General features: G+C 39.1%; 3 protein-coding genes across 9 annotated transcripts; all 3 read left to right on the top strand.

Moving 5' to 3' along the window:
- Positions 1 to 33,476: 33,476 nt before the first annotated feature.
- Positions 33,477 to 75,908, top strand: RHBDL2 (rhomboid like 2). Its single transcript, XM_007492828.3, has 7 exons — positions 33,477 to 33,918; positions 35,742 to 35,881; positions 47,984 to 48,096; positions 60,201 to 60,301; positions 65,082 to 65,142; positions 73,319 to 73,380; positions 75,536 to 75,908. The coding sequence occupies exons 1-7, from the start codon at positions 33,667 to 33,669 to the stop codon at positions 75,713 to 75,715; spliced, it is 909 nt and encodes a 302-aa protein (XP_007492890.1). The 5' UTR covers positions 33,477 to 33,666; the 3' UTR covers positions 75,716 to 75,908.
- A 17,331-nt stretch (positions 75,909 to 93,239) lies between these two features.
- MYCBP (MYC binding protein) lies at positions 93,240 to 102,330 on the top strand. 7 transcript variants are annotated; one of them, XR_008911484.1, is made up of 7 exons: positions 94,046 to 94,204; positions 94,419 to 94,491; positions 97,469 to 97,517; positions 98,450 to 98,579; positions 99,881 to 99,945; positions 100,125 to 100,196; positions 102,135 to 102,330. XR_008911484.1 is itself a non-coding variant. In XM_056795175.1 (6 exons), exons 1-5 carry the CDS (start codon positions 94,190 to 94,192, stop codon positions 99,923 to 99,925), a joined length of 312 nt encoding a protein of 103 aa, XP_056651153.1. In that variant the 5' UTR covers positions 94,046 to 94,189; the 3' UTR covers positions 99,926 to 99,945; positions 102,135 to 102,330. The 7 variants fall into 7 exon arrangements, 6 of the variants coding, with proteins under 6 accessions (XP_007492892.1, XP_056651154.1, XP_007492893.1 ...); XM_056795175.1 differs by lacking the exon at positions 100,125 to 100,196; XM_056795174.1 differs by lacking the exon at positions 102,135 to 102,330 and having other exon boundaries at positions 100,125 to 102,049.
- A 949-nt stretch (positions 102,331 to 103,279) lies between these two features.
- Positions 103,280 to 126,772, top strand: RRAGC (Ras related GTP binding C). The gene is made up of 7 exons (XM_001364887.3): positions 103,280 to 104,936; positions 108,854 to 109,057; positions 109,982 to 110,181; positions 111,569 to 111,683; positions 113,458 to 113,600; positions 119,933 to 120,081; positions 125,144 to 126,772. Exons 1-7 carry the CDS (start codon positions 104,685 to 104,687, stop codon positions 125,293 to 125,295), a joined length of 1,215 nt encoding a protein of 404 aa, XP_001364924.1. The 5' UTR covers positions 103,280 to 104,684; the 3' UTR covers positions 125,296 to 126,772.
- Positions 126,773 to 128,692: the final 1,920 nt, after the last annotated feature.

Raw genomic sequence — 128,692 nt, 5'->3', positions numbered from 1 at the left:
TTATAGTTATTTGTACTCCTGTTTACCATAAACTTCTTTGGGGCAAAAACCCATTTAAAACATTTTTTTTTACACCTTTTTACACCTGTAGCCCAGTTCTTTGGACAAAATAGATACTACTTAGAAATGATTGTTGGAAGGCAAGGATCCAGAACAACACCAAGAGACTCATGACAAAAAATGGATATCCACTAGTATAGAAGGAACAGAGATCAAATGCAAATTGAAATATACCATTTTTTAGGTTGTTTCCTCCATGAATTTTTTTCTAGTGTAAGCAAAGTGTATCTTCTTTTACAGCATGATGAGCATGAAAATATGTATTATATGATGATATATGTACAACCTATATCATAGTACCTGCCTTCTTGGTAAGGAGGGAGAAGGAGGAGGGAAACAGATTATAAAATAACAGAAAATGAATATTAAGAAATTGTATTGACAAGTAATCTAGAAAAAAATAAAATTTATAAAAACAAAAGAAAAATTTGTTGAATGAATGACTATGAAGCTTATTGAGAATGAAGATGGGAGAAAGCAATTTCTGGCACTGTATTTATTGTAACCTCTATCTCCAACTCAGGATCATAGAACTTAGAATCAGAAGGGACCTTATTATTTACAAAAAGGGGATACTAGGACTGTAAGGATAATTTTAGGGTTGTGACCTAATCTAAATTAATTTTAGTTGCCAGGGAATTTCCCAAATAAAATACCCAAGTAAGTTTGGAAATTTATGGTGGTTTAATTAATATAGAGGAAAGGAATTAAAGAGAAGGGAGAGGGTGTAGGATTTCCCATTCCTGGCTGGTGCCAGGAGAAGTTCAAAGTCTTCCGCCATGAGGTCTCTGAAGATTAGTGGCTTTCTAAGAGGGTAGTGTTTGGAAGGTAAAGGAGAAAGAATCAGCTTAAACTCCAATAGAGCTCAGTAAAGATGCCTCACCTAAATGAGGCTACTCAGTTTCTCCCAGTATAGTATCAAGAAAACTCACCAACAAACCAGACAATAGCTGCCGCCAAGCCAAGATGTCAGAACACTTAGCACACTCAGCAAGCTGCCACCAGCCACCTCTCCACCACCAAAAAAGCCGGAGAGAGGAAGTGACATGAAATATATAGATGGTTTTTATATCACTTTCCTGCATCTTCCAATGGTAGCTTAAACTTGACTTAAGACAGCCCAGGGTCTGTCAGTTGTTTCTGATTTACCATTTGCTAGCACATGTCTGCCATAGGCCTCCTCCTAAATACTTAATCCTTAAGTATGGGTGTAGACATTTCTGTTTTTGTTAGACTAAGTAGGGTGGAGTAATCTAAAGTTCACAGGGCCTAGAGAAGGAAGGAAGGAAGGAAGGAAGGAAGAAAGGAAGGAAGGAAGGAAGGAAGGAAGGAAGGAAGGAAGGAAGGAAGGAAGGAAGGAAGGAAGGAAGGAAGGAAGGAAGGAAAGAAGGAAGGAAGGAAGGAAGGAAATATAAGCATTTATTAAGCACCTACCACGAGCTAGGCACTGTGCAAAGAGCTTTGCAAATATTATCTCATATGGTCCTCACAACAACCCTGTGGGCTATGTACTTATTATCTCCATCTTACAGATGAGGAAACTGAAGCAGAGGTTAAGTGTTTTAGGCCAGATTTGAACACAGATCTTCCTGACTTCAGGCCCTGCCTTCTATCTATTGACTACTTTGCTGAGGGAAAGGGCCTGGACCAAACCCATACAGGCTACAGGACAGCTGGGAGGGGACATGGATGGAGTGTTGAGCCCTGAGGCCAAGAAGAATTATTTTCCTGAACTCAAATCTGGTTTTAGACACTTCCTACCTATGTATCCCTGGGCAAGTCCCTTAATCTTGCCCTTGTAACAAATATTTAAAAAGGGAAAAATAGCAGGTCAACAAAAATAATGCATTAAGCATGTCTGACAGTATTATGCTATTCTACAACCACAGGAGCAAGCTTATTATAATTACTGGATGTTGAGTTGGAGATGGAAGAGTTGGGTTTGGTATTGTTCTTTCGTTTTATAATATAGTAGTTGTATATATGTATATGATATAGTAGTTGATTGTGTTCCTGGTTCTCTTTATTTCTTTTCTGCATTGGTTCATAGAAGTCTTCCTATGCTTCTCTGAATTTTTCAAAGTGATGATTTTTTTTTAACAATACAGTAACACCCTATTGTGTCATATATTATTATTATTTTTTTAATTTTTATTTGGTCATTTCCAAACATTATTCATTGGAAACAAAGATAATTTTCTTTTCTTCCCTCCCCACCCTTCCACCACCTCTCCCATAGCCCATGCGCCATTCCCCTGGGTATCACATGTGTTCTTGATTCAAACCCATTTCCATGTTGTTGGTATTTGCATTAGAGTGTTCATTCAGAGTCTCTCCTCAGTCATATCCCCTCTACCCCTGTAGTCAAGCAGTTGCTTTTCATCGGTGTTTTTACTCCCACAGTTTATCTTCTGCTTGTGGATAGTGTTTTTTAGATCCCTACAGATTGTTCAGGGACACTGCATTGCCACTAATGGAGAAGTCCATCACCTTCGATTGTACCACAATGTATCAGTCTCTGTGTACAATGTTTTCCTGGTTCTGCTCTGCATCACTTCCTGGAGGTTGTTCCAGTTCACATGGGATTCCTCCAGTTCATTATTCCTTTGAGCACAATAGTATTCCATCACCAACATATACCACAATTTGTTCAGCCATTCCCCAATTGAAGGGCATCCCCTCATTTTCCAATTTTTGGCCACCACAAAGAGTGCAGCTATGAATATTCTTGTATAAGTCTTTTTCCTTATTATCTCTTTGGGGTACAAGCCCAGCAGTGCTATGGCTGGATAAAAGGGCAGTCTTTTATCACCCTTTGGGCATAGTTCCAAATTGTCCTCCAGAATGGTTGGATCAATTCACAACTCCACCAGCAATGAATTAGTGTCCCTACTTTGCCACATCCCACTCCAGCATTCATTACTTTCCATAGCTGTTATGTTAGCCAATCTGCTAGGTGTGAGGTGATACCTCAGAGTTGTTTTGATTTGCATCTCTCTGATTATAAGAGATGTAGAACACTTTTTCATGTGCTTATTAATAGTTTTGATTTCTTTGGCTGAGAACTGCCTGTTCATGTCCCTTGGCCATTTATCAATTGGAGAATGGCTTGATTTTGTGTACAATTGATTTAGCTCTTTGTAAGTTTGAGTAATTAAACCTTTGTCAGAGGTTTTTATGAAGATTGTTTCCCAATTTGTTGCTACCCTTCTGATTTTAGTTACATTGGTTTTGTTTGTACAAAAACTTTTTAATTTGATGTAGTCAAAATAATTTATTTTACATTTTGTGACTCTTTCTAAGTCTTGCTTGGTCTTAAAATCTTTCCCTTCCCAAAGATCTGACATGTATACTATTCTGGGTTCACCTAATTTACTTATAGTTTCCTTCTTTATGTTCAAGTCATTCACCCATTCTGAATTTATCTTGGTGTAGGGTGTGAGGTGTTGATCCAAACCTAATCTCTCCCACACTGTCTTCCTGCCTTTTCTTCTTTCACTATTTCCTTCTACACCAATGTTTGCTTTTGAACAGTCCCCCTTGTTCCCACCCTTATTTTACTTCCCTTTCTACCCCCCTCCCTATTTATCCCCCCCTTATTTTCCCTGTAGTCTTTCTAAAATTAACCATCCCCCCACCCACACCCACCCCCGCTCCCCCTCCCTCCCTCTCTTGTACTGCTTCCCTCCCCACCAGACTGTTATCCTTCTACTCCCCTATAGGGTGCAAATCTATTCTCTGCTCCCAATGGATTGGATTGTTTTTCCCTCTTTGAGTCACTTTCAAAGCATGTAAAAGTTGAGTATTTCCTGTCTCCGACCTCTTTACCCTTCCAGTATTTTGATGTTCTCCCCCCTCCCACCATGAGCTTCTTTATGACATATAAATTTACCCCCATTTGTTTCTTTTCACATTTCTTTTAATATTAACCTATTTTTAAGCTCTAGTTATATATATATATATGTATATATATATATATGCATACTCATGAGTATGTATTTTTGCATGCATATATCTATATACCTATTTAGGTCTTGTCCTTTCATCCTATACAGTTTGTCACTGTTCCCTCTAAGTATACTTCTTTTTGCTGCCCAGGTAATAACAACAGTTTTTAAGCGTTACCGATGACCTCTTTTCTTATAGGGATACATATCATTTTAACTTATTGAGTCTCTTAAAAATTTTTTTTGTTTTTCTTTTTTCCCCTCTTTTTTAATTACCTTTTGATGATTCTCTTGAGTTCTGTGCTTGTACATCAAATTTTCTGTTCAGGTCTGGTCTTTTCTTTACGAATTCTTGAAATTCTTCTATTTTGTTGAATGACCATACTTTCCCCTGAAAGAATATAGTCAATTTTGCTGGGTAGTTGATTCTTGGTTGTAGACCTAGTTCCCTTGCTTTCCAGAATATCGTATTCCATGCCTTTCTTTTTTTCAGTGTGGATACATCCAGATCCTGAGTTATCCTCACTGTGGTTCCTTGGTATCTGAATGACTTCTTAGCAGCTTGTAATATCTTTTCTTTGGTCTGATAGTTCTTGAATTTGGCTATAACATTCCTGGGTGTTGTCAGAGTACAGGAGGTGATCTGTGGATTCTATCAATCTCTACTTTTCCCTCTTGTTCAAGGATTTCGGGGCAGTTTTCTTTAATAATTTCCTGTAATATAATGTCCAGGCTTTTTCTTTTGTCATGGTCTTCTGGTAGGCCAATAATTCTTAAATTGCCTCTTCTTGAACGATTTTCTAAATCTTCTGTTTTGTGAATGAGCTACTTCATATTTTCCTCAATTTTTTCATTCTTTTGGTTTTGTTTTATAGTGTCGTGCTGCCTTGTGAGGTCACATGATTCTAGTTGTATTCTGGTTCTTAAAGACTGGATTTCATCCTTAGTTTTTTGGTCTTCCTTTTCCTTTTGGTCAGATTTTCTTTGGAGGTCATCTTTCATCTTCTTCACCTCATCTTTCATCTGCTTTGCCTCATCTTTCATCTCCTTTGCCTCATTTTCCAGATGGTTGATTTTGGCTTTCAAGACACTATTTTCTGTTTCCAGATGACTTATCTTAGTTTTTAAGTTCTTTTCCCAATTGTCTTCAGCCTCTCTTAATTGTGTTTTGAATTGCATTTTGAGTTCTTCCAAAGCCTGTATCCAATTTGCTGGGATTTCTGATTTTTCCTTTGCTGGGTCCTCCCCCTCTGTTTCATTCGCTCTTTGCTCACTACCTGTGCAGAAGCTGTCTATTGTAATTTCTTTCTTCTTTTTCTGTTGTTTGCTCAAGTTTACCCCTTCTTTGCTCCCCGTATTTGGCTGTGCTCTTGCTCCTCTCATTTTGTTTTAGTTTTGGGGCTGTCAGTCTCCCCTCTTAGAGCTTTGTCAGATCTCTTGGTTCAGACTCTAGGGGAAGAATGTTAGCTTCCCTGTCCTCTGGGGGCTTTTGATTGGATTGAGTTCAACTGGGTCTGGCTGTATGTGGTATGAAGCTCTGAGGCTCTGAAGACTCCTGGAAGGCTGGGCCGCCCAGGCTCTCTCCAGTTGCTTCTCCGCTGTGGCTGTCTGTGGCAAGTCGATGGCAAGTGCCTTTGAGGAGTTCTGATGGAATTATGTTTAACTGGATTGGTCTGGATGTGCCCTGAGGCAATGGTGAGACTGGAGCCTGATGGAGGGACCCAGCCAAGGCCCGTTTCTCCCTGGCTTCCTCCCCACTGTCCAAGTTGGATGCTCCAAGCCTGGCGCCCCACTGCTCACAAGGTAGACCCTGCAAACTAGCACCTTTGCCCACTCAGAGGTTCCTGCTGCTGCTGGGGGCTCAGCCCTCTGGGTTGTGGGGGAGGGGTCCTGGGACCTTCCCTCTGCCTTCCCCTTAGCCCTGAGTATTCACAGATTCCGGCTTTTGGGGGGTGTACCTTTTGATTTGAGTCCAGAAGGAAGGTTCCCCGCTTCTGTCCTGTTGTTCAGCTTGAATTTCGGTGCCCTAGGAGCATTCAGTCTGTATCGGTAAGGAAGGGTCTTCCAAGAGGTCTGAACTTTTGCTGCCATCTTGATTCCGCCCCCTCATATATTATTTTTGATGAGGAGTAAATAGCTTCTCCTCTCCCCCTAGTTTTTTCTGGGTAGAGCAGGCTCCATGACTCCAGTTAATTCCACGTAGTTCTCTTGTTTTAAAACTAGCACCTCCAGAATAAGGGAGTTGATAATCCTGTTGTACTTGGTCTGGGTCAGACAGCAGCTAGAATACTACTATATTAAACTCTGAATGCCCTATCTTGGGAAGGGCATAGATGAGTGTGTTTAAAGGGGAGGATGGATTAGTTTTGTTCTGTTTAGCCCCAGAAGACAAAACTAGGATCCATCGTCCTGGGAAGGGGGAGAGAGAAGGGGATAAAAGTTGATATTAAGGAAGTAATTCCTGACAATGAGAGCATTTAGGAAATGGAATGTATGACCTCTAGAACTTTGTTTACTGTCACTGGAGGGTTTCTGGGAGAGTTTGGATTTAGGCTGTTTTTGAGTGGATTTCTATTCAGGGATTAATTGGATTTAGAGAGGCTCTAAGGTCTATTCATTCCAACCCAGAGATTTGGTAAAGGCAGAGGCTCAGAAGTAAAGGGCCTTAACCTAGTTAGCATCAGAACCAGTATGTAAACCTCAGTCTCTTTGACGTTAACCTGGCTCATGTTTCCTTATACCACTTAGCCCCTTGTTAGAATCTTCCCTTTTCAAAGGAGAAATCAGAGAAGTCAGAGAGGAACACAAAAAACATGCTCTTTGGCCACTTCCAAAATCCTGTCCCATCCCCTCTCACCTTTCATCCAGAAACTGGTTCTTACCCTGATCACAAAGGGAAGAGTCACTTATTTTATTATACTTAATTTTCAGCAGGATTTGGGGTGGGAAGGAGGATAAAGAGATTCTGGCACAGGCATCAAGTGAGTGAACAATAAAGGGAGGTGGAGAAGACAGAGTAAAACAGTAACCCATCCAGGGAGGGGGGATAATTAATACACCTATAGATGAAAAGTAGGGTTTTGCCAAGTCCTTGCCCAGCCTCACAGGAGGGAAGGACTTTCCTTCCAGGATTTCTTCAGGGGGATTTCCTTCTGGGATTCCCTCCCTCTGGTCTAGACAAGTTTGGCAGCCCTTCTGGACTCTTCCAATTTTGCAGTTTGTTTAGGGAGGGACTTCCCAAGTTCCTCCAAAGGGCAGCAGTTTCAGGAAAGGGAGAAAGAGCACGAGAGACTATCCCTTTCCTGCCTCCTTCCTGTCCCTGAACATTTCTGACCTTTTCTGTGGGTTTTGGAAACTAAGGACACTAAAACAATGACCCTTCCTTCCCCTGGTTGTCAGGGTAAGAAGGCTGTGTCTGAATTGATGCTTGGGGAAGGGCTTCAGTTGATCTCAGGAGAAAGGAGCCACTGGGGCAATCTCCTAGGAGTGGGAATGGAATGAATATGAGGGAGGGAATTGGTGCTCTAAAATTTGCTGACCAGCAGGCTTGGGAGGTTTGTTGAGAACACTCCTCTGTTTGTGGTGGGTTATTGTCCAGGTGCTAGGTTTGAAACCTTGGGAAATTCTCTTTAGTTGGAAGTCACTTATGGTTCTGAACAGGCTAGATCTTTAGCATATGCAATTTTTTAATGGTTCACAGGTCCTCATAGACCTTTAGAGCTAGGAAGGAACTCAGATTGTGTGGTCCAATTCTTTTATTTTACAGATTTGACAAACAGACCTATAGAAGTAATTTGCCAAAAATCTCATAGTCAGTAAACGGTAGAGCTCCAAATCCCATCTTCTAACATTCAGTCTAGGGTCTTGAGTGTCATCTCTTTTCATTGAGTGTTCCCAAGAAAGGCTCTGATTAAATTCTGTTCACCTTGCTCTTTTTTTCCCTATTATTCACTAGCCTCCTCTGAAGAATAGGTTTAGGGCCCTGAAACCTGGATCACATGCTCATTTATCCCTTGGTTTTCCATGAAATCTTCAAATGAACCAATTAATATTTTTCTGGTGAGAAATCCCCTAGTCCTAAAGAAAACAGAATTTTTTTTCTTTCCTTGATTTACAGATAGGTTCATCAGGATATTCTTTGGGCCCTTTCTTCTCACTAGAAACAAAGTTTCCAGAATAGGAACCCGACTGCTTTTTCTTTGAAGGCTCCTTCTTTTATTTGCTTCCTTTTTCCTGGTCCGTTTCTTTGTAGGAAATTTTTATTTTTAATCACTGCAGCCAATTGTTTTCAATAGACTGCAGAGTAGAATCATAGAATTGTTAGCGCTGGAAGAGACCTTAGAATACAAACTGTTAGAACATAAAACATTAGAGCAAGAAGAGACCTTAGAGCACAGAATGTGAGAACCCAGGTGGTCAGAGAACAAAGGGATCTTGGAACATACTGTCAGAGTTTTAATGGGCCTTAAAACATAGAACCTGGAATGTCAGAGCTGGAAGGGAGCTTCTTAATAATCTGTAGTTCAATTCTTTTCATTTCACAGATGTTGAAACTCAAGCCTAGTTGTCCAAGCAATCACACATGGAGCATATACAGCTGGGCCTGAGACCTAATCTTTCTGACTTTCTGTCCAATGTTTATTTCTCAGTGTTATGCTACCCTAAAGCTTTGGGTAAGAAATATCTTTAGGCTAGGCTTATCTAAGATTTGGAGAAACAACAAAGATGATTTTAAAGTGATTGAAAGGTAGTATTTGTAATTATAATAATGTCATTTGTAAACAAGTTTTAAATTTTAGCACTTTTGTAGAGGCAAAGAAGGCCAAATTGACCTATAGAACCCATTTCTACCTACTGAATCCTTATACCCTAGAGAGGACACTGATTGTGAGGCCCAATAACTCTAATTCTTTACTTTCCTGTTACCATGCCCCAAGAAAGGGATCATTTGTCCCTTAACTCTTAGCTTTGTATTAGTCAGACCCTGCAAAAATAGCTGGGTAGGTTATTTCTTCCAGGCTTAAAAATTGATTTTGGGTCCCAGAGCTAGGCAGGTGCAATGCTGGGAGGTCTTCGAGATAGCCTTACCAGTGGTTCCATGATTACTGGCTTTATTTGCATAACATGGCCCCATGCTAGGTGCTGGGGCTAGAAAGACAAAAAGGTTGCTCCTTGCCCTAGTTGTTATTCAGTTGTGTCTAACTCTTCATGACCCCATTTAGGGTTTTCTTGGCATAGTTACTAGAATGGTTTGGCATTTCCTTCTCTAGCTCATTTTATAGATGAGAAAACTGAGGCAAACGGGATTAAGTGATTTGCCTAGGGTCACCTAGCTAGGAAGAATGGAGGTCTAAATTTGAACTCAGGACCTAACATTCTATCTACTATGCCACCTAGCTGCTCTCAGGGAGCTTGTTTCAGGGAGGGAAGATATATATACTTCTTCTTTTTTTAAACCCTCATCTTCCATCTTAGAATCAATACTGTGTGTTGGTTCTAAGGCAGAAGAGTGGTAAGGGCTAGGCAATGGGGGTCAAGTGACTTGCACAGTTAAACAAATGTACCACCTCCTTGTTGAAGAATTCTGAAGTCTGGGGCAGCTGGGTTGCTCAGTGGGTAGAGAGTCAGGTCCTAGGTTCAAATGTGGCTTTCACACATTTCCTAGCTGTGTGACCCTAAGCAAGTCATTTAATCCCAATTGCCTGGCCCTTACTGCTCTTTTGCTTTGTGCAATGGGGGATTTGGGGAGATGGGATTAGATGGGATTAAGTATGTATTTTGGGCCAGTAACAGGTTTCTACACTGTGGGTAGAAGGGTCAAACAGATAGGGGTCTTTCTGTTGTTTCTGCACATGTCTGTTGAAGGCCATTTCCTCAGATACTTAATCCTGGAGTATGGTGCAGACATTCTTGACCTTGTTAAACTGTAGGGTGGAGCAATGTAGAGTTCCCAAGACCTGATTCTGTTAACCCAAGTATCTCCATTGTTACTAATCAGGAAATAGCTAAATCAGATCTTCTAAAGTATGGTCTGAGTAAGGTGGAGTAGTTTTAAATTTCACATCACTTAACTCCCATTACCTAGCCCATACCACTCTTCTGCCTTGGAACCAATATATAGTATTGATTCTAAGACAGGAAGGTAAGGGTTTAAAAATAATGAAGTAAGTAAGTAAATAAATAAATAAAAGATAGGGTCAAATCCTCCGGACTCAGCATCCACTTCTCCAGGTTCAAATCCAGAGAGAGACAGACAGCCTCTAACAGTCTCTGAGTTTTCAGCTTCAACTCCCCACCCCCACCCCCCTTGCAGCATTCCAGGATCTTTTCCTGATGGTCTCATGCCTCTGTGTTCTGCAAACCTAAACTTATCTCTTCCTTATAACACTTGGAACTGAAAGGTATTATTGATTCTAAGAAGGTAAGAGTTCTTAAAAGAAAAAAAAAAAGAACTGTGAAATTCTCTTTTTTGACTGTTAAGCCTACTTTTTGTTTTTACTGTGACCACCATTCCGTTGACTCCTCCATTCTCTCCCAGGCCATCTCCCCTGCACTAGTCACTCTCTCATCCTCTCATCCTCTCATTTTTTGACCCCTTGGTCAACTCTATAGTCTTCTCCTCTCTTGACTCACCCTCTTATCATATTGCTGATTATACAAAGAACTAAGCCTTAGCCTTGGATCACTCCTGCCATTTGTCACCTTGATGCCTACACACATGCTGGTAAAAGAAGGTGGGGTTAATCATGAAACCATTCAGACTGGATCTACTACTGTGTTAAAATCTCAAGGGCTAATTGGTCCTGCTTTACCTCCCTTCGCATCTCACTCTACAGTGGCTCTTCCAAACCCTTATGCCCCTCCTCAAGCCTCCCCCCCCCGCTCCCCCTACCCCCCTACACTCTCCGCTGAGAACCCTGCCTCATATGTACATATATTTAACCTGTAGCTTTCGTCTTAGAATCAGTTCTGTGTATTGGCTCCAAGGCAGAAGAGTGGTAAGGGCTAGGCAATGGAGGTCAAGTGACTTGCCCAGGGTTACACAGCTAGGAAGTATCTGAAGTCAGATTTGAACCCAGGACCTCCCATCTCCAGACCTGACTCTCAATCCATTGAGCCACCCAGCTGCCCCTCTGCCTCATATTAAAAAAATTTGAGGCCATTTGTCATGAATTCCCTCTTCTTCCATCTTCCTCACCTCCTATCACTCAGCCTTCTGCCACTCTCTTCTTTCTCTTCTGTCTCACATGGCAAAGTGACCTGACTTCATACCGAGACTAAGCCATCAGCTTGTTCAAGCATCCCTCTCCATCCCATCTTCTCAAACAAATGCCCCTTCTGCCTTACTCTTTCACTTAATTTCATAGCTCTCCCTCTCTACTGGCACATTTCCTAATGCCTATTAACACGTCTGTCTGTGTTCCCCATCCTGGAAAAAAAAAACACCCTTCCTTGATCCTTCCATCCTGACTATCATCCTGTTTCTCTTTGCCCTCTGGATAAGCTCCTCCATAAGGTTATCTACAAATAGATGCTTCACTCTCTTTCATCTTTTTTTCTTGAAGCCTTACAATCTGGCTTCAGACAGTAACATTCCACCAACACACTGCTCTCTCCAAAGTCACTAATGATCTCTTAATGGCCAGCTCCAATGGCTTTCCTCAAACCTCAGTTCTTCCTGAGCTCTCTGCAGCCTTGGACGCTGTTGGTCACTCTCTCCCCCTGGATACTCTTTTTTTTCCTCTAGGTTTTCTGGACATTCCTCCCTCTGGTTTCCTGATCTCTGGAAGATCCTTCTTTGCCCCCTTTGCTGGATCGTCATCCAGATCACGCCCTCAAACTGTGAGTGTCCCTGCAGGGTTTTGTCATATTTCCTTTTGATAATTTTCATCAGCCCCCATGACTTTAAATGACCTTTTTTGTGCTGATGATTTTCAAATCTACCTTTCCTGGCCCATCCTCTCCTCTGACCTCCAAGCTCGCATATCCAACTGACTCCGACATCTCAAAATGGAAGTCCAGTAGACGTCATAAACTTGATGTGTCCAATTCATTCTCTGTTCTCCAAACCCTCCCCACCTCCTACCTTCCCTATTACTGTAGAGGGCAACATCATCCGCCCAGTTCTGCAGGCTCACAGTCTATGAGTCATCCTAGATTCCTCTCACCTCCCTTTCCCTACCCCCCAACCCCCCCCCCCCAAATTCAAGCTGTCCCAAAGCCTGCTCATTTCGCCTTTGAAATATCTCTTGATCTCTTGGATAAGCCCCCTCTTCTCCTCTGACCCTGCCACCACTCTAGTGCAGGCCCTCATCACCTCACACCTTCATTACAGCAGGAGCCTGCTGTGGGGTCTGCCCGTCTCAACTCTCTCCTCCCCTATCCATTCCTCCATTCAGCCACCAAAGTAATTTAATTAATGCAGGTCTGATCATGTCAGCCACCCCCACCCCACCCCCCCACCCCCGCCCCCCATCTCAATGAACTCCTGTGGCTTCCTATTGCCTCCAGGGGCAAATACAAAATCATCTGTTTGGCATTTCAAGCTCTTCACAGCCCAGCCCCCTCCTACCTTTCTAGTTTTCTCACAAGTTACTCCCCTACAGGTAGTCTTTGAATCTCCTGGCTGTTCTACTCCCTCTCTCTCTCAGCTCCAGGAATTTTGTATGGCTCCCATTCCTGGAACATTCTCCCTCCTCACACTGACTGCTGACCTCTCTCTCTCTCTCTCTCTCTCTCTCTCTCTCTCTCTCTCTCTCTCTCTCTCTCTCTCTCTCTCTCGATCTCCCTCTCTCCTCTCTTCTTTCTTTTCTCTTTCTCTCTCTTCCCTTCTCTGTTTCATCCTCTCTCTCTCCCTTTCTCTCCTTCTCTCTCTCCCTCTCTCTGTCTCTTCCTCTCTCTCTCTTTCTCTTTCTCTTTCTCTCTCTCTCTCTCTCTCTCTCTCTCTCTCTCTCTCTCTCTCTCTCGATCTCCCTCTCTCCTCTCTTCTTTCTTTTCTCTTTCTCTCTCTTCCCCTCTCTGTTTCATCCTCTCTCTCTCCCTTTCTCTCCTTCTCTCTCTCCCTCTCTCTGTCTCTTCCTCTCTCTCTCTTTCTCTTTCCCCTTCTCTCTTCTTCTCTCTCTCCCTTTTCTGTCTTTCCCTCTCCTTCCTTCTCTCCCTTTCCCTCTCCTCTCTCCCTCTCTCTGTCTGTTTCTTTCTCTCTTTGTCTCTCCCTATCCCTCTTCCCCCCCTCCCTCTCTCTCTGTCTCTTTTTCTCTCAAACTCTTACCTTCCATCTTAGAATCAATACTGTGTATTGGTTCCAAGACAGAAGAGCAATAAGGGCTAGGCAATGGGTGTTAAGTGACTTGCCCAGGGAAGATACAGCTAGGAAGTATTTGATATCCGATTTGAACCCAGGACCTGGCTCTCTCTCCACTGAGCCACATAACTGCCCCACTCTCAACCTCTCTGTATTTGAATATCTTCTTTCTGTTTCTCATTATCAGTTGATCTTCCATAGAGCTTGCTTTGCACACAGAGTGTTTGTTTGCTTATCTCCACCATCAGACTGGAAGCTCCTTGAGGTCTCATGCCTCTCTTGGGATCTCCAGAGCTTAGCATGGAGCCTGGCATATAGTAGGTGCTTAATAATACTGAACTGAAGTGAATTAAATGTTCAGAGTAAATGTAATAGAAGGCAATTTAAAGAGACAGAACACTAGTATCTATGGGAAGATCAGGAAAGGCTGATCTGAAACTCAAAGGAAGATAAGGATTCTGCAAGGCAGAGAGCAGGAGGTAGTGCTGGGGCAGATCTTCCTGCACCTTTCCTTCATGTGATAGACTTTTAGAGCTCCATGCAGTAGGGGGTGCCAAGATGAGGATGCCTGGGTCCCTGTCCTTAGAAAAAATGAGATTTTTTTATGGGGATGATGTTGGGGAAACCAAACTCAGGTGGGATATCTTTCATCCCTCTGACATCTGGGAGGCAGCTGGTGACGTTGCCTGGGTGACCTGGAGAACATCTCCATCTTCTGGGGCCTCATTTGTAAAATGTTAACTATTTTGAACTTGATTTTTTTTTCTAATCCTGTAGTACGGGGTATCCCCTGCTACTTATCATTAAAGTTCTAAGTAGCACTAAGGCTTTTAGGGATACCCTGAATAAGGGAAAGAGAATGAGACAGAAGACACAGGTGTTAATCCTAGCTCTTCCCTCCATTCTCTGCATAACTATTGTTTTGTTGTGTCCAACTATATGATCTGATGGACATTATCCATCTTTTCTACTGGCATGGTTTACCATTTCCTTCTCCAGTGTGTCCTCATTTTACAGATGAGGAATTGAGGCAAATGGGGCTAAATGACATACCCAGGGTCACACAAGTAGAAAGTATCTGAGGTTAGATTTGAACTCAGTTCTTCCTGACTCCAGGCCTGGTGCTTTAACCGATGAACCACTTCTCTGACCCTATGTGATTTAAGCACATCCTTTCTTCTCTGGATCTCAGTTTCCCTATCTGTCAAATGAGGGGTTCAGCAAAGACCCTTTTGGGAAATGGGTAGCAATAGGTAGAGAATTTGGAGATGAATTTTCACTGGACAATAAGTAAAGACCTATGGCTTAGTCGATAATAGGTACAGACGCAACATGCATCTTCAGACATGACTTATTTTTATTTTTTTATTTTTAAAACCCTTACCTTTCATCTTGGAATCAATACTGTGTATTGAACTAGGCAATGGGGGTTAAGTGACTTGTCCAGGGCCACACAGCTAGAAAATGTCTAAGCCAGATTTGAACCTAGGAGCTCCCCTCTCTAGGCCTGGTGAGTCATCTAGCTGCACCCTAAGCCTGAGTCTTGCAGGGAGATGAAAGGACTGGCTTTAATTGGGATTAACTGGGGTAGCAGAGCTGGAATTTGAACCTGGTCTTCCAAATTTAGCATCACATCCATATACCACATACGCAACTAGAATCCAGTCTAATTTGAGGAGTACCTCCTATGTGTGTGTCATTGGGCTAGGGATCGTTTCTGGCACTGGAACTGTGATGTGATGGGTGTAAGAATCTCCTACGGTGAATGCCAATGCCTAGCTATGACCATTCAGTAATCTCTGCTCAGGGAGGCTTAACTGACTTATCCAGGGTCCCACCGCCAGGATGGTATCAGGATTGTCTTGCCCCCGTAGGCCCTTAATATATATTTGCTCTGTTGAATTGAATGAATGAATGACATTCACCCACATGATGAAATAACAAGTTTAGAACAAAAAAACATTGGGTGAGGCACCCCATTAGGTGTTGAAGATACAAAGAACAATCCCCCACATTTTACTGAAGAGTTACCACCTGGGCACACATGTATACACAGCTGCAAAGGTCTGGGACTGTGGCATAATGTCCAGAGTGCTGTTTGGGATTAGGGGGACTGAACTGGGTTCTGATTCTGCCTGACACTCTCTGTGGGTGAATCACAGCCTCTTGGAGACACACTCCATGATGGAGAGCTGAATCTAGGTGGGTAGAGGGAATTCCCACACTAGGAATTTCAAGAATTTCAAGAGGGAGAGAATAGGGCTGCCAACAAGTGGGGGGTCAGGAATATCTCATGTGGGAAGTGGCGCTGGATTTCTGTTTTGTAGGGAGCAAGGGATCCCCCAAGGTTTCAGTTTGTGGGGTGTGGATTCCAGATCTGGATGGGGGACCACCTATAGAAAGTCACAGAGGAGGGAAATGGAATGTCAAGTATGGGAAGCAGCTTGGGGACCAGTTCAACCAGAGTGTGAGTGAAGGGGAGTAAACTGAAATAAGACTGGATAAGTCAATAGGTGCCACCATGTGGAAGATTCTAAGGCTGGCCAGGCTGAGGATTTGGTATTTCATTCTAGAGGTAATATGGAACCAAGGATGATTTTGAGTAGGGAAATGACATTTGTTTATTCCATTTTTTTTTTGGACCCCTTACTTAAAATTTTTTTTTTCTTAATTTTATTTCAGTAACAAATCTACACATAAATTTTCCAACGTTACATGATTCATGTTATCTCCCTCCTGTCTCACCAAGTGGACCAGCAATTCCACTGTGACCCTTTACTTTCTGATTTAATAGCAACTCTAAGACAGTCACACAGATAGGAAGTGTCTGAGGTCAGAATTGAACCCAGGTCCTCTCGGACTCCAGACCTGGTTCCGTATCCATCGTGCTGCCTAGCTACCCTGATGTTTATTCATTCCATGAGTATTTGTTAAAGGCCAACAATGTGTATATTAGGCATTATGCTCACCCCTGTGGATATGGATATAAAAACAGAGACAGAGGGTTTTATGGAAAGAGCACTGAATTAAAACCAAAAAGACTTGGGCTCTAATATCAGCTCTGCCACTTGTATGCCTCTGCACAAAACATTTCATCTCTTCTCTAAATGAAGGGCTAGGTGGCTTCCAGGTTCCCTTCTAACCCTCCATCTGGGATCCTATGTATGTTTACATGGACAATTCAGTATAAAATATGTACAAAATAGACATAAAACAATTTCCTGGGAGAGGGCACTAGCAACTGGGATGGAATCAAGAAAGGTTTCCTAAAGGATGTGGTCCTTGAACTGCTCTTTGAAGGAAAATAGGGAGCTAAGAAAGCAGTTAGGCATAGAATGGTTTGCCATTTCCTTCTCTAACTCATTTTATAGATGAGGAAACTGAGGCAAACAGGGTTAAGTGACTTGCCCAGGGTCACATAGTGTAGTAAGTGTCTGAGACTGGATTTGGTCTCCTGAATCCAGGCCTGGCACTCTCTCCCTTGGGTCACCCAGCTGCCCTGTAGGCATAAGTTAGATAAGGGCAAATGGAGGTGGGAGAGAGAATACTGGGGTATGGAGGAGACAGCAATGGAATGAGTTTGACTACAGTTTTGAGTATATGAAGAAGAGTCATGTGAGCTCAGTTTGGAAATATAGGCTGGAGCCATATTGTGAAGGACTTTAAATGCCCAACAGAAGTGTACCACCTTCTACATGAAGCCTTCCTTGATCCCCTTATCTGCTAGAGCCTCCCTCTAAAAGTACCTTGCATCTAACTGCTTCATATTTATCTGGAGTTAGTCTGTTTATAAGGATCATTAAATGTTGATGTAGACAGAGAACCAGATCTGGAGTCAGGACGAGTTTAAATCTCAGCTCAGACACTTACTAGCTGTGTGACTCTGGGTAATTCAGTTTACTCTGTTTGCCTCAGTTTCCTCCTTTGCAAAATGAGCTGGAGAAGGAAATGGCAAACCTGTCTAGAACTTTTGTCAAGAAAACTCTAGGGGGCAGCTGGGTGGCTCAGTGGATTGAGAGCCAGGCCTAGAGATGGAGGTCCTAGGTTCAAATCTGATCTCAGACACTTCCCAGGTGTGTCCCAATACGGAAGGTAAGGGTTTTAAAAAATAAAAGAAATAAAAAAAAAGAAAACTCTAGATGGGGTCATGAAGAGTCAGACACAACAGAATAACAACAAGTTTGTTTCTATTTATTTTTATACATTTTATTATTTTTATGTAGTTTTATTATATATTTTTAATATATTTTTCTGTCTCTCCATCAGCATGTAAGCTTTTTGGGACTAGGGGTTGTTTCACTCACAGTATTTATCTCCCTAGTGGCCAACCCAATGCCTGGCACACAGAGGACAGCTGATAAATGTTTGTTGATTGATTGAGTCATTGCAGTTTCTCATTGAGCAGGGGAGTGAGCTGGTCAGTCCAGGGCTTGGGGAGTATCAGCAATTTGGCCATTGTATGGAGGGTGGGATGGAGAGAGGGCTGAGCCTGGAGATGAGCTAAGAAGCTATTACAACAATCTAGGTGAGAGGGGAGGAGGGCCTGCACTAGGGTGCTGTCTGGGATGTAAATTGCAAGAAAGCAACAGAAAAGAAAAATTTAGTGGTTGTAGAGATGTGACATTGGAAGTGAGGAAGAAGGAAGACTTCAAGGTTGTGAAGGTGGATGACTTTATTTTATTTTTTATACCCTTATCTTCTGCCATAGAATCAATACTAAATATTCATTCCAGAGTAGAAGAGTGGTAAGGGCTAGGCAATGGGGGCCAAGTGACTTGCCCAGGGTCACATAGCTAGGAAATATCTGAGGCCAGATTTGAACCTAGGACCTCCCCACTCCAGACCTGGCGGTGCTCTATCCATTGAGCAACTTAGCTACCCCTGAATGTGGATGACTTTAAAGATGTTCCTGTCTTCAGAATAAATAGGGACATTAGGAAGGCTCTGGGGTGGGGGTGGTGGAGATAATGACAACTGCATTATTTTATTGATGATGAAACTGAGGCCCAAAGAGGGGAAGTGATTTGCCCACCATCCCAAGGGTAGTTAGTGTTAGAGGTATGATTTGAATCCCTTTATTTAGGTACTAACTCCATATTGAGTTTGAGATGCCTAGAGGGCATCCAGTTGGAAATGTACATTAGATAACTGGTGATGTAGGCCTGGGGTTCAGAAGAGGGCTGGATATATAGATCTGAGAGTCATATTAGAGAAATAATAGTTAAACTCCTGAGAACTAATAAGATCACACAGAAGGGAGAGAGAAGGGAGCTGAGCACAGAGCTCTAGGGGATGTTCTTAGGTACAGGTGAGATATTAGGGATGGAACAACAAAGGTAAATGAGGAGTGGCCAATTCTCTCAAAGGCAGGAGAAATATAGGGGTGTCAGGAAAACCCAGGTAGGAGAGAATATTCAGGAGGAGAGAGTGGTCTCCAATGCAGCAAAGAGGCCAAGGACAAGAACTGAGAAAGGGTATCTGATTTGGCAATGAAGAGATTGTGGATAACCTGGGAGAGAGGAGTTTCATTTGAGTGATAGAGACAGAAGTGAGAGGGCAAGGGATTGAGGAGAAGTTTCTAGGAGGTGAAAAAGGGGAGACCATAAAAGTCAACAACTTGGACATGACCTCCACTTACATTATAGGTGTCTTGTCTGTACAGGCGGGCTGTTTCCTCCATTAGGATATGGGCTCCTGGAAGGCAGGAAGTGACTTTTTTGTTTGTTCTTTAATTTTATTTTTAATTATCATTTTATTATCATGCAAAACCAACTTCTATACTGGTTATTGTTGTAAGAGTACACTTGCATATAACCAAAACCCCAAAATAAAATTATAAATATATGAATGTGAAAGACAATTCCAATAGTTCTTTCTCTGGAGGTAGGTAGCATTCCCTGTTGCAAGTCTTTCCGGATTGTTCCAGATCATGGCATTGCTGAGTGGAGCCAAGTTTTCACAGATGATCATTGTCTAATATTGCTGTTATTGTGTTCAATATTCTCTTGGTTCTGCTTATTACTACAAATCTTCCCAGCTTTTTCTGAAATCATCTTGCATATATTCCATCACCAATATGTGCCACAATTTGTTCAGCCATTCCCCAATTGACAGGAATCCCTTTAGTTTCCAATTCTTTGCCACTATAAAAAGAGAAACTATAAATATTTTTGTTAAGTAGGTTCTTTCCCCCTTTTAAAACGATCTGTTTGGGATACAGAATTGGTAGTGATATTATCGTCTCAAAGAAGGGTATACACAGTTTTATAGCCCTTTGGGCATAGTTCCAAATTCCAAAGGTTGGATGGTTGGATCAGTTCACAACTCCACCAACAATGCATGAGAACTGACTTTGTTTTTACCTTTACTATTCCTAGTGCCTAGCACAGTGCCTGTCACATGGTGGGTGCTTGATGAATGTGGAGAACATGATAATTTCAAATTGGAGGTTGGGTTCTAAGTTTCAGAGATATCAGATGCAGACTGGGGAAGAGGACAAATTGGACAGTGGACAGCCTGGAAGCAGAGAGAGCTCTAGGTGCTGGGCTCTGTAAGGAAGGAAGAGATTTAAAGAAAACAAACAAAAACTTCTTGGTCCATCCGGAGACCTCAGCTGGAAGTTCCTTCCATCTCTGCAGCTCTTCTGGAGGTCTGAAATTTGATTTTGCTTCAAAAAGGTCCACCACCTGAGGCTTATGAAAGCATCTAATTGGCTTTTTATCTCTTGCACATGTACTCAGAAGACCAAAATTGATTCTTAGGTTGCAGTTTCTGTAGGGGAAAAATAGCCAGTTGAAAAGGCCAATTCTCCATCTCCCTAGCTAAAAAAGCAGCCTTTCAAACCACAACCACAGTGATTGCTGGGAGACCCTGCCACAGGGAGGTAATAACAGTTTCTAGGATGGCAAATAACTCTGTTAATCTCTTTGGCCCTGAAGCCCAATTTGTAGTCTGTACAATTCCTCTGGCTGCTTAGCAACACCACCACAAGCCCCAGGGCGAAGCTGATCTGGGCAGCAGCCGGAGCTTACCAAGCACTGCCTGCCACCCAGCTGCTGGGACCAGAAACCCACATCAAGTGTCCATTCAGGCCGGACAGAGCCCCTTTGGTGGTGGCTGCAGGGTGGGGTCCGCAGGGAATGACTGGGTTTGTTTTTTTTTAAATGGAGGTTTCCTGTCACTTTAGACTGAAAGGTCTCCTTGTTGGTGTTTCTCCAAGGAGGCAGAGCGGAAGACGCAAAGTCGAGGCCATTAACGGAGGAATCTCTCCAAGTTGGTGTCAGGGGCAGCAGGGAGGCATCCCTTCCTCAGGAGGTTCCCAGCATCCTCTGGAGGACCTTCCTCCCTCCCCAGATCATTCTCCTCATTCCGCATGTCCTTGGAGGCTGCCGGCCAGTGAAGGAGCCAAGCCAAGCTAAAGCTTGGATGCTCCGGAGGGATCCCTGCCCCTCGCCCCACGTGGAGATCTCCTCCTTTTGTCATTTTGTCCTTTTGTCTCGGGGCCTGATGGTCATTTCCCAGTGGCCAAGGCTCCCCTGGGCGCCTGATACTATCTGTCGACCATCGGAGGACTGTAGTGTATTTGGGGGAAGGACAGGATGATCTCTGCCGGACAGACAGACTGCTGGCTTGCATTCCCCGTCCTTCCCCCACCCCCCTCTCTCTGGGGCCAGAAAGCCCCAGCAGGATCCAATTTTTCCATGTTTCTTCAAGGAATGGATTGAGACCAAGAGGGACGGGAGTCGGGGCAGAGGCAAAGGGGGCAGAGGGAAGCAGCGCCTGATCACAGGACAGTTACTTTGGAGTAGGTTGTCTGTCAGTGAGTTGATAAATATTTTTACCAGGCACTGGGCTAAATTCTGGGGAAACAGAGAAAGAAAGAAGACAATCCCGGCCCTCCAGTAGTCTACAATCAAATGGAGGGTGGGGAAAGTCACACACAAATGAGGAAGAATGAGGAGCAGTTAACATTAATATGATGACTAATTAATTATTAATAAGCAAACAACAACAATAATATTTTTATTTTAAACCCTCACCTCCCAGCTAGGAAGTGTCTGAGATCACATTTGAACACAGGATCTTCCATCTCTAGGCTTGGCTCTCAATTCACTGTCCCCAAGAATCAATAATTATGATATATTATTATTTAATGTTATAAATTATGTAATACATCAGTTAAATAAATAATTAAAATAATTAATAATATTAATATATAATAAATATAATACATACTATTCTAGGACTTACAAGTGTATAAAGTGATTTTCTGACAATGCTGGGAAGTAGATAAATCAAACATTATTATTCTCCTTTCCACTCACCCATTTTACAGATGAGGAAACTGGAGTTCTGAGAATTGCCTTTGCAGCTACCTAAAGTCACATAGATTCAGGAAGTGGTGGGGAAAAGTACAGAATTTAGACTCTGAGAGCCTGAACTAAAATTCCAAATCTACTGTTTACCTGTATGGTCTTATTTATATTACCATGGGCATATCACTTAATTTTCCTGTATCTTGGTTTCCTCCTCTGTAAAATGGGGGCACAGGACCACATAGTCTTTCGAGTTCCTTTCCAGCTCCAAATCCAACAATCTTAGTGAGTTGTGGAAGTAGATTTCGAACACAAGGCTCCTGCCACCTAAGGATTAAATAAGAAGGAATGGCCAGACAATCAATCCATAGTTGTTGTTGTTGTTTTCAGTTTTCTTTCTCTTTTAAAAAAGTGTTTATTTTGGACTTCCCTATTAGTGGCAGTGCAGTGATCTTGAACAACTTGATGAGAAAAAACACTATCCACATCCAGAGGAAAAATTGTGGGAGTAGAAACACTGAAGAAAAACAACTGCTTGATTACATGGGTTGAGGGGATATGATTGGGGATGTAGACTCTAAATGAACATCCCAGCATGGAAATAGGTTCTGATCAAGGACACATATAATACCCAGTGGAATTGTGCATGGGCTACAGGAAGGGTGGGGATAGGTGAGGGAGGGATAGAATAGGATTCTTGTAACCAAGGAATAATGTTCTAAATTGACAAAATAAAATTAAAAAAATTAAAAATTAAAAAAAATTTAAAAAGTGTTTATTTGTTTATTATATTAAAGTTCCTAGATATTTCCTCCTTCTTCTCCCTGCAATAAAGACATAATTTTATTTTAACATTTAAAATTTAAATGTTAAAATATTCTTAAAAATTATATATGTATGTATGTATAAATGTATAATGTATAAATGTATAAAACTGTCATATTTTTCTGTTTATCAATTCTTTCTCTGGAGGTGGGCATACACCAGTCATTCTCCAAGTAATATTTCTGTTGCTGTACATAAGCCTCTCTTGGTTCAGTTCAGTTCAAGCTCCATATTCATTCTACATAACTTCTTCTGGTCTTTTCATGTTTTTAAAAAAATTAACCTGCTGGGACAATTCTGGGGGACTAATGACAGAATGCTATCCACCTCCAGAGAAAGAATTGTTGGAGTATAAACACCAATGAAAATACATGATTTATCACTTCTTTATATTGGTATAGGATGTGGGGTTTGGGTTTTAAAAGATTATTACAAAAATGAATAATATGGAAATAGGTATTAAGTGATAATACATGTATAACCCAGTGGAATTGCTTGTCAGCTCTGGGAGGGGAGGAGACAACATGATTCATATAAATTTGGAAAACTTATGTGGAGATTTGTTATTAAAATAAAATAGAGATAAAACTAATGAATAAACAAATAACCTATTCATCATTTCTTATGTGTAGTAATATTCTATCACAATCATATGCCCCAACTTCTATAGCCATTCCCTAATTTAGTGTTGGGCAACCTTTTGAGCTTGGTGTGTCAAAATTTGCCAAAAAACTGAGCATAACTCGAGTGGTATGTCACTTTGAGAAAAAAAAAAAACATAATTTTGCGATATTTATAGTTTGAATAACAAAAATGTATAATTGTAATATATAACTGTATTTAATAAACCAAAAACTAATTATTTAACTTACCTGCTAAGTGACTTCTTTGTTCATCTGTCAGTTGGTTTCTTTTGTTGGTCTTGATATTATTTAACTTGTGTTGGGTGCTGTGAAATAAGTGAAAGGGAGGGGGAATTCTCCCTCACTGAGGGCTTTTCCAAGCTGAGCTATGGAATGAGCAATGCTCAAACTTGCAGATATTAAATTTGTAGAGCCTTTTACAAATTTAAGGATGGAATTAGATTGGCTCTTATAAAGGTGTAGCTGCCTGAAAATGTATTCCTTCCTTTTATCCTCACTTTTTTTCAAGAGCTGGGAATGATTAGTTTCAAAATGCCTATTTATATTCCACATTCTGCTTACTACATAGAATGCAAAATGATCTGCCATTTTTTTCAACAATGTCATACATCTTGGTCCATGTCTCTTGAAAGGGTCAGCTACTGCTACTCCCACTTCTTTTACAATTATAGATAGCCTGTTAGCCCTGCAGGCAATTAGGGGTTAACTAGCCTAACTGACCACAAGATGGCACATGTCTTTTAGGAAAGGGAAGGGTTAGTAAGCAGAAATAGAGGTTAATAAAGATGCACAACAGTAATAGTGGTGACATGGAGTCTGCACTCTGCTGCAGGATGGCGTTCCTTATGTAAATTAAGATGGCTGTCACTATTTCTAATGGCGGGAAACAGCACCCATAGCACAGACCCTCACCTCTCCCAGCCTCCCCCTCACTTATTTCAGTAAAGATGATCAATTAGAAATCCATAACACCCCAGAACAGTAGATTGGATGATGGTGGCTGTGGTTATATGGTTGCTGGTCATGGAACATGTAGGTTCTTTTCCTTTTTCCCTGATTACCTTGGGAAACAGACCTAATAATGGCATTGCTGGTTCAAAGGGTATACATAGTTTTAGAATTATTTGGGCATAATTCAATAAACATTTATTAAGTGCCTGCTGAGTGCAAGGGCACTCTGATAGGCATTGGGGATATAAAGGAAAAAAAAGTAGTTCTTGACCCAAGAAGATTACATTCTATTGGAACATAAGATTTTGAATTCAAATGCTGCCTCAGACATTTATTAGTTGTGTGACTTTGGGCAACTCATTTCTCCTCCCCTCTCAGCCTTGGTTTCTTTATCTATAAAATGGGGATAATAATAGCATTTACCTTCCAGGGCTGTTGTAAGGATCAAATGAGATAACAGATATATAATCCTTTTCAAGTCTTAAATCTATATCATTGGCAGATTATATGTTTATATAAATCTAGTTATTTTGCTTGGGGGAGGAGAAGGAAGAGACTGTATATAGATAAGAAAAAAAATAAAATTATTTGTACTAAGTAAATACAAGGTGGGGAGGGCAAGAGCAACTAGGGAGAATCTCTAGAAAGGTCTCATGTGGGACTTGGAAGTTGGGTTGAGTCTTGAAGAGAACTGGGGATTCCAAGATGCTGTAGCAGGGAAGAAATTCATGGTTTATAGGGAACAGAAAGCATATCAATTTGTCTAGAATGTAGACTGTATAGAGGGGAGTAATATAAATTTAGTCTAGAAATATATATTGGAAATGGCAAAGAGTTTTCCATACCAAGAGTTGGTATTTGGTTCTAGAGGCAAGAGGGAGGCACTGGAGTTTACTGAGCAAGAGAGTGACATGGTCAGATCTATGCTTTAGAAATATCCCTTTGGCAGCTGGGTGGAGGATTGGATGGGGAGAGAGACTTCAGCAGGGAGGCCAATTAGGAGGCTACCAAAATAGTCCAAGTGAGAGGCATTGAGGACTTGGACCAAGGATGGTGGTTGTGTGAGGGGACAAAAGGAGAGAGATGGGAGTGAGTTTTAGAAGAGCCCTTAGAGATCATCTCTTCCAAACTTGTCTAATATAAAAGGGGAAAGACCTAAGGTAGGGAAATGACTTGACTAAGGGCACCAGCTAGCAAATTTTCTCATTCAATTTTCTGATTCCAGATCTAGAGCTCATTTCTCTGCATAATATCTAGCCAGATTAGGTTGAAACACAGGATACATCCTTTTCTTTTACTCCAAATGACAAAAAGGTTCCATATTCTTTTGTCATATAAAAAATGTCTCAAGGAGGCATGGCCTTTGTAGATGTTAAAACATTTGGAAATACTGAGTCCTTGGGGGGAAAATTATAGACATTTGGGGAAATGCTCATACTCATAAGAAATTTTTAAAAGCACTCCTTATAGATTTAAAAACCCTTACCTTCCACCTTAGAATCAATACATGTATCAGTTCCAAGACAGAAGAGTGGTAAGGGCTAGGTAATGGGGGTTAAGTGACTTCCCTTTATAGATTTTAAAATCATTATGCAAGCCTGGGACATTTAAGTGTATTCCAGCTGCTTCAAAAAGTGATAGGACCAGAGCAGTTGGGTGGCTCAGAGGATTGAGAGCTAGGCTTAGAGGAAGTCCTGGTTTCAAATTTGACCCCATACACTTCCTAGGTGTGAGCCCTTATCACTCTTCTGCCTTGGAACCAATACACAGTATTGATTCTAAGATGGAAAGTAAGAGTTGAAAAAAAGGAAAGAAGACAAGAATGAATATGTATGAAACACAGATAGAAATATGCTAATATTACTTGAAAATCAAGAATTCTTAACTCTTTTGTTTTGTTGCCCCCTTTTGCTGGTTGGTGAAACCTATTGACTCCTCAGAATCATGCTTTTAAGTCATTGAAGGAAATGCCAGACTTCAGTTAGAGATGAGTGAAAGTATCACTTTTCCCCACCAAGTTCACAGACCCACTGAAATCTATCCATAGAGGGTTGAGAACTCTTATTAAGTGGAAATTTTGCCTCAAACCAAATAAGCACTTACCAGACAACTTTGTAGCAAAGGGAATTTGGTTCTAGCAAAAAAGGAAGTATATGCATACACAACGTGCATACCTCCAAGAGGGAATTAGACTTTAGTAGTCACAGATCTAGAAGGAATCTTAGAACTCCTGTAATGACTTGTTCAAGTTTGCACAGTAACTAAATGGGAATGATGAATCAAACGGATGTTTTCTGACTTCCAGGCCAGAGTATTATCCCACTGCACCAGAAGGCCCTCTAAATTCTGCAGAGCTATTTCTGAAGCTTTGGAATATATGGCCTGTAGGCTATCAGTTCAAGGCTACTGCTGGAGGCCATCATACCCCCACTGGTTGACAGGGTCCCAGTTTGGGAAAATGAGGCCCCCACTGATCCCCCTCTGTGACTTCTCTCTCTTTAACTTCCCTTAATGGATGATTATTGTTCTCTCTCCAATATAAAAGAAATGATATAAGAGCAAAGACTTATAGAATAAACATATATCCCACCTTAATCCCCCCAGGTTATTACCCTAAAAGATTATATTCACAGAATTAAAACCTAAAGATCACTACCCATTACCTCATTCCTTTCCCTCTCCATAGAGTTACATTCACTCCCATTACAAGCCAGGCAAGCCAAGAACATCAATCATCAATCACCTTCAAGACACACTCCACTGCAGACAGAAACCAGGCAACAATGCCAGGTGCTTTAAAGTAACACAAGGAAAATAGAACTTGTAAATTGAGGAAAACCCCAAATCTGGTCTGTCTCAAATGACCTTCTAAACTTGTACCTAGCTATGAAATGTTTTGTTATCCATCTCCTAAGTAATTGTGATTGATTGTGAAAGCTGACCAAAAGTAACAATGATTCTCCCTGGGTCAAGAGGGACTAACCTCCAAATCACCCTACTTATGTCATTTATCTCTCTTTCTATTGTAGCAACAATGTTTCATTGACTATCTCCTTAGACTTTGCATCTGTTGTTAAGTTCTATGGAAACATGTATGTAGAAAATTGATTGTGTGCAAAAGAAGTATGTACTCACTAACCTATATAATAAACGAACCTCTGTGCCAATGCAGAATGCTGTGTGATGCCTATGCACATGGGCCTGAACACACAGTGTCTCTCACTCTATTATTTGACTGGATCATCACATTTAGGCAGAGGACCCTCACCCTCTGAGAGACTGCTGGCTTGGCACTCACAGAGCCACAGCAAAATTTTAAGTGACTATATGATAAGAAATACTAAGCAAAGTGGCCAGGGACATGAGAGCATACCCAGCTTCAAAAGAGGTCACCTTATCCAAGTGACAGTTTTTTAACAGGTGAGAAAACTGAGGCAAACAGGATATAGTGATTTGTTCAGGGTGACACAGCTAAGAAGTGTCTGAGGTCATATTTGAACCCAAGACCACCAATCTGTAGGCCTGTAGCTCTATCCATTGAGCCGCCTAACTGCTCCCTCAACGACTATTTATTAAACATAAATTCTGTATCATGAATCATGGTAGGCTATAGGGACACAAAGACCAAAATGGTGCTAGGTTTATGGGGCCACAAAGACCAAAATGGTGCCAGGCTAGGGGGCCACAAAGATAAAAATGAAACAAGCCTTTCTCTCAAGGAGTTTACATCCTATAGGAAGGAAACAATTTGTGCCAAGGGAAGTAAATACATGATAGATACCAACTAAATAAAAGTGCTTTATTTTTAGTCAAGGGAGGAATTCTAGTGGCATCAGGATAAGACTCATGTGCAGGGTTCAAAGGAAATTTTCCTTGTTTCTCTCTAGTTTCTGACCCCCTATGGCTCAGGTTTGATTTTAGGTATTTCTACCCTTTTTCTGCTCCCGGTGGAAGGAAGAGGTCAGTGGAGTTCCACAGAAAAAACTGCTTCTTTAGTCTAGGCACTGTCCTCCTGGGCTGAGCTTTAAGGATTCTCATGTCACTCTTTTTTTGTGGCCAATTTATGAGAATTCAAGAACTGAGATAATGGTTTGGTTTGGTTTTTTTTAAAGAGGTGACTATATTTTGTCCTTTGAGAAGTCAGGTAGATATAGAAAGTCTCTACTTTCAGAGAATTAACTGAGGAAGGTGATACTGGGAAGTGGTGGGTCAGAGGAGGAGCTTGAATATGCCTCACTGCTCTTTCCCAGACCCCAGAGATCTTCTTGACCTCTTGGCCCAGTTCTGTCTAGCTGTCCCCCTTGCTACAGCCTAGGTTGGCTCCTCTCTCCTCCATTATATTAACTCCTTTCACTCTTCCAAAATATGCTATCATTTGGGAAGAAGATTAGGTAGATTCTGCCTGGCATCATAGGACAGAACTTGGGGAGATTACAGCAAGGTAGATTTTGGCTTTGTAACTTAAGGAAAAATACCTGAACAATTAGGGCTGTCTCAAAGTATGAAGGACAGCTAGGTGGCTTAGTGGATTGAGAGCCAAACCTAGGGACAGAAGATCCTGGGTTCAAATTTGACCTCAGATACTGCGTAGCTGTGTGACCCTGAGCAAGTCATTTGATCCTCACTGCCTAGCTTTTTCTACTCTTCTGCCTTGGGACTGTCAACATAGAATCTAGAAACCCCAAACTTGTAGCCTAGTAAGATCTGATGAACCTCAAGTTTCAGTACTACATTGTAAGTTGGAGACCCCAAAGTTTGTACTTATTCCCTGTTCCTATGAGAATCCACCCTGAAGGGAATCTCAGGCTAGCAGTTTCAGACTGAATAATGAACCCCATTGTATCAGAGACCCTTTCCCAAGAAGACCCACACCTGGGCAGGGACCACCCTTTTAGTATCCATTGTAAGTAGCCCCTTCCCTTAGACCCTAGCTGTGGAGAGCCAACAGACCTCCCACTGGTTGACATGGTGTAATATTTTATGGGAGAGATAAGGATTGGAAAAATGGGGGATAAGGAAGGTTTGTAGCAGGGTATGGAGGAGTTGAGGGGAGAGGGAATATTGCTCAGTGAGGCAAAGGAGAGATATGCCCCCTGTCGAGAGGAAGCAGCAGGAGTCCAATAAGGACTGTTTGTTGTTGAATGACTGAACTGATGTTCAGCTCCCTCTATGCCCCAGAAAAGATAGTCCACTTATCTGACTGCGAATTCAAATAAGAGAAATTTTGATAACCAGTTTGGATTGGAGAGATATCAGGAAGGAGGGGCGAGGGATGTCTCTAAATAAGGTTGAAGTTTTCTCAGCTTCAGAGCTAAGGCCAGGCCTCACAGGCTGGTGGAAGGTTTCTCCCACTTCTGTCTACTCTATATCTGTCCTAGCTTTGCCAAATTCAGAATCTAAGCAGTAGACAGCAAGCAACCAAGGAAAGTTCTAACCTTAAGAGCTGATTGGGCCTGAATCTTATGACTGAAACAAGTAGAGGCACTCCATTCCAGACTGGGCTGAACGAGCTCCTCACTCCTCCCACCTCCAACACCAGGAAGGAAGTAAAGTCGGCAGGAAGGAAGTGCTAGTCACAAGACCCAACTTCCACTCCCAGTTGCCCCTTCCCCCACCAACTGTCAGTCTTGACAATTTCTTCTCTCTTGAAATTCCCACTGTTGCTTGTTCCAACACAGTGGCAGAAACTTCAGAACTTATTTCTAGTTTCCTTTCCACAATGGTCATAGTCTGGGAAGCAGGAACTACAAGGCAGACCCCCAAGAACAAAAGCCCCCCAATAACCCCCTTCTGTGACTTCTCTCTTTCCAACTTCCCCTACTAATTGACTTGTTATGATTATTATTCTCTCCCCAATACAGGAGAAATATTATGAGAACAAATACTTATAGGGTCAATACATATATATCTCACTTTAATCCCTCTAGGTTATTACCCCAAAAGATTGCATTTACAGAATTAAAGCCCAAAGTTTATTGCCCATTACCCCTCATTTATCTCACTCAAGCACAGATACACTTCAGGGCCATACTATAAATATTGGCCAAATGCTTGAGCACTATAATAAATCTTTCCTTACAGTTATCACATTCCAATGAATTTGTTGATGGACAGAAACAAAGCAAGGTTGCCAAATGCTTTAAAGTAACACAAGAAAAACAGAATTTGTAAATTGAGGAAAACCTCAAATCTTGTCATTAAATTGACCTCTAACCATGTACCTATCGAAATGTTTTGTTACCCATCTCCTAAGTAATTGTGACTGATTGTGAAAGCTGACCAAAAGTAACAATGATTCTCCTAGGTCAGGGAGAACTAACCTCTAGATCACCCTGTTTATCCCATTCATCTATAGCAACAATGTTTCATTGACTATCTCCTTAGGCTATGCATCTGTTGTTAAGTACTGTAGAAACACATATGTAGAAAATTGATTGTGTATCAAAGAAGTATGTAATCACCAATATAAAATATATAAAAACAAACCTCTGTGCTATGGCAGAACACTGTGTGACACCTAAGCATGTGGGCCTGAGTACAAAGTGTCTCTCATCTCCATTACTCCACCAGGTTGTCACACTTAGACAGAGAAAAAACCTCGGACCTTCTGAGAGACCACTGGATGGCTCTCCTTACCTAGTCTTTAGCTATGATTCTATTCACCAGCTTGATTGTATTCTGTCAGTATAGTTTGAACACTCCCATTTTCTTTGTAGCTAAAGTGATGTCAATCATCTTTCCCTGCCCCTGGATCCCCCAAAAAGTATTGTTAAATTTATGGTTGGACTGAATAATATTTTAGTTGGTCACCAGGGATTTAATTACTAAATCCCAAATGAATTACTAAAGTCAGAATGGAATTTATGGTAGTTTATCTTACAGTAGAGGGAAGATATTAAGGAAGAGAGAAAGAGAAGAAAAGGAGAGAGATAGCTGCTCCAGCTTCCTCTGAGCCAGGCAGGAATTCAGAGGTAGCAGCCAGGGGAAAGGAGTCCCAAGGCAATGGGCTTCTCCAGAGGCGGGTGCCTTCAGAAAGGCCAAGGGAAAGGGAGTCAGCCTTTACACTCCCTACATGTCAGTTCAATCAGCAGATTCTTTATCAACTTCTTCTTCATCAGCCTCAACTCCAGTAGAACTGCCAGTAGCCTCCAGCAGAAGTCTAGCAGAACTGCTTTTCACAGGAGGTTTCTCTAAGTGTGTGTCAAGTTCCAAATCGAACTCCACTTTTCTCTTGCATCACTTCCCCTAAAATTTTATGTCTTACAATCACAGAGGACACTCTGCTCCAGGACTGCCCACTCTTTCACACATGGGTCACAGACCTTCCACTCAATGTGTGAAATGGGTGTTCCCACTTTTTGTGATTAAATCCAAAATGAGTAGATCTCCATACTCAACTTTGAGTGCTGTGCTTATGCTTTGGAGATTAAATCTAAAAACAGACAGGGGATTACAATTTAATTTTCACAATCAAGGAAGAACTAAGTACCTTCATTCTTACAATCAGGGGAGAGCCAGATCCAATCTTCACAGTATATAGATTCCCCAAATTCTTTTGTTCATTGGAGTTGTCATCTAGCTTGGTGGCACTCCCAGGGACAATATCCCCAGAGTCCAGAGTGTTAAACCCTGTAAAAGTTGTGGTGCCAGGCTCTAAGTTAAGGGCCAAATATTGGACTTCTCCCTTTCCTGATTAAAGACTTGGATTTTCTGACTACTTTGGTAGTTTTGCGTTATTTCTATGTTAACAGGACCAATACAAAGTATTGATTCTAAGACAGAAGGTAAGGGTTTAAAAAAAAAGCTTAATATGTTGCTTAGAGAAGGTAGTAAGTTCCCTTAGTCAGTCAGTCAGTTAAGTTAGTTAGCTAGTTAGTAAGGTAAAGTGGAAATGAAGTCAGGAAAATCTGAGTTCAAATACAGCCCCATACATTTACTAGCTATGTGAAATTAGGCCAGTCATTTAACTTGTTTGTCTGTTTCCTCAGCTGTAAAATTGGAATAATGATAAGCCCCTATATCCCAGGATTGTGAGATATTTGTAAAGTGCTTAGTAAGTACTACTTAAAATGTCTATACCTTTCTCCTGTCAACATGGAATCTAGAAACCCCAAACTTATAGCCTCGTAATATCTGATGAACCCCAAGTTCTGGAACTAGATTGTAAATTGGAGACCCCAAAGTTTGTACTTGTTCCCTATTCCTGTGAGAATCCACCCTGAAGGGAATCTCAGGCTAGCAGTTTCAGACTGAATAATGGACCCTATAGTATCAGAGACCCTTTCCCAAGAAGACCCACACCTGGGCAGGGACCACCCTTTTAGTATCCATTGTAAGCAGCTCCTTCCCTTAGTCCCTAGCCTCTAGCTATGAGTCTTTTCCCACCTTAATTGTATTCTGTCAGTATAGTTTGAACACTCCCATTTTCTTTGTAGCTAAAGTGATGTCAATCATCTTTCCCTGCCCCTGGATTTCCCCCAAATGGTATATAGGTTCCCCAAATTCTTTTGTTCCTTGTAATTGTCCAATCTAGCTCCATTGGCTTTCCCAGGGGACAGTGTCCAGAATGACCAGAGTTCAATCCTCGGACTCTACGTAGGCATAGGTGTGCAGCTCTGTGTGAAGGCCTACTATTACACTGAACCCCTTTCCTTGATTATAGAGTGATTTTTCTGACTATTTAATAGTTCTGTGTTTTTTCCAAGTCAATACTCCCATCCCCAAGGCTAGAAGGTTGGACTGGAGAACTTTATGGCACGGTCATTCTCCTGAGTGTATCAGATCCTTTCCATTCTCTGCTCTTGTTAATCTATAAAATAAAGGGGGTAGGATTAGGTGACCCACAAAGTCCACTTTAGCTCTGAATCCTATGAGCTTATATGATTTTTATACAACTTTAGTTATACAATGGTATTTTCAGATGATTATGCTAATCTTTTCTGACATTTTGAAAAATATTCTGGTAAGTCTCCTCTATTATTTTGACCTACAGAGCCTTTTCATCAATAAAGTTTCTTATAGCAGAATAAGTAGAACCTACCATCTTTGCTTATAGATTAGAACAACAAGACCTATACTTAAGGGTTTGGAGATGTAAAGATTAAAATTTAGGGGAGCCACTGCATTGAGACCGTTCTTGCCGGTCCATCAATACCCTCCACTCCCATACTGCTACCTAAAGAGTAGAAGAAATAAAGGTTGATATATAGGGAGGATGAGGTTAGATGGTGGAGATCCTTGAATGCTACAGGATGAAGAGGACACTTGCCTTTAATCGCTTGGGTGGTAGCAGTGAACTAGCCCAATGGCTCCTGCCAAGAGTCCTTTATTTGGAGATGTCTTTGGAATTTTGTCACAATTATACACATGACAATGAGTCTGAAGAGATTATGAGAGTGTCAGGCATGTGGAGATCAGTTAGTTGCATCACCAAGCAGCCAGTTCTCAACTCAGAGGGAGAGGGAGAGGAAATCCAAACTGTAGCTGATGAACCAGGGGGAAAACCCTTGATATTCTGCCACAGAGAGTGCTGGCCAGTGTGCTGAGGCTATAGCTATCTATGGTCATCTGTTTTGTCTTGACGGGTCCCTATAATCTAGCAGGTGGTAGCAGGAGTCAGGAGGATGACCTCTAAAAATGCTGTCAAGATGGGGAGAAGGTATCTGAATAAGGAAGAAAACAAGGTAGAGAAAGAGAAGAAAGAAATATGGAGACCAAAGAGGAGAAAAAAGGGAACAATGCTTGATGCATGGTGTCAAAACATCCATAAACCCATCTCAAGGTGGATTCTTCCTGCAGATACCCGAGGAATCTACAGGCAGAGAGCCAAATGTCTCCCACCTCCTGTGTTCATCACCATCATCAGTACTATGCAGGTAGATGTGCTTATGGGGAGGGAAGAGGGGAAGAAGAGGAGAGGGAGTCTTTATATAAACATTCCTAGGGAACAGAAACAACCTCTTGCAGCCTACATCCACAAGGGACAGGGGAATCGAATGAACTTGGAGGAGAAAAGGCAAGTGATAGACAGACTCTTTACCAAGTAATGGCCAGAACACACCCTCTTCAGCTCATTTTTCAGACTTTTCCATATTTTTCTTTCTTCCTTCCCTTCCTAGTCCTGGCCATAATGCCTCTTCAGCCATCACTTTTACCCCCTCCCTCTATCTCAACAGTTCTTTGGTGAGGGTACTCTCAGAATTCTGCCCATTTAAAAATAAAGGTCAATTCTTTGCTACTAGTAGCAATGCAGTGATCTAAGACAATCCCGAGGAAGTCATGAGAAAGAGCACTATCCACATCCAGAGAAAGAACTGTGGGAGCAGAAACACAGAAGGAAGCATATGACGTATCACTTGTTTATAAGGGTATAGGATGTGGGGTTTTGTTTTTTAAAAGATTATTTCAAAAATGAATAACATGGAAATAGGTATCAAGTGATAATACATGTGTAACCCAGTGGAATTACTTGTTGGCTCTGGGAAGGGGGAGGGAGAGAAATGAATCATGTAAGCATGGAAAAATATTAAAAAAAATTTTAAATACAATGGAAATGTAAAAAAAAAATAAAAGAAAAGAAAGGTCAATTGATGTCTTTTATTTTTACCTCATAGTCAATTCTAGAATTCCTTTACCTCCCACCCAAGTTCTCAACACTGATCCCTCTCTCACAGTAACAACAACCATGGACAAATAAGCAAAAACCACTTAGAAAGTGACTTTGTTCTGACAGCAGAGTTCTTTGCTGAAAGAAGAAGGAAGCTGTTTCAAAATCTGTTCTTGGGCACCAACATTGGTCATTACGGTTACTTAAGAGTTCCTGCCCACACTTTTGCCAAGTTATTAAATGACATTTCTCAAAGGATTTAACCACAGAACTAGTGGTGATGCCATTGAAAATGACTCAAGGTTTAGACAAAGTAATTATGGAGCTTGTTTTTGCCATATGATTTCAAGGATGCTGAGACATCTTCCCTAGAACATCCTTCACCTCAAATCTGTTCAGGGATGCTCCATTTTAACAGCATAAATTAAAAAGAAGTTAAGTGCTTACTAAGCATGGCAAAATGAGATGAATACAATGTCTTATGATCACACTAAAAGGTAAATGACTGATAAATCAGAACAGATCCTGATAGAGATAGAGGAGATTGTTTGAAAAAGAGGGTAGGACTAGACAGAGAGGTGTAGAACAGAGAAGGTTGTAACTGAAGATATGCATTTGGGTAATTTCACAATTTTTTCCAGGGCTGGCCTTGACTTCACTGACCATTAACATCTAGAGGAGGAAGTATGATATAGCAAGGGGGAAGGAAGGGCATGAAATGGTCACAACCATCCATGTCTTCTTCTTATTTTTTTTTAACTCTTATCTTCTATCATAGAGTCAATACTGTATATTGGTTCCAAGGCAGAAAAGCAGTAGGGGTTGGACAATGGGGTTAAGTGACTTGCCCCGGGGCACAAAGCTAAGAAGTATCTGAGGCCAGATTTGATCCCAAGACCTTCCATTCCTTGACTATCAATCTCCTGAGCCACCTAGATGCCCTCCATATCTTGTTACTCTTGACCATCTATTGCAGGGGACCTTATTTAGCAGCTGCCCCATTTTAAATAAAGGCACCATCTATGGGTTGAATTGGGTCACTATTTAGACTTGGATGAAGTATCATTAATGTTATTTGTCACTGCTTGCCAGCTTGTTATCTTCATTTACTATGCCTTTTGGAAGCCCCTGGAAACCATGGAGATAGGCATCTGGGACAGTCCATTCATCTATCGTCCTGACAAGAGGCAAGAAGCTTGGAGGTTCCTCTCTTACATGATGGTGCATGCTGGGTAAGAAATAAGAGACAGGAATGGATACTATTATAAAAATATTTTACACACATATAATATGTTATTATTTATATATGTATATAGGTTAGCAGTTAGGTGGTGCACCGGATAGAATACCTGGAGTTAGGAAGACTCTTATTCCTGAGTTCAAATCTGGTTTCAGACCCTTCCTAGCTGTGTGATCTAGGGCAAGTCACTTTATCCTATTTGCCTCAGTTTCTTATTTGTAAAATGATCTGAAGAAGTAAATGGCAAGCCACTCTGGTTCTTTGTAAAGAAAATCCCAAATGGGGTCATAAAGGGTGGCTCAGGATTGAAAAATGATTAAACAACAACAACAACAACAATATATATATATATGTATAAATAAATGCATACACATGTAACATATTCACTGAGAGACATTACCATACAGAAGTTCCACAGTTCTGCTGCTTACTACATAGATGATTTGGGAGCAAATTATTTCTCTCTTTATTCCTCACTTTCCTTCTCTATAAAATGAAGACTTAGACTAAATGATCTCTGACGCTTCTTTTCCAGCCCTATATTTTAAGTCTTACAAACATCCAAACTAGAGGCTTGCTTTTCTCATTTTTTTAAATTTTCCCTCTGAACTGTGTTGAAGGTTATTCCTCCTGCTCTCACCCTTTAGAGAACCCCAATAAACCCATTTGCCCCATCTTTGAGAACACAGTAATATAAGCAGTCTTGCTTATAAGGCACCCATTTCCAATTACCTAGCTTTTCTACAGTTCTGAGTGCTTTGAGTAATCTTGTTTGTAAATCCTAGCAATTAACAATATGCCTACAAGAGTCTGTGCTCGAGACTGCAATACCTTGGAGGAACTTTCAAGATTTCAGGTAACACACCTTTGGGCCAGTGGCTAGCAATATCCACAGCCAGAAATAGGGTCTCGGTTTTCTGATCTCTTTTCCCATGAACTTGAGGTCACACTTACTAAGAAGAGCTGAAATTCTTCTTTAGACCCAGTTGTGTGAATATCATAATGAGTTCTGCTGAACACCCATAATGATTTTCCACCCATTGTGGGAAGTTAAAAAAAAAAAGATAAAATAAGCTCCTTTTTCTTTGAAAAAGACCTTCTGTCTTAAAATTGATATTGGTTTCCAGGAAGAACTTAGGGCTAGACAATTATGGTTAAGTGACTTGCCCAGGGTCACATAGTTAGGAAGTGTCTGATGCCACATTTAAATTCAGGTCTTCCAGGACTGATTTTCTATTCTCTGAGTCACCCAGCTGTTCCTATAAATTTCCTTTTTTTCAAGGATGATAGAAAGATTGAGGTGGGAAGAACAGCCTCACATAGTCCCCTTTGAAAACAAAGGATGAACAACAACAGCATTATAGCTGTAAGTAACAACCTGAGGCAGCCTGTGAACCCTGGTTCTGACACTAATGTGACTTTGGGCAGTCCCTTATCTAACTGAATGAAGGGGGAACAATGGAATCATGTGGAATGTCCCTATCAGCTGGGAATTACGTGATTTTATAATTACTGTTATAGGAGATATTAGATAAAAGGAAGGACCAACTCAGTATCAATGTGTTTAAGGCTCTTTTATTTCATCCTGGAGAGAATGATTACCTAAGAGCCAGCATTAGCAGTGTTACAGCCAGCAAGCAAGAGCAACGTATTGGAGCAGGCAGTCTCCATTATCATAGTCTTGGATGCAAAGATAGTCCCTCCTCTCATTCTCCATTGGCTGGTTACTTCAGAGTTACAATCTTACCAACAGGCAATTTACAAAAACCAATTATCCTAATTATTCAAGTGGGTTTTAACCAATCAACACAAGGACTGTTTTAATCCTCTCTGAAATGGGGCTTAGGTAGGGAACAGGAAACTTAGTTTGTTTTGATGGAAAGGTTCCCTGACTCCATCTTAGTGATTAATGGAGAGGAAGTCTGCCATCTTTCTGAACTTTATCTCCCACAATAGATAAAGGGAGAAACCAGTTTGGGAAGATTTCATGCAGGAGGGAGAAGGGCACTTAATAATATTAGTTAGCATTTATGTAAAATTTTCAGGTTTGCAAAGTGCTTTACATAAGCTATCTCATTTGATCCTCAAATAACCTTTCAAGATAGGTGCTACTATTATCCTTATTTTATAGAGGAGGAATTAAAGCTGATAGGTTTAAGTAATTTGCCCAGGGTTGTGTGGTTCAGAAGTGGAAGAAGCAGATTTTTTAAAAACCTTTCCTTTGTTAACTTGGAAATAACACAGAACTACCAAAGTAGTCAGAAAATCTAAGTCTTTAATCAGGAAAGGGATAAGTCCAATATTTGGCCCTTTACTCAAGAGTCTGGCGCCACAACTTTTACAGGGTTTACACCCCGGACTCTGGGGACATTATACCTGGGAGTGCCACCATGCTAGATGACAACTCCAAGGAACAAAAGAATTTGGGGAACCTATATACCATTTGGGGGAACCAGGGGCAGAGAAAGACTATTGATTGATTGACATTACAATGTTTACAAGGAAATAGGAGTGTTCAAACTATACTGACAGAATACAATCAAGTCTGGGAAAAGAATTGTAGCTAGAGGCTAGGGTCTAAGGCAGGGGTCCCCAAACTAGGCCTGCAGGCCACATGTGGAGCCCCCAAGGCCATTTATCTGGCCCCCACTACACTTCTTAGAAGGGGCACCTCTTTCATTGGTGGTCAGTGAGAGGAGCACTGTATGTGGAGGCACTGCAAAGTGTGGCGACGCTCATGTACAGTACTACTTCCAGTGACATAATCCTTTGCCTGGAGCCTTGTTCTGAAAGTAACTGAACAAGAACGAGGCGTTGCACAAAGGATTATATGGCTGCACAATGGAAGATGTCAGCATGGTGAGTGGCAGTCTTGGGGAGGGGATTCCACACTGTGTATACTGCTGCCTGGTATAGTGGTGGCAGTGATGGGCCTGTGCAAGGTGTGACAGACCCATCACAGCCAGTGCTGCAGCCTCTGCTATCCCAGACAGCTGTATACAGATTTGTTCATAGTTGTTTTTTTTAATAGTCCAGCCCTCTAACAGTCTGAGGGACAGTGAACTGGCCCCCTGTGTAAAAAGTTTGGGGACCCCTGGTCTAAGGGAAGGGGTTGCTTACAATGGATACTAAAAAGATGGTCCCTGCCCAGGTGTGGGTCTTCTTGGGAAAGGGTCTCTGATACAATAGGGTCCATTATTCAGTCTGAAACTGCTAGCCTGAGATTCCCCTCAGGATGGATTCTCACAGGAACAGGGAACAAGTACAAACTTTGGGGTCTCCAACTTACAATGTAGTCCTGAAACTTGGGGTTCATCAGATCTTACTAGGCTATAAGTTTGGGGTTTCTAGATTCCATGTTGACACATTCCATCTTGGAATCTAAATTAAATATTCATTCCAAAGCAAAAAAGGTGTAAGGGCTAGACAATGGGGGTGAAGTGACTTGCCCAGGGTCACTGAACTAGGAAGTATATGAGGCTGGATTTGAACCCAGGATCTCCCATCTCCAGACTTTGCACTTTATCCACTGTGTAACCTAGCTGCCCCAGGAGGCAGGATTTTAACTTAGGACTTCTTATCTGAACACAAGGTCTGGTACAAAATCAGCATTTAATAAATGCTTATTGATTGATTTCTGCCTCTAAATCTGATACTCTTATCTACTGTGCCACCAAGTTGCCTGATTTGAGTTGGATCCTGAAGGAATTGTAGAAATTAGATGAAAATCAGTATTGCTCTAAAAATGCAAATTTGAAAATTCCTGACTTCATTTTACCAGGAGGAATTAGGACTCCCCCCCCCCCAAATTAAATATGGCAGATGTTGGAGGAGATGTGGGAAAATTGGGATACTAATAATACACTTTTGGTGGACCCATTTTGGAAATCAATTTGAAATGATGCCCAGAGTTATAAAATTGGGTATAATCTCTGACCCAATAATACTGTAGAATTTAAATTAATACTTAAGTATTATATTTTATAAAGTTTATTATCTAGCAAAATAGAACCACGTGACTTAAGTTTTTCTACCTGTTCAAAAGTCCCATGTCCACAGCTGCCCTCGCAGGAAGAGAAGAGAGCAAGAGACAGAATTCCACAGAATTTATATCCTGTCTACCAGTGTAATGACAGGAAGACAGTGGGGTGCTGGGAATCATAGTTTTGCTGGGAATTGTAGTTTTTTTTTAGGGTAACAGATTCTAATTATACAACACCCCTGTTGGATTTGATTCCCAAGAAGTTCAGGGAAAAAGGAAAAGAACCTATATGTTTCAAAGTATTTATAGTAGCCGTCTTTATGATGGGAAAGAACTGGAAACTGGAAGGGAATGGCTGAACAAATTGTGGTATATGATTGTGATGGGCTACTACTGCATCCTAAGAGAAGATGAGCAGGTTAAAATTTTTTTTATACCTTTACCTTGTTATAAGGAAGAGAGGATTTGAGCATATGTGCTTCCTTATAACAACCTTTTATTTTGGAATCAATACTAAGCATTGGTTCTAAGGCAGAAGAGTGGGAAGAGCTGGGTAATTGGGCTTAAGGGATTATTCTGCCCAAGGTCATACAGAGAACAGCTTAAATTATTTATTTATTATTTTTTTTTATTACATGTAGAAACAATTTTAGACAGTTGTTGTCTGACATTTTAGGATTCAGATTTTCTCTTTCGCTCCTTCCTATACTCTTCCTCCCCAAGGCGTTAAGTAGTGTGATACAGGTAATAACAGTGCTTTCATGTAACACACATTTCTATATTGTTTATAACGTGACAGAAGACACATATCACACATACAACAAAAAAACTCATTAAGGAAATAAAGTGAAAGATGGCATACTTTGATCTGTAACCAGACTCCAACAGTTCTTTCTTTGGCTATGGGAGAGCATTTTCCATCATGAGTCTCTTGTGATTATCCTTTTTTTTGTTATTGTTATTCCAGAGTCCTTGATGACAGATTACAACAATCCCACTTTACAATTTCACAGTGCTTTGTACTTTTCAAAGCCCTTTTCCATGAGTTTTTTAATCTGATGCTTGCCATCATTCTATTAAGGAGGTAGAACTAGTATGAATTCTAGCCTTCAAAAAATCCTTGATTTCTTGTGGATATCTTAGGATCATGCTTTGCTGATCACAGTTTAGTCCTCCACCAGCAGATCATTGTATAATAATATTTCTTTTATTGTATACAGTATTCTCCTGGTCTCAAGCAGGTTCATTTTTTAAAAACTTGGAAAAACCTACATGAAATAATGAAGAAAGGAATAAGTAGGACCAAGAAAACATTATATACAGATATAGAATGAATCTTTGAAAACCAACTTGTGAATGAATGCTCACCTCCAGAGAAAGAACTGATAAATAAAAACAAAAAAGACAAAAAAGAAAAGAATGGAAGGATGGGATGGAGGAAAGAAGGAAGGAATGAAAAGGGATGAAAGAGAAACAAAGAAGGAAGAAAGGGAAAAAGAAAGAAAGAAAGAGAGAAAGAAAGAAAGAACGTAAGGTCAAATAGCTGTTAGAGATCTGAAACTTGAGTTCAATTCATCTGACCCCAAAGCCAGAGCTTTCTCTCCACTACAATGATAATTCCTTCTCACCCTTGGAATGTCATAAACTCGTGATTCAGTCTGCAATCTAGTGGGCTTGTACTTTATCCTCCAATAGTCCTTGGATTTACTTTTTCTATATTTATTCATTTATTCAAAAACACTAGGCAGAGCAAGGTAAGGGGCTACTGGATTAGGGAGAGACACCAAAATAAAGCATACACAGTTCCTGCCCTCATGGATTTTACATTCTAGTAGGACATATATTAAGATAAGCATAATACAAAATATACTCTAAATCCATAAGACACTTATAAGTAAGATGCTATAAGAGTTCATAAAAATGAAAGATCACTTCTTGCTGGGAAAGTCAATCAAAATTTGAACCTTATCCTTCCTAGCTGTAACATTTTGTACTTTTACAATTCATTTGAATATAGCAGGCGTTATTTATTTATTTTTTAAACCTTTACCATCTTAGAACTAAGTATCAGTTCCAAGGCAAAAGAGCAGCAAGAGCTAGACAATTGGGGTTAAGTGACTTGCATAGTGTCCCACAGTTAGAAAATGTCTTGGGTCATATTTGAACCCACGACTTTATATCACTAGATCTGGTTGTCTGCCCAATGAGCCATCTATCTGCCTCTGTAGAGGGTTCTTAACTTGGGGTCCATAAACTTATTTTTAAAATATATTAATAACTATTTCAATATAACTAGTTTCCTTTGTAATCCTACACATTTTCCTTTAAGCTATTAAAAACATGATTATGAGAAACCATCCATGGACTGCACCAGATGGTGGACGGAGTCCATGAAACAAAAAAGATCGAACCCTTCAGATCCAAGTCTCTTTGAAACTAGGATACATAAATCTCCATTTTATTTTTATTTTTTTAAAAATTATTTAATTCATTTAGAATATTTTTCCATGGTTATATGATTCATGTTATCCCTCCCCACTCCTGTAGTCAACAACCAATTCCACTGGGTTTTACATGTATCATTATTCAAAACCCATTTTCATATTATTAATATTTGCAATATAGTGTTTAGAGTCTATGTCCCCAATCATATCCCCATTGAACCATGTGATCAAGCAGTTGTTTTTCTTCTGTATTTCGACTTCCATAGTTCTTTCTTTGGATGTGGATAGTGTTCTTTCTCACAAGTCTCTCAGAATTGTCCAGGATCATTTCATTGCTGCTAGAAGAGAAGTCCATTACATTTTATTGTACCACAGTATATCAGTCTCTGTGCACAACATTCTCCTGGTTCTGCTCCTCTCACTCTGCATCAGTTCCTGGAGGTTGTTCCAGTTCACACAGAATTCCTCCAGTGCATTATTCCTTTTAGCACAATAATATTCCATCACCATCAGATACCACAATTTATTCAGCCATTCCCTAATCAAGGGACACTCCCTCATTTTTCAATTTTTTTTTGCCACCACAGAGTGTGAATATGAATATTTTTGTACAATACTTTTTCCTTATTATCTCTATGAGGTACCAACCCAGTAGTGGTATAGCTGGATCAAAGGGCAGGCAGTCTTGTAGCACCCTTTGGGCATAGTTCCAGGAATGGTTGAATGAATTCACAGCTCCACCAGCAATGCATTAGTTTCCTAATTTTGCCACATCCCCTCCAACATTTATTATTTTCCTTTGCTGCCATATTAGCCAGTCTTCTATTTGTATTAGTTGGTACCTCAGAGTTGTTTTGACATAATCTCCATTTTATAGATGAGTAAACTGCTATTGAGTGACAGAGATGGGAGTTAAGCTCAAGTAGTCTGAGTCCTACATTCCTCCCAGTGTACCACACTGCTAAATTTTCACTGCACATATTTTTATCCATTTTCATTAAAGATAATGCAGGGGGACATAAAGGGGTGACATTATAAGTAAATTAGGGGAAGATAGAATAGTTTACTTGTAAGATCTATTGAGAAGGGAATAATTTGTGACCAAAGAAGAGATAGAGAACATTTCAAGATATAAAATGAATAATTTTGATTATATTAAATTAAAATTTGAGGTTTACAGGTTTTTGTGCAAATAAAACCAATGCAACCAAGGTTAGAAGGGAAACAACAAACTGAGGGAAATTTTTATAACAAATTTTTCTGATGAAGGTCTCAATTCTCAAATAGATATAGAACTAAATCAAATTTATAAGAATATGCCATTCCCTAATTTACAAATGATCTAAGAATATGAATAAGCAGTTTTCAGATGAAGAAATCAAAGCTATTAGTAATCATGAAAAAAAATTCTAAATCTCTCTTGATTATAGAGAAATGCAAATTAAAAGAATTCTGAGGTACCAACTTACATCTATTAAACTAGTCAATATAATAGTAAAAGAAAGGAATAATTTTTAGAAGGGATGTGATAAAATTGGGAAACTAATGCGTTGTTGGTGGAGTTGTAATTGATCCAATCATTCTGGAGAGCATTTTGGAATTATGTTCAAAGGGCTATAAAACAATACATACCTTTTGATTCAGTAATACCACTATTGGATTTGTATCCCTAAGAGATAAAAAAAAATGGGAAAGGACCTAATTGTACAAAAATATTTATAGCTGCTGTGAACTTTAGATTACTCCACCCTACTTAGTCTAACAAAATCAGGAATGTCTACACCCATACTTAAGGATTAAGTATCTAGGAGGATGGCCTATGATAGACATGTGCTAGCAAATGGCAAATAAGAAACAGTTGACAGACCCCTGGGCTATCCTAAGTCAAGCTTAAGCTACCATTGGTACAGGTGAGATGCAGGAAAGTGATGTAAAACCCTCTGTATATTTCACATCACTTCCTCTCTCTGGCCTCATTTACGGCAGAGAGGTGGCTGGCGGCAGCAGCTATTGTCCAGTTTGGCAGTGAGTTTTCCTTGATACTATACTGGGAGAAACTGAGTAGCCTAGTTCAGGTAAGGCATCTTACTGAGCTCTATTGGAGTTTAGGCTTATCCTTTCTCCTTTACCTTCCAAACACTACCCTCTTAGAAAGCCTCTAATCTTCAGAGACCTCATGGTGGAAGACTTTGAACTTCTCCTGGCACAGGCCAGGCTGGAGAAATCCTACACCCTTTCCCTCTCCTTTCTCCTTAATTCCTTTCCTCTATATTAATTAAACCACCATAAATTTACTAACTGACTTGGATATTTTATTTGGGATATTCCCTGGAGACCAAAATTAATTTAGATTTAGGTCACAACCCTAAAATTATCCTTACACTGCTCTCTTTGTGGTGGCAGAAATTTGGAAACTAAAGGGATGTACCTTCGTTGGGGAATTGCTGAACAAATGGTGGTAGATGATGGTGATACAATACTATTATGCTAGTAGGAATGATAAACAGGATGACTTCAGAAATAGCTGGAAAGACCTACATGAACTGATGCACAGTGAAATAAGCAGAACCAGGAGAACATTATACATGGTAACAACAATATTGTGGAATGATCAAATATGGTAGACTTAGCTACTCTCAGCAATACAATGATCCAGGACAAGAAAGAACTATTGGAGTCAGAATGCAGATGAAAGAATATGATTTTTGTTTTTTATTTGGGTTTATGTTTTAGGGTTTTGGTTTTATATGATTTATTCACAACAAAAATGAACAATATAGAAATATATTTTCCATGATAAGAAATATATAACCCAGATTGAATGGATTGCCAGCACTGAGAGGGTGAAGGGAAGGGGAGGGTAGAAGGAGATAAGTTTCAATTATATGATTTGGAAAACTTATGCAGAAATTTATTATATATAATTAGTAAAAAAATAAAATTATTGGGGCAGCTGGGTGGCTCAGTGGATAGAGGGCCAGGCTGGAGTAAGGAAGATCTGGGTTTAAATTTGGTTTCAGACACTTCCTAGTTGTGTGAAACTGGGCAAGTCACTTAAGCCTCATTGCCCAGCCCTTACTACTCTTATGCCTTGGAATGAATACTCAGAATAGATTCTAAGACAGAAAGTAAGAGTTAAAATAAATATAGTACTGACTGTGCTTCTAGCTCTAAAAAGACAAATCAGTGACCAATAGTCCTTCCCCACAACATTTAGTGAGTCAGCAAGACTGCAGGGATGGATGTACAAAACTTGTTGAATAAATTGACTCTATACAAGCCCTACATCCTTCAAAATCATTAAGGATACCCCATGGATAAGAAAGCAATTTTTTGGATGATTCAAAAGTTGGTTCTTTAGCTTCACAGTGAGAGCTGTCCAAAAGTGGAGTGGGTTATCTCAGGAGAAGATAAGAACTGACATTTACAGAAAGTTTTAAACTTTTGCTACATATAGGTTTCCCTTTATTTTCATTTCACAAACTTTAACTTACAGCTTTTATAAAAGAAATTGTGTATATTTTTTATATTAAAAGATAAAATGCATTGCTATTGTACAATAATATACATACATTTTAACCATTTCTAAGTTTCCAAACTTTTTCTGCATTGTCTACTGCCTTTTAGTGTGTCCTCTGTGGTTGCCATTAAACTCCCAAGAATTCCCATTTAATTTCTTATGTGGATCCATGATATCTCACAACTGTGATGTGGATAGTTGAGATGTGTAATGTACATTGTCTGCAGAAGTGAAGCTTCATAACACATCTGTGCTGTAGATACTACAAATAGTATTATTGTAAATGGAGTCTTAAAGAGGTTAAGGGACTTGCCCAATGAGATAATTTAGGTGAAATTCTTTGAAAATCATAATGGCCCATATGCATGTTAGGGATGATGTTGACAGCAATGATGGTGATCTTTCTTCAATGGAGTCTTTCTATAGGTGCTAGGCTGGATGACTAGCTTGGGTTTGAATTTTTTGTGGAAGAGTAGCTAGTTAGATACAGGTTTGACTGGAAAACCTCTGAGGCCTCTTTTTGCTAGAATTTTTTTTCCTACAGATTCCTAAGCACCACACAACACAACACAATAAAAAGATATCATCAAATCTCAGCAATAACATTAATGGTGGCCTTTAGATTAAGCATTATTTATAAAGTCCAGACCAACATCCCAAACATCTATGTAACCCCTCTAAGAAAGCTGCTGAGGGATGGCTCAATGGGTTGAAAGTCAGGAATGGAGATGGGGAGGTCCTGGGTTCAAATCTGAACTCAGACATTGTAAACCTCAAAATTTCTCAGACTTATGAATGTTAGGGGTTTCCCCCATTGGGGAATCTTCTACTTAAAAAAATTCCCTAGCAGATGGTGAGAACTCTACTTGAGTGTGGGGGCTCCTAGCTATGGGAGTGTCCCTGCTCCACCCTACTTAAGACTGCTTTAGGACAGAAAACTGTTTGCTAAACAATGAAAGTACTTTGATCCATGCTTATGGAAGGGACAGGAAGTTCTTTGAGTCATGACTGTTTTAGAATTGATACAATGGGATACTAAGTACCTATAAAGGTGGGGCAACTTGTAAACTACTTAAACCTAAAAGGGTGATAACTTATTCAGAGGTTTTTTCTTAATGAAATTTGTCGACACAGCAGCATTTTTTTCTGACTTACTAAAGAGATTAAAACTACTCCACTGTGAATTCAAAATGGGCGGTCCTTTAGAAACATCTACAGTGATTGGTAGATGTAAGGACTTAGGGGAGGTGACAGAGGAAATTTTGCCCTTAAAAATAAGAGCTTGGATCTCATTCAGGAATCTCGATTTCTGATTCTCATTCTGGAGGATCTCATTCTGAGAGACTCATTTCCTTGAGGACTGATGCTTGAGGGTTCTTTCCTTGGAGATAGATCTCTTTGAGGAGAAGTGCTCTTGGCGGAAATCTCATTCTGAAGGAGAGCTCCTTGAGGAGCTCCTCTGAGGGGCTCTGTCCCTCTGCGGTAGGAGCTCTGGAGGCTCTTGAGAGAGGCCCTTTGAAACAATCTCTGGCTGGAAGACTCTTTGAGGAAGGACGCTGGCCTGGTGTCACTAGTATCCTTGTTTAGTCAGAACTTGTGGTGAGTGTTAAAAAACTGACTGATTTCTCTTTTAAGACTCAGGTCTAGGCCATATTGGCTTGAGGCCCTTCATACTTATTCCTTTCTTACTCTCTCTCTTTCTTTGATTACTCATTGTATTGTTAATTAAAATCTCTATAAAACCCAATTGACTTGGGTATTTGAATAATTGGGAATATTTCTCTGGCGACCACCTTATATTTGATTTTAAAACCCAAGACACTGTAGTGAAACATATTTCTGCAGTCAAATTTACTCACCCTCTCTTATATCTATCACAATTTATATCTTCCACTATTTTAATCACTATAGTTTAAGACCTCAACCATTTTAAATCTCACAACACTTCTGAGCTCAGTGTCCCTGGGCAAGTCACTTAACCCCCATTGCCTAACCTTCACTGTTCTTCAGTCTTGGAACCAATATACAGTATTGACTCTCAGAAGGTAATGGCTAAAAAAAAAAAAGAACTGCTGAGTGGTTTGCTAATGACATTACAGACATTACACATTCATACACTAATGATGAGAATATCATTTTCATCTGCAGGGTTCAACATATTAGTGGAAATGTACTTATGCAGCTTATTTTGGGACTTCCCTTGGAAACGGTTCACAAGGGCCGTCGAGTGGGGCTGGTGTACCTGTCAGGAGTGATTGCAGGTTAGTATTCTGAGGACAGTTGCATACTCAATGAATGGTATGATTGGTTGATTAATTGCTCCATCCAGGGTAGAAACAGTTAAATAACTAATTAACCAATGCTACACTGGTTCCATGAATGGGCTGATTTTTCCTTCATATCTAACTTGTATAAAGCTCTCCCAAGTTCAGCCTATAATTATATTCCCAAAGAATATTAATTCAATTTATGAAGTCAGAGAGTAAATGGATAAAAAAATGAAACTTTAAAGGATGTCTCATCATTGTCATTTTCTTCAATGAAATTAATTGTTTCTATGATTTGTTCTCTAACTGATTTTGGAGAATCATATTATTTAATTTCCAATTAATTTTTGACCATGTATCCTTACTGATCATTATTTTTATTACATTATGATCTGAAAAGGTTGAATTTATTATTTCTGCTTTTCTGCATTTATTTGCCATGTTTTTATGTCCTAGTACATAGTCAATCTTTGTGAATGTACCATGTGCTGCTGAAAAGGTGTATTTATTTTTCTCTATATATCTATTAACTCTAATTTCCTAAGATTTCATTCATATCTTTTACCTCTTTCCTATGTATTTTTTTATTTTATTTTATCTAAATTTGATAGTGGTAGGTTCAGGTCTCCCACTAGTATAGTTTTACTCCTTCAATTCCACTAGTTTCTCCTTTAGAAAATTGGATGCTATACCATTTGGCACATACATGTTGATTACTGATATTTCCTCATTGTCTATACTCCCTTTTATCAGGATGTATTTACCTTCCCTATCCCTTTTAATCAGATCTATTTTTACTTTGGCTTTGTCAGATATCATGATTGCAACTCCTGCCTTCTATCAGTTGAGGCCCAATAAGTTTTGCTCCAACCTTTAATTCTAACCTTGTAAGTTTCTACCTACCTCAGGTGTGTTTCTTGTAGACAACATATGGTAGGATTTTGGATTCTAATCCACTCCTATTTGTTTTCATTTTATGGGTGAGTTCATCCCATTCACGTTCAAAGTTATGATTGTCACTTGTGTATTCCCCAGCATTTTGATATCCTCTCCTGGTTCTCTCCTTTCTTCTTTTGCTATATCCTTTTAAACCAGTGGTTTGCTTTTAATCAATCCCCCTAATCCCTTCCCTTAATATGCTTCCCTTTTTGGCCCCTCCCTTTTTGTTCCCTTCTTATTTTTTTAGGATCGGTTAAGTTCCCTCCCCCATCTCTTTCCCTCCATTTTTGTACTCCCTCCCTCTCCCCTCCCTTAGTTTTCCCTTCTTACTTTCCCTGTAGGATAAGATAGAATTCAATGGATCTAGATGCTCTTCCCTCTCAGAATTTATTTCACCAAGAGTAAGGTTTAAGTATTACCTATTAGCATTCTCTTCCTCTCCTTCTTATAAGAGTATTCTTCTCATGTGTATCTTTGTGTGATAAAGATTATTCTATTTATTTTATTTCTTCAAGTATCTCTTGGTGCCATCTTCAATTCCCCCCTTTTCTTTTTTTTGCATATCATCTTATAGCACTTATTACTCCAATCTCTTCCTGTGAATGATTCTTCTAATTACTATAATAGTCAATATAATTTTTGAGAGTTACAAATAACATTTTCCCTATATATATATATATATACATATATATATATATATATATATATATATATATATAATTTGATCTTATTGTAGCCCTCAAAGAAGAAAGTTTGAATAAAAAAACACCCCCCCCCTTCCCTCTCTTTCTTATTTACCTTTTTATGTTTCTCTTGATCTTTGTGTTTGGATATCAAACTTTCCACTTAGTTCTGGTCTAAAAAATAAAACTAAAAAAATGAAAAGAGATAAAATATCCTTTTGTAAGCAAATAAAATATATTTTAACATGATAATTTTCTTTGTTCATTTATAGTTAGTTATTTTCTTGTCCTTTCAAAGAGATCTTTTGGGGTTGTGGCCTATATTTGGATTAGTATGACATGTATTTATTTTTTTAAACCCATACCTTCCTAGTATGCCTAATTAGTATCAATTCTATGTATTGGTTCCAAGACAGAAGAGCAGTAAGGGCTAAGAAATTGAGGTTAAATTGCTTGTCTAGAGTCACATAGCTAGGGAAGTGTCTGATTTGAGTCCAGGACCTTGTTTCTAGGGCTGCCTCTTTATCCAAATTAGCTACTTATCTGACCCAAATATGACATTTATTAAGCAATTGCTCTGCACCTAACATTGTGCTAGATATTTTAGGGGATACAGAAATGACAAGATATGGTTTTGCCCTCCAAGAAATAAGATGAATGTATCTGGAATCATTAGAAAAATCTCAAAAGGGCTTCATTGTGTGGTAGTGTTGAATAACTCCCATAACAGCTTGGGAGAGGGATAATTCAAGGTGGAGAGAAATAGGAGGAGGCAGGATTGATGCTTGGACTTCACCAGGGGAGAAGAGAGAGACTGTTATGTGTAAAGGTGTGACCATGAAAATGAGACTGGGAAATTGAGAAGATTTGAGGTCATCTTCCACCAGTGACTACTGGGAGAACGCTGGAAGGCATCAGCTTTAGGGGGTTCTAATAAGAATGCTAGAGTCAGGAGGTTCTAATTCTTAGTCAACCTGCCAGTCTTGGTTTCCTCTTTTGTCAAATGAGACCGATAACTGTTGTTAGGAAAGCTCTTTGTAAAGCACTATAGACACGGGCATGATTAAATAAGGCTGGATTGTATGAATGGGCTCCCTTTTTCTTTTTCTTTTTTGACAAGCAGATCAATTTGAATTTGATGTTAATGATTAAAGGGTAAGTTACAGAAGCTCAGCAAGAAATGACATGGGAAGAAAGCAGAGGTCAAGAAAGAGAATAGAGTATGTAGATAAAAATATATTCAGCATATACCATGGTGGTTGGTTAGCTTGAAGAGCCCTGCCTTGAGAGGTTAGAACTTTCTTTTATGTAGTGCTTCTATTTAATATCAAAGATTGGGAAAAAAATAAATCTGGAGTCCTTTGTTGCTGTTTAGCCAGAACATCTTGAATTTCTATTCTGTCTTACAGGAGTTTGGTTTTTAGTTAAATTCATTTATTAAACATTTATTAAGTATGGTGTGCCCAGCATTGTGTTAGGGGACATAGAAAAATAAGACTGGGTCCTTGCCTTCATATGGTCTGTAGTCAGGGTAGTGGGGATATGACACATATTCTCAAGAATCACAATAATGAACATAGAGGATTTGACATCTAGGATGTAGGTTCAAATGCTGATGCTGCCATTTATTATCTGTAGCTTTAGGTAAGTCATATAATCTCTTTGAGTTTGTTTTCTAGATGATCCTTGATTCTATATTTGTTATTCTTTTTTTTAATAACTTTTACATTGTAACAGGTTAAATTTTTGGGGTAGGAGTTTGAACAAAAGTCAGAAGAGCAGTTTCTTAAACACAAAATGCTTAGTTTATTATTAGGAAAGTGCAGATAGGAAATAGAAAGGAGGAAGGTGAGATAAATCTTATAGTAATTTATAACCTAACCTAAAATCCCAATCCTAAATGAAATTTTCTAAAAAACCCTAACTCTATCTTCCTTTAAGGGCAGTGTCTTCTGCCAGGGCCAGGCTCCAGCCTAACTTTTCTACTTTGACTATCTAATGCTTTACCCACTATCTATCCACCTATCTACCCAAGATTATCAACAATCAATAAGGTCATTAAGGCCTTAAATCCATTTCTCTGACTCCAACAGTCCCAGAAAGAGTGAGTCACACACTTCCCTTCTCAGGGGACCCAGAGACAAAAAGCCCCTTTCCAATTGCCAGCTGTAACTGACTTAGCCACACCCTTCTAACTGTCACCAACTGACAGTTTGCACAGCAAGGGGGCTCTTACTCAGAAATCTTTTTGCTCTCTTGCCTCTTAAATAGAAAAGGGAAGAAATTAAGAAAAACTCCTTTAATATATCTCCCTTCCCTGAGACCTGTTGAGAGACCAGTTTCCCCAATGGATCTTTCAACTAAAACTATATCCTATACTCTATATTATAAACAGAGAGAAATAATGAGAAAAGGAAAGAAAGCAAAGAATTCTTGCAACATTCAAGTCTCAAATAATATACAAATCCAAATATTTCTAGTTACAGAATCAAAAAATTCATACTATACTCTACATAAATAAAACCTATTATTATTATACTTTACAGAAATAAGAACCTATAGATATTAATCCAAATAATGGATTTATGGTTACTATACATAAAAAATTATATAAGAAAATTAAACAATCTTATATACATATTATATACTTCTAAAAATAAATAAGAACTTCATATACATATTAATAAACATCTAATATCCCCCTGAGGTGGATGTTGATCAACACTTATAACACTTTACCATTTACATATCAATGAGTTATTTTAACTTTTTCTATAAAAGTATATTATATCTATAACTTTTTCTATAATATAAAAGTATATTAATAATAATTATTTCTACTTAAAACTACTAAATCCTGTAACATAATATATATAATAAATAATATATAACATGATAAAACACCATAACATAAATTATACACTTACTTATTAAATCTTACTCTTCTATTTTAAAATTAAACCTTGATGTAAAAGAATATCAAACCTTTTTATTGAATAGAAAAGTATAAGTTCAAAAGTTCAATGTCTTTGAAAATAATGTCTTTGTAATTGTCTTTGTAGTCTTCTTCTTGATGCATGTAGTTAATCTTCTTCAAAGGTAGGTACTCTTTTCACATGTGAACAATGGATCCACGATGTCCTCTCTCCTATCTTGATTGCTGTAGGGGTTGTCAAAATTACTTCTCAGGCTGGTTGCATTGCTCCTGTTTGCTGAAAGTTTTTTACATAAATTGTATCTCAAGGATTTAAATCATGAAGAGAAAAATCTATAGGTCCAGCTTGCATTACAACTCCTGATTCATGTAGTTTTTTTATTTTGGTTTTTAGATCTCTTATATATGTCGTAATAGTTGCATCTCCTCCTAACAATGACACATATACCAGATTAAAAGGTTTTGCATGCATAGGTGGATGACCAAACAACGTCGCAAATGGTGAGATGTGTAGATCTCCCCTTGGACTACTTTATAAGTAGAACAATGCTAACGGTAGAGCATCAGGCTATTTCAAAAGAGTTTCAGTACATAATTTTCCTGTTATTGTCTTTAATTCCCTATTCTTTCTCTCTACTTGTCCTGAGCTCTGTGGGTGGTATGGCACATGAAATTTTGGTGTTATACCAAGGCAAGAATATATTTGTGATAAAATCAAATCTGTAAAATGTGTTCACCTGTCTGAATTCTTGCTGGTAAACCAAATCTAGGTATAATTTCTTTTAACAATATTTTGGCTACACATGCTGCCATTGCCTGTGCTGTTGGTAATGCCTCCAGCCATCTGGTTAGCTGGTCTACTATGATTAAACAAAATTTGTAATGTCCAGATTTTGTCATTGCTATAAAGTCAATTTGTAGATGTTCAAATGATGTGTAGGCATAATGGATATATCCCCCAAATGCTTTTCCTCAAAAACTTTGCTGGTTATATGCTTGGCAAGTTGCAAAAGCTCCACATACTTTTGAGGCAATGTTTGTTATGCCAGGGGCTATCCATACTTTCTTTATCAAATCTACAATAACTTGTGTTCCAAAAATGACCATTTTTATGAATTGATTGGCAGATTTGTTGATAAAATATTTTTGGATGCCACCCATATACCATTAACTTATTTAGCCTTAAATTTTTGTTTCCATTTCTTAACCTCTTTCTCATTATATGCAAAGGGACAAATCTGCTTCATTTATAATTGTCAAATTTAAAATCAATTCAGGGCCTTCCATAGCAGTGAGTTTTGCAGCAACATCTGCCCTGTGGTTTCCTTTCAAAATAGGATCAGTTCCACCACCTGTGTGGGCAGAGATTCAGGTAGTTGTAAAGCTGCAAGAGGTTCAGTGATAATTTTGGCATTCACAATGGTTTCTCCTGCTGATGTTAAAAAACCTCTTTGTAGCCAGAGTACCCATAGTGTGACATATCCCAAAGGCATACTTTGAATCTGTATAGATTGTTGCTTTTTTGTCTCTTGCAATCATCAATGTAATTTGTGCACTTAGATTTGATGGAAGCGAAGCTGACCACAGGGTTGCAAACTCTGTGACTACAGCTGCTCCAGTGTAACACATATCATTTCTCATAAAGGAAGAACCATCTGTAAACAAAATTGGATCTGCATTTGCTGATGGAGTGTCTAGGAGATTTTCATGAGGCTTTTCTGCCATAGACACTAATGATTCACAACTATGTAATGGTTCTCCTGAGATTGGTAAATCTGGAGGCAATGTATCAGGGTTAAGTGTTGTGCAGCATTTTAAAGTAATTTTTTTCATTGCCTGGTAAAGTTATTTCATATCTTGTAAGCCTTTGGTCTGAGAATGCCTGTGTTCTATGTCTTAGCAGTAATGCTTCCATTTCATGTGGGCACATTATTGTTAGTGGGTATCCCAACACTAAATATGCAGACTTTGTTACTAGTAGAGCTGTTGCAACAACACCTCTGAGGCATGGGGATGCGCCAGTAGCTATTGGGTCTAATTGAACTGAATAATATGCAATAGGACATTGGACAGATCCTAAAGCTTGTGTTAACACACCTGAGGCTACTCCTCTTCATTCATGTACATGCAGAGTGAATGGTTTCTTATAATCTGGGATGCCTAGAGCAGATTGCCTGCTTTAATTTAGTAAGCTCTGCTAGGTGTTTTGCAGCCCACTTAAGTGGTTCAGTAACTGCATCCTTTGCTAATGCTATAAGAGGTTTTGTGATTTCTCCATAGCAAGGAATCCATTGCCTGCAAAAACCCATTGTTCCCAAAATTGCTCTCAATTGTCTTTTAGTGGATGGTGCACTTAATTTTTGTATATTTTTAATGCATTTAGGAGAAATGAAACAAGAACCTTCAGATAAAACCAATCCTAAAATACCTTTCTCCCTTTTGGGGAGACACACACCACTGAATCTTTGTTTTGAGATTTTTTGTCTTCTTTTATATAACTCCAACAAGAGATGTTTACTACCTGCTTGGCATGCATCGAATTTGGGGGGCCAAGAGAAAAGAATACACAAAAGGCATTAAAGGCTCTCCTTAAACTCAGTATTTTCATCAAATCTTGTGTCAAAATTTGGGTAAACAAAGTAGGACTTTCTATATAAAGACAACACCACATATGTTGAGCTCCTTTCCATGTAAATGCAAATATGTTTCTAGAATCTTCATGGATGGGTACTGAAAAAAAGGATTAGCACAAATATATTACTGTGAAATATTTTGTGGTACTAGGAATAGAGGAAATAATAGTTGATGGACTGGGAACAACAGGATGTCTTTTGACAATGTGATTATTAATAGCCCTTAAATCTTGGACAAAATGATACATAGGTTTTTCATTTTTGTCTAATTTCATTTTTTTAATAGTCAAAATAGGTGTATTGTATTCTGATTTGCAGGGAATTATTATTTTCTGATTAAGGAATTTATCACTGGGCTAATTCCTTCAATTGCTTTTTTTGATAATGGATATTGATGTATAGATAGAGGTGGACCACCTCTCATTTTAATTTGAATTGGAACTGCTAATTTAAGGAGGCCTACATCAGTAGAAGATGTAGCCCAGAGAGATTTGAGTATATCTGTTGGTATTTTAAAGGCTGGAGTTTTATCCACCTCCTGATTATCTACTATGAACAATTTTAGAGATTCTTCAGGTAGTTCTAATGTAATATCACCATCCTGAGTACATATTATCATGGCTCTTAATTTACACAACAGATTTCTTCCCTAATAAATTCATAGGGGAATTAGGCATTAGCAGGAATGAATGTTCCACAGATAAAGGTTCCATAGACACCATTTGTGGTGAAAGCTTTTGGACTTCCAAAGGTGTTCAGGATACTCTGACAACACTAATAGAGCCAATAGAATTACAATTAGGATCAGGTGTAGTCATAAGCACAGATCTTGATGCCCCAATATTTGGAAGACAATCATATAACGTATTACCTACCTTTAGTGTCACATGTAGGTTTAGGGTTATCTAGAGGAGAATGGACTGGGATAACTGGTGAAGTATAACTGTGTCTGGAAAATCAAATATTTTACTATTTGATTCTTGGGAAGATTGGATTTAGCTATCTCCTGATTGTAACTATGAAGGTACTTAGCTCTTCCTTTATTGGGAAGATTGAATTGTAATCCACAATCTATTTTTAGATTTTAATCCCCAAAAGGTGATAACTCAGTATTTGAAGTAGATCTACCCATTTTAACTACAAAAAAGGTGTTAACTAACTACAAAAGGTTGAACTAACCAAAAAAAGGTGTTAAGTAACCAAAAAAAGTATAATCTAACCAAAGAAGGTGTGAACTAAAGAGTGGGTAGTTCTGGAGAGGAGCATCTGCTGTGATTGGTAGATGTGAAATTTAGGGGAGGTGACATAAAGGAAAAATATCTTTAAAAAGAGGATCAGAGGCCAGAAGAAGGGATATTTGAAAATTCGATTCAAGTTAGATCAAAGAACTCTCACTCGGAGGAGAGACTGGAAGATGGACACTCAGACTTGGCTGTGGAACTGGATCCCTGCAGGAGCTTGTGCAGGAGACATCAGATGGCTTTTCTTTTAGACAGTCAGCGTTGGTGAACCCTGCCTTTCTTGAAGGTACAAACCTCAGAGAAAGGCCCATTTCCTTGAGACTTTTTTCCCTGATTAGGCCCTTAGAATGTCTATCTGGCTCTGAGGAAGCCAGAGCTTTCTCTCCCTCTTTACCCTTTTCTCACTTCCTTAATATCTAACCTCTATTATAAAATAAACTACCATAAATTACATTTTACTTTAGTAATTCATTTTGGGATTTAGAAATTAAATACCTGGCAACTACCAATTTAAACCACAAATTTTAATATTAAGTCCAATCACAATTAAATTTAACATTCTAGAGTCCTTTATCCCCTGGCAAACCTTCATAAAGGACCATGTGCACCCCTCTGAGATTCTTCTTGTTGAGGAGGATTTACATTTTGGCGATTGCATGGATATATGCCCCATTACGGATATATTGTGACAAGTCATTTGCCTTAGTTTAGTTACTGTTTCTATTATCCCCATAATTTCCAAAATTGTTATTTTGGAAATTTTTTCTATTATTATTATTTCTAGAGTAGTTGTTTTTCCTAGAATAGTTATTCCTATAGTTCCCACCATTATTTCTAAAATTGCTGAATATTTGATCCAGCATCTGTAATTTACCATCAGGTGTCCCCCTTTCTCCCACAAGTAACACATTGGTCTCCAGTTTATATACTCTCTTTGGGTTGTATATTCTCACACTAGAGCCATAGCTAACCCAAAATTTGCATCTTTTTTTTTTTCAAGCCTTTCAATTTTCACCATCAGTGCTTTTATCTCCTTTCTTAATGTGTCCACTAAATCACTATCATCGGCATCTTTCATTTCATGCCTATTATAAACATAAACTACCATTCTCCTTAATTCCTCAAGGTCCATATTCATCCAGTTAGGGCAATCAGTTTTAAAATACTCCTTGACTACTTTGCAACAATTTTTTTACAAACTACCTTCTTAATTGTTTAATGTCCCTTTCTCTTGTCCAGTCAATATCTATGCATCTTCCTCCTAGTTCTATAAGTTTGTCCATGAACTGAGAAGTATTTTCTTCTATTTCTTGCTTTAGCTTTTCAAATTTTGTCCAGGTACCAGATCTATCTGAACATGCTCTTACTGCATTCAGAACTGCCTTGCTAGCATGACAACCTTTCATAGTCCTTTTCATTGTTAATGTCCCAATGAGGGTCATTCTTAAGCCAGTGAGCTATACCCCACTCCTCACTGGTAAGCTTGATAACTTTATCTTTTTCCCTTTTAGTTAGTAACTCATCTAGAAGATATTAAAAATCAATCCAGGTTGTATCATATTGCCTGCATATCTTCTCTAGCTTTTTTTTTTTTATCACATCTATTGGATCCTTCTCAAAAGAAGGAATGCTGCACTTAAATCCCTCCATATTCCGAGGGGTAAACAGTTTGTGGTGCCTAATCGTTATGAATTCTCTCTTCTTTGGTTTGAAAGTTGGTACTTCTTTTAAAAGGAATAGTAGGCTAGGGTTTATATCTCCTTTTTGGGGGGGTTTATTTTTAGCAGCCTTTGTGGGAGAATTAGAAACAGTAAGAGATTTAGTTTGAGTCAAGTGAGAGATAGTTTCAGTCAAATGAGAGATATTATCTTCAACTTTAGAGATAGTTTCAGTTTGGTGGGCAATAGTTTTAGTCAATTTAAAGATGCAATCTTCAAGATATACAACTCTAGTCTCCATTAATCTCTCTTTCAGTTGTCTCCTTTTCTTAGTAAGAATTAAACTAAATACTTGATACAGATGGTACCCTTGAAACAATGCAGACAGCACAAATATTCCCATAAGTGGTACTAATCCAACATTGTAATATTTAATATCTCAGTGAAGGTCCCAGGTATTGGGAGTTGTTTGAGGTAACTTGGCACTACCTCCTTCACTACCCATTCCATATCAAGCAACATGGTTATACATCTATCCTTTTCCTAATATTGGAAAGAACAAAAGATCAATATGTTAATCAAACTCCTAGCTGGTCTTCCAGGCTGTAAAGGGTTAAATTTTTGGGGTAGGAGTTTGAACAAAAGTTGGGGGAGCAATTTATTAAACGCAAAATGCTTAGTTTGTTATTAGGAAAGTACAGATAGGAAATAAAAAGGAGGAAGGTGAGATAAATCTTATAATAACTCATAACCTAACCTAAAATCCCAATCCTAAATGAAAATTTCTAAAAAATCCTAAATCTATTTGCCTTCAAGGGCAGTGTCTTCTTCTAGAGTTAGGCTCTGGCCTAACTTTTCTATTCTGACTATCTAATAATTTACCCACTATCTATCTACCTATCTACCCAAGATTATCAATAATCAATAAGGCCATTAAGGCCTTAAATTCATTTCTCTGACTCCAACAGTCCCAGAAAGAGCAAGTCACACACTCCTTTTCCCAGGGGACCAGAGACAAAAAGCCTCTTTCCAACTGTCAGCTGTAAAGGCACACCCTTCTAACTGTCACCAACTGATAATTTTCACAGCAAGGGGGCTCTTACTCAGAGATATTTTTGCTCCCTTGCCTCTTAAATAGAAAAGGGGAGAAATTAAGAAAAACTCTTAACAACATTCTGTTCACGTATCAATTCTAAGATGGAAGAATGGCAAGGGTCAGACAATCAGGGTTATGTGACTTGCTCTCAGGGTCATACAACCAGGTGTGAACCTATCACCCAATTCCCCATTCTACAAATATATGATAAAAACTGAGCTATAATATATCTGTGGATAGAAAAATGTCATTTCAACTTGGTACTATGAATGAGTATAATCAAGGAAGTGACTTTTGAGTTGGGTAGAAATGGGCAGATGGGCATTCTATGTGTAGAGAACAATGGGAACCAATGCATGGAATTGGGCAAAGTGTTCAATAGGAAGTTAAGAATCTGGGTTCAAATCTGACCTCTACCACTTCTTATTTGGTGATCTTGAGCAAATCACTTAATCCCACTTGTCTAGCCCTTATGGCTCTTCCACCTTGGAATGAACCCTTCATATGGATTATAAGACAGAAGGTAATATTTTTATTTAACTATATAATTTTAAATAAAATAAAATTTTAAAATTAGGTAGGGGGGAACCCTACAGAATGACTGGAATGTAGAAAGCAAGGCCAATGAGGTAGGACTGGAGGGAGAGGGAGATTAGGAATAGAACTTGGTTTAACCATGGAACTTTCTAAGATGGAAAAACCTTTGAAAACTTTTGGGCAAGGAAATTAGTGACAAGGTGTCAGGGTTATTATGCCTGAGGTAGATTCATTTGGTAGCAGGGTAAGCAGGAAGCCAGAAAAGGGAAAGCAGGGAGGTAGAGAGACTCATAAGGATGACAGTAGAATAGAATAGGCTTTGTTTGGTGCTTTCACTTCTGATGTCTCATTCTTTGCCTTTCTTTCATTTCTGTAGGATCTCTTGGAAGCTCAGTCTGGGACCCTTTCCAAGCTCTAGTGGGGGCTTCAGGAGGAGTCTATGCTCTCACAGGAGGTTATTTTATGAATGTTTTAGTGGTAAGAACCTTCTTTGGGAATAGAGAATACCCACTGGTAGATTTTTTTGTTTGCCTGTTTATTGGGATTTGTCCCATTATCATCATAATTCATTGAACATACAGATTTAGCTGGAGTGTTATACAAGTGGCAAAGGGTGGTTTCTAAACAGGGCCAAATCCTGAATAGAAAGCAACTAGTCATGTTTTTAAAATATAATCAGTTAGGGCAGAGAGATGGTTCAGTGATTAGAGAGCCAGGACTGGAGATGGGAAGGTCTTGGGTTCAAATCTAGACTCAGATACTTGCTAGCCATATGACCCTGGGAAAGTTGTTCAACCCTAATCGTCTATGCCTTAATGCTCTTCTGCCTTGGAACCTATGCTTAGTTTAGTCTTAGATTCTAAGATGGAAAAGGTTTTAAAAACACAAAATGCCATCCAAGGGGAAAACGGAATTATTATCAAGTACCTTCCAAATATGGAAATCTATTAGAACGAAAGGACATTTCCTTTTCTTTTTACTTTATTTATTTTAAAATATTTTTCCAATTTTACATGATTTATTTTCTTTAACTCCTCTCTTCCCTCCCCTGTCCCCCCTCCCCCCCAGCTGACAAGCAATTCCACTGGGTTGTACAAAGGTTGTCACTTGATACCTATTTCCATATTATTCATTTTTGTGATAGAGTGAAATTTTTAAGGCCCAAGTTCCAAATCACATACCCATATATACATGTAATAAGTGATAAGTGATGTCATATGTTTTGCTTTTGCATTTCTACTCCCATAGTTCTTTCTCTCAATGTGAATAGCATTCTTTCACTTCAGGAGTGTCCTGGCTTGTTGCATTGCTACTAGGACCAAAGTCCATTATATTGGATTTTCCCACAATGTTTTACTTTCTGTGTACAATGTTCTGGTTCTGTTCAGAGGTTCCCCCAGTTCATATAAAAATCCTCTAGATCATCAATTCTTAAAGCACAATAGTATTCCCATCATCATCACATACCACAATTTGTTCAACCATTCCCCAACTGAGGGACACCCCCTCATTTTCCAATGTGTTGCCACCACAAAGAATAAGGCTATGAATATTTTTATACACATATTTTTCCCTATTATCTCTTTTGGGGTACAAACCTAGCAGTGGTATGGCTAGATCAAAGGGCAGACAGTCTTTAAAAGCCATTTGGGTATAATTCCAAATTGCCTTCCAGAATGGCTGGATTAATTCACAACTCCACCAGCAATGCACAAGTGTCTCTATTTTGCCACATCCTTTCCAACATTTATTATTTTCCTTTATTGTCATGTTGGCCAATCTAGCAGATGTATGTATGTCTATTCCACTGATCCCCTACCCTTCTGTCCCTTAGCCAGTACCATATAGTTTTGGAGATCCCTGCTTTATAGTATATTTTGAGATCTGGTAAAGTTAGGTCTCCATCCTTCACATTTTTTTTTCATTATTTCCCTTGGTATTCTTGATCTTTTGTTCTTCCAGATGAACTTTGTAATAATTTTTTCCACTTCTATAAAAATGTATTTTGGTAGTTTGATAGGTATAGCACTGAATAAGTAAGTTAATTTAGGTAGGATTGTCATTTTTATTATATTAGCTCATCCTACTCATGAATAATTAATATTTTTCCAGTTTAGATCTAGTTTTATTTATGTGAAAATTGTTTTATAGTTGTGTTCATGTAATTCCTGAGTTTGGCTTGGCAGATAGATTCCCAAATATTTTATATTTCTGAGAGTGATTTTAAATGGAGTTTCTCTTTCTAACTCTTGCTGCTGAATTTTGTTGGAAATATATAGAAATGCTCATGATTTTTGTGGATTTATTTTGTACCTTGCAACTTTGTGAAAGTTTTTAATTATATTCACTAGTTTTTTTAGTTGATTTTCTTGGATTCTCTAAGTATACCATCATATCATCCACAAAGTGTGATAGTTTAGATCCCTCATTGCCTACTTTGATCCCTTCAATTCCTTTTTCTTCTCTGATTGCTACTGCTAGCATTTCTAGTACAATATTAAATAGTAGTGGTGATAATGGGCATCCTTGCTTAACTCCTGCTCTTACTCTGAAGGCATCTAACTTATCCCCATACTTGCTGATGGTTTTAAATGAATACTATTTATTATTTTGAGAAAAGGCCCTTTTATTCCTATATCTTCTGGTGTTTTCAATAGGAATGGGTTGTATTTTGTCAAAGGCTTTTTCTGCATCTATTGAGATAATCATGTGATTTTTATTAGTTTTGTAGTTGATATGTTTGATTCTGCAGATAGTTTTCCTAATATTAAACCATCCTTGTATTCCTGGTATAAATCCCATCTGTTCATAGTGAATAATCCTTGTGATAACTTGCTGTAGCCTTTTAGCTAGTATTTTATTTAATATTTATGTATTTATGTTCATTAAGGATATTGGTCTTTAGTTTTCTATTTCTGTTTTTGATCTTCCTGGCTTGGGAATCAGTACCATATTTGTATCAAAAAGAATTTGTTAAGACTCCTTCTTTGCCCATTTTGTCAGTTTGTAGAGTATTGGAATTAATTGATCTTTAAATGTTTGATAGAATTCACTTGTGAATCCATCTGGCCCTGGTGAATTTTTTCTTAGGGAGTTTTTGATGTTCAAATTCTTTTTCTGATATGGGATTATTTAAGCATTCTATTTCCTCTTTTGTTAATCTAGGTAATTTATATTTTTGTAAATAGTCATCCATTTCACATAGATTACAATATTTATTGCCATATAATTGGGCCAAATAGTTCTTAATAATTACCTCAATTTCTTCTTCATTAGAAGGTAAGATTACTTTTTTTCATTCATGATACTGTTAATTTGCCTCTCTCCTTTCTTCTTCTTAATTAGATTAACCAATACTTTATCTATTTTATTTGTTTTTTCAAAATACCAGCTCCCAGTCTTACTTATTAGTTCCATAGTTCTTTTACTTTCAATTTTATTAATTTCTCCTTTGATTTTTAGGATTTCCAATTTGGTCTTTATCTAGGTTTTTTTTTTAAACCCATAACTTCTGTCTTGGAACCAATATTATGGAACTTGGAACCAATGTTGGTTCCAAGGCAGAAGAGTGGTAAAGGCTAGGCAATGGGGGGTTAAAGTGACTTACCAAGGGTCACACAGCTGGGAAGTGTCTGAGGCCAGATTTGAACCTAGGACCTCCTGTCTCTAGGTCTGGCTCTCAATTCACTGAGCTACCCAGCTGTCCCCTTCTTGGGGTTTTTTCCTCATTCCTTTAGTTGCATACCCAATTTGTTAATCTCTTCTTTCTCTTTTTTGCTAATATGGCACTCAGGAATATACATTTCCCTAAGTATTGCCTTTTGCAGTATCCCTAAAATTTTGTGTTGTTTCCTCATTGTTTGTTCTTTTCAATGAAATCATTGTTTCTATGATTTTTTCTTTAACCAACCAGTTTTGGAGAATCAGATTATTTAATTTCCAATTAATTTTTGATTTGCCTCTCCATGTACCTTTACTAATTATAATTTTATTGCATCATGAGCTAAAAAAGTTACATTTATCATTTCTGCTTTTTTTCAAGAAATCCTTGCAATCCTATTAGGCTATAAAATTCTGGGGGGGGTTGTCTTTTGGGGATTTAATGTAGGGGGTGATCTATGGATTCTTTCAATGTCTATTTCCCCCTCTTGTTCAAGAATATCAGGGCAGTTTTCTTTGTTAATTTCTTGTAATATAATGTTAAGGCTTTTATGTTGTTCCAGGATTTCTGGTAGACCAATAATTCTCAAATTGTCTCTCCTGGATCTGTTTTCCAGGTCAGTTGTTTTTTTCAATGAGATATTTCATGTTTCCTTCTATTTTTTCAGTCTTTTGATTTTGCTTTATTAATTCTTGCTGTCTTGTGAGATCATTAACTCCTACTTGCCATCGTTAAAAACTGATTTTCAGCTATGATATTTTTGATTTTCCATTTCAGATTGGTTTATCCTGCTTTTCATGGTTTCCAGCAGGTTAATTCTGGTCTCCAATTTGTGGTAGAACTTCATTTGATTTTTATACCTCTTTTTCCATTAGGGTAATTTTGTTTTTTAAGCTATTTTCTTTTTTTTATTACTTTCACTTCCTTTTCCCATCAAAAGGACATTTTTGGCTTAAAAAAAAAAAACAACTCTTTCCTTCCATCTTGGAATCAATACTGTGTATTGGTTCCAAGGCAGAAGAGTGGTAAGGGCTAGGCAAAGGGGGTTAAGTGACTTGCCCAGGGTCACACATCTGGGAAGTGTCTGAGCAGCTGCTTTTCTTGCTGCATCTTCCCTGGGAACAGGGTTCTGGTTAACTTGAAAGAAAGAATTTGATTAAATACCCAAGGGTGGAAGCTGAACTTTGTCTTACTTTATACTCTTTCAGTAACTTAAACAATGTTTTCTTTTGCATATTATCAAGTCAGAAGCCCTGGGCCTGTGTTCAAGAGCAGTATACTATACTACCTCCTATTGTTACTTTGGGCAAATCAATCCCTATTTTTCTTAAACTTCTCATCCTTCCCTCTCCAGTGTGAATATCCATGTAGGATGAATAATAATATATGTATACACATTTAGTTGGACTAAATGGAAATAATGAATGTAAAGTACTTTATTTCCATAAAATTCTAGAGAAACATAAGCAATATTAAAGTTAAATAATAATTAATATGTAAAAGCCATGTTTTATGTCAATTATGAGGGGGCAATTAAACTAGATATATTCTGATTATATTTAGTAGCTTATACTTTTGTCCTTTTCTCTTGGCAAGAATTTTAAAAACATGGTTCCTTTATTTGGACTTTTCAGACTAGTGCTCATCTTATTCATTGGTAAGTATTTTATCTTTGTGGCTATTTTATATTTTTAGTTTTAAATGTTCATTTGTACTAAACCACCTATTAAAAAAAATTGAGGGGGCAGCTGGGTGGCTCAGTGGATTGAGAGCCAGGCCTACAGATGGGAGGTCCTAGGTTCAAATCTGGCCTCAGACACTTCCTAGCTGTGTGACCCCGGGCAAGTCACTTGATCCCCATTGCCTAGCCCTTACCACTCTTCTGCCAAAGACGGAAGGTAAGGGTTTAAAAAAAAAATGGAGTGTCTGAAGTATGCTGATATGGGATTCTATTATTGTGTTTTGGCTACCTATTCCAAATAGCAAAGCACAAATGATGGGCATGTTAAGTAAGAGAAAAATTTGATTTGTTTTCCTGGTATTATTTTACTATGAATAATAGATATTTCTTTAAACCTTTAATTTTCACCATTAAAAGAGATAGTCCATTAGAGGAAGCTTTTGATCCTCTGGAAAAAATAAATCCCTAAAAATACAATTTGGCACTTTTCTCACCTTACCATATCACATCATACATATCATTGTCTCCTGTATCTTAGGTTGGAATAAAAGACCCTTCCTTACCTAGTTACTAGGTGCTACAATAGAGAGACTGCTAAACCTGGAGTTAGGAAGATCTGGGTTCTAAAATAGCCTCAGGGTGCAGCTGAGTGGTTCAGTGGATTGAGAACTAGGCCTAGAGAATGGAGGCCCTAGGTTCAAATCTGGCCTCACATACTTCCAACTGTGTGACCCTGGACAAGTCACTTAACCCTCATTGCTTAGCCCTTACCACTCTTCTGCCTTGGAATCAATACACAATATTGATTCTAAGATAGAAGGTAAGGGTTTAAAAATAAATACCAATTATTATTATTGTAAATGCATAAAAGAAATTCAGACCCAGTGCTTGGTCTGAAGAGGGAAGGTTGTTACTATTGGGTAAGTCAAGAAGGTAGAATTTGATTTGGAATTGCAAGAATGGGATGGAATTGAACAGAATGGGAAGAACACTTCAGGCAAAAGGAATGGTATGATTAAAAGCTCAGGGATAGGGGGCAGCTGGGTAGCTCAGTGGATTGAGAGCTAGGTCCAGAGACGGGGGGTCCTAGGTTCAAATCTGGCCTCAGCCACTTCCTAGCTGTGTGACCCTGGGCAAGTCACTTGACCCCCATTGCCTAGCCCTTACCACTCTTCTGCCTTGGAGCCAATACACAGTATTGACTCCAAGACGGAAGGTAGGGGTTTAAAAAAAAAAAAAGCTCAGGGACAAACAGACCTAGTTTATGTTCAGAATACAGATTTTTGGCAGAGATTCATGGTGGTGTTCATCCATTTTTGAAGAGTCCCAACGACATCATGGGGTGATTTTAGAGGTGGGAGGGACCTTGGAGATCAGCTAGTCCAACACCCCCTTCCAAAGAGGTGATGTGGTATAGGGGCTAAATGAATGGCAGAGCTGGGATTTGAACCCATATCATCTGATTGGAATCCAGTCCTCTTTCTAGTTGCCTTTCATGGATCATGCTGGCCTCAGCACAGAGAGAATGGATGGGAAAGTTCTCTATGAAATAAATACCATAATCCTAAATCAGACAGCCTAATGGCAGTTTCCATATTGTAGTCTTTCATCCTTTATCACTGGAAAACAATGAAAAAAATGGCTCCAGGATTAGATTGTGCTGAAAGTATAGTGAGAATAGACCCCTGATGCTTCCCTGTGTTTTCTGTTCTTTGAATCCCTTTCAACCACAACAAAATATTTTGTGACTCCCCACGGTAATTTAATATATTACTTATAATATTGACTGCTGAAGGCACCACTGAAGAATTTAGAGTGACATAGTTGGACTCTTGTGAATCATTAAATGAGAATCACTGCCCTAGAAGGATAGGATTTGGAGGGGCAGCTCCTTGGTATAGGTTTGGAGTCAGGAAGATCTGAATTCAAATCCAACCTCAGCTACTTACAAGCTAGGTAATCCTGGGCAAGTCACTTAACCCAATTTGCCTTTAAAAAACAAAACAAAACCCAGATAGGATTTGGATTGGAGAAGGGTGGTGAAGGTGTTAAAGGAATTACAGGGTTAAAGAATCTGCCATTGGTTCTATAAGAGGTAGCTACAGGGCTGCAAAATCTCTTGGGAGATAATTTGAGAGATTAAGCTCTAGGGGAAAGTGTGCAGCACTTGGTGCCAGGAGACCAGGTTTTGAATACTGCTCCTCATTTCTGACAACCTTGGGCAAGTTGTTTTTTTCTTGCTCTGGGCTTCACTTTCTTCTTTTGTAAAAGGTAGATATAATGATATTTCTACCACCTACCCCAACAGGGTTCTTGTGGAGAAATGTCCTGTAAATCTTAAAATCCCCCAGAAATGCGCATTACTATTATATGATATTTCTTTCCAAAATTAGAAGAGAGGAGTGCATTACAAAGAAATACATTTTGCTTCTTGTTAGGGAGATCCATCAAAACTCAGGACTTAAACATATATCTTTGGATGGTATAGGAGTGGATTTCATTTATCTGTAGTTTCCCTCTCCCAATATGGGCTTAGCTTAAATAATAAACTGACTGTAATTGTGCAGAATTTTATTTTTTTAAACCCTTACCTTCTGTCTTAGAATCAACACTGTGTATTGGTTCTAAGGCAGAAGAGTGGTAAGGGCTAGACTCTATACAGAATTTTTAAAAAATCAGAAAGAAATATTTTTTTCCCAAGATATTTTTCAACTTTTCTTTAAGCAGCCACACAAGAGAATAGTTGTTGCTTTGTAACAGTTGTTTCTACAGATTGGTCAGAGTCTAAGCTCTTTGTGACCTTACACAACTTTTCCATCACACCTTGAACCAATGGTGTGTGGATGCAACTGAGTATAGTTAGGTAGGTATATAGTCCTATTTAGATCAGGGCAGGATAAGCCAGTCAGTTCTGGGTTTGGGATCAGAGCATGAGGGTCTAAATTCCAGCTCTGCTCCTTCTTACCTGCATGGCCTGTCTAGGTAAGGAAAGTCACCATCTTCCTCCGAACATCTTTCTTTATCTCTAAAATGAGAGAGGAGTTGACCCATTTCACCATTAAGAATCCTTTCTAGCTCCAACTGAGACTATTCCAGATCTTTCTATAGAGCAATTTTATTTTAGCTTATTTATTTTTACCAATTACATGTGATAACTATGGAGCAATTTTAAATATGAAAATTCATCTTCCCCACTTTTTAACTTCCTATGAACTTGTCCCTCAAAGTACATTAAACAAATTCTTGACTTTTACCACAGATGTGCTCTTTGCTCTTAGAAAAAGTAGCCCACAAATTTTTATTAGGTGAATCACATTTTTACAGACATATTTTTTTATCGTAGACATTGCTGTCAATAGAAAGAATCAAATACACATATATAACCTATGTTGAATTACTTACCAGAGAGGAGTCAAAGGAAGGAGGGAGATAATTAAGGACTCAAAATTTTAAAAAATTAATGTTAAAAATTATTTTTGCATGTAATTGGAAAAAATAAAATGTTATTAAACAAGAATCAAATAAATGAAATTAAGGGGCAAATCCTACCCATAAACCCTTAGTGTTTAAAAGCAGAGCCAAAAGAACAAAACAGGTGAATAAGGACTTTTCCCCTCAAGTTCGTTAGCTTTGGTCCTGCTTTCCTTCCTTCTTAATTAAGTCACATTTTAATTAGTAGGGAGAGAATTAAATTCCTTTTATAAGTCACCCAACATTTATAGATAATAGAATTTTGCAGAAATTTCAGTCTAGACTTTAGGGTTAATCCAATCTTTTACAGTGGAGAAAACTGAACCATAAAGCTTGGACTAGAACTCCTGGACCCAGCCTGAATTGCACTGTTATCTGTCCCTTCCTCTCTTCAAAAATTTCCCCTAAAAGCCAGAATCCCTAGTTTTCTATGTATACAGTAGGTACTCAGACTTTTTTTAATAGTGACAAATGAGGATTGATATGCAATTTCTTTTTGATTTTCTGAAGCAGTAGGAAGTTCTTATGGATTGTCTATTATGACAGAAAAAAAAGAGTAACCAACATGGAAATAGAAGTTCCAGGTTCAAATCCCAGATTTGCTTACTTTTACATTCTGTGTAACTTTGAGAAAGTCTCCCCTGGCTTTAGCCAAAGTCTCTGGCTTTAGACAAAATGATCGAATTTTTCAGCCCCTACAGCTCACCATCTAGTTGTGGTGTTGAGACCAACACACATAAATGTTAGTAAGATGAAAAGACAACAATTGCTGTGGAAATTTAGAGAATAAGAGTTTTTGGTGCAGTATGAAGTAGTCAGGAAAGTCTTCATGAGGGAAGTGGGCTAAGAGTTGAAAGTTGAAAGACAGGATGTTGAGCAGAGACAATCACCCTGGGTTTTTGTTTACTCATTTGTTGAATGAAAGGGGCCAGACACATGTTTAAATTCCCTTCTGCTAAAAAATCTCCTGCTTTTATGGTAGTATAGGATTGGATTAGGGGAAGGTAGGCACAGTGGATAGAATACTGGGTTTCAAATCAGGAAAACTCAGATTCATTTCAAATCTGACCTCAGACACTTCCTAGCTGTGGGACGCTGGGTAAGTCACTTAACTCTATTTGCCTCATTTTCTTCATCTATGAAATGAACTAGAAAATCATTCCAGTATCTTTGCCAAGAAAACTTAAAAAGGGTCAACAAACTGAAAAATGAATCACAACAAAAACTGTTCAAAGAGGGCAAAGGATTACTATGTGATGGCTTTGGTGATATTTCTCTGTGAATGCCATCTTCTATGTTGAGGGAAAAATGATTTTGTTAATTGGTGTCAAGGGTTTAATTATTTCTAATGTTGAGAATTACTAAGGGAACAAGGACAACTGTTGCAGAGGAGAGAAAGATTTTGGTTGGTGATGAAATTAAGAGCTACATATTCCTTTGAATGGAAATTAATATTTTAAAAACATTTAACAAAATCAATGTTTATTAAAACATTAATATTTTAAAAACAATTTTTCCTTGGGAGATAAAATTCCTCATCTGGATAAATTGTAAATTTTTGGCACTTTCATATGATTTCTTATGCAAAAAAATTTTTTAAGGCAGAATTTTTGTCAGGCAGCTTCTAGAAGTTAGTCCTTGCTCTTTTCTCTGTGCTCAAATCTAGTCTCAGATACTTCTTAGCTGTGTGACCCTAGATGAATGTGCTTCAGTTTCCTCATTTCTGTAAAAAGGACTTAATAATTAAACCTGCCTCCCAAGGTTGTGAGGATCAAATGAGATATTTGTAACTCATTTAGCATAGTGTCTGGTACATAATAAACACTCAATAAACATTAGCTATTATTGTTATTGTTATTATTATTATTAAGTGGCAGGCTTTGTCAAAGAACCAATTCTCAAGTTTTAGCAAGAAACCTTCTAGCCATCTGTGTTCTAAAGACTCAGGAGTCAAAGAACAGATGACAGAAAAAAGTGACTATCTTTTTGTCAATGGATGTTCAGATTTTGTTTTGTTTGTTGATCAGTTTCATTTTAGTCCAATCTGACTTTTTGTGACCCCGTTTGGGGTTTTCTTGGCAAACATAGTACTAGAATGGTTTGCCATTTCCTTCTCCAGCTCATTTTACATATGAGGAAACAGAGGCAAATTGGGTTAAAGTGACTTGCCCAGGGTCAACACAGCTAGTCAGAGACAGAGGCCAGATTTGAACTTAAGAAGATGAATCTTCCTGACATTAGGCCTGGTAATCTGTTCACTGTGGTACCCAGCTGCTCTGGATCTTGGCATCGCTTTTGGCAAAAAACATGTCCCTTTAGATTAATATATGGAACTATTTTTCTTTGAAGATAAACAAACAAACAAAACCCATTCCAAAGTCCACCATGGGGCTCTATCCAACCTTGTCCATTCCTTGTTACACTTGGGCTGAGTATTTCTGAACAAGCTGGATCCCTTGGAGATGGGGAAGGAAGTACCAACATTGCAGAAACTCAGGTTATTATAATAAACCAAGAATAATTAAGAAATGCAGAAAATATTTGAATTCAGTTTCCTTGAGAATTTTACTTTTTAATGGTTTTTGGCCAAAATTGGCTGTATCTTTTATTTTTGAAGTATGGAAGTGCCTAGGTTCTGCCTGTACTTTCCTCCTCCTTTCTCTATTTCTCTGTCTCCTACCTCACAACATAACATAACTGTGGAGAATATTTTAAAAGTAATTTAATGGGGGGCAGTGAGATGGCTCAGTGAATAGAGAACTAAACTTGGAGACAGGAGGGTCCTGGGTTCAAATTTGGCTTCAGACATTTTCTAGCTGTGACCCTGGGCAAGTCACTTAACCCCAATTGTAGAACCATAGTACTCTTCTGCCCTGGAACTCATACTTAGTGTTGATTCTAAGACAGAAGGTAAGGGTTTTTTTTTTTTTAATTTTATCTTTATTTTATTCCAATAACAAATTTACACATCAGTTTTCCAAAGTTTTATGATTTGTGTTGTCTCCCTCCCCTCTTCCATCCCCTATCCCAGAGCTGACAAGCAATCCCACTGTGTTATACAAGGTAAGGGTTTTTAAAAACAAAAGTAATTAATGGGCTATAAGTAGACATAGCCTCAAGATTACTAGAAGAGAAATAAACAAATAAAAAAAGAGATGGCTCTTTGTAAAGGCAAATAAGTCTTTTAAAATAAGAGCCTTACATTTTTCACATTTTTTTTTTAATTGGGAGTTCAAATCTTGCTATCTGTATGTCTGGGAGAAAAATAAATTACAAGCAAAGATTTAGGGAGAAGGGCTAGAGCCTCTTCAGAGCCAGGAGCAATTCAGGAGCAGCCTCTCTAAGGATCAGAAAAAGGGACTCACGGAGACCTAAGCACAGAGGGAGAGAGAACCAGGAAAGCCAAGTTACTAAAAAAATTAGGATATTCAAAGTGGCAAAGCCAGTTTGAGGGAGGGACTCTGTCCTTATGACAAAGTAATTAGGGTGTTTTCTTTCCAACAATTTGGCAATGAGAAGTTCCCAGAGCACCCATGTACTTCCCCAGGGCATCACCTTATACATATGGTTGGTTCCTATTTAATTAGTAAGGCCACTTTGTATTCTAAGGGTCCGTTGAAAGGCCAGAGGATACTTAAAATGACCACAATGACATATTCAATTTTAGATACAACATCTGGTATTCCATATCTAGGCTGACTGTAATGACAGAAAGGAGAATCTTAGTGTCCTGTTTTAATTTTATGACTGTAACATTGATGAAATACTTAAATTTAGGTTATCAATGACACAGCAACTGGATAGATGACATATTCCTTGGGTTTCGTCAGGCCCGTCCTTTTTACCTTTTGGGACAACATTGATCTGTAAAATAGACAAGAGAGGGGGACAGCTGGGTGGCTCAGTGGATTGAGAGCCAGGCCTAGAGATGGGAAGTCCCAGGTTCAAATGTGGCCTCAGACACTTCCCAGCTGTGTGATCCTGGACAAATCACTTAACCCCCATTGCTTAGCCCTTACTGCTCTTCTGCCTTGGAACCAATACACGGTATTGACTCCAAGGTGGAAGGTAAGGGTTTAAAAAATAAAATAAAATAGACACAGGGTACATAAGGACAGATGTGAATTGTTAATGCTGTATTTTACCAACTATTCTTGGGTGCCGGTGCCAGAATTCACCATGGTCTCGGGTCCCTGAAATAGAGGATGTGTGTGGACTTTAAGATGTCAAATGACTCTCTTTGTCTCCAGAAGCCTCCAGAATATCACACCCTCCTTCTGAGGATGGAACTCAGGACCTTCCTGCTACTTACTGCACCAAATCTTAAAGTCTATTGTTAGTCTTGAGACCAGTGAAGTAGGACCTTCCCTCAGGGAGGTACTCTCATGCGACAAGGTCAACCTGGGGTTTCTGTCTCCAAACTTAATAAACTGGGGATCACCAAATCCCTCCAAGCTACAAGTCTGGGGACCTCTGGATTCCACGTTGACAGTTCTCAATCTTTCAGATTCCCAAGTCTTAGCCCCTGGGATGCCAATGGGAAAAGAAGTCATATTGTGTGGCCATGTTGTTTCTGTTGGGATAGTGCTGGCACTTAAGAGAGAACAAAGAATGTTTGGGGGGTTATTTGGCTAATGTTATGTGGGCTTTCATGGCTTCACCAGCCTATTTTTCCTTCTAGTTGTTTTTGACATGGGATTCGCCCTCTACAGAAAATTCATTAGCCCTGAAAGTGGGCCCCCGGTGAGTTCTCTTTATTATTGTTGATAAATAGCTTACCTAATCTTGTGCCTTATCTCTTAGACTAGAAGATTTGAAGGTGGATAGATAGGAAGGGACAATGCTGGATGAGGCTTATTATGGCCTACGGATCACAATTTTCTAACATTTTGACTGCACCAAGTTCATATTGCTTGAAGATATTGTCTAGCCCCATGGATTAGGCTCAGCCCCCCCCCCCCGCCCCCACCCCCCTTCCCTTGAGCCACAAAATGACCACAGATTTCACAGACATAAATGATAGGGAATCAGCGCTGTTTCTACTTGGAACAATTGACAAATGTTAGGTAAAATGTGTCATTTGGTATAATAGTTGGATGGTTATTACAGATAGAGGAGAGGGAAGCTTTTCCATGTTCTGCATTCTTCAGGATTCTGTTCTAAAAATATGGTCTAGTGGAAAGAAAAAAGTCCCTTTATTTGAATCTCAGTTCTGTTACTTTTCACTTGTGTCCTAGGGCATGTCCTCCTCTCCAGGCCATTTTCCTTTTCTGAAAAATGAGGGAGTTGGTAGGGGGATAGCTGGGTGGCTCAGTAGATTGAGAGTCAGGCTTAGAGATGGGAAGGTCATGGGTTCAAATCTGAACTCAGACACTTCCTAGCCATGTGACCCTGGGAAAGTCACTTAACCCCCATTGCCTAGCCCTTATTGCTCTTCTACCTTGGAACCAATACATGGTATTGATTTTAAGATAGCAGGTAAGGATTTAAAAAAATTTTTTAAAAAAAAGGAGGGAGTTGGGTCAGATGACCTCTAAGGTCCCTTTTATCTCCAAAATCCATGTTCATTGTTGTTATGACTACAAATTTTTCAAGAGACTGATTTTGTATAAGAATATCAGTTTATTGGTTAGCTAGCATTTTAACCAATAAAGTGACGGGTCATTGGCCCATCGTGAAGGACCTCAAGGCAGACCTATGAGTAGAGTTTAGGAACTCAACATTCAGTCCCTCCCTGAACATTCCATGCCATTTCTATTGATAAATAGCTAATTAGGAAGTGGTCCATCAAACCCTGAGTCCTTCTCTAAACCAACTGGGTAATGGTTGTCACAGTTCTCAAAATCAAAGAAAAAGAATCATTTAAATATTCCTATTTGTCAGAATTTCTGAAAGGAACACATTTCTAAGGACATAGGAAATGCAAAAATCTGTAGATTGGATAGTGCCTGAGGTCCAAGCCTTAATTTATATAGGATTGGAGCCCCCAAATAAGAATTAATACTATATACATGCAAGGACTGGTATAACCTATGTCAGACTACCATCTTGGAGAGGGAGGGCAGGATGGGATGGGACAGGAAGGGAAGAAGGGAGAAAATCTGACTCCTAAAATGTCAGAAAACAATTGCCAAAAATTGTTTCTACATGTAACTAAAAAAATAAACTTGAAAAGTTAATAAAATTTTTAAATCCAACCAAACAAAAAGGAATAATATAGTATACAAATTTTTTTCACACAATGATAATAATTTTGGCTCTGCTCTATTTAGCCTGCCCAAACTTGAATAAACAATCTCCAATCCACTCAAAAATGGTCTTTGAAGATAACCAGTATCACAGATGTCTTTACAACATTTTTCTTCTGTATGTATGTGTGGTTATATCCCCCTATGACTGAGAAGCTTGACACTATTAATGCAGGGTTGGCTTATATAAATTCTTGGGTCTTGGGGCTCTTGGTTGGAGAGGCTAGGGGGGCAGCTAGGTGGCTCAGTGTGGATAGAGAGATGGGAGTTCCTGGGTTCAAATGTGACCTCAGCCACTTCCCAGTTGTGTGACCCTGGACAAGTCACTTAACCCCATTGTCTAGATCTTACTGCTTTCCTGCCTTGGAACCAATACACAGTACTGATTCTAAAATGGAAGAAAAGGGTTTAAAAAAAATGAGGCTAATGATCCTGGGATTCAGAGAAAATGGTTGCTTCTCTGCAGCAATGCCTCCTGGACAATGGGCCAAAGTGACATTAGTGGTCTGGGTACAAGAGGTGTCCATGCCCACCCAGCTTTCTGGGTTTCTCTCTGATGTTTGTCTGTGCTTGGCTCCCCGTGATTAGGACTACAAATAATACAGAATGTAAGTTTCTTCACTTATTTCTACTATTTTTTTCCTCCCAAGATATCCATTGTAGCTCACGTTGCTGGTGGTGTGGCTGGGATGACTGTAGGTTTCTCTGTATTTAGCTGCTTTCAGAAGGAGCTGCTGAAAGACTCGACGTTCCGCCTCGCAAGCACTATTTATTTTGTTTATGTTTTATCTGCCGTGTGTTTCAACATCTTTTTGTCTCCAGTAAACTGAACTGCCCCTAAAATTATCCAATAAACAAACCAAAACACCTGTGGGAACACGGAGGCACCTTTGAAGGGCAAAGAGGAGGCATCCCATTGACTGTTTACTTTGTATCTTTCACCTTGCTTGTTCAGTGGGAGAATCTCCTGCAAACCAGGGTGAGGCTGTATACATTTACATCAATAAAGTGCGATGATCAGTAGTGAATGGCTTAACTGTCATCCATGAGGCAAGCATCCAGGACTATCCCAAGATGAAAAAGCCCTCCCCCAACCCAAAGAAGGAACAGATGGAGTCCTGGGGTAGACTGAAGCATGCCGTTCTGCCCTTTCTTTCCCCCATGAATTTTCTCCAGTGTAAGCAATATGTAGCTTCTTTCACAACATGACCAACATGGACATATGGATTGTATGATCACACATGCACCACCTGAGGTATCCTATTACTCACTATCTTGGTGAGAGGAGGGAGAGAGAGAACACGAATTGCAAAAATGTCAGAAAATGATTTTGTTTTGACACATAATCTGGGGAAAAAAACAAAACAAAACAAAACAAAAATAAAAACCCAGGTTGAAGGAGAGGCCTTTGGAAGGCAATATATAGAGGTTCCATGTTCAGGGAAGGAAGAATTTAGGGAGCTCCTTTATGCCTTTTTGGTGGCAGTATAATATTTCTTTGATGTAAAGGAGAAAAACCTTGCCATTAAAAGAGACATTCTAGAGATCCCAAGAAATAGGATACTATGGAGAGAGGAAAGCCTTTTGGTCCTCTTTTGGTTCTTTGCCTATTGTATTATTTGCTTTTTTTTGGGGGGGGGGGCCTGTATTTGCTTTTCATTTTTCACTTGGCTGCTTTCCTGAACTTCATTCATCATCTCCAGAAACTCATTATTCTGCAGGATGAAATCAGCTGGGAAACTCACACCTCCTCAGATCACTTCCCTGAGCCAAGGACCCTCTCTCCCTTTTTAACATCTCTTTGTGTGGCTCCTTAGGGGAAGGATTGTTGTATGCCTTCTTTGTAGCCCCAACACTTAGCAGTGATTGAGAGCCAGGTCTAGAGACAAGAGATCTAGGGTTCAAATGTGACCTCAGATACTTCCTCTCTGTGTGACCCTGGGTAAGTTACTTATTCTCTCCCCCCCCCCCCCCCCCCCATTGCCTAGCCCTTACCACTCTCCTGCCTTGGAACCAATACATAGTATTGATTCTAAGGCAGAAGGCAAGGGTTTAAAAAAGCAAAACAGAAAAACACTTAGCACTGAGCTTGGCACATAGCAGGCACTTAATGTGAATAGACTCTGATGAAGAGGTTATTTTTGAAGTGCTAGAATGTTCCATATTGTGACTCAGTTCTGGAGCTAGCTCAGTTCCCTTTCTAGACAATTATGGATCTAGTTCCAGTTTCTGTCTTGTAAGAAAATCTTACTCAATTATGGGAATTGTGAGAAAACTTTTTTGCATTATTTGAACCTGTCCCTGCATGGTTGGGCAGCTATAAGACCCCCTTTATCTTTTGCTTAGAGATCCTAAACTAAGGACCTAGGTTCTGCTGACAAGAAATCCAGTCACGTTCAAAGACTGATGCAAGTAGTGGCCTCATAAATATATATGTCAACTCATATGCCTTATCAGAAAACTGGCCCTACACTGGTCAATCAGTTACTGTTGTTCCTTTCATTGAATCCAGACACTCCTCTTTTAATAAAGATTTCCTATTTCAACAGATATTAAAGTCTTCAAAAACCTTTATGATTTCAGTTCAAAGGTCTGGCTGATGCTGGTTTTGGGGGTCAGAGGAGCTATTTATTCTTGGGAAGTGTAATGGGAACTGTATTACTATCATGCTCTCAACTCTAGGTCTTCTTTCATGGAAAAATCCTTATAACCCAACGTGGCTATTGAGCTCTCTTACAAGGCCCCTGTATGGAATTAATAACTGATAAAATACCTTACAAGTCATTGAGAAGCCTCAAATTCAGTACCCAGGCTGCTAACTGAAATATGGGCATTTAGATCAAATAAACATAGGAAGCACAACAGGTTTTGCAAATGGTAAGAATACTTTGTGTAACAAACAAATAGTATTTATTTACAAGAATCTCTTTATGTATGTATGTATGGTTGCTCCCTGAGAAGGGTGCATGAGAATCTGAGAATCTCAATATGAAATGAGAAAGGGCCTTTGAGTTCACCTAGTCCTGAAACATGAATCCTTACATCTCTTAAGAGTGGTCATCCAAACTCAGTTTGAATACTTCAAGGGAGAAGGAACTCATTTTCTTAAGAAGTAGTCCTTTTTATTTTAGAAAATCTTATTATTAGGAAGTTTCTTCTTACAGAAAAGCCAATGTCGCTTCCTTCGAACTTCTATTCATTGTTCTCTATAAAGATAACATGTGGGATAAAGAAGACGATGTGCAGTGAGATTTATAAAATGAAGAGATTGAATTAAATGAGACCCTTTTTGGATTTAAATCTATGGCCTTATAAATTTGCCCTCTTTTTCATTTCACAGTCTTTCCAGTATCTTAAGGTTGTGAATTTGTTCCTCCCAACTTTCCTTTTCTTCATGTCTAAGTGAGGTCCTTCAACCAATTAAAATATTTTTGGTATTTTGAGAAAATTAAGCTGGTGTTTGTCAGATAAATTCCTTCTGTTAAATTATGAAAGAATAGGAACTTGCTGGGCTTAGAGGTTTTGGGAAATGTAGATGTTTTCCATTGCCAAATTACCAAGCCATGACTAGAACAAAGTATGTTGCTAACGTCACAATGTTCAATAACTCTCAGCATGGTCACTAATGGTTAAACTGGACACTGGAATAGGATTTAGCTAAGCATATCAGATACAACCTACTGATTAGTCTTAATTAGAGGTTAAATGGAGAGTTGTGTCACATTTGGACCCTAAATATCAGGAAAAAGGCAACAAAATGCTATAAATCATTGTCATCCTGAATCCAGTGATTTTCCACTTATGGACTTGAGAAAGGCTCCAATGAGTCACTTGAAGAGGTCATGTATGTACATTCAAATCTCCCCTCTGCTACTGTGTCTTGGAATAAGTCATGCTTTCTCTGAGGGCCTGAGTTTTCTCATTTGTAAAACAAGCAGGTTGAATTCCATGGTCACTGAGGTCCCTTTTAGGTATACATGCACAAGCTGACCTTTCAGGGATATGGGGCCATGACCATATTCTGCAGAAAAGTAAAACTAATCTTTTATTGATTGTCAGTTTTAGGTCATAAAATTTTCACTGCACTATAGCATGGATTAAGCTAATAAGCCCTGTGCTACTGGGAAGGAGTAAACTCAGGATAAGCTGGGCTTAGATAACCAATTTGCTTAATCAAGAAACATTTTTAAATTTTTAGTTAGGAGTGGCTAATTGAAAAGATATGACTTTTTCATAAAATACTAGTGTTCCTTTGCAAAAATGGGGCTAAAACCAGTTTTTATATCATCTGAGAAGCAGGCTGATGGACTGGAATGGGTTTTTGATTGAATGACAAGAGACCTGGGTTCTAGTCCTGGCTTTGCTACTAACTAGTTGTACAATCTAGGGCAAGTTGCTTCCTTTTTCCAGGTCTGTTTTCCTCTCCATAAAATGAAAGTGTTGTACTACTTTTTTTTTGAGTGGTTATATTTATTTTGTTTTATTTATTAATTTTTTGCCAATTATATGGGATTGATTTCCACATAAATTTTCCCAAGTTTGAACTTATCTCCCTTCCTCCCTTCCATTCCCCCTCCAAGTGCTGGCAGATGATTTGTCTGGGTTATACACATACCACCATGCAAAACATTTCCATATTATTCATTTTTGTAAGTAATCTTATAGAAACAAAATGCCGAAACACAAATTCAAATAAACAATCGAACAATCATATGCTTTCCTCTGTATTTCTACTCTAACATTTCTTTCTCTGGAGGTGGATAGCATTCTTTGTCACAAGTCCCTTTGAATTGTCCTGGATCCATGTATTGCTGATAGTAGTTAGATACTTTCTAATAATCATTCTAGCCCTGAAACTCACAATCTGTGAAATTCACAGAATACCTTGTGAAAGTTAAGTTGAGTGATGGCAAAAGAAAGTCATAGAGGGTGAGAGAGGTGTGGGATAAGCATACGAAACACATAATAATGTATCTAGGCATGTGAAGGAGTCAGAAGGGAAAATAAAGAATTTGGATTCTGCTTGAAGTAGAGATTTGAGTGGGAAAAGAGTAGATGTTTAGAGACTGAGGCAATTTATGATAGAGTAAGAAAAAGTCTTTTGAAGATCATGGTAAGGCAACTATAAATAAGGTATAGGATAAAGAGGATACAGAATTGGCATTTACTATATGAAGTTAAAAGAGAAGAACATGTATCTTAGATCAATTTGAAGCAAGATTATTAGAAACCATTAGAATAAGTAAGCAGGAAGTTTGTTTGAAATTATGGAACAAAGAATGAAATTGGAACATTAAGAGAAAAAGTTTTCTCTCAACTATGAGTAGGATTTTTGCCATTTAAGACAAAAAGTTTATGGGAATTACACCTAATATTACTATGAGCTTAGAATTCAAGTGTGGCTGTCTGATAAGTGAACCATCATTGGAAAAGAACAAAAAGATACTCAGAAGACAAGTGAAAATCCTTATAGGAAATTGAGAGGATGATCTCAATCTGAAACTGAGGTAGCATCCTTCTGACTTGGTAAGGCACATGGGATTCTGATGGTCCCTGAGTGAAACAGTTATGGCATGAGTCAGTGACAGCTTTGACCTGTACATGAAATTAAACAGTGCTTTACTCACTCATACTATGTCCTTGAAAGAATTGTAAGGACAGTTAAAAATTCCCCCCTCTGCCTTTCTTTTGTGACAAATTCCTATGATCAATACAGGATGCAAATTGTGAGATGGAAAATTTCCATTTTCCAAACAAGCAAGTTGACTAGTAGAGAAAGGTTAGAACTAATTGATAGTTTTAAACAAGTGGGATTTTTTTTTTTTATAATTTGTATTTGGGATTCTATAGAAATAGGTAGAAGTAGTTATGAGAAGCTTTAAAGATTAGGAATTTCTGGATCTCCTACAGAACCTGAGGTAGAAGGATTTATTTCATAAAATGTTTGCTTTGCAAAAGAACTCTTGTTAGTAGGAGAACCCCTCCACCCTGAGATTTTGTAAGTAACCTGGCACAGAAGGAGCAGAGTCCAGAAGAAGATGATTTCTGAAGATGAAGACGAAGAGTGTCCAATTATACTTAATCGTTATTAGTTGTTGTTATTGCATATAGGGGAAACTGAGGCAGGTGAGAATTATACATCCCTGAAATTAAGAGGGAGGATTGTGTAACAGTATGAGATTCAGTATGTAATTCTCAGACTAGTATTTAGCTTGTTGTGGCCCCAATTTTCAAGACCTCTTAGTATTACTATTTCTTAGACTAAAACTGCCCCCCACCCCCACCCCTTAAAACTTTTTAGTTTTCCTGACCCATTTTCAGAAACCTTGAGGAGAGTTTATCTGTACCCTGGGAAGAAAGTCAACTACAAGATAAGAAAGAACAGGCAGTTTCAAAAGTTTCTTTTCTGTCCTAAGCTGGGAATTCCATGATAGACATGAGTTCTTGATCACGGGGGTCTTTAGGGATACATAATATAGAAAATCACACACTCAAGACTTAAAATATCACAGACCCCTCTTCTGTAGGGTTGGACAGAGGGAAGGATGAGAATCTTGAGTCGGGATTACTATAAAATCTATGATTGTACCTAGAAGAAAGGACATTTTTGCCCTAAGCAAGCTGCTTGTGGGGGCAGAATCTCTTTTCCTTCCCCTCTCTTCTACCCCTCCCTGCTGTCCGATGTTTTCTCTGAATAAAGCAGTTTTTCTCTGTCAGCATCTTATCAAATTTTCTGTCTGCTCATTAGAGTGATTTCTGGGGGTATGAGCAGCTCCCCCTCCCCCAATTCCACTCCACAATATCTAATTGGTGAAAAATATTTTTACAAAAGGAAACATTTTTAATGGAATTCTGGAACCCTTCCCACACTCACAATATCATTTAACGAATGGATAAGTAGAAGTATGAACCTCTTCCTAGAGACCAGGTTTCTTTGCTTTACTTTTTTATTTATTGCTGCCCTTTTTGAAGTTTAAAATTCTTCTGGGGAGGGAGTGGAGATGGGGGTGTGGGAAGAGAGTATATGTTCTAGCATACAGGTGATAATCTAAGGAGGAAAAGAACTTCAAAATCCAGGGGAAACTAAATGCAGTGAATTTATTTATTAAGGAACTGGTGAGGAATAGTATTAATATTCATAAAACCAAGGTTCTGAACTTCTGATACTTCAAATTGTAAATTTCAAGGACAATCTGAAGTCTGAAAAGACTTCTAATTCCTGCTCCATCTATCTGATATGTTAAAGGTTGATAATAATAACTGGCATTTTCTATAGCACTTTAAAGGTTGCATAGCACTTTACAGGCATCTCATTTGAGGCTCTGGACAAACCAATGAGGTAGGGCACTGAAGATATTCTTTCTTTCCTTCTTTTTTTTTTTAAAGATGAGAAACCTGAGGCCTGGAGCTCAGATACTTGTCCAGTCACCCATGTCAGTAAACCTCAGAGGCAAGATAGGAACTTAAAGAGGGCAAGTAGGTGATTCAGTGGATTGAGAGCCAGGCCTGGAGACAAGATGTCCTGGGTTTGCTTGACATCAGACATTTCCTAGCTGTGTGAACCCTGGACAAGTCACCTAATGCTGTTTGTCTCAATTTTCTCATCTGAAAAATGAGTATAACAATATCACTTTCCTCTCAGGGTTGTTGTGAAGATCAAATGAGATGATATTTGTAAAGTGCTTAAATTATCTGACATTTAAATAGACATTCTCTAAAGTAACACATTATCTGAGAAATATTGAACACTATATAAATGTTAGCTATTATTAGTATTAATAAAGGAAATTTAATAAGGCCAATTTATTTTGCACATATACAATTGATGTGTAGCTGAATTTGGGTCCACAACTGGCCAGTATATTTTATGAGTTTCACCTGGATGCTCTCTTTAAATGTCACAGAGACTCATGTCCAAATATAGCTGATTGCTTTGTAGCGAGGCCAACAGTAAAGACAGTATCTATATTATTTATGTGATCCATAACTCCTCTCTCTTTTAAAATGTTCTATATTAAAATGGGAAAGGTTCTCTTTGCACAAAAATATTTATATCTGTGGTGGCAAAAAATTGGAAAATGAGGGAACATCCCTCAATTGGGGAATAGCTGAACAAAATGTGGTATATGATGGTGATGGAATACTATTTTGCTATAAGGAATGATGAAACTGTAGATTTCTGTAAGAACTGGAAAGATCTACATGAACTGATGAGAAGTGAAATAAGCAGAATCAGGAGATCACTATACATAGTAACAAACATTGTGGGACAATATAATGTAATACACTTTGCTACTTATAGCAATGCAATGATCCAGGACAACTCTGAGGGACTTATGAGAAAGAATGCTATCCACATCTAGGGAAAGAACTGTGGGAGTAGAAATCTAGAAGAAAACATATGATTTATCACTTATTTATAGGGGTATGTGATTTGGGGTTTTGTTTCAAAAGATTATTTTATTACAAAAATGAATAATATGAAAATAGGTTTTGAGTGATAATATATGAATAACCCAATGAAATTGTTTGTCAGCTCTGGGATGGGGGAGGGAAGAAGAGAGGGAGATAAATGAATCATGTAAGTATGAAAAAAAATTAAAACTAAAATAAAATGTCCTATAGATTGGAGACCTAGGTGTGAAGATGATCAAATAGGGACTTTTAGGAGCAATATAGAACCAAGGATAAATGTGATTTGTGTGTGTGTGAGTGAATTACTGGGGGTGAGGGAGAAGAGTTCTGGTACCACAGTAGGAGCTAAAGAAGGCTACCGAGAAGGAGGGGGTTAAATGGTTCAGTCTGTGCTTTAGGAAAATCACTTCAGGGGCTGAATGGAGGACAGAGCAGGGAGACCTGAGGTAATCAGACCCACATAGGAATTAAATTAATGGTTTGACTAAAATATATGAAAATTACAAATAATAATGGTCCTTGCCAATCTAAAGTATTATTGCTCAAAGTCTAAATGACTTTTAATAGCTTTTATTTACAAAAGAGGTAGAAAGAGTAAAAGTAGAGAAATACAAAAAATTCTAAGATATTTTAGCCTAAATATTGCTCAGGTGTTCAATTCTACCAGGACTTTTTGATCCTCAACTGGAATTAAATTCTCTCCAGAAGTCAGGAAAGGAAACCCAGCTATTCACTCACCCAAGTTCTCTCCAAGAGGCAGGTCAAGACAATGATTCCAGCGGCCAACTTTCTTTCTTGAGCTGACCTTCTTCTTGTAGCTGACTTCCTTCTTGAAGTCCAACTCCTTCTTGAAGTCAACTTTTTTAGCTCCAGAAATTCAAGGCTTTTTATAGTTAGTGTCTTCTTGTCCCTTCCCTTCTTCACAAGGGCTAATCACAGCTTCCAAATTGCCCAGCACTGCCCAGGGGCCAGTGTTTGTGGAAACCACTTCTCACCTTCTGGAGAGGTGAATACTCATCAGAAGGTTTCACAGATTCCTGGCTCATTGAGGTGTGAATTCTCATTTTCTGGCTGATTGAGCTGAAAGAGTATCCACCTAGTGCTAACTAGGGTGTTCAAGTTTTTGTTGATTCAATTCAAAAGTAGTAATCCTGTCTTCGAAATCTAGTGAGGTACTAAGTAGGGATATTTAAGTTATTGTTAAACAAGTGTTAACTCAAAATAGTCAAGGGAATGAAGGATTCCCTTTCACAAGTGTAAACTCAGAATAAACAAAGAGAACAAAGAATTCCCTTTTCACACATCCACCAGCAACAGAGTGGTAGCAGTATCTTTGATAAATGGTTAAAAGGATCTGGCTAGGCATTTTTCAGAAGAAATAGAGGCTATCAAGAGATATATGAAAAAATGCTCTAAATAATTAATAATTATTAGAATGTGAAATAAAACAACTTTAAAGTATGACTGCATACTCAACAAATTGGCTAAAGCAACAAAAGGGAAAATGGCAAGTGCTGAAGGGGATGTGGGAAAATAGCTATACTAATGCACTACTGGTAGAACTGTGAACTGGACTAGCTATTTGGAAAGAAATTTGGAAGTATGCCCTCAAAGCTATTAGCCTACACATACCCTTTGATTTGGTGTTGCCTCTATTATAACCCAAAGAAAGCAAAGAAAGAGGAAAAGGACCCATATATACAAAAATATTTATAGTAGCTCTTTTCTGTGGGGGCAAAACAATTGTAACCAGAGGGGATGCCCATCAATTGAGGAATTGTTGAATAAGTTTTGACATGAATGTGATGGAATACTATTATGCTATAAGAAATGATCTTAGGGAGGGTTGGAAAAATTGAGAAGACATATAATACAAAGTGAACAGAGACAAGGGAATGGGGGGGCAGCTGGGTAGCTCAGTGGATTGAGAGTCAGGCCTAGAGACTGGAGGTCCTAGGTTCAAATCTGGCCTCAGACACTTCCAAGCTGTGTGACCCTGGGCAAGCCACTTGACACCCATTGCCTAGCCCTTACCACTCTTCTGCCTTTGAGCCAATACACAGTATTGACTTCAAGATGGAAGGTAAGGGTTTAAAAAAAAAAAGAAACAAGGGAATGATTTATACAGTAACCACAATAGCATAATCAACTTTGAAAATTTTAATATCCCTGACCAACACAATGACCAATCACAGTTCCAAAGGGCTCATGATGAAACATGCTATCCACCTCCAGATAGAGAGATCTGGTGAACTTAGAGTGCAGATTGAAGTATATTTTCTTCTATTCCTTTCTTTTGCTTGCCTTTTTCTTTTTTTGGGGGGGGGGAAGGGCATAGCTAATATAGAAATTTGTTTTGCATGACTACACATTTTTATAATGGGTTTTATTTTTCTTGCCTTCTCAATGGATTCCTGAGGAAAGGAGGGAAGGAGAAATTTTGTCATAGAAAATTATTTTTAAAACCCTTATGTTTTATTTTAGAATCTATATATTTAGAATACTGTATATTGATTCTAAGGCAGAAGAATGGTAAGTGCTAGCCAATGAGGGTTAAATGATTTGCTCAAGTCACACAGCTAAGAACTGTCTGAGGCAACATTTGAACCCAGGATCTCCTGAATATAGGCCTGACTCTTTTATCCCCTGAGCCACCTAGCTATATCACCCATTAGCTATTTTTAAGATGCTATTTTCTTTTTGTATTATTTTCATTTCTTCTTCCTACTTTTCTTTCCATTTTTTTCTATCTTTCTTATTTGGTTGTTGAATTCCTTTTAGAGTTCCTCAAGAGCCTGTGACCAATTTCTATTTTTGGGGAGAAAGTTTGGAGGTGTTCACTTATTTGTTAACTCTCTGCTATTGCTTCTGCACTTTGTTCTTTTTCTCTATAGAAATTATCCAGGGTCAAGAGGTTTTTTTTTTTTGCCACTGCTTATTCCTTTTGCCAGTAGTGGATTGGGGTTCCAGCATGTTGACTGCTTTCTTAGTTTCTGTCTTGCAGGGCTTTGCCTTGGTAGTATTTTCCTTTCAAAGTCAGATGACTCTGAGAGGTCAGGTAGATCTATGATATTCTTTGTGTAGTGAGTTTTTTAAAGTATTTTGCCCTGAGGCTATCTTTCCAGTGAGCTCTGCTGCCTAGGCTCTGCACTCTTCAGCAGGAGTCTCAAGTCTTGCTGTCAAGGCCTTGCACTACCCTCAGGGGTAAGTCTGGGTGTTTTCAGTCAGCACCTGAGAATTTAGAGATTTTCCCAGCCTTCACTCTGACTCTGGCTTGGTAGGTGGTGTGTGTGTGTGTGATCAGCTTGAGTTTGAATTAGTGCAGTTTTGCCCTCTTACAGCATGGGAATTGCAAAACACTGCTTACTTTTAAGGCTGTATCCAGAGGGATAGCCCTTTTACTTGTCCAGTTTTGATTTCTGTCCCCCCCACCTTTTTTTAAAATTTCTGTTCTTTTGAGACGCTTTGTATTGATTGGTTTGGAAGGAGATTCAGAAGGCTCCTGCAACTATGCAACCATTTTGGCTCCACCCAACAGTGACTCTTAAAGAAAAAAGTTAGCATTTAAGAATCAGTCAGAAGCACACTCCATTAGCTATTTAAAAAATAGCTATTAAAAATAGCTTCAAGGTAGAGTCAAGATGGTAGAAGAACAGGAAAAAGTATAACTTAGTTCTCTCACAAACTTCTTCCACAAATATCTAGAAAACATGCTCAACTAAATTGTTTGGGGAATCCAAGAAAAAGTCACAGTAAGCCACTTTTTCTGTCTAGATTTGTTTAGGGGACAGGCCTAGAGGTCTGCAGACATAGGGACCAGGGGGCAAGGTTATAGGGCATGCCTGGGGACTTAAGAGAGGACAGAGAATTTGGAATATTGCAAGAAAAGATCCCTGAGGTTCCCTGAACTAGTGCAAGGTGCAGCAACAGGTGCTATCTGGCAGTTCTGACACCTACTATTCAGGTCCAGATCACAGACCTAGGGCAGACTGAGGAAGAGGTTTAGGTGTGGCAGAGAGAACTTGTGGTCATAGACCCTCACTTTGTATTAAGCAAGGAACAAATTCAGAAGCAGACAGAGTCTATATGGCTTTGATCCCAGGTGCAGAGAAGAAACTCAGTTCTAACCTCTAATCTCCACTGCAAGCCTAGGTTGGCAGGGTCCCAGACCCCCAAGGGGAAGCCAGAAGTTCAGTTGTTCTGAATATGCTGCAGAGTTTCCCACTGGGTTAACAATGGCAGAGTCCAGTGGTAATCTACAGAAACTTTTAATTAGTAATGAGATGACAGACACAAACCTGGGTCAGGAACTTATAGGACTCAGACAAGAAGGGCAGGGAGCAGACCTTGCCCTGGATCAGAGCACTTTGAAAGCATTGTAAGCTTGTGGACCCTGTGACAAGGAAATCACTTTAAAAGACTGATATATATTAATTTAAGGTCGCCAAGGAATTCAGCTATGTAATTCCTAAATGAAAACTCAAGTCAGCAGTCAACCTTTTATGGAGTTTAATTACAAACAGGAGGAAGAAAAGTATTAGAGATAGAGATAGAGAAAGAGAGAGAGAGAAAGGGGAGAGAAGGGAATAGGGCTTAAATACCCTCTCTGTTTAGCCTGGGCCAAAAGGCCCAAGCCCTTAGATAGCTGGGGCAAAGAAAAGAGATCAGTCCCTATCACTCACCTGACCAAAATGGAGAAACAGTCTCAGGGGCCTCCACCTCCAGCTTCCTTCAGAGCAAGCTTCTCAGAGGACAACCTCTCAGAGCAAAACCTCTCCAACCCCTCTCAGTCCTCAGACCCCTCTATCTTTAAGGAAACCATCTCAGTTCCCTCCCCTCAGTTCTCACATCTACCAATCACTGTCTATGTCTTCCCTGTGCCAATGGTGGCTCTAGCTTAACCCAGGACCGCCCAGAGGTCTGTGGCTTTGCACATGTCTGTTGAAGGTCATATTCTCAAATAATTAAATCTTGATCCTTTGCTGCAGCCCTTCCTAAATCCTGTTACCCTGAGTAGGGTGGAGATTGGAAGTTCCAAGACCTGGTTCTGTCATTCCAAGTATCTCTATTGTATCAATTCTAAAATCAATCATGACTCAAAGAACTTCCTGTTCTATGCTTAAGCATAGGTCAAAGCCCTTTCCATTGTTCAGCAAAAGGTTTCTGTCCTAAAGTAATCTTAAGAAGGGAGGAGGAGGAACCTCCCATGCCAATGGGGTTCACATTCCAATAGAGTTCCCACTCTCAGTAGGAAATTCCATACAAGCATGAAACCTTCCAATGGTGAAATTTCCAACATTCACAAGTCTAAGAAATTTTAAGGTTTACAACCCTAGACCAAACTGTGAAAGTGGCAGGAAGATACAAGGGAACAGAAGTTCAGGCTAGACATGCCTTTACTAGAAACATGCAGAGTCCAATCCTAACAAGGTCCAAAGTCAAGAAGCAAGGCTGGATGGAGGAAAGAGGAAAAAAACCCTCATAATCCTGCAGTAAAATGCTATTATGCAATAGGGAAGCTTCAAACCACAAACCCATCAGAAAATGACTTGAAAACATCTACAAGAAAAGTCTCAAAGAAAAATGCAGAATGAATATAAGTCCAATAAGAATTCTTGGAAGCAATAAAACAAGAGTTTAAAATTATACCCTAAAAAGTGATTTCAAAAACCAAAAGAGAGTGATAGAGGAAAAAAAAAACAGAAAAAGAAATGAGGGAGAGAAAAATCATGATAAGAAAAGAGAATTACAACTTGAAACAAGACATACAAAACCTTATTTAAGAAAATAATTCCCTGAAAATTAGAATTGATCGAAGAGAAGCTGACTGCATAAAACATCAAGAAATATTTAAGCTAAAAGACTGGAGAAAAAAAGAAATATGAGGTATATCACAGGAGAGGAAAAGTTTCAAATTTTATTTTAAGATTTGACAAACAAAAATTTAAGTGGGGGGGAAGCCAAGTTGAATTACAAGATCACTAATGAAAGTAAGACTATGAATAATAGCTGAAGAAACTGGTACAATATAAAATATAAGACTTAGAAGAAGGGCATGATAGGAATCTATAAATATCTAAAAGTTTATATTTGGAAGGGGGATAAGATTATTTTTCTTATCTCCCCAGAAAAGAATTAGAAGAGGAAGAGAGGTAGGGAAGAATTACAGGGAAATAAATATTTATTAAATATAAGAGCTGAACAATTAATTTTGTGCAGAAATGGAAAAGACTATCTTGTTAGGTAATGAATTCTCTCAAATGAAGGTGATTCAGGCAAGATAATCTTGTTAGCTGAAGCCTGTGGGAATTTTAGAAAGGGCTGGAAGGCAACTTGGTATCAACATGTGACAGTCTGGAATCCAGAACCAGTGAAACAATGATGTCTTGAGAAGAAGTAACCCAGAACCCCACCCACCTTTAGCTGAAAGATTTACTCAGCAGAAATGCTGCATATAGGCTTTTACTTGGTGAAATTGATACTATTTGCTTCAGGTACTTTTGGCTTTCAGCTTGGAGAGAAAAAAATTGAAGATGTCAACAAGAAGCTGACTTGAGAGGAGCTGGCAGGGCCCATCATGTCCCTATCCCTAGTCTGCCATACTGGGTTAGATCTCAGTTGAATTGAGTTACCTTCCTCCTAATATAGGAACTTCTTTGTAGTTTGTAGTCAAATCATGGAAATTTTTGGAGGAATTACAACAATCCTTAGGTAGAGGATGACCTTGCACCTAGGAAGACCTAGGCTGAAGTTTTACACTATGTAGAGATATAGTACCATCCATATGATCCATGGACATAGCTGGTTATGTTTTTTTTTTTAAGTATTCCCAGTCAATGCCAATACCAGTAACACTGATATTGAAAAAAAAAAGGAGGGGGCCACTAAAAGCTTTTAAGTATGGGGTATATGAACCACAGGATTGGTAGTTTAGATAAGGTATTTAGAGCCTGAATTGGGGAGATAGGGAGAATGGAGAAATTAATAGGTGAGAGATTCTGAAGGGAGATGTGGTTTGACACATGTGAGCAATAAAGGAAAGGGAAGAATTGGAAATAACAAAAAAGAGCCTAGGTGACTAGATGACAGTGACACTGGAAAAAAGAAGGAATACAGTTTGTGAGGAAGATGAAAAATTTAGTTTTGGAGATGTTGGACTTCTATTACCTGAGACATCTAGGAATGTTAAACAAATCATGAAGAAATATGACCCTTTAGCTTCCATCTGGGTGCTATTAACCTGAGGCATTGTGTTTAGCAAATCTTGAATTTTAGTATTGGTTTTAGAAAAATAAAGTTTCATAAATTTTTCATAGAGGAGTTTGACTAATAATTTTATAATTAAAAAAAAATCCTTACCTTCCATCTTGGAATCAATATTGTGTATTGGTTCCAAGGCAGAAGAGTGGTAAGGGCCAGGCAATGGGGGTCAAGTGACTTGCCCAGGGTCACACTGCTGGGGAGTGTCTGAGGCCAGATTTGAACCTCCCATCTCTAGACCTGGCTCTCAATCCACTGAACTATCCAGCTGCCCCCTAATTTTGTAATTTTATATATGCTATTTAGGATTAATAAATATGTATTCCATTCCTTGGAAATATGGATACTTTTCTTCTTTCTTTCCCAAATGTTGACCTATCAAACAATCCTCATGTCTTAATTTATCTTCTTTTACTTCATACTTCATTTCATTTGTAGTTTTGTAAACATAAAAGCATATGATTATATATTTGATGAACATGATGGTTTTTCTTCAATAAATCATCATTCAACAGATTTGAAGATTGGTTTTGTTGGCTTCATTGCTCCACACTGATTTCCTGTATCTATTTTCACCATTGCATTAAAAAAATTAATAGATAATTGTCATTTTGCCATTTCATAGATCAGAATTTGAAAAATATTTTTATATTGTGTTATTTAAATTCATGATACCTTTTGGGAGTCAATGTAAAAATTTGTTAATGATTTCTTTATATAACTTTGGAAAAACAAATTTTAAGCTAAAATATTTACTTCGTTTTTCAGTTTATACCTATCACTGCTATCATATATGACTTGCTATTTCCTGTAATAGCCACCATTAGTTTTTGTTATTCTATCACCAACAATAGTATAAAAAAAATACTAGAAATACTTGATTACTATTCGATTTAGCAAAATAGTAGATCTCATCACTGATGAATGATTATAGCTCTGACCTGAATGTTGAGTTGATAATTTTAACTTTCTTTTTTTTTAAACCCTTACCTTCCATCTTGGAATCAATTCTGTGTATTAGTTCCAAGGCAGAAGAGTGGTAAGGGCTAAGCAATGGGGGTTAAGTGACTTGCCCAGGGTCACAGAGCTGGAAGTATTTGAGGCCAGATTTAAACCTAGGACCTCCGGTCTCTAGGCCTGGCTCTCAATCCACTGAGCTACCCAGCTGCCTCCTAATTTTAACTTTCTTGAAATAATGACATGCTGGAATTTCACTCATTTCATCAATGATATTACTGACTTTTTTGCTGAATTGGATAAACTTTTCTGAATACTGGAAGAATTATTTCCTTTTTTGTGTACATTGACAATAAATTGGCTACAGCCATGCTTCTAGATTTAATCTGTTTTTCTTACATTTTTCCATTATTTTACTAAGTTTAGACAATTAGTAAGAAAATAAAATTAAGCCCTGCTTTATAGTGTTTGATTTCTATAGTGTAAAACTCCCACTATGGCTGATTAAGTGACAATGTTACTTAATGAGGAGTTGGGAACAGATTTGCCATTATAGACTATAATATGGAATCTCCACTCTACAGTTACAATGGATACTATCTCAAGAGCATAATAGTAAGATAATTAGGAAATTATGATTTTGAGTAATAACTTTTGTTTTTAATGTCATTCATTTAGTTTGTAGATTTATATATAATTATTTAATATTGGCTCTGCTTAACACCCTGCTTGCAAAATTCATGAAGATTTAACAATTTGCTCCAAGAAGTGTTGGCATACCAATGCTATAGTAATTTGCTGTTCCCTGAAGAAATGCCATTTCCTGCCTCTGGGCATTTTTATTGGGCATTATTATCCCATGTTGGAATGGTTTCTTTCCTTCTCACCACTTACTGGCTTCTTTGGCTTTCAATGAATTTCAATGAAAATCCTATCTTCTACAGGAAGCCTTATTCAAATTCTCTTAATTCTTGTATCTTCTTTCTGTTGGTTATTTCTTATTTATGATGTATATAGCTTGTTTATACCTAGTTGTGTGCAAATTATCTCCCTCATTAGATTGTGAGCTCCCTGAGAGTGAGGGCTTTGGTTTTCCTTTATATCCCCAGAATTTAGCACAGTGTCTACCACAGGGTAGGAACTGAATAAATTACTTATTTGTTGACTATACCCAATTGTATTTTTCACTTCTGAAATAATACCAATTTGTACAGATTCTACTGCACTTTCACAAATTATCTCTCATCAATCCTATTATGTATGTTTCATGAAGCCATATAACATGTGATCTCACAACTCAATGATGAATGAATGCATGTCTTTTAATGCTTTTAAAATACATTTTTAGCAGTCATCTTGTAAATAAAATTTTAAAGCCTGGTAGGTGTTACCATCCCCCTTATCAAACTCTCCTGTAGATCTTAAAACTACACAAGGAAATGGTCAGTCAGATGATTTGGTTCTAGACTCTCTACCTTTTTCTATTTTTAGCAGTCCCAACTCTGAAAGGTCACTGGACTTAGCTGAAGTCAGAACTGCTTAATTAACTCTAAGTCACAGCTCTCCATTAACTGCTAGAGGTCAACTAAAAAAACTTGTGGCACTTTGAGAAAAAGGACATAATAGTAGCTGCATTATATACCTCACAGATACGTGGTGAGGAAAGCCCTTTCTTTTGTCATCTGTAAGGCACTATATGAAGGGGAGGTGTTTGGACCCGAAACAGCTTCCCAGGAACCTTCAAGTCCTCCAAAATGCCCTACACCCAAGCAATGAGCCTAAGGAAGCCAGCTCACTAACTTCAACATCCCTCTGACGATTAATGTAGCTCCTAGTGAGTGGCCAAGTAGATCAGAATACAAAAAGGGAAGGAATACCAGGATAGAGTCAGACTCCATCTTCACTTTCACTGTATCCAACAGCACTCTGCTCTCATGGTATGTGTGTATATGTGTATAAGCATGCATATAAGCATGTGCCACTCTCCTCGAGGCCCTCTCTAGGGATGGACAACGTGGCTCCTAACCACTCAACCACTAATCACTTCTTTCACTAACTCCTTTCAATTAGAGCGAGTGAGGTAGCTTGGTTGACCACTACTTCACCAGTCGGCTGGATCCTTAGCTAGCTCTCTGGGCCTCAGTTTCCTCGTACGTACGAGAAGAGGGGGCGGGACTAGCCAGGCACGTAGGTCGTCCGCAGTTCTGGCACAATCCCCAGAGTGCACCGGGAAAATTCGGACCTGCCCCTCAGCCTACCTCGGTTTAGCCTCAAAGGAAACTCTGCCCCACCCACCTCCCGCTTGCAAGCTCACCTCACCTCCTCCTCGCGATACCAGCAGATCTAGTTCTAGGTTCGGGAAGAGTTGCCCCTCCCTCCCAGCTGCTCCTAACCGCTTTGGAGGGCAGACCGGAAGAGGAAACGAGGCACGGGGGCGGGCCTACAGGTCTACGCAGACTCCCTAAGCACTGGGGCTATGGAGGCGAAGGGGGGGTAAAAACTTACAGCGTCTCAGTCACCATGAAAACAGACCACGCCCCGGCGTCCCGGGCTCGTGGGTCCCCAGTGCGCAGGCTTACGCGCCTCTAGGCGCACGCGCAGTTCCTTGCCCCAGGAACCCGGCAGCCACGGTGTGGGGCGCGCAGGCTACGCCGCCCGCTGCCGCTGTCACTATGGCCCATTACAAAGTGAGGGGACACGAAGGGGAAGGGACTGGGACTCGGGGCGAGAAGGGTCGGGACCTCCGGGAGCCGGAGGCTTCGGCATCGTATGGGGCGCCGGTCTGGGTTTGAGGGAGCCGCAGATGGAGCCGGGTTGGCGCCGAGGGACGAACTGGCGCTTCCTCGGCCCCTCCTCCCCGGCCCCTGACCCTGACCCTGACCCGTAGTATCTCCTCCTCAGGCCGCCGACTCGAAGAGGGAGCAGTTCCGGAGGTACCTAGAGAAGTCTGGAGTGCTGGACACGCTCACCAAAGGTGAGCTGAGAGGCCGAGCCGGCGCCAGAGAGCTGCGCCCCAGCCCCGGCCCACCCGGGGCCCTTAGCTCGCTTCTCTTGGGGCCTTGGTTCCCCTTTCTGTAGAAGGGTGGGGGTGTGGGGGTGCCCCACAGACTCAGAGTCTTGTAGCGCGCACTTCGGGTTCTCTCATTCCCAGAGCACCGGTAGCACTGCATCCCCCTGTTGAGTCCCTGCTGGGGGATGCCCGGGAGAGGGTAGGAGAGGAGAGCGGGGGAGGGGAAACCAGAGCAGGTACGTCTCCACCTGCGCGGGGGCCGCTTCTGCTGGGCTCCACGGAGGTTGCCCAGTAAGCCGCAAGCAGAAAAGAAGACGACCACTTTGCTGGACTCTGAAGCTCAACCGCCGCTCATTGTCTCCAGTCCCTCCCCTTTATTGGTCTCAGCTTTCCCCTTTGCTGGCCTGGGAGTGAGTAGCGATCGTTCTCCCATTTAGGCCGGAGGGAGAAAAATTAATTTCATTGGTTGTTGCAAATCAAATAATTGACTGGTCTGAGAAGAGGTGTGCTCCCTTCTCTCCATCTCCCTACGAGTTTGTCTTAATTCCACTACGCCTTAATCTGGAAAACCTGAGGGTAGGTACAGGTTGGAATTTAAGGTGGTTAATTTATGGTTAGTTTTTAAGCTGTTGAGCGTGACTTAAGTCACTTGACAATTTTTTTTAAGGTTACACAGTATAAAAAGTTTAAATACAAAGTAGTATTGTGACCGGAAAAGCTTTATTCTAAAGTAAAATTATTGAAGACCGTGGGTGTTTAGCCATCGCTAGTAGACTGTTAATTCTAGTCTGCTAAAATCATATCTTTTACTTTTTTGGGGATGTCTATGAAGAAACCACCGATTTCTTTCTTGCAAAATTCTTAATTTAAGGAGTTTGGGGTGGTGGTGGTGGAGTTATAAAATTGTTATATTGTTTCCAGTTCATTAAAATGGAAGACTTGCTACTGTGTACTTTCCCTTACCCTAGATGGATTTAAGATTGAGGACAGAAGTTAGATATGGGAGCAATGTAGTAAGTGGAGGGGACAAGATCAGAAAGTTGACTAAGGCATTTAGTCACTTTGGCATCTTTGATTTTCAGTGTGAAGAGGAAGAGAAAAAGTTAAGAGTAGAGAAAATCAGGGCAACAAGATGGCTCCATGGATAGAGAGCAGGCCTAGAGACCGGAGATCCTGGGTTCAAATATGACCTCAGACCTACTTCCTATCTGTGTGACTCTGGGCAAGTCACTTAACACCAATTACCTGAACTCTTGTCTTGGAAACAATACTTAGTATTGATTCTAAAAAGGAAAGTGTAAGGGCTTAACAAAAAAAAAAGAAAACTGTGCATTTGTAAGATTTACCCATTAAAAAAAAGAGAGAGAAAATTGTGCATTTGTAAGATTTACCCATTAGGTCTAGATTTTAGAATCTGGTTCTATAGAGTTTCTATCCTGAGCATCAGTCCAGTTCCATATCCCACAATCTTTTTCCTTCTGTTCCTCTTTACTGTTTCATAGATTCCCTACATTTTTCTGTTAGCTGCCTGGGGGAGGGAGGGAGGAAAGAAAGAAGATATTGTCTAAAGATATTTCTGAAGGTTTGTAGTGGGGTGTGTGTGTGTTAAATTTGTTCTTTTGACCCTGCGGGTCAGAATTAGGAATACTAGGTAGAAATTGCTAAGAAGCAGATTTTTGGCCCCATATCTGGAAAACCCTTCAGAATGACTCAAGATTTGCAAAATATAATTTATTGTCTTGGGAGGTAGTGGGTTTCCCTTCATTTGGAAGTCTTCAGGAAAGGGTGATGGTTACTTGTTGGATATGTTAAGGGAATTCTTGCTCATTTATGGGTTGGACAAGATGGCTATGATCCCAATACAGATTCTGTCATCTGCATTCTGTTCCCTAATTCTCCAAACTTTCCAATATGTGCATGTTTTCTAAATGCTTGAGACACTTGTACCCATATCTGCTGATATGGGCACATATGTAGCTTGCCAAATTTATTCAGCTTGGGTACTTTTCATAATTTCTTCTATCCTATTAATTGATCCAATTCTACAAGTTTATTAAGTGCCTCCAAAGTGTGAGGTGCTGGGGATACTGAAAAAAAAAAAGAAAAGAAAATAGCCTCTGCCCTTAAAGAGCTTAAATTCTCCAGGTTTATGAATTCCTTATTCCCATCTTATCAGAAGTGCCAACACTTAACCAGTTCTGTGTGACCTTGGGCTAGTTCATTTTGCTGAAAATGGTAACTTGGTACTTTTTTTCTTGACCGATATATCAAGAGACTGTGCCAATTCCTATCTTGTGCACCTTTCAGAATTACAGGTAGAATTCCAGTTTAAGGAGTCCAGTCTCTCTTCCTGCCTCATGGATAGGCATCTTGTCAGTGGAATCAGATCTGAGGACCTGAACACCAGAGTGAGCACCGACAGCCAGAAAGCACGCTTTATTAACTTTTTTTTTAAGCACTTTTCCTTTTTTCGTGAGATCACTGCATCACATTTGGGGAAAAAAATGAAATTTTTATATTGACTATTGTATAGGTCAAATAGTTGTATAAATATTATGCCAAAAAGAATTGTGAATAATGTATCTTACATAGGATTTCAAATTCAATTTAATTTATTGTATCCACTCTAGCATGGTAGTGGTAGTACAGATCTAGCATCTTGGGAAAGATGCTGAGAAAGAATCTTACTCTCTGCAGCAGGATATACTATTTGTTGAGCTGTCCTTAATTGAGCATGTTGATTACTAGTTATATGTTTAAGTTTTTTATTAAAAGTTCCTAGTATTTCTTGTATTGAAATTTTACTCAGAAGAGTCCTTGATTCTTTTAAGTACAAGGCTTCTTCAAGTAATTTTTGGAAATTTTTATTAAAACTAAAAACCTCAGCTAATAATCCTTACTATAAGTTTAATTGCTACTTTTTCTACTTTTCGATTCACAGTGTTGGTAGCCTTGTATGAAGAACCAGAAAAACCAAATAGTGCTTTGGAGTATCCTTTCTATTAGAGATATTAGTCACTCATGGTAGTTGTGGGCATTTTTTTCACATAGAAAACCCTTTTACATGTTTAGGAGAAGAATGACTTTACAATGTGTTCATTCCAGTTTCTGAGTTGTGAGTTGGTGTGATAGTACAGGGTTGTTCTAACGGAGATTACATTGAAGGTAGCTTGGGATGGCTAAAAGAAGCACTGAACTCAGGTATCAGATATGGGTTTGAAGCCACTAGTTCTGTCACTTACTACATCTATGACCCTGAACCTCTCTGGCTTCTCAGTGGAAACGAATGTTGGACAAGATGCCATCTTTAGGGGCCCTTGTAGCACCTACTGTGTTCTGAACAGTATGCTAAGTACCCAAATAGGTACTGTTAATATCCCAATTTTACAGTTGAGGAAACTGAGGTATATAAGGTGTTAATTGTCAGAGGCTAAATTTGAACTCAGTACTTCCAACTTCAGCGCTCTCCCCACTATGTCACTTACTAGCTAATAAAGAAAAGGTTCCTTCTCTGTGATCTCTGATTTCCTTATGGAGACAGGGCTATGAATATTGAATAAAAAATCCATCATTTTGAGATCTCATAAATGAGCTCAGATTCATAGAGCATGAAGATCTGTAAAATATTTCCCCCATAATACTCTTGTAAGGGAGAATGGAGGGTATTCAGTATCATTTCCCCCACTTTAAAGAAGTGAAGAAACTGAAGCCCAAGGATAGGACATTGTTCACCCAATCTCACATAGGTAGAACTCTTAAGAGTGGGAATTTTTACTCAGGTCTTCTGATTTCAAATTCACTAATCCAGACTGCTTCACAACACACAGTACCATTATACTAGTCATTACTGGGGGACATTGGCACCTTCACTGCAGCTTTCCTCAATATTTTAAGGTAAGAATATTCTTAACTCCACTATTAGTTTTCTAAAGCATCACTTAGGAGCTTCAACTCCAGAAAATCCAGAAATAGAGTTGCTTCGCGTAGAACTGGCAGAGACAAAAGAGAAATATGAAGCTGTAGTAGAAGAAAACAAAAAACTGAAAGCAAAGGTAAATATGAAATTTTAGAGCAACTTCCTTCCTCCTTGTTGATTTTCACTATTTCTGATTACGATTTGGTAAAATCTCACTATTTTAGACTTCCCGAAGAGAGGGTATTCCAAGTCGGTTTAAAAACAAAAAGAAAGAAAAAAGGCTGAATTATAGATTGTTAGAAAAAGATAAAAGTTTTACTATTAAGTCTATGCAAACAATTTGAGGTTTAGAAAGTGTGTTAAGAATAATGACTTCTATAAAAGTAGGCACTTAATGTTGAACAAAAGAAATTCTTGGGGACCTACTTTATTGAAGATATGAATGACTAATAATTGGTATTCTTTCTTGATAAATGTTTATTTACAAAGTTATTTTGATGATTTCTCTAAAGTAGGCCAAAGTACTCCTTGGAAACTTGTACTCTTCTTATGTTGAGCAAAATCTTATTTTCTGAGCATAATGATAAATCTCAGCCTAGCTCTTGTCTTAATTTTCTTAGCTACCAAATTAGTGTTGTCCAAAGCAATGAAATTTTTACTCCATTTTGAATTTGTAATATGCTTTTTACACAATTATAATATTTGTTAAAAAAATTTTTTTTACTTACACATTTTGTCAGATGTTTATTTCCTAATTCAAACCCAAATTCCAAAGCTAATCAACAGAACTCAGGTCTTCTAAATCTTGCCCCAGTATTCTTTCCATAGAACAGTTCATCAACCTAGAAAGTATTCTAGGGACCACCTGAGATTCTACAGTGTCCTGAAGCCAGTTTGTAATTTACTTTTTTTCAAGTCAAGAGTGCTGGTAAATCCTTGTGAGGTCCATTATCAGAAGAGTGTACATATTTTCCCCTCTACTTTAGGAAATTTCTCCTGATAAACCATTTATATCTATAGATTTGGCAGGGAGAGGAAAAGTTTGACTTAATGCATGTCACAAAAGTGTCTAATGTGATGAAAATGATTTCTTGTGAGATTCCTTAAATTTTGTCCTTAAGGGAAAAACAGTAATACACTTGAAGTAGTGCTGCCAAAAGCTGGGCATGCTTTTCAGTTTGGTAAATGAAAAGATTTGAAAATGTCAGCACTAAAATATGCCTCTAGTGGATTTGATTCTATTAATCATAGCTTGGAGTGACTTTAAAAAAGAGGCTTGTTTGGTGCAGGAACTTTAGCTAATGTATGTAAGTGTGCTGCTTCCTAATTAGATCGAATATAATCAAGTTATTGCTGCTGGTTTTGTTGCCTTTTGAGTTGCTTTTTTACCTAGTTTAGAATAAAACTCACCAAAGCTCCTCTGTCTTTGCCCCATAGCTTGCTCAGTATGAACCACCTCAGGAGGAGAAGCGTGCTGAATAAGATTCTTCTCAGTTGAACAGGCACTGAAAACTGGCTTTGTACAATTTGCATAGTTTGTATAGTATATAATCAGTCTTTTATGGACAGATACTATAGAACTCTTCTTATATGTTAAATTCACTTATCACATTTAATTGTTATAAAAACACTTAGAATCACTAATAAATAAACTTAATATAATTTTCTTTGGCTCATAAAGCAGGAAAATCAAAAGTAAATCCTGTGGAATTCTAAACAACAGCCATCCAAATTGTTTTCATTACTTTAAAATGTAAGTTATCTGTCGTTTTCCTAGATTAAAAATGACTGTACTGTTACATTTTAACCAAGCAAAAATTAGCTTGGTGCTGCCTTGATTTGATTGCAGTTTGGAAGCCCAGCTAGGCCCATGCTTTGTAAAGCTGACAACGTTGTAGTTGTGAGGGTCCCCTAGGAGCCTGGCCTGTAGCTGAGGCAGCCACAGCCTTGCACATGTTGCCCTGGAGCTCTTATGGGCTCTTTGTCAAGATGCTGTGCTGTGGATGCCATCTCGGCTTTCTTTGTCTCCCTGGCCCTTACTCCATTTTGCTGTTGTGATTGTGTTCTGGCTGCTGGCTCTTGTGGTGCTTTGTAGTTGGCTTCCCTACGTTCTTCTTGCACCTTGGCCTTTGCATATTTGTTTTGCAGCTTGCTATACAACAGCATTTCCTGAGCCAAAGTTCATGGAACTTTAAACAGAGCCAGACCTGCTGCTACTGCTGCACTGTGTAGCCTTGAGCAAGTCACTTCCTCTCATCAGGTCTCAGTTTTTGGGAAACTGAGGGGCTTGCTCTCAGTGGTCTCCAAGGTACCTTCTAGTTCTGATGTTCTGTGATTCTTGTGCCCATTTTTTCTCCTTTAAATTTGCTTATTTATGTTCAGCACTGATCAATGGCAGTTTTGAAAGGAGACTGTCTTAGAATCCTGGTACCTGTACTGTAGTACCTGGTCATTTGTAGAGTGTATTTCACCCCTGAAGTATTTACTCCTTTACCCTGTTATCTCATCTTTAATAATCCTATGAAGTAGGAAGGGCAGGGTTGAGGGAAGAAACTTTTTATCTTCTCCCAGAGGCCTCTCTAAGCCTAGCTCTGAACCCACAGAGTACTTGTGTGATCTCATTTGGGGTCACTTCCCTTCTTGGGTTGCCCTCACTTTATCATCTACAAAATGAAGGGGCCAGACTAGATGACCTGAGCTACCTTCTAGTTCTAAATTCCATTGCTTATATTTTATTTTCCAAATTGTGCCCTTGTCAATGGTAGTGTTTTCTAATAACTACTGGGAGTATAAAAGGGTCTCTTCTATTAAGTTAAGACTGGTTTGGTTAGTAATAACATATTACAACCTCTGCTGAAAGCCATTCCAACTTGATGGTACTAAATCTAGTTAATCCAATGTGCCTTGCTGGTCCCACTCTTTACATCTGTGGAGGTGGTTTAAATGCAATACTGTCAATTCAACTTTTTTATGAAGCATCTACTAAGGGGTAAGGTGCTGTGGAATACACAAAAATGAATTCAATCTAGTAGGAGAGATAAGCTACCACTAACTACATTACCAGACCCTGTATAAAGTGCCACAAGAGAAGGAAAATGAGGTGTTAAGTTCAGTTGGAGACATCACTTTCTCACCCTTAGGGGAAAAGTGGGGTGAGGTTAGGGTAAGCAAATCACTTGCATTTAACTAGTTTAAGAAAATGATATAAAACTCCTTGGATGGGTTTGGATAGGCTACTGCCATTTCCTTTTGTGAAGGGGGGGTTACTAGGATAGCAGATGTAGGGTATAATCTTGGACAAAGTTTCATGAATGCATAGCTTGAGGATCCACAAATTTCCTCAGTATAATGCTCCCTCCACCAACACAGATTTCTATAATATTAGGTAGCCTCTGAGAATTGCTGTGGCTGAAAAATCTGATATTCTGTGACTGATCTTGAAATTTAGATAGATTGGTCTTCACACGAGATTACAGTCTGTCACTGGGTTCCTACTTTTAAGAACCCAGGGTCACCATCATCAGCATTTACTCTACACTTGTGTTATATGGTAAAATGTGGGTTGGATGGGTGATTATGTAGCTAATTAAAGCTGGTTGAACTTTATCAAATAGTGTGGATTTAATGGCTCTATATCAACTTGGAGGGTGGTCTTCATTGGGCTCTATCCTTTTGTTGGTGTTTTCATCAGTGACTTGGATGAAGATCTGAAGCCATGCTAATTAAATGCAAAAGTGACTCCGGATCTTAAGGGCTAACTACTGCAAATGCCCTCAAGGAACTGGAATGTGGGGCTGAAACCACTAAGCTGAAATTTAACAAGATCAATGCATACTTTTCAAGGTTTGAGAAGTCAAATGCACAAATAAAAGCACAAATGCATAATATGATAGAAGTCTAATTTGTGGGCAGTGTGTAAAAGAACTGGGGATCTTAGCTGACCAGAACTTCAAGATGATGTTTAAAAAAAAGCAGCTGTATTAGAAATCATGTGCATCTCCTGAAGTAAGTTACGAGGTTCATTTCTGGGCTCCTGCTTTTTAAGAGAAACATCATTAAGGAGGACAACCAGAGGGCTGAAAATCTTGCCACATGAACATTTGGGAATGTTCAATTTGAAGAATTTTAGTTTAATATTATTATATATATTAACATATATAATATATATTAATAATTTAGTTTAATAAACTAATAATAGTTTAATTTGATTCAACACAATACTATGGATGGGAGGAGAATAAGCTCACTAAGGGCTAATTCCCTTCCTCCCACCCCATCTCCTATTCATTATACAGATGAGGAATGTTGAGTTCAGAGCCCTTAAGAGTGTCATTTTAGACTAGGGATTCGGACTCAAGACTCTTGATAAAAAATTCAGTGTACTGTTCAACAATTGGAAAGGTAGCCTTACATGGTAAACTGCTCTTTGCCGGTATTTTAGGGATATTTTTATACTGGGTCAGGATGAATTAGCTGCACTCTACGATTCTAAGTTATGACACTAAGTTATGAGAGTGTTCCAACAACCCACATGAAGGTAGTTCATCTCTTAAAGACTGGCACAGTTCATGTCTCCTGCCTAATGATCAAAGTATCAGGGAGAACACTACTTGTCCAAAAAGGGAAGATCTGATAGGATCCATAAGTGCTTATCCCATTGTGTCCCATCCTGGTTAGGGAGAAGAAACAACCTTTTAGATAAAACTGAATTAGGAATTTTTAAAAACTAGTTTCAAATTCATTCTGGCTAGAAAAAAAACTTGATTTTTCCTCATAACAACCAAGTCTCAAAAGTAATTTTTTGGACTGGAGATAGACTACATTGAAGTTCTAGCATAGAGGAATAGTCAATCCAGAATCATCCTTTTATTTCCTAGGTTTAGTTACATCCTTTCATTAGGATTGGCTTGGCTCTGATGAAATGTTAGCACCCACACATACACAATAACTTCCCAATTACATGGAACTTTGAGATTTTAATGCAGAATTTTCCTTACCACATTGTTCTGTGAGGTGGGCAGGCTCAGACAGGTGGTGACTTGCTACAGTTATGAGGAGCCAGGATTCTGCTGATTCTTTACTCCCCGGCCCCTGGCTTATCTCCTCTGCCTATCTATAGATTACACACCGTGGCAGGCACATTTTCCAATGCCCCTTCATTCCTGCCCATCTTGTGCCACCTTTTCTTTGTCCACTCATTAATTTGGTACAAGGTGGGGGGGAGGATGGATACCCTATGTACCAAATGCTCTTTTAAGGGAGAAAAGGGTATTGCTGGATTTGGGGGTCAGGCAAGGTTTCTGGCAAAAATGGCTTTGTGCTGTTGGCATCTCCAAGGCTATATACCATTGGAGCCCAAACGTTTGACAGGTCTTACCAGGCAGGGAGGGGTTTTGAGCACAGGCCTAGACAGGGGTCGGCAGTACCAAGTGCTCGGCCAAGCGTCCGCGAAGGTGGAGAGAAGGGAGTCAGCTGTGGGTCCAGTGCGGCTGCAGGAGATCTCTCGAAGACCGATCTTCTTTGGAAGCCGGCCTTGAAGGCCTGTCCAGCCCCATTCAGCCAGCCCAGCCTCCTCTCTTAAGTGGGTGGGGGTTCCTGGGCCAGTGCTCTCATACACTGCGGGCCTGAAGCTCTCCCCTCCCCGTTCACAGGAGGCTACAGGGAGAAAGGAGATCAGGAGGCAGAGGCGAGAGTCCCACCAGGCCTAGGGGCGGGGGTATGCGCACACAGCTGGTAGAGGCCACGGCCACGGCCACCGCCACCGCCGGGGGGGGGGGGGGGGGGGAGGAGAGAGGGAGTGGCCTTGGGCTCTCCGACCGCGCTAGAGGGAAGGGAGGGGCAGGGGCCGAGTTAGCCCGACCAGCCTCCTAGCTCATCTAGGGGAACCCTCCTCGTGACCCTGCCCTCGTCTTCCTCCTCTTTTCTCCTCCACCCCTTTTCCTCCCTCCCGCAGGGTCCAGTCAGGTGACGTAAAGCACGTGATGCGGCACCGCCTACCTAGCCCGCGCGGAGTGGCAGCGGCGTCAGCCAATGAGAGGGAGTAACTCAGGCGTCGGCCCAATGAGCGAGGTGTGGGGCGGGAAGAGTCGGGGCCGGTCCGGGCGGCGGCGGCGGCGGTGGCGGCGGTGGCAGCGGCGGGGGGGCGGCTGGCTGGCAGGCAGGCAGGCAGTGGCAGGAGGGGCGGCCTGGCCTGGCCTGGGCTGGCTTGTCCTGTCAGGGCGCGGGCGGCGGCTTCGGGACGATGTCGCTGCAGTATGGCGGGGCGGACGAGGCGCCGCTCTCTGGCAGCTACGGCGCGGCCGACTCGTTCCCCAAGGACTTCGGCTACGGCGTGGAGGAGGAGGAGGAGGAGGCGGCCGTGGTGGCGGCGGCAGGCGGTGGCTCAGTTGGGCCCGGCGCTGGCGGAGGCTGCGGCGTGGGCGGCGGCGACAGCTCCAAGCCGCGGATCCTGCTCATGGGGCTTCGGCGCAGCGGCAAATCATCCATCCAGAAGGTGAGGCCAGGTCCCTTTACGCAGCCCCACCTCGGACCCCGGCCCAGGGCAGGAGGGAGGCTGCGAGGCAGGGGGCGGGCCCGAAGCCCGGCCCCACCCCCCGGGAGGTCGCGGCCCTGGCAGAGCCTCGATGCCCACGCCCTGTCTGCCTCGGGGAGGGAGAATGGACTCGGGGTCAGCTCGGGTCCGGAGACGTCAGAGGGAGCTCCTCCTTCCCCTCCCTTCTCCGTTCTCCCTGAGTGTCCCTCCTCCCTTCCTCCTTGACCTTTCAATACCTCGATTATCCTCATCTGTAAACTCAAGGGACTGGCCTCCTGGATAGTCCTTTCATTCTTAGATCAGTGATTCTGGGGACTCCCTCGGGGGCAGGAGGCCCAAGAGTTAGGAAAGAACACTGAGGCTCTCCAGTCCATTCTATTCGTTTTTACAGAACGGGAAACTGAGACCCGGAGAAAAGGATGGGGTCCTGAGTCCTTAGCAGCTCAGCTAGGTCTAGATATTATGTACTTTCGTGTACTGCACAAACCCTAATTTCGATATCTTCTGTTGCTGCCCCAGACCAGAATCTGGGCCTCTGCTGCATTACCTGTATGACTTGGTGTAAGTTTGGGCCTCCAAATTAGTCTCAGAAAGAGGAGCTTGGACTAGATAATCTGGAAAGGACCACTTCTTAGCCCTCAAACCTAAATCCTTTTTTTTCTCTGGGGCTTAATTTTTTCATTGAAAACCAAAAGGAGGAGATGGACTTGATCTCTCAGTTTGATCCTGATTACTTCCACTTTGAAGTTCTGCATCTTTGGGCATCTTCCTCCTGAAAGCTGATTTAGGTTTGAAGGGCTTCTGTAAAAGTTAAGATAAATTTGGTTTGATCAGATTCAATCTGGTTAGGTGAACTTTTTTTTTACTTTGAGGTGTTAAGTTATTATCACAGGACTGTTTTAGGATTGGGAATGGCGATGTTAAGGATATAGTTATTTGATTCCTGGCCTTATTTTGTAGAAAGATGTGAATTCAGTTATATTCATTATTATTGAGCCAGTGAGGAAGTAAAGGGTAGATAACTTCAAATTTACTTAAAGAGTTTTATCCACTCATGGTTTTGAATTGGAAGGGATGTTAGAGGAAATCTAGCACAACTCCTTCATTACAGTGATGAAGAAACTGATCCCCAGAGTGCTGGAGTGACTTGCCTGAGATCACACAGGGAGGAAGTGTTAGAGCTGAGATTCAAACCCAGGTTCTTGGATTCCGAACTCAGTGAATGTAATCTTTATTGGACTGTGCTGCTAGTTGCATAGCTAGTCAGGTTGAACTCATAAAGGACTGGACTTCTTCAGACACATGGCTTATTGCTATTTCTACTATATGTGGCAAAGAAGGTAAGTCTGGAAGTAAATTTGATATACTGTATGGTGATTATTTTGTAATTTTGGTTTTATATCCATCTCTTCTCTGAAAGTTCTGCCAACTATGTATAGGTTTTCTTTTTTCTTTTTTTTTTTTTAAATTAAAACCCTTACCTTCCATCTTGGAGTCAATACTGTGTATTGGCTCCAAGGCAGAAAAGTGGTAAGGGCTAGGCAATGGGGATCAAGTGACTTGCCCAGAGTCACACAGCTAGGAAGTGGCTGAGGTATGTCTAGGTTTTCTTAAAAAATCTTTTGAGTTTTTATATTATAGAAGCTTCCCAACTGGCTTTTGTTACCCATCCTTAGTTTGTTCAGCACCTTGCTCTAAGGCTTATTTTCCTGATAGATATCTTTGATCTTGTTCTTCCAGAAGTTTGACTTGTCTTTCTTTCCAGTCTTGTATTATATACTACTTTCATAGGCTCATAAGTCTAGAACTGGAAGGCACTTCACAAGTCATCTGGTCCAACTCCCTTATTTTAAAGTGAATGAAATCAAGGCACACTGAAAGGTTAAGTGACAAGGTTGTACGATTTGAACCCAGATTTCCCTGACTCCAAGTACAGAGTCTTAAACTTTATACTCTGTTGTCACTTTATGTAGAATATACATTCTTTATTCTTTGGGCTAGACATGTCTTCATTTTAGGCACATACCTTGTGCTGCTACCTGTGTCTCCTTATTCTCTGCCTTGATATTGGCAATGATCCTGCCTTGTCTTTGCTTGTTGCAGGGTGGGTGGAAAGACCCCTTTGACTGGAGTCAAAGAATAGGTGTTTGAATATTGGCTGACCAGAATGCTGGCTACCTTCATGACCTTGGCCATGTCCAAATTAAGGGATTGCATTATATCTTTTAAGGCCCATGTGACTATTCAGATCTGTTATTTTAAGACCTTCCAAATTGGTAAGATCAAAACTTAGTTGCCACTTCTTATTTAGCAGGGAGTGATTTATTCCTTCTCAGTATTCTCTTATTACTTTGTTAACTCTTCTGTGCTTTTATGTTCTGTTTTGTATTATGGGTATTTGGGAACATGTCTATTCCCCACTAGACTTTGAGCTCCTTGAGGATAGAGACCATTTTGATTTCTCTTTGTAGCTCCTCTAGTGAATAGCACGGAGCTTTGTATGTAGTAGGGGCAAAATGAATGAGAGACATTCCCTGTAGTACAGTGGGAAGAGTCCTGTTTTTTTAAAATTTTTTAAGCCTTACTTTCTGCCTTAGAATTGATAATAAGTATTGGTTCCAAGGCCAAGGAGCATTAATGGGCAGGTAGATGGGTGTAAGTGACTTGTGCCTGAGGTCAGATTTGAATCTAGGACCTCCCATCTCCAAGCCTGGCTCACTCTCCACTTGGCTACTTAGCTGTCCCAAGTGCTGAGTTTTGAGAGAATCTGGGTTCAAATTCTTCCTCTGCCACTTACTTTGTGGGCATCCAGCCTCAGTTTCCTTATTTGTAAAAATCAGGCTTTGGACTATATCTCTAAGATCTTTTAGCTCTCAACCTATGATCCTATGAAATATTGAACATGTATAATGCTTTCAAAAATACTTTATGTTCATTGGAATGATGTCACCTACCCCATTTGGGTTAATATTGGATTATAGTATTGTCTTTACATTGCCTTTTTATCTCACATGTTCAAAATGCTCCAAATACCTCCTCAGTTAATACACATTGCCTCAACTTTAAGGATCCCCCCCCCCATTTCCTTTTCCTAAAAAGGAATAATTTTAAGTGTCAGACAAAATCCCTTTCTTTGAGATGTTGCTTAAATTGTCTTAATTTGTAGCAGTATTTTAGGATTTGTGTTTCTTAAACTAACAGAGTTCCTCAAATCTCAAGAGTATTGCTTTATGTAGTCTCTAAGTGGACTTTGGTCAACATTTTCACCATATAATTACTAAAAGGTTCTTAGGATGTGGGCATAAAGTGTAACAATTATGCTTATTAAAGTTGGGCAAAAAAAAAGTGAAGCAGGATATAATAGCAATGTGGTATGCTGGAAGTCAACAGACCTGGTTTCTAGTCCTAATTTTGCAACTGATTGTCTTATACTCACCACTGAGGGCAAAACCCTTTAACCATTTTGGACCTTGCAGTCTTCATCTGTGAAAAGAAGAGATGAAATCTAAAGTCACTTCTAGCCAACCCTCTCTCCCAAATCCTATTAGCCCATAACTAAATGTTAAATTATTTATTGGGTCAGACCTTTAAATAGAATGAAGAAAAAAGCAAACATTTTGGAGTTCCCAATTTGCTTTTAATGGATAATCAGTAATTTAATGGTGCCTCTTTTAGCAAAATTAAAAGAATAGTGATTAGACCCTACAGAAGGATCAATTTAGGCCCATTAACTGCTACTAGAATGTCATTCTTCTTGCATTTCTTTATTGGTTCATGCTTTAGTTTTTTGTTTTTAAACTAATCTAGGGCTGGTTTTTGAATGGTGTATACCAACTTTGTAATCAGTAGTAAGATTGATCTTTTATTTCTTTTAACAGGTGGTGTTTCATAAAATGTCACCCAATGAGACCCTCTTTTTGGAAAGCACCAACAAAATTTACAAAGATGACATTTCCAATAGCTCCTTTGTGAATTTCCAGATATGGGACTTTCCTGGGCAAATGGATTTTTTTGACCCAACCTTTGACTATGAGATGATCTTCAGGGGCACAGGGGCATTAATATATGTCATTGATGCACAGGTAGTTATAAACAATCAGATTTCTTTTTCTTTTTTAAATTGGTTGTAAAAGAACAGGAAATAGGAAAAGATTTACTTTCTCTGTCCTTTGTTTCTCAAAACTTGTTTATGCTAATTGTCACTGGATTGGTTATCAGCACTCTAAGATAGAATTGAGGAAGTGAGTGCCACATGAGGAACTTGACAATCTTTAGGTATAGAAAGGCAAGTGGTTGGGACATTTGACATCCTGAGGTTTTAAGATCTTTGTTGTATTTCCTTTTTTATTGGCTAACGATGGGTATTTCAGTACCTTTTAGTACCAGATGCTAGAATGGATAGTTTTCTTATTTGACTGAATTATGAAACTATTTTGAGAATGTTTGAAATAATATGGGTTATGGAACACTATACCTAATCTTTGTGTGTGTGTGTGTGTTTGTCTGTCTGTCTGTCTGTGTGCCTATCATGCGTGCACACATGTGCATGTGTGTGTTTTCACAGTGAATGCCATATTTAAATTTGTTTGAAAATTGACAGTCAGAAAACTTTAATGTATTTAGTATTGATTAGAAAGGAGATATTTATTTATTGGTTTAAAATCCTTTCCTTCCATCTTAGAATCAATACCATGTATTGGTTTCAAGGCAGAAGAACAGTAAGGGCTAGTTGGTGGAGGTTAAGTGACTTGCCTAGGGTCATCCAGCTAGGAAGTATCTTAGGGCAAATTTGAACCCAAGACCTCCCATTTTCTAGGCCTGGCTATCCATTCAGCCACCTAGCTGCTCCATATATATTATTTTTAAAGAATTTGTAATTATCAAAATCATATATACTTTAGGATAAGTATAATTATGTTATCTTAATGGAAAGAGAGGAGATTTTGAGTCAAGGAGATTTGAAAGATTTTTTTTGTTTGTGTAATTCTTTTGTTTCTGTTTTATAGGATGACTACATGGAGGCTTTAACAAGACTTCATATTACTGTTTCTAAAGCCTACAAAGTTAATCCGGAGATGAACTTTGAGGTTTTTATTCATAAAGTTGATGGCTTGTCTGATGATCATAAAATAGAAACTCAGAGGGACATTCATCAAAGGGCCAATGATGACCTTGCGGATGCAGGACTAGAAAAACTCCATCTTAGGTAATTGGGTGTTCTTGCTTTAAGTACCCTGGAAAAAATAAGTACATTTTTGTCAGTGCATATTCTATGATTTCCTTTGGTGTGATGTTCCCTCTCACAGAGCCATTTTTTCTATCTTTCTCTTCCCCTTCTCCCTACTTTTACTAACCATGACTTTGCAGAGCACTATATGATTTGAATCATAGCAAAATGACCTACGTATATATTTTCCTGGCCACCAGTCACCTAAAGTATTTTCACCAAAACTTTTCTCAAGTGATTTAAGTCAATGTTTTCTGTAGAAAAAAGTCTGGTTTGAGACTTCCTTATCTTGGCCTAATAAAATCTTCCTGATTCAGTGCAAGGAATATCTTTCTTAGCATTTGGATGTTTTATTAGGTGATTAGTTGCAGAGCATTCTGCATTCTGACCGTCATTCACCTCCCTCATTGAAGCTGTTTATTTGAGAGAGTTAGAGTTGAGCAAAGTAGGAGCATGATTGGTAGAGAGGCTTTGAAGGGACAGGGCAGAGTAGGTCTTCAAGCTCTGGTTGGCTCTAAAGAAACTTGGTTCTTTTCTGAGGTGGGTGATGTTTTTATGAGCCTTTAAAGTTAAGGGGGCTTTTAGTCTGGGAAGCCTAGGACTATAAACTTCACAATTGAAAGGAGAGCAGCTGTTGGTTTATGATTATTATTAAAGAAGAGTATCTGTGAGGTGGGAAGCATGATTCTTGATTTAAGCATTTGCTTTATTGTGCTTTTGGGGAATATTTCTCCCCAAATGTCAGCAATCTTTGTGCTGCAGATGGAATTCTTTTTCTCATTATTTATTTTGCAGTAAATAGTTTTTCATTTTAAAAATGTGCTCAGAAGTTCCTCTTAGTAAGCATCTCAACATTAAAGGGAAGAAAAGTCCAATGCAATGTCGCCTCTACATATAACATTCTCCCCACTCAGAAGGATAAGTCAAGCTATCATTACATTTATTATTTAACAGATGTCACTGATGTCTTCTCTGGATTGAGCTTGCTTTTGGTTTCCATCTGTGACCTCTGCTCAGTTTTGTAATTGAGAAATCAAGCCTTTTGGATCAGATTCCAAAGACTTAGATCCATGCTCATACAACTGCAGTCCCAAATCCCTCCCTGGGCACAACTTCAAATGTACATGGTGTGATGGTGATGGAATGAGACTGATTTCTGTATATGAGAATCAGTCTCATTGGTTTATAATCATGCTGTGTACATTGGACAGTGGGGATGACAAAATCAAGTCTTCTGCTCAAGACTTAAAGATTCCAGTAAGTTGAAATTAAGTATTTTGAAATTTAAAATTTTACATGTTACTATTGATAAGATACTATGTGCAAAATGTTTTTCAGATTAATAAAACTGGGTTGTGTTTTCCAGCTTTTATTTGACTAGTATCTATGACCATTCAATATTTGAAGCCTTTAGTAAGGTGGTGCAGAAACTCATTCCACAACTGCCGACTTTGGAAAACCTATTAAATATCTTTATATCTGTAAGTAAGCTATTTAACTCATTATTCTAGTTGTTGAAGAATTATTAGAATACATTATAGTGTTGTCGTAGTCTCAGAATGGGTGCATGTCTTACTTGTCTAAGTATTTTTCTTGGTCTTTTCCCATTCCTAAATAGTATTTCTTTTTCCTTTTTTTTTTTAAATAAGTTTTGAGCCAAGTTTTCCCTCTGTCTTTCATCCCTTCCCTCCTTCCCTCTTTCACTCTCCTCTATGCCCCTTCCCTGAGACGACAAACAAATAGAATTTACTTTTATAGTTAATAAAATGCTGAGAAGAATCTTTATATTCTTCTTAAAGGGGAAGGGGATTAGCATTTATGTAGTACCTACTGCATATGAGGTCCTTTGCCAAATGCTTTTCAAATATTATCTCATTTGAACCTCACAACAACCCTGCTTGTTTGTATTGGTGCTGTTGTTATCCTTATTTTACCATTGAAGAAACTGAGGCAGAGAGTTTAAGTGACTTACCTAGGCTCATATAGCTAATAAGTTTTCTGTGGTTGAATTTGAACTTAGTTCTTCTTGAACTCCAGTTCTAACTATCCATTGTGCCATCTAGCTGCTTCAGTTAGAACATGATCTGCCTGTACTTAGAAAATGTCTTTGAGATGTCAAAGAATAGTAGTATTTAGGGAGACTTTTGAGCTCACAAATTAAGCCTTAATTCTAATGGTATATTGGAAAGAGCACACTAAGCAGGAATTTGGGAAGCATTGAGTTAATTGAAGCTCTGCCTTTCCCTGCTTTTGTGACCTTGGGCAAAGGGTTTCATCTATTTAGTCTAATTTCCACATCTTTAAAATAAAGTCTTTGAATGAAATGATTTTTCAAGTCTTGTACTATAATTTCTGGCTTATATAAAATATGATTTTCAATCTAAAACCCTTCTCATTCTCCCTTTTAATTCAAAGTGGAGTCTTAGTTACTTATCCAGCCTCACTTTCTGTTTTAAGGATTCAGTTCAGGAAGGTAGGACATGCTCAGTCAGATTGGTAGGTTAGCCGTTATGTTGTCTAATCTAGTGATCTTAAATTGGCCAGCGACTATCTTTGTTGCATGTAGCTTATGTCATTTGATGTAGAAGCAAAGTTCTGATCTTGTCAGATTCTGCAGCAATTGATGTTGTGTCTTGAAAATTGGGTTAATTTTGAGCAATTTTGGACTTTTAAAAGCCACAATGGCTAGAATATTGGGGAAAAATGTTTGCCATTCTGTCTGGCTTTTCAGTGGTGTCCTCTCAGAGGACTGCTAGTTGGTGCAGTGTATTGAGCACTGGGCCTGGAGTCTGGAAGGCCTGAGATCCAATCTGACCTCAGACGGAAGCCCTTTCCTGGGCTTCATGCTGGGCAAGTGACTTAACTCTGTTTGTCTCGGTTTCCTCAACTGTAAGATGGGGATAATAATAGTACCTAATTGGCATGGTTGTTAAAAGGATCAAATGAGATAATCAATTGTTGGTGTATAGTATTTGCTATTTAAATGTTAAGTATTCTTTTTTTCTTGGTAAAATAATGTTTTTCAATGATAGATGGCAAAGGATATGACAGAGTAAAATTTTGTGATATCATTATACTGGTCATATTTAAAACAGTAATTCTACTTTTTTACTTCAGATATTAGGAATGTTTTCTTACAAAGGGCTACTCATTTCAGAACTTTGATGTGATTAAGTAATCCTCCATAGATCTTGTCTTGTATAATTTATGGTATTTAATAAGAACTTAACACTTTCCTAACTTTGTTTTTTAAAGAATTCAGGTATCGAAAAAGCTTTTCTCTTCGATGTTGTCAGCAAAATCTACATTGCAACAGACAGCTCCCCTGTGGATATGCAGTCATATGAGCTGTGCTGTGACATGATTGATGTTGTAATTGATGTGTCTTGTATATATGGGTAAGTGACATTTTTGAGGCTTTCTTCCTTTTGAGATGGGGAGGTTAGAACCCTTCCTGGGTTAAACCTGGACCTACATTTCTATTATCTCCTATCAAGAACCCAGTGAGGCAGATTTGGTTTGGCTCATATTATTGAAGCATAGAGATTGTTTCCTTCCTTTTTGAGATGCTGTGACTATCTTGTAGAGATAGCTTTGGGAGCCACGTCTTTTAAACTCTTTGTAGGGAGTCCTTGTTTCACTTAGGAATGGTGGTAAATTCATTTATTTGATTATTTATTAAAACCCTTACTTCTGTCTTAGAATTGATAGTAAGTATGGGTTCCAAGACAAAAGATCTATAAAGGCCAGGCATTGGGATTAAGTGACTTGCCCAAGGTCACATAGCTAGGTAGCATCTCCATTTATTTTTTAAATATGTGTATGTATGTGTGTAGTGCTATTTGTAGTTATTATTTCCACTAGAACCAAATCAGGCTGGTCTGGCATTATTAAAAATTCTTAGGACAGCACACCATGTGCTAGTTCCTAGTAATATCTTTAGGCATTGGGGAGAGAGGAGGTGCTGACTTTTCAAAGAATAAAGCAAATGTAACCCAATGATTTTGGGAGTCAGATTGTGTGTCTAGTAAAAAACCAGACTCACTCCAGCTAAGGTTAAACAAATGCAAACTTCTTCATAGCTTGTCTGAATTTAATGGGTACATTTTTTTTTAACCCTTACCTTCTGTCTTGGACTCAATCCTGTGTATTGGTTCCCAGGCAGAAGAGTGGTAAGGGCTAGGCAATGGGGGTTAAGTGACTTGCCCAGGGTCACACAGCTGGGAAGTGTCCGAGGCCAGATTTGAACCTATCTCCCATCTCTAGGCCTGGCTCTCAATTCACTGAGCCACCCAACTGCCTCCTTCATGGGTACATTTTTGAAGTAAAAGTTCAGTTAGTGAAAACAGGTTAGGTTTACAGAATAGCCATAGGAGGACTCTTCCAAACTTTTGGAGGACTGATAGGCTTCCCAAAGGCCAATGACCCTCTGCTTTGTCAAGAAAAGTTTGTTGTTAGTAAGTTAAGTATAACTGTAAGAAGTGGTATTTCTGTATCATTTCAAGCTCCCTTGTCTCATTGACTGTCTATTTAAGATCCATGACAGAAATGCTTCCATGCTTCTTTATGATGATGACTGACCCACATTTTGCAAGTGTTGGGGTTTAGCCCCTAGACCTTGTTAATAGACCTCAATTAAGAGGGTGGTAGATATAAGTCTGCACTGCTGACTCTTGAGAACTGTGCTTGCTCCTCCTCATGACACCATTTAAAAAATTCCACCTTCTTAAAGTGAGAATGGGTGTCTAGGGTCCTTATTTGTCTTATTAGTGAATAAAATGTTTGTTCTAGCATTTTAAGTTGAAAAAAAAGAGGGTGTGTGTAAATAAGAGGAAATACCAATTTTATGAGCTGACTTATGGGGATTTGAGTAAGGTTTCTACTACTATTTGTGCATTTGTAAAATATTTTCATATTATAAATTTGTAGTGTTATGATTTGAGAAAAGTTAAATTCCTTGTTTGGGAATGGAAATGAGATAAAAAAAGGAGGAAGAGTTAGGGTTAAGAACTCAAGTTTTATCAGAAATATTAGATCTAAGTGACTAGTAAATATGCTTTAGCTGAACCCTGAGAGGAATGGATAGGATTGATAAGAATTCTAGGGGCCAACGTGATAGAAACTTATAGTTAGAATAAAAAAGGTGATTGTAAGGTCAGTGTAAGGTGGCTTGAAACCCAAGAGAAGAGTATCTTCTGATATGAGCCTGATATGAGAAGTGCTTTCTTTTCCCTGGAGGCCAGGGCTCTGGGCAGGATCTAATAGAACCGAGCTCAGCTACAAAGCAGTAGTTTTATGTTAGAGGGGATCACCAGGGTCTTGTAGGTGGCAAGAAGCCTAGGAGCCAGTTCTGGAAGGGGCCTAGACCCACAGGAGCAGCTGAAATCTCTCTTGATCAGGAGCCAAACAGTTTGGTCTGTGTCAAAGTCTGATGGGGTGACCTGTTAGATGGTGCCAGTGAAGGTGATTTCTGGCAAGCTGAGACCCAAGTTAGCATAAGAAGTCAGTGTTCAAGAGATAAGCTGGGATGAGGGAGATGTCAGCTAAGAAAGAAGCTGGAGATATATAGCCTAGAGAAGAGAGGTGGGGAGAGAGAGGGAAAGAGGTAGTTGGGGCCAGCTGCTTTCAGATCCTGAAGGCTCTCATGCAGAGGAGGGAACACTGGGAGGCATGCTTTAGTTTGATATAAGGGAAAACTTCCTAATCATGAGAACAATCTAAATGTATTCTAGAATGTATTATTGTGATTTAGGGCCAGAAGACTATGGAGTCCAAACCTCTCATTTTAGAAATGCAGAAACAGGCTCACAGAGGTTAGGGGACTTTCCAAGGCTGACATAGGTGGTAAGTGGTGAGGCAGGGACACCCAAGGCTAATTCATCCCCTGTGACACCTCTTAGTGGAATGAGTTGCTTTGGGAGATGCTGAGAATCGTCATCATTGGAGATAGCTCAGTGGCAGAGTGGAACTTGGAATCTAAAAGACCCAAATCTCACTTAATCTTTCTTGCCTCAGTTTCCTCATCTGTAAATTTGTGATAATAGCACCTACCTCCCAAGATTTCTGGGGGGAACAAAGGCGATTATCTTCATAAAGCACTTTGCAAACCTTTAAGCACCATATGAATATTATTATTATCATCATTAGGATTGTTTTTGGAGATCTCATATTGGATGATTGGCTAGAAACTCAGATATGGGCTGTGCTTCCTTCATGTTGAATTTTTATGATGTGAATCTGGGAAAGATCAGGCATAGATATCTTGATATTTAGTGATTCAGAGGTGCCATCAAGTAAAGAGTTTTAAGACTTTGTAACTTTCTCCTTTGAATGCGTTGCGTTGTGTTTTATCCATGTTTCCTGGAGCCACTAGTCGTTAACTTGGGAAGAATACATAGGTCCTTATTTAGAAGATAACAGGAATAACAGATAGGGACCTTTGCACAGGGAGTCTGGCTTGGGAAGAATCCTAGGTGAAGAATCCTAGGTGAGGAAATAAGGGTGATGTCATAAGTAGGCAGGATAGATCTCTGAGGCCTGTAGGAGTGATGAAAATGATAGACTAAGAATTAGCTCCTGGGTTTGAACTTTGGCAGCAAATCCCATGTGTCACCATAGGAATGTTTTCACTCAGAAAAGGGAAAAAGGAAACTAGTAGTGGCCAAGGATCATTGAATTAATTTGCCCCTTATGTATGTTTGGCTCTGGATTGATTTTTTTCTTGTCAGTCATGGGTGCCTAATTTTAATAAATTAATAAATAATCAATATTTCTATTTTAATTAAGGTGAAAAATTCAATGGATCAGAGGAGATGTTTGATTTTGATAAGCAAAGTAGTTTTCAATTCTTGCAAAGGCTATTGTGCATTTATCAGAATTTTTCAGCATGTTCATGAGACAGATTCTGAGACTAGTCCTTCTTTAAGGTTTTTTTTTCTACTTCGTGCCCTACCATGTAAAACATTGTTTCCCAAAGTAATTTGTCCCAAAGACACTTTGGGGCTTGGAAATATACTGAAAGAATCTGCAAATGCTGATCTGGCTGGCCTGAGGATATGGAGTAAGCAAAGAATGACGAAACAGGGGGGCATCAGCAAAATCGTGAATTAAAAGAGTAGAAATCACACCTCTTCCTACTGTAAATGCCATGCAAGTTTTGATATACAATTTCATATCTGATAGTTTAGAAGGGAAAATATTGATGGCTTTTGTTTAGGGAATATGCCAACAAGTGTTTAGATTTAAGTATTTTGAGAGATTTCTTTTCTCCAGAGATTAGGACAAGTTATTATTTAAGTGATGGTTGATGTCTTTTGAAGGCTTGGTATCTTTTCTTATAAATTAATGTTTATGAGTAATCATAGGATTTAGAGTTCCCTAAAGCTTGCGTATCTGTACCACATTTTTACTCATCTGAGCCTCTCAAGTACCTGCTAGAGGTCCACTTGTTCCCATTCTTCTGTTACTTTCCATCAGCATTTTAACCCAAGTCCAAATACATTACATTGGGTGGTTTAAACTTGAGGTGATTCAAATGGCCAGGTTTGCTGTATTGTGGCCAGAGCCTTTTTAGTTTTATTGACTGTACAACAAGATGACAATTGGAAAAACTCTCTGGCCTTGTACAGTTGTTGTTTCCTTTTCCCCTGAGGACATTTTGCTCTCACTTCTGTAACTATTTAGGTGGTTTCTTTTTTCTTGGTTACTTTTACTGAGATTAGGGTATGCTGTTCCAAAATAGTGTTGCCCCCACTTATAGTTACACAGTCTAATCATTAAAGCTTTTGCTTGAGATTCAGATAAGCATCTTTTTTCTTCCTTAAAAAACAATCACTCTGTATTAAGGTGGTTAAACATAAACAACAATACCCTACTTTAAAAAAGTGTTAGATTATGATAAACTGTCTGATTTCCAGACAAGCTGGAAAGACTTCCATGAACTGATGCTAAGCAAAATGAGCAGAACCAAGAAAACATTGTACACAGAAATGGAAACATTGTGAGATGATCAAATGTAATTGACTTTGCTACTAATAACCATGCAATGATCCAGGACAGTCCCGAAGGACCTATGAGAAAGAATGCTATCCACATCAAGAGAGAGAACTGTGGGAGTAGAAATGCAGAAGGAAAACATATGATTTATCGTTTATTTATATGGTTATTGGATATGGGGTTTTGGTTTTAAAGGATTACTCTGTTACAAAAATGAATAATATGGAAATAGGTATTGAGTGATAATACATGTATAACCCAGTGGATCTGCTTGTTGACTCTGGGAGGGGAGAGGGAAAAGGAAAGGGAAAGAACATGAATCATGTAATAACCATGGGAAAATACTTTAAAAAAGTAAATAAAATTGTTAGATTAAAAAATGTTGCCTTAAAAATACCCATCTAAGTATAAATCAATACAATTCTCATTAATCTTGAATTATTTTAAAGCATAACTTAATTTAATCTGGTACAAGGCTTCAGGACTTCCAGCCAGGTTGGGATCAGAAGCACTTGTGATTTTTTTTTCAGAGTTTTGTCTCTGGGTCTTTCAGCTTATGGGATCACTTTTCTAATGGCTTCTTTTAGAACATGTTGATAAAATAATGTAAAGTGCTCAATTCCCTTTTTTTCCATTCATAGAAGCTAGAAGAGAACACTGTATTTTATTATTATTTTTAAACTCTTTTTCTGTTTTAGAATCTATGTATTGGTTCCAAAGACAGAGGAATGATAAGGACTGAACAATGGGGGTTAAGTGACTTGCTAAGCATCACACAGGAAGTGGCTGAGGCTAGATTTGAATTCATGGCCTCTCATCTCCAGGCCTGGCTCTCCATCCATTGAGCCACCTAGCTGCCCTCACTCTATGTATTATATCAACACTGAGAACATAAAATAGATTATTGTTCATTCCCTCTCTCCAAGAGATAATTTTCAACTTTACACTTAAAAAAAAAAAAGAAAGTTTTCCTTTCTTCTCCTCTTTTTTCCTCATGGTAGCTGGATATAGTTTAGAAGTAACATATGGTGTTCCTTAGCAAAGAATTTGAGACCTCAAAATTTTGTGTTTCTTCAGTCAGTGAGAGTTTTAGATACTATTTGCTGAGCCCAAGTCCCCCACTGTAGAATAATTTTAAATGACACATTTTAAGTGAGGTTTTTTAAAACAGAAAACATTTAATCAGTGTTCTTCATCTTATGGTATCTCTTTGGGCTATTCCAATGTGGTGTGAGGAAAAAATCCTAGTTTAAAAAAAGTATTTAGCTTTGAACATAGAATTTTTCTGAAGGCTATATATTTCCTCCAAGGTTTCAGGTCCCAGTAGTGACCTGAAAGAAATGTGAAGGGAGAGGGTAAGCATTTGAGCCAAATTTATAGAAATAGATTTAAGGTAGATAGGAGAATGGACCTATTGGTAAGATACTTCAAGGGTCACCGACATGAACCTCACACCATATTAAATATTTTCTGTGTCTATGTATCCTAAAATCAAAACATTCTAAATGATTTTATGCTATCAGTTCTGGGATGGGGAAAACTTGGCATTGTCAAAATGCTTTAGGTAATGAATGTGCGGTGCACTCAATACTTCTCCTTTTAGTATTTGTTCTTTTTAAAAGCCATTGAGGGCACTGGGATGAAGCACTTGATTTGCAGTTTAACTGTGTTTTATGGGTGAAGATTGTATATATATTTAATTGGGATGTGACGAAAAGTTCTTTCTTTTAAATAGGTTAAAGGAAGATGGCAGTGGAAGTGCATATGATAAAGAATCTATGGCAATTATCAAACTAAATAATACAACTGTCCTTTATTTAAAGGAAGTGACAAAATTTTTGGCACTGGTCTGCATTCTTAGGGAAGAAAGCTTTGAACGTAAAGGTAATGGCATACTTTTAAAAATTGTGTTTATTTAAAATCCTTTGTTTCACTTTATTTTACTTTGACTATACAGAAAATAATGGAATGTTATGGACACATAAAATGAATACTCTGTAATAAATAAATGAATAAAAAACATTTATTAAACTATATGCAAAGCACTGCGCTAAACACTAGGTATACAAATACAGAAGTGAAGGAGGTCTGTTTGCTCAAGGAGAAGTTATCTATATCTATATCTATATTTTAAACCCATACCTTCTGTCTTAGAACCAATGTGTATTGGTTCTAAGGCAGAAGAGTGGTAAGGGCTAGGCAATGGGGGTTAAGTGACTTGCTCAGGGTCACACAGTCTGAGGCCAGATTTGAACCTAGGACCTCCCATCTCTAGGCCTGGCTCTCAATCCACTGAGCTACCCAGCTACCACCAGAAGTTATATTTTAATGGAAGAAGCAGCCCTTATTAGGGAGTGGTGGCCAAGAAGAGTTATTTTGGCTTGGGAAGTTATAGGAATGATGAAAGGAGCCATAATTGAGTAGATTGCATTTTTAGGAGCAGTGACTGAGTTGAGTTGATTATGGTTTCTGAAATGGAAGGAGACCAGAGAAAGCAGAGATAGGGGTAGAATTGGAACAATATGTATAGGGGAGTCAGGGTAGGCAGTGGGAATGATTTGACTTTGGATTGTGTCATATTTTTTCTGACCCCTCTAGTTAAATTTACTTTAAAAATTATTTTGCTCAGATTAATTTATAAAATGATTCTCTGTTAGTTCAACATGTTTACTGGGTTGAAGTGAGGAAAGGATGGAAAGTGACCCAATTAAAGTAGATGTCATGTGTCAGGGCCATAAAACATCTGTATTAAATTATTAGCATCAGTCCATAGTGTTGATGATCAGCCAAATGCAAGTAGTTGAAGTTGCCTATTCTGTTCTTTTAATGAAAGAGTTAACCAATAATTGCACTTTAAAAAATATAACTAAAATCTCAGAATTGAATGGAGCCTTAGGGGATAATCTAGTCTCATGCAAAATTCTTTGCTATAGCATCTCTGGTAGTTATCTAATCTCTGCCTAATCTATATCATTGAGAAGGAATTTAACAAGAGAACAAGGAAATCTTTTCCATAATTGAATAGTTTCAACTGTTAGAAAAAGTCGTCCTGACTGAGCTAGTCATTCCTATAATTTCTATCCATTGGTCCTAGTTTTACCCTCAAATACCTACCCTCTTCACTATCTTTTGAAGTGTATCTGAGTTTAAGTTTGTGGTTTTCATGACTCTATCCATCTTATCCTCTGCTATCTTCTTATGTACATAAATGATAGATAGAAAAAAATATTTTTTTTGGGAAAGAAAACTAGCAGCTTTGGTGAGTAAGGGCTTCAGTAGATGTTACTTGGGTGTTGTTTGAAAGGCAACAAGGGACTTGATAGGGGTAGAGGTGAGTTGGGAGTGCATTCAGGTGTGGGGGATGGAGAGCCAGTGGGGAGGCATGGGGATACTTATAGCTCTGCTTGGACATGCTGCTAGCTGATGTTGGCTCCTATCCTGTTCTTACATTTGTTCCTGTTAACTTTCTTTCTTCATCTTGATCTCAAACCATCCATGCAACCACTTGTGATCTCTTTCAGCCATACCTGGCAACAAAGAGTTTTTTTTAATGAAAAAAAGTGATTCGGCAAAACCAGCCGGCACAGCTTTCTCCTCCTGTTCCCTCACCATCATCCTAGCTAATATATAAGCATAAATACAAATATATATATATATATATATATATAGTGTTTACTATGCTAAGCACTTTACAATGAAAGTTGTGTTGTAGAATCAGGGAACTACAGAGTAGACATCTTGTTGATTATCATTTCATCTGCCTCACCAGTGATGAGAGTGGGAGAAATGGTATTAAGGGAGTTTACTGTAAAGTAGAGGTTCCCACTATGGCTTCAGGGATATAATGGGATCATGGGAGATAATTCCTTTCTATAGCACATTAAGATTTATAAATCCTTTTCCTCACGAAATTCTGGGGAGGTAGGTAATGCAGAGGTTGTTATTTTTATTTTAGAGAGGTGGACACTGAGATTCAGAGAGGGGAAGTGATTTCATAGAATCAGAACCTTAGAGTTGGGACAAATAGACCTCTAATCCAATCTGCAATTGAACAAAAATCTCCTTTCTAACACGTTATTAACAAAGGAGTCATCCCATCTTGGCTTGAAGACCTAGTGCTGGGGAACCCTCTGTCTTCTGAGTGAGCCTGGTCTACTTTGGGTTGGTTCTTCTAATTTAGAAAGTTTTTTCTTTACACCTACCCTAAATTTTCCTCTCTGCAACTTTGAAACCTCTTTCTTAGTTTTTTCCTCCAAGTCCAAGAAGAAAGAGTATCTTCCAAGTGATAGCTAGGTCTTTAAATACTTAAAGGTAGCTGGCTTGGCCCTCTTATGTCTTCTCAAGTTCAAGGCCCATGATCATTATGTTTTGGTAGTGCAAGGACTTGGAGAATTGCAGTGGCCACATAATTTTATTACATATGTCACCATCCAGTAACAACTGGCGTCCCCTGCCCCATGTGCCCCAAACTTTGTGCCTCAGTCTTTGGACTTCAAAGCCACATGAGGGTACATCAATAGATGATAATGCACAAAGACAATTGTCATTCTCGGTCACCGAGAGACTACTACTATGTCACCAACTTTTTAATTTTAGTCTATTCCTCTGATGTCAAATGTGATCCATTGCCAGGACCATATTTTGCCAGGGTCAAATAAATAAAAACTAGTTGTAACAGTTATTTTGTCAGAATTAAATCACTCTAAGTATCATCACCTGGGACTGAAGTTAAATGTTCTTCTATAATTCTTATATCCAAGTTACTACAGTGAGCGATTTAAGCAGAGTGTAGAATCTAGCTTATTATTACTGGGCCTCTTAGTTGATTGTAAAGAAAATCTTAGCTACATGATTTACTTTTGAAATTCCTTCTTACTAGACTGGAAGAAGATAGATAATTGGTTCGTATAACTAAAGGTGCATGTGTGTAGTTTGTAATTATGCCATTAGGCTCTCACGTGTGGGTTGCACTTTTGTGTGACTTTTGCTTGTTCATAACATTTTTTTTTTAAATTGAGCTGTTCAAAGACTATGTTTTGTGTAGAATTAAGAATTTTTTTGATTCCTCTTCTTTTTATATTTCTGAGCCATACTTGGCAAAGAATTTTTTTTTTTGAAAAACATGTTTAGTAAGTAACTGAGGTCAGATTTGAACTCAGATGCAGGCTCATCTTGCAGCACATGCAATATTTTATACCTCTAGTTCTTTGCCTCTGCAGTGAAGGGAGGGAGGTGAATTTTCTCAACTCCTCTTCAGGACCAACCTTCTTTTTCATGATGGTTACTCAGCATTCAGGGTGTTTTTTAGGGGGGCAGGTGGTATCTCCACTTAGATCATTATAGTCATTGTGTATATTGGTTTTTCTGGGGTCTGTTTACTTTCCATCAGATCATATTGAATTTTTTTTGGAAAAATATATTGTCATTTTCAGTGTTCTCCAGTCTAGGTGCTGTTACATACAAAAGAGTGGTTGCCTTAAACTGTGACCGCGAAAATATGGTTTCAAGATAGTGTCTTGATTTTATATTAAAAATAAAGTGATTGCCATGGGAGAAAATTCCTAAATATGAAATACCCAAGTCAGCTGGGTTTTATGGAGATTTTTAATTAATACAAATTAAGGAATTAATGAAAAGGAGAGAGAGAGTAAGAGGAAATAATGAGAAAAAGGCTAGGCCAGCCTAGGCCAACCTAGGCCAGCCTATGCTTAAGCCTTAAGAGAGAGATCAGTCAGTTTTTAATCCACTCACCACAAGATTTGTCCCAGGCAAGATTCTAGTGTTCAGAGAGACCTACCAGTTCAGCTCCTCAGCTCCACTAAGTTCAGCCACCAAGCCTCCAATTCAGCTTTGGCAAGCTGACCTCCTCAGAGGCCTTTCTGACCTCCTTTTTAAAGAGAATTTTCTCCTATGTCACCTCCCCTAAGTTCTCACATCTACCAATCACAGTAGACGTTTTCACAGGACTGACCATTCTTAATTCACATCTTCTTTAGTTCTCAACTTCTCTGGGTAGACTAAAACTTCTGAGTAAGTTCACACCTTTTTGCCCCTTGCAAGTTGCCTGACCTTTATAGGTACTCAGCACCTTTTTGTATTAGATCTAAAAATAGACTTAGCTTAAGGCTTTTTTGCCTCACTATAAGTATGAGTTAAGTACTTTTTCATTGTTCAGTAAGGAGTTTTACAACTTTATCTTCTCCTAAAGTATGCTTAAGTATGGGTGGAGTAATGTTAGAGTTCTCACATTCCTGATCAAGTACCTTCATTGTTAAAAATGGGGAATGGTCTTAACCAAAATGTTCTAAGGTAGAGTCTGAGAATCTTTAACATTCACAAGTCTGAGAAATTTTAAGATTCACAATGCCATCAAGTATAGAAAAAGGTATTCTAGTTGTTTAGTATTTGATGAGACTAGCTCACTTTTCTAAAACTGCAAACAGCAGAATCCCTGTTTTATTTTTTATTTATTTATTAAAAAACCCCAACAAACCCTTACCTTCCGTCTTGGAATCAATACTGTGTATTGGTTCCAAGGCAGAAGAGTGGTAAGGGCTAGGCCATGGGGGTCGAGTGATTTGCCCAGGGTCACATAGCTGGGAAGTGTCTGAGGCCAGATTTGAACCTAGGATCTCCCATCTCTAGGCCTGGCTCTCAATCCACTAAGTCACCCAGTTGCCCCCAGAATCCCTGTTTTATTAAATATGATTTACCTGAGGGTGTGACAGCTGGTTGAGTATTGGGGTTAATGTGATGGGAAGCTGGCTGTCTTCCTTGAGTCAGGTGTATTTTATCTCACTTTGCTGCCACATTTTTAAAATAGTAGACAAAAGTATCTTGGGAAATTTTTCTTTTGGGTGAATGTGTTTCTTCCGTCTTTCAGACAGACCTTTTAGCAAGCACTTTCACAATTGGTGCTTAGAAAGAATCTTTTCTTTTCTTGCAGGTTTAATAGACTACAACTTCCACTGTTTCCGCAAAGCTATTCATGAAGTTTTTGAGGTGGGTGTGACCTCTCACAGAGCCTGCAGCCATCAAGCCAACCCCTGTGCCATGAAAGCAGTGACTCACAATGGCGCGCCAAGAAGTGCCGTCTAGGGGGAACATGGTCTAAGGAGCCTTTTCTCCAATCTTGAGTCAGGACCAGCGATAGCTGGGGCTTGTGGGAATCTGGTACCAGTTCCAGTGGATAGAGGGGTTTATTTTCTGATTTGGATGAAAACCCCTTCAACTGGTGTTGCACAACTGAAACTACTGTGTTTCTTAAAAAACAAAAACAAAAAAGCAAAAAGCAGAAAAAAAAGAACACTTGAGGCCACTGAAGTTAACATTGGAAACTCCAGGTTTTTTTGAGTGTGTGTGTGTTTCCTCTTTTGAGTCCTCCTTTAGTAATTTGAATATATCAGACTTGGAGACAAAAGCAAGTTAAACTCTTCTTTCTAAGGAGAGTTTCAGTTGATTGCCAATTGAGTATAATGGAAAAGATTGAATTATCCCAAGCTTCACCTAAGTTGTCATTTGATTAGTCTAAAATACCCTGCCTTGCTTGAGTGCTAACACTGCCTCTCCAATTCTGATGGTGGACACCACACACTGAAAACCGATCCACTAATGCACTTGTTCTCTAACTCAGAAGACGTACAGTGTGACTGCATCGAAAGACATTTCACTATTCTCTCTCGAAGGATGCAAGAAAATCCCAACCCTTGTCGACTGGAATGCAGGGCTCACCTATTGCTACCCATCTCTCCAAAGGATTGAGGAAAAAGCTTTTGAGACTGTAGAGAAATTGAGTTTTGGGCACCAAAATGTCTTTTCTCTCTCCTGAAGATAACAGATGACCACAATTTTCACGATCAGGATTTAATATAACCAAGGGAATATTTTTAACGACTTCATACTTCACTCTTCTGAGGAAGAAGTCTTCATCATGTCATGGAAACATTTAGCTCACCCTTTCTTAACCTTATTCTAGCTACCCTGATAGGAGCAAAAAAAGAAAATATACATATATATTTTCATATATATGTATATTTTTTTCTTGAGTAATAGGTATCTGTATTTCCAGCTGCTGCTGTTTGCCAGACTGATCCAGAAGGCACCACAGCTTGTGACATGCTGGATTCACTGCGGTTTGTTTGGGAGTGGGAGAGAGAGAGCACGTGGTCCCAAGCCTGTGTTTGGTTTACATTCTGCGTCTCCAGTATTCTGACACCAAGTGTCAAATGTGGTACTTTTCTTTATCCAGGACATTAATTCTTGATCATTTTCTTGATGGTGGTTGAAATCTTTTCAGTTGATCGAAATTTGCATATTGTTTTCCTCCAGATGCCCAATAGTTGTATGCTTAAAAGCCACTGGACCACTTGAGTAAATAAGTGCCACTGTTCAATTAAATCTGTATATTAAGTTCTGTAAGCCTAACAGTGAGACTTGGAGTGCTTTCTGCAGACGATTCTGATTGTTGAGTATTTACATGGACCATGGTGATATCCAAAAGAAAAAATGCTTTTATATTTATAGATTCTTTCACTGAACTATATCAAATGGGTATCAATAAATGTCTTTACTCCAAGACCTGGTTTTCTAATTGCATAAGATGGAAGAAGATGGGGTGCCTAATCACCATGTTCCCTTTTTCCAAGAACACTATGAGTCTTTTGGCTCCTTGTTTCTTTTCCAAGTACCTTAGGCTAATGCTCTGGAGGCTGCCTCTAGTCCTCCTGTTTGGGGCCCATAGACCATTCACTTGTATGCTTTGTGCCATAGGTTTGTGTGCTGGTCAGATTGAGCCTGTGCCTGTTCAGACTGAGAAGTTTTTGCCTACACTTACCGAAGGCCAGAAGGCGTCCTCAGTTTTGGACTAAACCTGTTTAGTCTAAGGTCAAGTTTGACCCTTGTTTTGGTTTCTGTTTCATTTTGTACCATCTTCTCTCATTCCCAGGTAGCAGATTGCCTCAATTTCAAAGGGAAGGTGATAGTCATTTAGCCTTGACCTTCATCCAGATCTTGTCAAGATATGCCCATAAAGAAGGAAAGCAATGTGAAAATGAGCCCAAGTAGTCACTGTTTGTTTTTTTATTCTCTTTCATAACTACCTCCCCAATCTGATTCCTATGGTACCCAAGGTATTTGTTACTGACTGAAGTCAGCTGGTTCATTTGGAACTGGAATTATTCCTTGAATACAGAGGCACAGTTTCAGGAGAAGAAGGTCTGCCCTTCACTGAAAGGGGGCAGTTGAATCAATTTTGATGTTTAAGTGTTAAGAGGAGAGGTGGAGGTGACCAGTTGCCAAGGATGTTGCACAAGAGGATTCATGTATTGGGATTATCTTAGTTGGCCTCTAAGGTCCTTTGCAGCTCTGTGGGGCTGTGATTCTATTTGACTACACGAGTGAAGAGGCAGATAGAGAGCTGGCTGTTTAGGCTGAAGCCTGAACTACTTTGGCAGCTTATATTTTAAAAATACAACCCTGGCTAGAAGCTCCTAAGAACAAGTGAAGTTAAAGCTGGAAGGAGACCTTAAAGATAATTTAGTACAACCCACTTGTTTTACAGAAGGGGAAACATCTCAGATAGGGGAAGTGACCTTCCCCAAGGCTAAGCCTCTAGTTAGTGGCACATATGGAATCATCTAGTAGAAGCTACATTGCTTCTGTGAAGTATATAAATATTTTAAAATCTGTAAGTGTAAGAACCTTTTAGGGGTAGGGGTGAAGGAGTGGAGAAGGTTTACGATTGAGGACTGAAAGTTATACCTGATTGAGTGTCCTGAGAGATGCTGGGGAAGTGTTAGGCCCAAATGGCTAGTGAATATGCTTTAGGTAAACTGAACAGGACTGAGATATAAGGGTAAGAGGAAGGGTGGCGGGTTTTATCCATGGAGAATAGTCTAGGAAATCAGTTCTGGAAGGGTCTTAGACTCTCACAGAACCTAGAAATGGCATATCTAGTCCTTGACTGAAAGCAAGAGAATGAAGCCCATAAACTGAGCTTCTCCCAGCTGAAATCTCAGAGAGCAGAGTGTGGGATTCTTCTGTACCCTGATGGATATACAATTGGCATAGGAGAACCCTGCTACCTCTCAGGAGTTTGTTTAACAATTAATAGAAATTCTTTTCATTTTTTTTTGTTTCCACTAAGGTGCTTTGGACAGATGGTGCTACCTCTGCTTTTCCATTAAATTAAACCACAGTGGGTGCAGCTAGATGGCTCAGTGAATAGAGTCAGGCCTGAAGATGAGGTCTCAAGTTCAAATATGGCATCTGACATGTCCTGACATACCCAGGTGATCCTGGGCAAGTCACCTAATATCAATTGCTTACCCTTACCGCTTGTCTGATACTTAATATTGATTCTGAGACAGAAGATAAGGACTTAAAAAAAATTGATCGATAGATAAATGTTCCAAAGGAGCAAATAGCCAGTAAGCGAATGTTGCTTTGGGTAGTTGGGTGAGAATTTCTCATTATTTCAATTGGCTCTGACTTTGGG

This window comes from Monodelphis domestica, chromosome 4 (assembly GCF_027887165.1).
Source record: "Monodelphis domestica isolate mMonDom1 chromosome 4, mMonDom1.pri, whole genome shotgun sequence".
Taxonomy (NCBI): domain Eukaryota; kingdom Metazoa; phylum Chordata; class Mammalia; order Didelphimorphia; family Didelphidae; genus Monodelphis; species Monodelphis domestica.
The sequence above is the reverse complement of the archived record's forward strand: the minus strand, read 5'-3'. Positions and strand labels throughout refer to the sequence as shown.

Excerpts from the sequence above, each read along its gene's own strand:
- RHBDL2 (XM_007492828.3), top strand. The coding sequence starts at position 33,667 with ATGACCTCTAAAAATGCTGTCAAGATGGGGAGAAGGTATCTGAATAAG. Across the intron at positions 33,919-35,741 it reads CCATCATCAGTACTATGCAG|CTTGTTATCTTCATTTACTA; the intron begins GTAGATGTGCTT and ends ACTGCTTGCCAG. Across the intron at positions 35,882-47,983 it reads TACATGATGGTGCATGCTGG|GGTTCAACATATTAGTGGAA; the intron begins GTAAGAAATAAG and ends TTTCATCTGCAG.
- RRAGC (XM_001364887.3), top strand. The coding sequence starts at position 104,685 with ATGTCGCTGCAGTATGGCGGGGCGGACGAGGCGCCGCTCTCTGGCAGC. Across the intron at positions 109,058-109,981 it reads TATATGTCATTGATGCACAG|GATGACTACATGGAGGCTTT; the intron begins GTAGTTATAAAC and ends TCTGTTTTATAG. Across the intron at positions 110,182-111,568 it reads CTAGAAAAACTCCATCTTAG|CTTTTATTTGACTAGTATCT; the intron begins GTAATTGGGTGT and ends TGTGTTTTCCAG.
- MYCBP (XM_056795175.1), top strand. Across the intron at positions 97,518-98,449 it reads AAACCAAATAGTGCTTTGGA|TTTTCTAAAGCATCACTTAG; the intron begins GTATCCTTTCTA and ends CTCCACTATTAG. Across the intron at positions 98,580-99,880 it reads ACAAAAAACTGAAAGCAAAG|CTTGCTCAGTATGAACCACC; the intron begins GTAAATATGAAA and ends TTTGCCCCATAG.